Source organism: Delphinapterus leucas, chromosome 9, assembly GCF_059928025.1.
Source record: "Delphinapterus leucas isolate spDelLeu-1000000601 "Yukka" chromosome 9, BTC_Dleu_Yukka2, whole genome shotgun sequence".
Classification (NCBI taxonomy): domain Eukaryota; kingdom Metazoa; phylum Chordata; class Mammalia; order Artiodactyla; family Monodontidae; genus Delphinapterus; species Delphinapterus leucas.
In genome coordinates, this window is record NC_143137.1 from 109,064,578 (window position 1) to 109,208,756 (window position 144,179).

Sequence of the window (144,179 nt, forward strand, 5' to 3'; positions counted from 1 at the left end):
CTGAGGCGCAGCAAGCCAAAACACTGAAATGCTGAGGTTTGCAGCAAAGAGGAGGTTTATTCACAGGGCAGCCAAGCGAGGACGTGACGTGACAATAGGTCTCAAATCCGCCTCCCCAAAGGCAAGGGGCTTTGGGTATCTGTGGGATAAAGAATAAAGAAGCAGGGCAGTATGAGGAAAGGTGACTGGAAAAAGGTGTGCTCATCATTGTTCTGAGCTGGTGTAACTAGGCTACAGGGCTCAGCACATTCTCAGGCTGGAGATTTCGGCCCTCTGATGGCAGGAGGTCAAAAGGCACTTGCCCAGGTGGAAGATCGGTGGTCCTCTCCACTCTAAACCAGCTCAGCCTAACCAGGCACAGCTGATTCCAAGTTCCTGGACGATCACGGGACAAACATCTTATTGCTTATGCTACATGCTACTTGGAGGACGTGCAGGTGTTCAACCTACCTTGATGAGTGAAGACGGGATTTGACTAATCATGACACACTGTTTCACCTCCAGGCGAGCAGAAGAGAGCTGTAGGCTGAGTCTGGCTCCTGGCACCTGGTATTGGAGGCAGGTGGTTTAAAAACGGGCTCTGCCACCCTCTGTGCGATATTAGGTAGATAGACTCTTGAACCTTCCTGTGGCTGTTTCTCCACAAGCAGCATGGGGACGCCCAGAGTCCCTCTCTTGGGGGCTGTTATGAGGGTTCAGTGAGATATAGATGTATGCACAGGCACACGGGAGACACCCACTGTGTGTTCCCTTCGTGCTTATTTTTATTAGGACACCAGTATTGTTAGAAGATTTCTGGTTTGGACAACAAATTACATAGGTGATCATTGCTATCGTTTATGCAACAGCAATTCACATTGCCATTTGCAAAAATGTAGTTGGTTGTCCAATGGGGATTATAAACATCCGTTTAACATGAGCTACTGAACAGATAGTTTACACAGTAGCTACTTTATTTAAAAGCAATTCTCTTTGTTTTCTTAAGCAATTGTTAACCCCCAATTTCGTGAGTACTACCAAGTAAGTCACTTGAAAATCATCTAGAGCAATCTATTTCACTTAGCAAGCCTGAAGCTATAGTTCAACCATTTTATTTACTGTTCTGTGACAAAAATTACTCTCAACAGCTATCCCCTGGATAAGTAATCAGCTAAAGCTAGTTTGACTGACTAAATCGATTTACTGAGTTAATAAGCCAGTTGTTTTAGAAAAGGTCTAATGCATATTTCTCGTCCATTCTGCATTAAACTATTTCCCATGCCTCAAATGTCTTTTTTCCCATTCGTACATACCCAACTTCCTACTTCTGTGCTGTAGGGCTTGGCTGAACTACACCTGCCTTCATTGAAACTTTTCTGCCCTGCACAATTGGAGATAATTTTAGTCTCCTCATGACTCCCACGGGGTTACCTCTGTTGTGACAATTGACTATTTGGTGGCATATTTTATTTTATTTTATTTGAAAAAGCCTTCTGTTCCTCCGTGCACGTCAAACAGTAAATGCTTTCTCTTCGTAAACCTGCATAACACTTTTCTGAACTCTTCTGCTCTGGGCAAGATTCATCAGTACACCAGGCAAACATAGTGAAAGAGGAGACAGTACTTGTGTCCTATTCAATTGGGTCTTGATACCTAAGTGTGACTCTTAACCAAGGATTATGCAGTAGTTAAGGACACAGATTAAAGTTGTTTAGGGTGTGTCCTAAAGTGTCAGTGGCAGAATGTAAGTCTCTACTCTGGAAATTGTAGACCTGAGACAGACTACTTCCCTAAACGTCATTTCGTACATCTGAGAAAGATAATAGTATCTACCTTGTAGTAGACTGAATAATACCATTGCCCCCAAATGTCCCCATTCTACTCTCCAGAACCTGTGAATGTCACCTTAAATGGCAGAAGGCACTTTGCCAGTGGGTTGAAAGTAATGGTTCTCAGATGGGAAGATTCTCCTGGACTACCTGGACGGGCCCAAATATAACCACTGGTGTTCTCGTAAGAGAGAGGCAGAGGGAATTTTTACCCCAAAGAGAATGTGATGATGAAGTTGGGGTTGGATTGATGTGGCCAGAAGTGAAGGAATGCTGGCGAGGAAACAGATTCTCGCTTAGAGCCTCTAGAAGGAGGATGGATGGCCCTGTTGACTCCTGGTTTCAGCCCAGGGAAACTGGTTTTGGACCTCTGTCTTCCAGAACCATAAGAAAATAAGTGTGTTTTGTTAGAAGCAAGCACATTTGTAGTAATTTGTTACAGCAGCCATAGCGAACTAATGCCTACCTCATAGGAAGTATTTCTCCAATTAAAATGTGTGACTGGAAACACACTTAGTGGCATGTGTGACACACACTAGTTATGCTACTGTAGGTCGTTCTTGGAAACTGAAGCCTTGGTTTTGAGGGATCATCAAAACCAGTACAATGGTTGCCATGTTTCTCCTTGTTCAGCCTGGTGACCAACCCGGTAGAGAGAGCTCCATCCTTTCCCACAGGACACAACCTGTGGGTACGTAGAGGGGAGCGGTTATGTCTCACTTAAGGCACCTTTTTCTTTTCCTTTCTACTTTTGTCTTCGTTAATCTTCATCCAACTGACCTTTCTAAATTTTACAGGAAACAAAACCATTTCTCAATGGATTCAGATACTACCCCAAGTTAACATTCCAACCAAGTTCTTGTTCTTCTGGGTCTCATCACCAGAAATTTCTGAGCCTAAATCTTCTCTAGTTTCTAGGATCACTCATTTTCTCATTTCTCCCTTCTCCTTTTAGTTCAGAGTCTTGTCCATTTAGTCCCTTCCCTAACCACAACTTATAATAAGGTGACACAGCAAAGTGATGAAAGTCTAGATGGTCTGGTTTTAATCCCGGGTTTTGCCACCTACTAACTGTGTGGCATTAGGCAAGCTATTCAACGACTCTGAGCCTCAGTTTCCCCCCAAAAAGTGAACATTATGAATATTCCCTACCACTAGGGTTGCCATTATGAGGAATAAGTGAGTTAATATTTGGTAAGCCCTTAGAATAGTACTTGTTATAGTCTAAGCACTACAGTTGTGCTTGTTAATAATAATAAATGAAATTCCAAGCGTATAACTTACTCAATTTTCTGTCATAACTTTGAAGTGTTGGTCTATCTGTTGGCTCACGTTGCAGGTAAATGAGTCGAGGCATGGGCTGAGGTATTGCTACCACTGGGTGGTGTGTTCCCAGAACTTGGAACAGCAGTGTGAAATGGGTAGTGGTTCTACTTGGAGACAGGGCAGACTGGAAAATGACAGCCTGGGAAGGAGGTGTGGTGTCCATAGCTTTGGTGTTAGAGGTGCTGCCTGCTGAAGCACCGGTGCCGGCCTAAGCGGTAAATGGGGTGCTGGGGTAAAGAGGAGCAGGATGGAAGATGACAGCCTGGGAAGGAGGTGTGGTGTCCATAGATTCGGGGTCTGAGGTGCTGACTGCTGAGGCACCGATGCCCACCAAAGCCGAAAATGGGGTGCTGGAGAAAACAGGAGCAGAATAGAAGATGACAGCCTGGGAAGGAGGTGTGGTGTCCATAGGTTCGGGGTCAGACGTGCTGACTGCGGAAGCACCGATGCCCGCCAGGGCCGTAAATGGGGTGCTGGGGAAAACAGGAGCAGAATGGAAGATGACAGCGTGTGAAGGAGGTGTGGTGTCCATAGGTTCGGGGTCTGACGTGCTTCCTGCTGAAGCACCGATGCCCGCCAAAGCCGTAAATGGGGTGCTTGGGAAAACAGGAGCAGAATGGAAGATGACAGCGTGTGAAGGAGGTGTGGTGTCCATAGGTTCGGGGTCTGACGTGATTCCTGCTGAAGCACCGATGCCCGCCAAACCCGTCAATGGGGTGCTGGGGAAAACAGGAGCAGAGTGGAAGATGACAGCGTGTGAAGGAGGTGTGGTGTCCATAGGTTCGGGGTCTGAGGTGCTGCCTGCTGAAGCACCGATGCCCGCCAAAGCCGTCAATGGGGTGCTGGGGAAAACAGGAGCAGAATGGAAGATAACAGCATGTGAAGGAGGTGTGGTGTCCATAGGTTCGGGGTCAGACGTGCTGCCTGCTGAAGCCCCGATACCCGCCAAAGCCGTCAATGGGGTGCTGGGGAAAACATGAGCAGAATGGTAGAGGACAGCCTGGGAAGGAGGTGTGGTGTCCATAGCTTCCATATTAGAGGTACTGCCTGCCTGATCTGAGAGCAGAGAGTGAAAGTGGGAGAGCTTCTTCCTAGATTCTAACTCCTCTGAATTTATAGCACTGGCTCAGCCTGGCTTTATGACATATCCATTGTACGTGTCACAGAGAAAGGGCGGGCGGGGCAGGGGTTGAGGCAGGGGTCACGTGCAAGCCCAGCTGGTGGCTTAACCCAGGGCCAAAGGCAAAGGGTGGTGTCCCTTCTGGACTTCCTAGGGGCTGGGACTTCTCGCTGTGGGTGGCAGGTGTTTGGCACCAGATGGGCCACCATGCGGAGACTGCTGGGGACTGTGGAAGCCTCCTCCAGAGCTCACCCTGCCTGGGGACTGGCTCTGCAGGCCCCTCAGCCCTGTGTATGTATTGGCCAGGCCTTCCCCACCACGGGGCCCAGAGACCAGAGCCTGCTCAGACCTGAGGGCAGGAGGCAGCCAGAACTTACCAGGGTGTGGGCCACCTCGTCCGGAGTCCTCCCCAGCTTCTCTGCGAGACCTGGAGACAGGATCGCCTTCTCCAGGGCTGCTCAGCTGCCAGCATCACCACGAGCCAGGTGGCCAAGTTTTCTGAGCAGGAGATGCAGAGCCCTGATCCGACTGGATACTGCACCCCACGATGTCCCTTCCTGGAAGATAGGTTCTTTCTTCACTTCTTTTTTGAAATCTGGTAAAACACCATTTAAACCTTGGCCTGTCCTTCAGGGTATATAGATGGTAGTGGCTTAGCTGGGATTCGATCCAAGCCTGTGTGATTCCAGAGCTCGTGCTCTGGACTGTGGTGCCTCCTTATCGTATATGCTTCATGTGTTACTTGTTTTTCTTTTTCTCTTGTAGTCCTTATGGTACTTAGCCCTAAGTGCCATACCTGTAACGAACAGCTACACTGCCCTGTAGGAGGTCTTCTTTTGTTCAACGCATGAATTGGTCATCCACCACACTGTGTTCTAATCTCAGAAGATACAGGTCAGGGACCACCAGTTGTCAGCATGGCACCATTCCATATTTCTAATTGAGGCTTGAAGCCCGTATTTTCCCTTTGTCTAGTTTGAAGGATCCAGATATGTCAAGATGATATTCTAGATAAATCATGGGCTATCGTGAAAGAAATTCACCAGTGAATTGTTCCGTATGGATTAGAAGCCAGCTTCTCTGGCCTTCCTGGAGTATATCCAGTAAGGCGTCTCATTCATGTCTAGAAAGCAAATATATCATTTATTGCAACTTCAGCGTGGAGCGATGTATTGGTATAAAGTACGATCAACACAATTTGGTCATTGTGAGTATGCCAGCTGGGTCCACTCTTACTACAGATATGTAACTCTAGAGATTCTTATGCCCAAGAGAGGAGACATACTCTTGGCTGTCTAGGACAAGGGAAGCATGTGTTGTTATTCAGGAGCTGGAAGCTTCAGCATGACAGGTAGGAATTGAACAATCCTGGTCTACACATCACTTGACCTTGCTTAAAACTTGTTTCTTTGGCTTGCTTCATTGGAGTGTTTTCTCCCTCCTGGGGCTGACATTGTCTGTTATGTATCACGCATGTGACATGTAGAAATTTCAGAACCCAAAATCATATAGATCATTAAAAACGTATATATATATATGTATGTATGTATATATTTTAAAACCTATTGAAACTCACACAGGGCATAATTCATATATTCCACAGTCAGTTTGACCCCCTGCTCATGAGATTCTTTTTATGGTATGTCCCAGCAAATCTGGGCTTCCTTCCCCAATAAATTTTGGGGTTGGAGGACACAAAAGCTTTTGCTCAGACCTAAATTCTGTCTGAACAAAAGGGAAATATTATAAGCCCTTTGTAACCACTCCAAGAGCAGAAATGATTTACAGCTGTGGCATTGAAACATAATTCCTCAATCTCATTTGAGAAGAGTTCAGTTAGAAACAATGTCTTGATTTTTGTTTCTTTTGTTTCTTCCCTGTTTTCTTGTCTTGCTTACCAACAATCCATTGTAATTCATGAGTTAGTATGGCAGCAGGCTGAGTGTTCCCTGGAGCTCATTAAATGAACTGTTTTTCCTTAAATGACGTTTGTCTCCTTGTTTTCAGCCCCTCTTCCTTCCTCTGCCCTTTACTATAACCAGAGCTCAGCAAAAGCTGAGTGGCTTTGTGCAGACCTTACTTAGGTTCAGCCTTTTTTTCTTCATTATTTTATTCACGGCTCCTCCATTTCATTGTTTGCCTTCTCGAAATGTGTTGAAATCTTTCTGTGGTTGATGACTTCCAAAATATCTTGGCTTTTATTGGTTGATTAGTTTTGGTATCTCTACAGTTTTATTTAGATATGGTTTCAGGAGGAACAGAAAGTAAATATATTTCCTAGTCTGCCATCTTGAGCTGAAAATCCCTGTGGATTTTAGCATCCAGTGTTCCCATGGGAAAACACCCAACCATGGCATTAATGGATGTTACACTCAAGATTTCAGCTTTTCTTGAGCAATCACTAAGGGTTTAATATGTGGTCATTTATAATGGGGAAATAATAACTATCTCATGACGTTGATTTGGGGATTAAATTAGATAATGAACATGAAAATGCTTTGTAAGATTTAAAGTTCTGTAAAAATGTTTTTGTTATCATTTGATTTGTTGCTATTTCAACTTCACTTGACAGTTGTTTATGACCTTGCCTATGTGAGAAAATGCCCTCTGGGTTACTTTTTTGAAAGCCAGAATGTATTTTTCAATAGCTCAATGGAACTGGCATCATTTGTGAAGGTTAAGGGTGAACGGGTAAATGTTTCTTGACCCCTATCACTTTACAGTGTTTTCAGGAACGAACTGACTCATGTATTCCTCTTCCAAATGTGGTTGAGGACCTCCTACCAGCCACATGCTTTACATCAGGTGTTGGAAAGCATCTTCTGGATTTTAAATATCTTAGGCTTTGTGGGCCATATACAGTTTCTGTAGCTTCTCCTCCTCTTTCTTCTTCAACAAGCTTTCTGAACGTGAGAACCATTATTAGCTCACAGTCCCACAGATGCAGGCTGAGAGCCTGATTTGATTTGTGGCCATTATTTGCCGATTCCTGCTCTGCGTCCTCATTGAGGAGGGGGACCATGTTTGAGTAATCACTTCTTTGAATCAACTGTTGGTGTTCTGGGGCTTGTCCTTGCTCTCCTACAATCTCTAATCAACGTGGCATCCAGAGAGATCTTGTTAAAACATAAGTCAGATCATGTCACTCAAATTTCTTCAGTGGCTTCTTCACAGGAAATGCAAAGTCCTCAGAGTGCCTCCACAGACCTAGAAATCTGGGCCTCTGTTTCCTCTCTGAGTGTTTCCTTCTCCTCTCCAATTTGCTCGCTCTGTTTTTCACACGCTGACATCCTTTCTGCTCCTTGGATACTCCAAGCCTACTCTTGCCTCATTGACTTTCTGCCGCAGGCCAGCTGCAGAAAGAGGATTTCACCGCCCAGGGTCAGAAGGGAAGGGGTAAGGAACTGAAGTAGCACCGACGAATGGGGTCAGAAGCCCATGCGGTCAGAAGGCTGCAATGAGAAGCCTACTCACTGCAACAAAGAATAGACCCCCGCTCGCCAAAACTAGAGAAAGCATGCATGCAGCAATGAAGACCCAATGCAGCCAAAAATATAAATAAATAAAAAATAAAGTATAGACTCTTAAAACAAATCTATAAAGGATATTACAAGAATAGAATCACAGGCCAGTTTCTCCTTTGAACATGCATGCAAAATGTGTAAAGAGAAGCACAAACTGTATCCATGGTATGTAAAACAATCATATATCAAAATCAAAGTAGCTTTATTCTGGCAATGCAAGGTTGCTTTAATGTCCAAACATGAAACTGATCCCAGGAATGAATCAGAGTGGGAAAAAAGTCATTTAAAACTGAAATCTTGGGACTTCCCTGGTGGTCCAGTGTTTAGAACATGGCGCTTTCACTGCTGGGACCCTGGGGTCCAATCCCATGTCAGGAAACTAAGATCCTGCAAGACATGAGGCAGGGCCATGAGAAAAAAAAAGGAAAGAAAGAAGCCTTAACCAGGAGAAGCACAAGATCGAATAAACATAACAGATAACACCTTATGAAAAGTAGGTGAAGATTATGGAATATTCTAAAATTGAAAACAGAAGGAAACTTTTAAAGATTCAAAAGGATGTGACAAATATTGTACATAGGCAAAAATGAAATGAAATAAAATATATAAATGATGGGAGCCCAAAATTCCAGATGCCCAATTCCTGTCTCTGAAGATTCTCATTCAATGGGTTCAGGATTTCCTCTATATTTATAAACTTACAGGTGATTCTGGTACGATTCACAGACACAATGTAAAGCTTCTCTTTTACAGGAAAGAATACCAGATTATTTTGTTATCTTATAGTTATACTAACAGGTTGTACTATTGACGGATAAGTCTGCTGTCAAAATGCACCCCCACTAGGGATAAAAAAGGAACTAGTAGTCTCTACTGCTACTTGGTGGCAGCATGCATGTATTGCAAGGGCAATTACTGTAGGAATCCAAATTAGTGGAACATTTTAGAATTGGAAGACTACATAGAGATCACCTAGTCAAGCTTCCAACTATTATAGTTGTAAAAACTAAGGCCCATATAAATGAAATGATTTATCTCCAAAGAGCATTAGTGAAAGTATGAAGTAAAAAATACCTCTGAAGTTTTAAATTAGTGCTGTTTTTATCAATCTCGAGTATTAGCTTAAACTTCAGTGTGACAGATTTGGGATTGAATCCTTGCTCATGTTTACTGATTGCGTGCCTTTTAGTAAGTTACTAAAACACATTTTTTTTAAAATAGACGTATTTATTTATTTATCTTTGGCTGCCTAGGCTCTTCGTTGCTGTGCGCGGGCTTTCTCTAGTTGCAGTGAGCGGCGGCTACTCTGTTGCAGTACACGGCATTCTCATTGTGGTGGCTTCTCGCTGTTGCTGAGCACGGGGCCTAGGTGCGTGGGCTTCAGTAGTTGTGGTTCACGGGCTCTAGCACGCAGGCTCAGTAGTTGTGGCACATGGTCTTAGTTGCTCCGTGGCATGTGGGATCTTCCCGGACCAGGGCTCAAACGTGTGTCCCGTGCACTGGCAGGTGGATCCTTAACCACTGCGCCAACAGGGAAGCCCTACGAATACACTTTTAACTTTGCTTTTCACGTATGTAAAATGGTGAGCCTTGACTGATATAGAACATGAGATAACCTAGCACTGTTCTTAACACATATATGTAGTTAAATTTTTTTGGCTCTCATCCCTCTTAAACAGCCTCTATCCTCTTAATAATGAATGTGTCTTTCAGCTAGCAGAGCACCCCAGAGCTGACCACATTCTGGCAAGAGATATAGGATTCTTTTTCTTACTGGGGGTTCTTTATACCTGATATTTGAACTGCACTTAAACATGAACAACTCTTGTTTATACTGTATTAATGGATTTGATGGATGAAGTTTAGAAAGTAATATGCAGGAATTGAGCTGCCTTACTCTCAAGAAATATAATTCGATAGTGGTGGCTAGAACGATAAACAGTGTTTGGACAGGGAGTCCATATTGGATGTGAACTTCCTGTACTCCCTCCCATTCGTCTATTAAGAATAAATAGAATCCTTTCAAAATGTGTTTTAAAGGGCAGTTATTTCTTTCTGCCTCATTTAAGTTACCTGCAAGAAAAAGACAATCTCCTGAATCCTTGTTTAATAGGCTTTTAATATAAATCAGCTAATTTTTTGCAACATTTCCCAAACTTTTCATTATCCAATTGGCTGAGGCTTCTCAACGATTATCATTTGACAACAACATCTCCATCTTCAGTTTCTTTCAATGAATTGGCCTAATAGATGTGCCATTAAAACAGAGCTTCACTCTCAACGTATTTTTAATTTTGTATTCAAACAGTATGAAGGACTCAGCTGTAACAGTGAGTGGATTTCTGATACATGCTACATGATGGATGCAACTAAGTGAAAGAAGTCAGGCATGAAAGGCTACATATTGTATGGTTCCATTTATATGAAATGTCCAGCAGTGGCAAATCCATACACACAGAAAAGATTATACATTAGTGGTTGCCAGGGGTTTGGAAGAGAGGGAAATTGGGAATGACTCCTTAAAATGGGTGTAGGTTTCCTCTTGGTTGATGAAAATGTTTTGCAGCTAGGCAGTGGTGATAGTTGCACAACATTGTGACAGCAGTAAATTCCACTGAATGGTACAGTGAATTGAAAAATGATCCAAATGGTGAATTTTGTGTTATGTTCATTTTACTACAATAAAAAGGGGAAAGAATTAGAGAAAGACTTAGAGTTTGGGAAACTAAGGTGAGCTGGTCAAGAAAAAGACAGCTCTATTATTCAGTTTTCTCTCAGCTCTCCCAGTGCATTATTAATCCTCAGCAAAAAGTAGCCTGAACTTGTAGATGATAGTCATTCAACACAGTCCAGGGAAAAGTAAATAAAATAAAACCCAACTCTTCTTCTCTAGCACATGTATGAAAGGTTAACTTGCTGCTCAGCCACGTGGACGTACACGAAGACGTTTCTCTTTAGGTGTCCTCTACTTCAGTACTGTACTCACTTTAGCTCATTCACACATGTAGGCAACAGCATTCCTTCATTCGATGGAATCTGCAGCACTGGTTGTGATCGGTGTCATGAAAAGAAAAGGAAAGGTGGCGCAGAAGCCAAGGGAAGAGATTTTCAAGACAGAGACGTTGTTTAAGATCTAACTCGGCTTGGCGGTCACAAAGATAAGGATTGAGAAGTAGTCCCCTGGACTTGTCAACAGAGAAATCATTGGGGGCTTCAAGGAGGTCAGTTTCACGGGAGTAGTGGGGCAGAAACCAGATCGCAGTGTAGATGGGAGGGGAGAAATGGGGGGCAAGTCAAGAAATTGATGGCAAAGGGAAAGAAGGGAGGGGTGGATAGGAGGACAGGAAAATGGAATGGAGGAGAGCATTTCCTTGTGGCTCTTTCATATGGCTGGGAGGGGCCAACAGAGAAGGAGAGCGTGAAGATGTAGGAAGAGGCGGTGGCATCCCGAGCCCAAGGAGGACTGGCCCCTGTGTTCAGCTCCCACCAGCTGGATGTTCCCTTCCTCTAGCTTTCCACGTAGGCTGTGGAAGTTGCGCCTTGCCTCCTTGGATCAGCTGCCCTTGATTCGTTCGTCCTTTTCTTATTTCTCAGCACATCTGGGTCATACGTTATGTGAAGACAAACAAATCACCACTGATGCTTAATTTTCTTGAAAAATCCCCCAGGCAGGTACCATTTTGGAGAACTACATATTGTGCCTCAGAAAGCCAAAGTAGCCCATTTTTCCTCTGTCATTGGGAGAGACTGCCGTTTCTTGGAGAACCTGATGAAGAGGGTGACTCGCACTTAGGAATAACGTTGCTTGAAAGGTGCAAAAGGTGAGGTAGTTTGGCTACGAGGGGCCTCTGAGGCCTGAGACTTCCTGAGAGATGGCAGACTCACAGCTCCCATTTCCCTCTGAACCTGGGCTATGAGCTCATCAAATGAGATGGTAAATAAAGTCACTGACATGGTTGAAAGGATAATTTTGTTCTCTCTTTTTCACTCGGAGCAAATTGAATGGAATTTGCATACAACATACGGATGAAATATCTATACGAAGGGGCTTGACCATATCCTCATGATTCCCCTTCCCTTTTCTACATCTGGCCCCTTTAGCTCTGCAGACTTAAAGCCACCCCATCAGTCTACCCAGTCGGTCCGCTGAATGTCTCTTCCTCCTTCGCATCTGGTCCTTGTCGTCACCTTGTTCTCCACTACCGCACCCTGCAGTAGCTGTTAGGTCCAGAGCGGTTGGTTCACTGTGAGCAAGTAACTGTCAACTCCATGGACGGGTGGAAGTGACTTGGCAGCCGGGATGCGCCCACCCTGAGTTCATTATACCAATGAGGGTCAAGGAGAATCGGGATGCAGCTGGTCTGCAGAGCCCCGGCAGTTCTGAGACACATGCTCCTGGATCCACACGTTGCTCCATACCCAGCCTTGCCTTTCTTTTTGCTCTCTCTTGACTCCATCCAGGTTTCTGCTCTCCTTGTCCCTTTGGGGAGGGAGGCCAGTACCAGCCCAGGTGTAGTCCCCCAAAGCTTCCTACTTCCAAGCATTACGTAGGCTTCTATATCCACTTGCTTGGGTTTCCCTGGCATTCGTGCCAACCAGTTGAGTGGTTTATGCCCTAGGCTCTCTTTTCTGGCAAGAATGTGCCTAAAAATCTCCACCTCTGGTTTGGTGGCCCCTAAACATTCCCAGTCAGTTTTGGTGAGGGGACACTTGGTGACAGTGTTGTCTTTCGAAATGAGTAGGTCCGTTACCGACAATACTTTGCTCCCCATACATTATTTATAAGGTTTCCCTGTTTGTATGTGCAAACCCTTTGTGTGTATATTTTGAGAAATACATTGTACAGGCCTCTTTTTTATTTCTTCCACACACCCTAGAGATGTCATAGAGGCAGTAAATGTGTCCAACTTTTTGAGAAATTGGAACAATTAAGACTTATCTGTATGGAATGCTGTTAAAGATGTCAATTCCCGCGACAGTACCTTTCATCTGACACACTTAGGGACTGTTAACAGGCTAAATGTAGTAAAAGACGTGGATAGAGAGAATTTTCATTATCTTGTGCTCTGAAATCTTGGAATTTCAGTGGTTTGAATGGGCCTGAAAATGTATTCTTGTTAGTAGGGACATAGAAGCCTCTAGCGGTATTCTTAATAAAGCAAGGTGAGTTGTAAGCAATCATCTGATGGAGGGTAAATGTACCACACTCCAGTTTAAGAGAAATACAATATAAAAGTCTTACCATGGAAGAAAATCTTTATATGATCTTTTGTAAAAAAAAAGCTTCAAGAAACATAAAGACATGACACCATATTCAGTTTAAAGTCAGTGACTTGTAAGCAAGGCAAAGCAAAGACAGTCTGATTAATGCCGTTGCATTGTTCTGGCATTCTTTAGGTCTCACCCATTTCTGTGGCCTTTTTAGAACCTAAGCTTCTAGGGCACAGAGAACTTCACCTTGACGTAGGGCTGAGCAAAGGCGCGGAGCATTTCTCAATAAGTAGGCATTAAATTCTAAGTCCAGAAGGGGCCTTGAGATGCCCTCTCTTTACTCCTTGGTAGAACTGTTTTAACCATCCCCCCAAAACAGATTTTTTTCTTTAAATCTCAAAATTCAGAGATTCCACAATCAGAACTTACTTCTCATATTGCGTTGTGGTCTGCTGTGGGCATCTGTCGAATGGCGTGAACTCTGCGTGGGGAGCCTGGCCTACCCTCCAGGCCCACGGTTTGGGCTGCGGCGGTGCCATGCTGTGCTCAGGGGCCTTCTTTTTTGGAAGTCTGGGCTCCAGTGAGCCTTGGTCATGTTCTATTATGGAACCTTGGGTGCTAGACCACTCTGACCCTCAGTCTCATTTGCAGGTTCTGGGGAGGATGAAATGAGCTCATGTGATATCCAGGTGACTGAGGCAGAGTCGGCTCGGGATGAACCTTTGCTTCGTTTTCATTAGCCGTGGAGAAGACGATGACAGCTTGGTGCCTCTCCAACTTTAATATGGGTATGCCTCTCTTGTGGATCTTGTTAAATGCAGGCTGGTATTCAGTAGTTCTGGGTGCGGCCTGGATTCTGTGCTCCTAACAAGCTCCTAGGTGACGGTGACGCTGAGGGCAAGGGTTTGGCACCTGTGTTTCTCCCTTTCCGGAAGAGCAGGATGTCTGCCCCGCCCCCACCCCGAGAGGAGAAAACATCCGCAACGTGACTACTAGGAACCAGCATCCCTCACAGGCAAGGGAGCTGTACCACTGCTCCCAACCATTCTGTCTGAGGCGCAGCAAGCCAAAACACTGAAATGCTGAGGTTTGCAGCAAAGAGGAGGTTTATTCACAGGGCAGCCAAGCGAGGACGTGACGTGACAATAGGTCTCAAATCCGCCTCCCCAAAGGCAAGGGGCTTTGGGTATCTGTGGGATAAAGAATAAAGAAGCAGGGCAGTATGAGGCATGGGGAGCATGAGGAAAGGTGACTGGAAAAAGGTGTGCTCATCATTGTTCTGAGCTGGCGTAACTAGGCTACAGGGCTCAGCACATTCTCAGGCTGGAGATTTCGGCCCTCTGATGGCAGGAGGTCAAAAGGCACTTGCCCAGGTGGAAGATCAGTGGTCCTCTCCACTCTAAACCAGCTCAGCCTAACCAGGCACAGCTGATTCCAAGTTCCTGGACGATCACGGGACAAACATCTTATTGCTTATGCTACATGCTACTTGGAGGACGTGCAGGTGTTCAACCTACCTTGATGAGTGAAGACGGGATTTGACTAATCATGACACACTGTTTCACCTCCAGGCGAGCAGAAGAGAGCTGTAGGCTGAGTCTGGCTCCTGGCACCTGGTATTGGAGGCAGGTGGTTTAAAAACGGGCTCTGCCACCCTCTGTGCGATATTAGGTAGATAGACTCTTGAACCTTCCTGTGCCTGTTTCTCCACAAGCAGCATGGGGACGCCCAGAGTCCCTCTCTTGGGGGCTGTTATGAGGGTTCAGTGAGATATAGATGTATGCACAGGCACACGGGAGACACCCACTGTGTGTTCCCTTCGTGCTTATTTTTATTAGGACACCAGTATTGTTAGAAGATTTCTGGTTTGGACAACAAATTACATAGGTGATCATTGCTATCGTTTATGCAACAGCAATTCACATTGCCATTTGCAAAAATGTAGTTGGTTGTCCAATGGGGATTATAAACATCCGTTTAACATGAGCTACTGAACAGATAGTTTACACAGTAGCTACTTTATTTAAAAGCAATTCTCTTTGTTTTCTTAAGCAATTGTTAACCCCCAATTTCGTGAGTACTACCAAGTAAGTCACTTGAAAATCATCTAGAGCAATCTATTTCACTTAGCAAGCCTGAAGCTATAGTTCAACCATTTTATTTACTGTTCTGTGACAAAAATTACTCTCAACAGCTATCCCCTGGATAAGTAATCAGCTAAAGCTAGTTTGACTGACTAAATCGATTTACTGAGTTAATAAGCCAGTTGTTTTAGAAAAGGTCTAATGCATATTTCTCGTCCATTCTGCATTAAACTATTTCCCATGCCTCAAATGTCTTTTTTCCCATTCGTACATACCCAACTTCCTACTTCTGTGCTGTAGGGCTTGGCTGAACTACACCTGCCTTCATTGAAACTTTTCTGCCCTGCACAATTGGAGATAATTTTAGTCTCCTCATGACTCCCACGGGGTTACCTCTGTTGTGACAATTGACTATTTGGTGGCATATTTTATTTCATTTTATTTGAAAAAGCCTTCCGTTCCTCCGTGCACGTCAAACAGTAAATGCTTTCTCTTCGTAAACCTGCATAACACTTTTCTGAACTCTTCTGCTCTGGGCAAGATTCATCAGTACACCAGGCAAACATAGTGAAAGAGGAGACAGTACTTGTGTCCTATTCAATTGGGTCTTGATACCTAAGTGTGACTCTTAACCAAGGATTATGCAGTAGTTAAGGACACAGATTAAAGTTGTTTAGGGTGTGTCCTAAAGTGTCAGTGGCAGAATGTAAGTCTCTACTCTGGAAATTGTAGACCTGAGACAGACTACTTCCCTAAACGTCATTTCGTACATCTGAGAAAGATAATAGTATCTACCTTGTAGTAGACTGAATAATACCATTGCCCCCAAATGTCCCCATTCTACTCTCCAGAACCTGTGAATGTCACCTTAAATGGCAGAAGGCACTTTGCCAGTGGGTTGAAAGTAATGGTTCTCAGATGGGAAGATTCTCCTGGACTACCTGGACGGGCCCAAATATAACCACTGGTGTTCTCGTAAGAGAGAGGCAGAGGGAATTTTTACCCCAAAGAGAATGTGATGATGAAGTTGGGGTTGGATTGATGTGGCCAGAAGTGAAGGAATGCTGGCGAGGAAACAGATTCTCGCTTAGAGCCTCTAGAAGGAGGATGGATGGCCCTGTTGACTCCTGGTTTCAGCCCAGGGAAACTGGTTTTGGACCTCTGTCTTCCAGAACCATAAGAAAATAAGTGTGTTTTGTTAGAAGCAAGCACATTTGTAGTAATTTGTTACAGCAGCCATAGCGAACTAATGCCTACCTCATAGGAAGTATTTCTCCAATTAAAATGTGTGACTGGAAACACACTTAGTGGCATGTGTGACACACACTAGTTATGCTACTGTAGGTCGTTCTTGGAAACTGAAGCCTTGGTTTTGAGGGATCATCAAAACCAGTACAATGGTTGCCATGTTTCTCCTTGTTCAGCCTGGTGACCAACCCGGTAGAGAGAGCTCCATCCTTTCCCACAGGACACAACCTGTGGGTACGTAGAGGGGAGCGGTTATGTCTCACTTAAGGCACCTTTTTCTTTTCCTTTCTACTTTTGTCTTCGTTAATCTTCATCCAACTGACCTTTCTAAATTTTACAGGAAACAAAACCATTTCTCAATGGATTCAGATACTACCCCAAGTTAACATTCCAACCAAGTTCTTGTTCTTCTGGGTCTCATCACCAGAAATTTCTGAGCCTAAATCTTCTCTAGTTTCTAGGATCACTCATTTTCTCATTTCTCCCTTCTCCTTTTAGTTCAGAGTCTTGTCCATTTAGTCCCTTCCCTAACCACAACTTATAATAAGGTGACACAGCAAAGTGATGAAAGTCTAGATGGTCTGGTTTTAATCCCGGGTTTTGCCACCTACTAACTGTGTGGCATTAGGCAAGCTATTCAACGACTCTGAGCCTCAGTTTCCCCCCAAAAAGTGAACATTATGAATATTCCCTACCACTAGGGTTGCCATTATGAGGAATAAGTGAGTTAATATTTGGTAAGCCCTTAGAATAGTACTTGTTATAGTCTAAGCACTACAGTTGTGCTTGTTAATAATAATAAATGAAATTCCAAGCGTATAACTTACTCAATTTTCTGTCATAACTTTGAAGTGTTGGTCTATCTGTTGGCTCACGTTGCAGGTAAATGAGTCGAGGCATGGGCTGAGGTATTGCTACCACTGGGTGGTGTGTTCCCAGAACTTGGAACAGCAGTGTGAAATGGGTAGTGGTTCTACTTGGAGACAGGGCAGACTGGAAAATGACAGCCTGGGAAGGAGGTGTGGTGTCCATAGCTTTGGTGTTAGAGGTGCTGCCTGCTGAAGCACCGGTGCCGGCCTAAGCGGTAAATGGGGTGCTGGGGTAAAGAGGAGCAGGATGGAAGATGACAGCCTGGGAAGGAGGTGTGGTGTCCATAGGTTCGGGGTCTGAGGTGCTGACTGCTGAGGCACCGATGCCCACCAAAGCCGAAAATGGGGTGCTGGAGAAAACAGGAGCAGAATAGAAGATGACAGCCTGGGAAGGAGGTGTGGTGTCCATAGGTTCGGGGTCAGACGTGCTGACTGCGGAAGCACCGATGCCCGCCAGGGCCGTAAATGGGGTGCTGGGGAAAACAGGAGCAGAATGGAAGATGACAGCGTGTGAAGGAGGTGTGGTGTCCATAGGTTCGGGGTCTGACGTGCTTCCTGCTGAAGCACCGATGCCCGCCAAAGCCGTAAATGGGGTGCTTGGGAAAACAGGAGCAGAATGGAAGATGACAGCGTGTGAAGGAGGTGTGGTGTCCATAGGTTCGGGGTCTGACGTGATTCCTGCTGAAGCACCGATGCCCGCCAAACCCGTCAATGGGGTGCTGGGGAAAACAGGAGCAGAGTGGAAGATGACAGCGTGTGAAGGAGGTGTGGTGTCCATAGGTTCGGGGTCTGAGGTGCTGCCTGCTGAAGCACCGATGCCCGCCAAAGCCGTCAATGGGGTGCTTGGGAAAACAGGAGCAGAATGGGAGATAACAGCATGTGAAGGAGGTGTGGTGTCCATAGGTTCGGGGTCAGACGTGCTGCCTGCTGAAGCCCCGATACCCGCCAAAGCCGTCAATGGGGTGCTGGGGAAAACATGAGCAGAATGGTAGAGGACAGCCTGGGAAGGAGGTGTGGTGTCCATAGCTTCCATATTAGAGGTACTGCCTGCCTGATCTGAGAGCAGAGAGTGAAAGTGGGAGAGCTTCTTCCTAGATTCTAACTCCTCTGAATTTATAGCACTGGCTCAGCCTGGCTTTATGACATATCCATTGTACGTGTCACAGAGAAAGGGCGGGCGGGGCAGGGGTTGAGGCAGGGGTCACGTGCAAGCCCAGCTGGTGGCTTAACCCAGGGCCAAAGGCAAAGGGTGGTGTCCCTTCTGGACTTCCTAGGGGCTGGGACTTCTCGCTGTGGGTGGCAGGTGTTTGGCACCAGATGGGCCACCATGCGGAGACTGCTGGGGACTGTGGAAGCCTCCTCCAGAGCTCACCCTGCCTGGGGACTGGCTCTGCAGGCCCCTCAGCCCTGTGTATGTATTGGCCAGGCCTTCCCCACCACGGGGCCCAGAGACCAGAGCCTGCTCAGACCTGAGGGCAGGAGGCAGCCAGAACTTACCAGGGTGTGGGCCACCTCGTCCGGAGTCCTCCCCAGCTTCTCTGCGAGACCTGGAGACAGGATCGCCTTCTCCAGGGCTGCTCAGCTGCCAGCATCACCACGAGCCAGGTGGCCAAGTTTTCTGAGCAGGAGATGCAGAGCCCTGATCCGACTGGATACTGCACCCCACGATGTCCCTTCCTGGAAGATAGGTTCTTTCTTCACTTCTTTTTTGAAATCTGGTAAAACACCATTTAAACCTTGGCCTGTCCTTCAGGGTATATAGATGGTAGTGGCTTAGCTGGGATTCGATCCAAGCCTGTGTGATTCCAGAGCTCGTGCTCTGGACTGTGGTGCCTCCTTATCGTATATGCTTCATGTGTTACTTGTTTTTCTTTTTCTCTTGTAGTCCTTATGGTACTTAGCCCTAAGTGCCATACCTGTAACGAACAGCTACACTGCCCTGTAGGAGGTCTTCTTTTGTTCAACGCATGAATTGGTCATCCACCACACTGTGTTCTAATCTCAGAAGATACAGGTCAGGGACCACCAGTTGTCAGCATGGCACCATTCCATATTTCTAATTGAGGCTTGAAGCCCGTATTTTCCCTTTGTCTAGTTTGAAGGATCCAGATATGTCAAGATGATATTCTAGATAAATCATGGGCTATCGTGAAAGAAATTCACCAGTGAATTGTTCCGTATGGATTAGAAGCCAGCTTCTCTGGCCTTCCTGGAGTATATCCAGTAAGGCGTCTCATTCATGTCTAGAAAGCAAATATATCATTTATTGCAACTTCAGCGTGGAGCGATGTATTGGTATAAAGTACGATCAACACAATTTGGTCATTGTGAGTATGCCAGCTGGGTCCACTCTTACTACAGATATGTAACTCTAGAGATTCTTATGCCCAAGAGAGGAGACATACTCTTGGCTGTCTAGGACAAGGGAAGCATGTGTTGTTATTCAGGAGCTGGAAGCTTCAGCATGACAGGTAGGAATTGAACAATCCTGGTCTACACATCACTTGACCTTGCTTAAAACTTGTTTCTTTGGCTTGCTTCATTGGAGTGTTTTCTCCCTCCTGGGGCTGACATTGTCTGTTATGTATCACGCATGTGACATGTAGAAATTTCAGAACCCAAAATCATATAGATCATTAAAAACGTATATATATATATGTATGTATGTATATATTTTAAAACCTATTGAAACTCACACAGGACATAATTCATATATTCCACAGTCAGTTTGACCCCCTGCTCATGAGATTCTTTTTATGGTATGTCCCAGCAAATCTGGGCTTCCATCCCCAATAAATTTTGGGGTTGGAGGACACAAAAGCTTTTGCTCAGACCTAAATTCTGTCTGAACAAAAGGGAAATATTATAAGCCCTTTGTAACCACTCCAAGAGCAGAAATGATTTACAGCTGTGGCATTGAAACATAATTCCTCAATCTCATTTGAGAAGAGTTCAGTTAGAAACAATGTCTTGATTTTTGTTTCTTTTGTTTCTTCCCTGTTTTCTTGTCTTGTTTACCAACAATCCATTGTAATTCATGAGTGAGTATGGCAGCAGGCTGAGCGTTCCCTGGAGCTCATTAAATGAACTGTTTTTCCTTAAATGACGTTTGTCTCCTTGTTTTCAGCCCCTCTTCCTTCCTCTGCCCTTTACTATAACCAGAGCTCAGCAAAAGCTGAGTGGCTTTGTGCAGACCTTACTTAGGTTCAGCCTTTTTTTCTTCATTCTTTTATTCACGGCTCCTCCATTTCATTGTTTGCCTTCTCGAAATGTGTTGAAATCTTTCTGTGGTTGATGACTTCCAAAATATCTTGGCTTTTATTGGTTGATTAGTTTTGGTATCTCTACAGTTTTATTTAGATATGGTTTCAGGAGGAACAGAAAGTAAATATATTTCCTAGTCTGCCATCTTGAGCTGAAAATCCCTGTGGATTTTAGCATCCAGTGTTCCCATGGGAAAACACCCAACCATGGCATTAATGGATGTTACACTCAAGATTTCAGCTTTTCTTGAGCAATCACTAAGGGTTTAATATGTGGTCATTTCTAATGGGGAAATAATAACTATCTCATGACGTTGATTTGGGGATTAAATTAGATAATGAACATGAAAATGCTTTGTAAGATTTAAAGTTCTGTAAAAATGTTTTTGTTATCATTTGATTTGTTGCTATTTCAACTTCACTTGACAGTTGTTTATGACCTTGCCTATGTGAGAAAATGCCCTCTGGGTTACTTTTTTGAAAGCCAGAATGTATTTTTCAATAGCTCAATGGAACTGGCATCATTTGTGAAGGTTAAGGGTGAACGGGTAAATGTTTCTTGACCCCTATCACTTTACAGTGTTTTCAGGAACGAACTGACTCATGTATTCCTCTTCCAAATGTGGTTGAGGACCTCCTACCAGCCACATGCTTTACATCAGGTGTTGGAAAGCATCTTCTGGATTTTAAATATCTTAGGCTTTGTGGGCCATATACAGTTTCTGTAGCTTCTCCTCCTCTTTCTTCTTCAACAAGCTTTCTGAACGTGAGAACCATTATTAGCTCACAGTCCCACAGATCCAGGCTGAGAGCCTGATTTGATTTGTGGCCATTATTTGCCGATTCCTGCTCTGCGTCCTCATTGAGGAGGGGGACCATGTTTGAGTAATCACTTCTTTGAATCAACTGTTGGTGTTCTGGGGCTTGTCCTTGCTCTCCTACAATCTCTAATCAACGTGGCATCCAGAGAGATCTTGTTAAAACATAAGTCAGATCATGTCACTCAAATTTCTTCAGTGGCTTCTTCACAGGAAATGCAAAGTCCTCAGAGTGCCTCCACAGACCTAGAAATCTGGGCCTCTGTTTCCTCTCTGAGTGTTTCCTTCTCCTCTCCAATTTGCTCGCTCTGTTTTTCACACGCTGACATCCTTTCTGCTCCTTGGATACTCCAAGCCTACTCTTGCCTCATTGACTTTCTGCCGCAGGCCAGCTGCAGAAAGAGGATTTCACCGCCCAGGGTCAGAAGGGAAGGGGTAAGGAACTGAAGTAGCACCGACGAATGGGGTCAGAAGCCCATGCGGTCAGAAGGCTGCAATGAGAAGCCTACTCACTGCAACAAAGAATAGACCCCCGCTCGCCAAAACTAGAGAAAGCATGCATGCAGCAATGAAGACCCAATGCAGCCAAAAATATAAATAAATAAAAAATAAAGTATAGACTCTTAAAACAAATCTATAAAGGATATTACAAGAATAGAATCACAGGCCAGTTTCTCCTTTGAACATGCATGCAAAATGTGTAAAGAGAAGCACAAACTGTATCCATGGTATGTAAAACAATCATATATCAAAATCAAAGTAGCTTTATTCTGGCAATGCAAGGTTGCTTTAATGTCCAAACATGAAACTGATCCCAGGAATGAATTAGAGTGGGAAAAAAGTCATTTAAAACTGAAATCTTGGGACTTCCCTGGTGGTCCAGTGTTTAGAACATGGCGCTTTCACTGCTGGGACCCTGGGGTCCAATCCCATGTCAGGGAACTAAGATCCTGCAAGACATGAGGCAGGGCCATGAGAAAAAAAATGGAAAGAAAGAAGCCTTAACCAGGAGAAGCACAAGATCGAATAAACATAACAGATAACACCTTATGAAAAGTAGGTGAAGATTATGGAATATTCTAAAATTGAAAACAGAAGGAAACTTTTAAAGATTCAAAAGGATGTGACAAATATTGTACATAGGCAAAAATGAAATGAAATAAAATATATAAATGATGGGAGCCCAAAATTCCAGATGCCCAATTCCTGTCTCTGAAGATTCTCATTCAATGGGTTCAGGATTTCCTCTATATTTATAAACTTACAGGTGATTCTGGTACGATTCACAGACACAATGTAAAGCTTCTCTTTTACAGGAAAGAATACCAGATTATTTTGTTATCTTATAGTTATACTAACAGGTTGTACTATTGACGGATAAGTCTGCTGTCAAAATGCACCCCCACTAGGGATAAAAAAGGAACTAGTAGTCTCTACTGCTACTTGGTGGCAGCATGCATGTATTGCAAGGGCAATTACTGTAGGAATCCAAATTAGTGGAACATTTTAGAATTGGAAGACTACATAGAGATCACCTAGTCAAGCTTCCAACTATTATAGTTGTAAAAACTAAGGCCCATATAAATGAAATGATTTATCTCCAAAGAGCATTAGTGAAAGTATGAAGTAAAAAATACCTCTGAAGTTTTAAATTAGTGCTGTTTTTATCAATCTCGAGTATTAGCTTAAACTTCAGTGTGACAGATTTGGGATTGAATCCTTGCTCATGTTTACTGATTGCGTGCCTTTTAGTAAGTTACTAAAACACATTTTTTTTAAAATAGACGTATTTATTTATTTATCTTTGGCTGCCTAGGCTCTTCGTTGCTGTGCGCGGGCTTTCTCTAGTTGAAGTGAGCGGCGGCTACTCTGTTGCAGTACACGGCATTCTCATTGTGGTGGCTTCTCGCTGTTGCTGAGCATGGGGCCTAGGTGCGTGGGCTTCAGTAGTTGTGGTTCACGGGCTCTAGCACGCAGTCTCAGTAGTTGTGGCACATGGTCTTAGTTGCTCCGTGGCATGTGAGATCTTCCCGGACCAGGGCTCAAACGTGTGTCCCGTGCACTGGCAGGTGGATCCTTAACCACTGCGCCAACAGGGAAGCCCTATGAATACACTTTTAACTTTGCTTTTCACGTATGTAAAATGGTGAGCCTTGACTGATATAGAACATGAGATAACCTAGCACTGTTCTTAACACATATATGTAGTTAAATTTTTTTGGCTCTCATCCCTCTTAAACAGCCTCTATCCTCTTAATAATGAATGTGTCTTTCAGCTAGCAGAGCACCCCAGAGCTGACCACATTCTGGCAAGAGATATAGGATTCTTTTTCTTACTGGGGGTTCTTTATACCTGATATTTGAACTGCACTTAAACATGAACAACTCTTGTTTATACTGTATTAATGGATTTGATGGATGAAGTTTAGAAAGTAATATGCAGGAATTGAGCTGCCTTACTCTCAAGAAATATAATTCGATAGTGGTGGCTAGAACGATAAACAGTGTTTGGACAGGGAGTCCATATTGGATGTGAACTTCCTGTACTCCCTCCCATTCGTCTATTAAGAATAAATAGAATCCTTTCAAAATGTGTTTTAAAGGGCAGTTATTTCTTTCTGCCTCATTTAAGTTACCTGCAAGAAAAAGACAATCTCCTGAATCCTTGTTTAATAGGCTTTTAATATAAATCAGCTAATTTTTTGCAACATTTCCCAAACTTTTCATTATCCAATTGGCTGAGGCTTCTCAACGATTATCATTTGACAACAACATCTCCATCTTCAGTTTCTTTCAATGAATTGGCCTAATAGATGTGCCATTAAAACAGAGCTTCACTCTCAACGTATTTTTAATTTTGTATTCAAACAGTATGAAGGACTCAGCTGTAACAGTGAGTGGATTTCTGATACATGCTACATGATGGATGCAACTAAGTGAAAGAAGTCAGGCATGAAAGGCTACATATTGTATGGTTCCATTTATATGAAATGTCCAGCAGTGGCAAATCCATACACACAGAAAAGATTATACATTAGTGGTTGCCAGGGGTTTGGAAGAGAGGGAAATTGGGAATGACTCCTTAAAATGGGTGTAGGTTTCCTCTTGGTTGATGAAAATGTTTTGCAGCTAGGCAGTGGTGATAGTTGCACAACATTGTGACAGCAGTAAATTCCACTGAATGGTACAGTGAATTGAAAAATGATCCAAATGGTGAATTTTGTGTTATGTTCATTTTACTACAATAAAAAGGGGAAAGAATTAGAGAAAGACTTAGAGTTTGGGAAACTAAGGTGAGCTGGTCAAGAAAAAGACAGCTCTATTATTCAGTTTTCTCTCAGCTCTCCCAGTGCATTATTAATCCTCAGCAAAAAGTAGCCTGAACTTGTAGATGATAGTCATTCAACACAGTCCAGGGAAAAGTAAATAAAATAAAACCCAACTCTTCTTCTCTAGCACATGTATGAAAGGTTAACTTGCTGCTCAGCCACGTGGACGTACACGAAGACGTTTCACTTTAGGTGTCCTCTACTTCAGTACTGTACTCACTTTAGCTCATTCACACATGTAGGCAACAGCATTCCTTAATTCGATGGAATCTGCAGCACTGGTTGTGATCGGTGTCATGAAAAGAAAAGGAAAGGTGGCGCAGAAGCCAAGGGAAGAGATTTTCAAGACAGAGACGTTGTTTAAGATCTAACTCGGCTTGGCGGTCACAAAGATAAGGATTGAGAAGTAGTCCCCTGGACTGGTCAACAGAGAAATCATTGGGGGCTTCAAGGAGGTCAGTTTCACGGGAGTAGTGGGGCAGAAACCAGATCGCAGTGTAGATGGGAGGGGAGAAATGGGGGGCAAGTCAAGAAATTGATGGCAAAGGGAAAGAAGGGAGGGGTGGATAGGAGGACAGGAAAATGGAATGGAGGAGAGCATTTCCTTGTGGCTCTTTCATATGGCTGGGAGGGGCCAACAGAGAAGGAGAGCGTGAAGATGTAGGAAGAGGCGGTGGCATCCCGAGCCCAAGGAGGACTGGCCCCTGTGTTCAGCTCCCACCAGCTGGATGTTCCCTTCCTCTAGCTTTCCACGTAGGCTGTGGAAGTTGCGCCTTGCCTCCTTGGATCAGCTGCCCTTGATTCGTTCGTCCTTTTCTTATTTCTCAGCACATCTGGGTCATACGTTATGTGAAGACAAACAAATCACCACTGATGCTTAATTTTCTTGAAAAATCCCCCAGGCAGGTACCATTTTGGAGAACTACATATTGTGCCTCAGAAAGCCAAAGTAGCCCATTTTTCCTCTGTCATTGGGAGAGACTGCCGTTTCTTGGAGAACCTGATGAAGAGGGTGACTCGCACTTAGGAATAACGTTGCTTGAAAGGTGCAAAAGGTGAGGTAGTTTGGCTACGAGGGGCCTCTGAGGCCTGAGACTTCCTGAGAGATGGCAGACTCACAGCTCCCATTTCCCTCTGAACCTGGGCTATGAGCTCATCAAATGAGATGGTAAATAAAGTCACTGACATGGTTGAAAGGATAATTTTGTTCTCTCTTTTTCACTCGGAGCAAATTGAATGGAATTTGCATACAACATACGGATGAAATATCTATACGAAGGGGCTTGACCATATCCTCATGATTCCCCTTCCCTTTTCTACATCTGGCCCCTTTAGCTCTGCAGACTTAAAGCCACCCCATCAGTCTACCCAGTCGGTCCGCTGAATGTCTCTTCCTCCTTCGCATCTGGTCCTTGTCGTCACCTTGTTCTCCACTACTGCACCCTGCAGTAGCTGTTAGGTCCAGAGCGGTTGGTTCACTGTGAGCAAGTAACTGTCAACTCCATGGACGGGTGGAAGTGACTTGGCAGCCGGGATGCGCCCACCCTGAGTTCATTATACCAATGAGGGTCAAGGAGAATCGGGATGCAGCTGGTCTGCAGAGCCCCGGCAGTTCTGAGACACATGCTCCTGGATCCACACGTTGCTCCATACCCAGCCTTGCCTTTCTTTTTGCTCTCTCTTGACTCCATCCAGGTTTCTGCTCTCCTTGTCCCTTTGGGGAGGGAGGCCAGTACCAGCCCAGGTGTAGTCCCCCAAAGCTTCCTACTTCCAAGCATTACGTAGGCTTCTATATCCACTTGCTTGGGTTTCCCTGGCATTCGTGCCAACCAGTTGAGTGGTTTATGCCCTAGGCTCTCTTTTCTGGCAAGAATGTGCCTAAAAATCTCCACCTCTGGTTTGGTGGCCCCTAAACATTCCCAGTCAGTTTTGGTGAGGGGACACTTGGTGACAGTGTTGTCTTTCGAAATGAGTAGGTCCGTTACCGACAATACTTTGCTCCCCATACATTATTTATAAGGTTTCCCTGTTTGTATGTGCAAACCCTTTGTGTGTATCTTTTGAGAAATACATTGTACAGGCCTCTTTTTTATTTCTTCCACACACCCTAGAGATGTCATAGAGGCAGTAAATGTGTCCAACTTTTTGAGAAATTGGAACAATCAAGACTTATCTGTATGGAATGCTGTTAAAGATGTCAATTCCCGCAACAGTACCTTTCATCTGACACACTTAGGGACTGTTAACAGGCTAAATGTAGTAAAAGACGTGGATAGAGAGAATTTTCATTATCTTGTGCTCTGAAATCTTGGAATTTCAGTGGTTTGAATGGGCCTGAAAATGTATTCTTGTTAGTAGGGACATAGAAGCCTCTAGCGGTATTCTTAATAAAGCAAGGTGAGTTGTAAGCAATCATCTGATGGAGGGTAAATGTACCACACTCCAGTTTAAGAGAAATACAATATAAAAGTCTTACCATGGAAGAAAATCTTTATATGATCTTTTGTAAAAAAAAAGGCTTCAAGAAACATAAAGACATGACACCATATTCAGTTTAAAGTCAGTGACTTGTAAGCAAGGCAAAGCAAAGACAGTCTGATTAATGCCATTGCATTGTTCTGGCATTCTTTAGGTCTCACCCATTTCTGTGGCCTTTTTAGAACCTAAGCTTCTAGGGCACAGAGAACTTCACCTTGACGTAGGGCTGAGCAAAGGCGCGGAGCATTTCTCAATAAGTAGGCATTAAATTCTAAGTCCAGAAGGGGCCTTGAGATGCCCTCTCTTTACTCCTTGGTAGAACTGTTTTAACCATCTCCCCAAAACAGATTTTTTTCTTTAAATCTCAAAATTCAGAGATTCCACAATCAGAACTTACTTCTCATGTTGCCTTGTGGTCTGCTGTGGGCATCTGTCGAATGGCGTGAACTCTGCGTGGGGAGCCTGGCCTACCCTCCAGGCCCACGGTTTGGGCTGCGGTGGTGCCATGCTGTGCTCAGGGGCCTTCTTTTTTGGAAGTCTGGGCTCCAGTGAGCCTTGGTCATGTTCTTTTATGGAACCTTGGGTGCTAGACCACTCTGACCCTCAGTCTCATTTGCAGGTTCTGGGGAAGATGAAATGAGCTCATGTGATATCCAGGTGACTGAGGCAGAGTCGGCTCGGGATGAACCTTTGCTTCGTTTTCATTAGCCGTGGAGAAGACGATGACAGCTTGGTGCCTCTCCAACTTTAATATGGGTATGCCTCTCTTGTGGATCTTGTTAAATGCAGGCTGGTATTCAGTAGTTCTGGGTGGGGCCTGGATTCTGTGCTCCTAACAAGCTCCTAGGTGACGGTGACGCTGAGGGCAAGGGTTTGGCACCTGTGTTTCTCCCTTTCCGGAAGAGCAGGATGTCTGCCCCGCCCCCACCCCGAGAGGAGAAAACATCCGCAACGTGACTACTAGGAACCAGCATCCCTCACAGGCAAGGGAGCTGTACCACTGCTCCCAACCATTCTGTCTGAGGCGCAGCAAGCCAAAACACTGAAATGCTGAGGTTTGCAGCAAAGAGGAGGTTTATTCACAGGGCAGCCAAGCGAGGACGTGACGTGACAATAGGTCTCAAATCCGCCTCCCCAAAGGCAAGGGGCTTTGGGTATCTGTGGGATAAAGAATAAAGAAGCAGGGCAGTATGAGGCATGGGGAGCATGAGGAAAGGTGACTGGAAAAAGGTGTGCTCATCATTGTTCTGAGCTGGTGTAACTAGGCTACAGGGCTCAGCACATTCTCAGGCTGGAGATTTCGGCCCTCTGATGGCAGGAGGTCAAAAGGCACTTGCCCAGGTGGAAGATCGGTGGTCCTCTCCACTCTAAACAAGCTCAGCCTAACCAGGCACAGCTGATTCCAAGTTCCTGGACGATCACGGGACAAACATCTTATTGCTTATGCTACATGCTACTTGGAGGACGTGCAGGTGTTCAACCTACCTTGATGAGTGAAGACGGGATTTGACTAATCATGACACACTGTTTCACCTCCAGGCGAGCAGAAGAGAGCTGTAGGCTGAGTCTGGCTCCTGGTACCTGGTATTGGAGGCAGGTGGTTTAAAAACGGGCTCTGCCACCCTCTGTGTGATATTAGGTAGATAGACTCTTGAACCTTCCTGTGCCTGTTTCTCCACAAGCAGCATGGGGACGCCCAGAGTCCCTCTCTTGGGGGCTGTTATGAGGGTTCAGTGAGATATAGATGTATGCACAGGCACACGGGAGACACCCACTGTGTGTTCCCTTCGTGCTTATTTTTATTAGGACACCAGTATTGTTAGAAGATTTCTGGTTTGGACAACAAATTACATAGGTGATCATTGCTATCGTTTATGCAACAGCAATTCACATTGCCATTTGCAAAAATGTAGTTGGTTGTCCAATGGGGATTATAAACATCCGTTTAACATGAGCTACTGAACAGATAGTTTACACAGTAGCTACTTTATTTAAAAGCAATTCTCTTTGTTTTCTTAAGCAATTGTTAACCCCCAATTTCGTGAGTACTACCAAGTAAGTCACTTGAAAATCATCTAGAGCAATCTATTTCACTTAGCAAGCCTGAAGCTATAGTTCAACCATTTTATTTACTGTTCTGTGACAAAAATTACTCTCAACAGCTATCCCCTGGATAAGTAATCAGCTAAAGCTAGTTTGACTGACTAAATCGATTTACTGAGTTAATAAGCCAGTTGTTTTAGAAAAGGTCTAATGCATATTTCTCGTCCATTCTGCATTAAACTATTTCCCATGCCTCAAATGTCTTTTTTCCCATTCGTACATACCCAACTTCCTACTTCTGTGCTGTAGGGCTTGGCTGAACTACACCTGCCTTCATTGAAACTTTTCTGCCCTGCACAATTGGAGATAATTTTAGTCTCCTCATGACTCCCACGGGGTTACCTCTGTTGTGACAATTGACTATTTGGTGGCATATTTTATTTTATTTTATTTGAAAAAGCCTTCCGTTCCTCCGTGCACGTCAAACAGTAAATGCTTTCTCTTCGTAAACCTGCATAACACTTTTCTGAACTCTTCTGCTCTGGGCAAGATTCATCAGTACACCAGGCAAACATAGTGAAAGAGGAGACAGTACTTGTGTCCTATTCAATTGGGTCTTGATACCTAAGTGTGACTCTTAACCAAGGATTATGCAGTAGTTAAGGACACAGATTAAAGTTGTTTAGGGTGTGTCCTAAAGTGTCAGTGGCAGAATGTAAGTCTCTACTCTGGAAATTGTAGACCTGAGACAGACTACTTCCCTAAACGTCATTTCGTACATCTGAGAAAGATAATAGTATCTACCTTGTAGTAGACTGAATAATACCATTGCCCCCAAATGTCCCCATTCTACTCTCCAGAACCTGTGAATGTCACCTTAAATGGCAGAAGGCACTTTGCCAGTGGGTTGAAAGTAATGGTTCTCAGATGGGAAGATTCTCCTGGACTACCTGGACGGGCCCAAATATAACCACTGGTGTTCTCGTAAGAGAGAGGCAGAGGGAATTTTTACCCCAAAGAGAATGTGATGATGAAGTTGGGGTTGGATTGATGTGGCCAGAAGTGAAGGAATGCTGGCGAGGAAACAGATTCTCGCTTAGAGCCTCTAGAAGGAGGATGGATGGCCCTGTTGACTCCTGGTTTCAGCCCAGGGAAACTGGTTTTGGACCTCTGTCTTCCAGAACCATAAGAAAATAAGTGTGTTTTGTTAGAAGCAAGCACATTTGTAGTAATTTGTTACAGCAGCCATAGCGAACTAATGCCTACCTCATAGGAAGTATTTCTCCAATTAAAATGTGTGACTGGAAACACACTTAGTGGCATGTGTGACACACACTAGTTATGCTACTGTAGGTCGTTCTTGGAAACTGAAGCCTTGGTTTTGAGGGATCATCAAAACCAGTACAATGGTTGCCATGTTTCTCCTTGTTCAGCCTGGTGACCAACCCGGTAGAGAGAGCTCCATCCTTTCCCACAGGACACAACCTGTGGGTACGTAGAGGGGAGCGGTTATGTCTCACTTAAGGCACCTTTTTCTTTTCCTTTCTACTTTTGTCTTCGTTAATCTTCATCCAACTGACCTTTCTAAATTTTACAGGAAACAAAACCATTTCTCAATGGATTCAGATACTACCCCAAGTTAACATTCCAACCAAGTTCTTGTTCTTCTGGGTCTCATCACCAGAAATTTCTGAGCCTAAATCTTCTCTAGTTTCTAGGATCACTCATTTTCTCATTTCTCCCTTCTCCTTTTAGTTCAGAGTCTTGTCCATTTAGTCCCTTCCCTAACCACAACTTATAATAAGGTGACACAGCAAAGTGATGAAAGTCTAGATGGTCTGGTTTTAATCCCGGGTTTTGCCACCTACTAACTGTGTGGCATTAGGCAAGCTATTCAACGACTCTGAGCCTCAGTTTCCCCCCAAAAAGTGAACATTATGAATATTCCCTACCACTAGGGTTGCCATTATGAGGAATAAGTGAGTTAATATTTGGTAAGCCCTTAGAATAGTACTTGTTATAGTCTAAGCACTACAGTTGTGCTTGTTAATAATAATAAATGAAATTCCAAGCGTATAACTTACTCAATTTTCTGTCATAACTTTGAAGTGTTGGTCTATCTGTTGGCTCACGTTGCAGGTAAATGAGTCGAGGCATGGGCTGAGGTATTGCTACCACTGGGTGGTGTGTTCCCAGAACTTGGAACAGCAGTGTGAAATGGGTAGTGGTTCTACTTGGAGACAGGGCAGACTGGAAAATGACAGCCTGGGAAGGAGGTGTGGTGTCCATAGCTTTGGTGTTAGAGGTGCTGCCTGCTGAAGCACCGGTGCCGGCCTAAGCAGTAAATGGGGTGCTGGGGTAAAGAGGAGCAGGATGGAAGATGACAGCCTGGGAAGGAGGTGTGGTGTCCATAGGTTCGGGGTCTGAGGTGCTGACTGCTGAGGCACCGATGCCCACCAAAGCCGAAAATGGGGTGCTGGAGAAAACAGGAGCAGAATAGAAGATGACAGCCTGGGAAGGAGGTGTGGTGTCCATAGGTTCGGGGTCAGACGTGCTGACTGCGGAAGCACCGATTCCCGCCAGGGCCGTAAATGGGGTGCTGGGGAAAACAGGAGCAGAATGGAAGATGACAGCGTGTGAAGGAGGTGTGGTGTCCATAGGTTCGGGGTCAGACGTGCTGCCTGCTGAAGCCCCGATACCCGCCAAAGCCGTCAATGCGGTGCTGGGGAAAACATGAGCAGAATGGTAGAGGACAGCCTGGGAAGGAGGTGTGGTGTCCATAGCTTCCATATTAGAGGTACTGCCTGCCTGATCTGAGAGCAGAGAGTGAAAGTGGGAGAGCTTCTTCCTAGATTCTAACTCCTCTGAATTTATAGCACTGGCTCAGCCTGGCTTTATGACATATCCATTGTACGTGTCACAGAGAAAGGGCGGGCGGGGCAGGGGTTGAGGCAGTGGTCACGTGCAAGCCCAGCTGGTGGCTTAACCCAGGCCCAAAGGCAAAGGGTGGTGTCACTTCTGGACTTCCTAGGGGCTGGGACTTCTCGCTGTGGGTGGCAGGTGTTTGGCACCAGATGGGCCACCATGCGGAGACTGCTGGGGACTGTGGAAGCCTCCTCCAGAGCTCACCCTGCCTGGGGACTGGCTCTGCAGGCCCCTCAGCCCTGTGTATGTATTGGCCAGGCCTTCCCCACCACGGGGCCCAGAGACCAGAGCCTGCTCAGACCTGAGGGCAGGAGGCAGCCAGAACTTACCAGGGTGTGGGCCACCTCGTCCGGAGTCCTCCCCAGCTTCTCTGCGAGACCTGGAGACAGGATCGCCTTCTCCAGGGCTGCTCAGCTGCCAGCATCACCACGAGCCAGGTGGCCAAGTTTTCTGAGCAGGAGATGCAGAGCCCTGATCCGACTGGATACTGCACCCCACGATGTCCCTTCCTGGAAGATAGGTTCTTTCTTCACTTCTTTTTTGAAATCTGGTAAAACACCATTTAAACCTTGGCCTGTCCTTCAGGGTATATAGATGGTAGTGGCTTAGCTGGGATTCGATCCAAGCCTGTGTGATTCCAGAGCTCGTGCTCTGGACTGTGGTGCCTCCTTATCGTATATGCTTCATGTGTTACTTGTTTTGCTTTTTTCCTTGTAGTCCTTATGGTACTTAGCCCTAAGTGCCATATCTGTAACGAACAGCTACACTGCCCTGTAGGAGTTCTTCTTTTGTTCAACGCATGAATTGGTCATCCACCACACTGTGTTCTAATCTCAGAAGATACAGGTCAGGGACCACCAGTTGTCAGCATGGCACCATTCCATATTTCTAATTGAGGCTTGAAGCCCGTATTTTCCCTTTGTCTAGTTTGAAGGATCCAGATATGTCAAGATGATATTCTAGATAAATCATGGGCTATCGTGAAAGAAATTCACCAGTGAATTGTTCCGTATGGATTAGAAGCCAGCTTCTCTGGCCTTCCTGGAGTATATCCAGTAAGGCGTCTCATTCATGTCTAGAAAGCAAATATATCATTTATTGCAACTTCAGCGTGGAGCGATGTATTGGTATAAAGTACGATCAACACAATTTGGTCATTGTGAGTATGCCAGCTGGGTCCACTCTTACTACAGATATGTAACTCTAGAGATTCTTATGCCCAAGAGAGGAGACATACTCTTGGCTGTCTAGGACAAGGGAAGCATGTGTTGTTATTCAGGAGCTGGAAGCTTCAGCATGACAGGTAGGAATTGAACAATCCTCGTCTACACATCACTTGACCTTGCTTAAAACTTGTTTCTTTGGCTTGCTTCATTGGAGTGTTTTCTCCCTCCTGGGGCTGACATTGTCTGTTATGTATCACGCATGTGACATGTAGAAATTTCAGAACCCAAAATCATATAGATCATTAAAAACGTATATATATATATATATATGTATGTATGTATATATTTTAAAACCTATTGAAACTCACACAGGACATAATTCATATATTCCACAGTCAGTTTGACCCCCTGCTCATGAGATTCTTTTTATGGTATGTCCCAGCAAATCTGGGCTTCCATCCCCAATAAATTTTGGGGTTGGAGGACACAAAAGCTTTTGCTCAGACCTAAATTCTGTCTGAACAAAAGGGAAATATTATAAGCCCTTTGTAACCTCTCCAAGAGCAGAAATGATTTACAGCTGTGGCATTGAAACATAATTACTCGATCTCCTTTGAGAAGAGTTCAGTTAGAAACAATGTCTTGATTTTTGTTTCTTTTGTTTCTTCCCTGTTTTCTTGTCTTGCTTACCAACAATCCATTGTAATTCATGAGTTAGTATGGCAGCAGCCTGAGTGTTCCCTGGAGCTCATTAAATGAACTGTTTTTCCTTAAATGACGTTTGTCTCCTTGTTTTCAGCCCCTCTTCCTTCCTCTGCCCTTTACTATAACCAGAGCTCAGCAAAAGCTGAGTGGCTTTGTGCAGACCTTACTTAGGGTCAGCCTTTTTTTCTTCATTATTTTATTCACGGCTCCTCCATTTCATTGTTTGCCTTCTCGAAATGTGTTGAAATCTTTCTGTGGTTGATGACTTCCAAAATATCTTGGCTTTTATTGGTTGATTAGTTTTGGTATCTCTACAGTTTTATTTAGATATGGTTTCAGGAGGAACAGAAAGTAAATATATTTCCTAGTATGCCATCTTGAGCTGAAAATCCCTGTGGATTTTAGCATCCAGTGTTCCCATGGGAAAACACCCAACCATGGCATTAATGGATGTTACACTCAAGATTTCAGCTTTTCTTGAGCAATCACTAAGGATTTAATATGTGGTCATTTCTAATGGGGAAATAATAACTATCTCATGACGTTGATTTGGGGATTAAATTAGATAATGAACATGAAAATGCTTTGTAAGATTTAAAGTTCTGTAAAAATGTTTTTGTTATCATTTGATTTGTTGCTATTTCAACTTCACTTGACAGTTGTTTATGACCTTGCCTATGTGAGAAAATGCCCTCTGGGTTACTTTTTTGAAAGCCAGAATGTATTTTTCAATAGCTCAATGGAACTGGCATCATTTGTGAAGGTTAAGGGTGAACGGGTAAATGTTTCTTGACCCCTATCACTTTACAGTGTTTTCAGGAACGAAGTGACTCATGTATTCCTCTTCCAAATGTGGTTGAGGACCTCCTACCAGCCACATGCTTTACATCAGGTGTTGGAAAGCATCTTCTGGATTTTAAATATCTTAGGCTTTGTGGGCCATATACAGTTTCTGTAGCTTCTCCTCCTCTTTCTTCTTCAACAAGCTTTCTGAACGTGAGAACCATTATTAGCTCACAGTCCCACAGATCCAGGCTGAGAGCCTGATTTGATTTGTGGCCATTATTTGCCGATTCCTGCTCTGCGTCCTCATTGAGGAGGGGGACCATGTTTGAGTAATCACTTCTTTGAATCAACTGTTGGTGTTCTGGGGCTTGTCCTTGCTCTCCTACAATCTCTAATCAACGTGGCATCCAGAGAGATCTTGTTAAAACATAAGTCAGATCATGTCACTCAAATTTCTTCAGTGGCTTCTTCACAGGAAATGCAAAGTCCTCAGAGTGCCTCCACAGACCTAGAAATCTGGGCCTCTGTTTCCTCTCTGAGTGTTTCCTTCTCCTCTCCAATTTGCTCGCTCTGTTTTTCACACGCTGACATCCTTTCTGCTCCTTGGATACTCCAAGCCTACTCTTGCCTCATTGACTTTCTGCCGCAGGCCAGCTGCAGACAGAGGATTTCACCGCCCAGGGTCAGAAGGGAAGGGGTAAGGAACTGAAGTAGCACCGACGAATGGGGTCAGAAGCCCATGCGGTCAGAAGGCTGCAATGAGAAGCCTACTCACTGCAACAAAGAATAGACCCCCGCTCGCCAAAACTAGAGAAAGCATGCATGCAGCAATGAAGACCCAATGCAGCCAAAAATATAAATAAATAAAAAATAAAGTATAGACTCTTAAAACAAATCTATAAAGGATATTACAAGAATAGAATCACAGGCCAGTTTCTCCTTTGAACATGAATGCACAATGTGTAAAGAGAAGCACAAACTCTATCCATGGTATGTAAAACAATCATATATCAAAATCAAAGTAGCTTTATTCTGGCAATGCAAGGTTGCTTTAATGTCCAAACATGAAACTGATCCAAGGAATGAATCAGAGTGGGAAAAAACTCATTTAAAACTGAAATCTTGGGACTTCCCTGGTGGTCCAGTGTTTAGAACATGGCGCTTTCACTGCTGGGACCCTGGGGTCCAATCCCATGTCAGGAAACTAAGATCCTGCAAGACATGAGGCACGGCCATGAGAAAAAAAAAAGGAAAGAAAGAAGTCTTAACCAGGAGAAGCACAAGATCGAATAAACATAGCAGATAACACCTTATGAAAAGTAGGTGAAGATTATGGAATATTCTAAAATTTAAAACAGAAAGAAACATTTAAAGATTCAAAACGATGTGACAAATATTGTACATAGGCAAAAATGAAATGAAATAAAATATATAAATGATGGGAGCCCAAAATTCCAGATGCCCAATTCCTGTCTCTGAAGATTCTCATTCAATGGGTTCAGGATTTCCTCTATATTTATAAACTTACAGGTGATTCTGGTACGATTCACAGACACAATGTAAAGCTTCTCTTTTACAGGAAAGAATACCAGATTATTTTGTTATCTTATAGTTATACTAACAGGTTGTACTATTGGCGGATAAGTCTGCTGTCAAAATGCACCCCCACTAGGGATAAAAAAGGAACTAGTAGTCTCTACTGCTACTTGGTGGCAGCATGCATGTATTGCAAGGGCAATTACTGTAGGAATCCAAATTAGTGGAACATTTTAGAATTGGAAGACTACATAGAGATCACCTAGTCAAGCTTCCAACTATTATAGTTGTAAAAACTAAGGCCCATATAAATGAAATGATTTATCTCCAAAGAGCATTAGTGAAAGTATGAAGTAAAAAATACCTCTGAAGTTTTAAATTAGTGCTGTTTTTATCAATCTCGAGTATTAGCTTAAACTTCAGTGTGACAGATTTGGGATTGAATCCTTGCTCATGTTTACTGATTGCGTGCCTTTTAGTAAGTTACTAAAACACATTTTTTTTAAAATAGACGTATTTATTTATTTATCTTTGGCTGCCTAGGCTCTTCGTTGCTGTGCGCGGGCTTTCTCTAGTTGCAGTGAGCGGCGGCTACTCTGTTGCAGTACACGGCATTCTCATTGTGGTGGCTTCTCGCTGTTGCTGAGCACGGGGCCTAGGTGCGTGGGCTTCAGTAGTTGTGGTTCACGGGCTCTAGCACGCAGTCTCAGTAGTTGTGGCACATGGTCTTAGTTGCTCCGTGGCATGTGGGATCTTCCCGGACCAGGGCTCAAACGTGTGTCCCGTGCACTGGCAGGTGGATCCTTAACCACTGCGCCAACAGGGAAGCCCTACGAATACACTTTTAACTTTGCTTTTCACGTATGTAAAATGGTGAGCCTTGACTGATATAGAACATGAGATAACCTAGCACTGCTCTTAACACATATATGTAGTTAAATTTTTTTGGCTCTCATCCCTCTTAAACAGGCTCTATCCTCTTAATAATGAATGTGTCTTTCAGCTAGCAGAGCACCCCAGAGCTGACCACATTCTGGCAAGAGATATAGGATTCTTTTTCTTACTGGGGGTTCTTTATACCTGATATTTGAACTGCACTTAAACATGAACAACTCTTGTTTATACTGTATTAATGGATTTGATGGATGAAGTTTAGAAAGTAATATGCAGGAATTGAGCTGCCTTACTCTCAAGAAATATAATTCGATAGTGGTGGCTAGAACGATAAACAGTGTTTGGACAGGGAGTCCATATTGGATGTGAACTTCCTGTACTCCCTCCCATTCGTCTATTAAGAATAAATAGAATCCTTTCAAAATGTGTTTTAAAGGGCAGTTATTTCTTTCTGCCTCATTTAAGTTACCTGCAAGAAAAAGACAATCTCCTGAATCCTTGTTTAATAGGCTTTTAATATAAATCAGCTAATTTTTTGCAACATTTCCCAAACTTTTCATTATCCCATTGGCTGAGGCTTCTCAACGATTATCATTTGACAACAACATCTCCATCTTCAGTTTCTTTCAATGAATTGGCCTAATAGATGTGCCATTAAAACAGAGCTTCACTCTCAACGTATTTTTAATTTTGTATTCAAACAGTATGAAGGACTCAGCTGTAACAGTGAGTGGATTTCTGATACATGCTACATGATGGATGCAACTAAGTGAAAGAAGTCAGGCATGAAAGGCTACATATTGTATGGTTCCATTTATATGAAATGTCCAGCAGTGGCAAATCCATACACACAGAAAAGATTATACATTAGTGGTTGCCAGGGGTTTGGAAGAGAGGGAAATTGGGAATGACTCCTTAAAATGGGTGTAGGTTTCCTCTTGGTTGATGAAAATGTTTTGCAGCTAGGCAGTGGTGATAGTTGCACAACATTGTGACAGCAGTAAATTCCACTGAATGGTACAGTGAATTGAAAAATGATCCAAATGGTGAATTTTGTGTTATGTTCATTTTACTACAATAAAAAGGGGAAAGAATTAGAGAAAGACTTAGAGTTTGGGAAAGTAAGGTGAGCTGGTCAAGAAAAAGACAGCTCTATTATTCAGTTTTCTCTCAGCTCTCCCAGTGCATTATTAATCCTCAGCAAAAAGTAGCCTGAACTTGTAGATGATAGTCATTCAACACAGTCCAGGGAAAAGTAAATAAAATAAAACCCAACTCTTCTTCTCTAGCAGATGTATGAAAGGTTAACTTGCTGCTCAGCCACGTGGACGTACACGAAGACGTTTCACTTTAGGTGTCCTCTACTTCAGTACTGTACTCACTTTAGCTCATTCACACATGTAGGCAACAGCATTCCTTAATTCGATGGAATCTGCAGCACTGGTTGTGATCGGTGTCATGAAAAGAAAAGGAAAGGTGGCGCAGAAGCCAAGGGAAGAGATTTTCAAGACAGAGACGTTGTTTAAGATCTAACTCGGCTTGGCGGTCACAAAGATAAGGATTGAGAAGTAGTCCCCTGGACTGGTCAACAGAGAAATCATTGGGGGCTTCAAGGAGGTCAGTTTCACGGGAGTAGTGGGGCAGAAACCAGATCGCAGTGTAGATGGGAGGGGAGAAATGGGGGGCAAGTCAAGAAATTGATGGCAAAGGGAAAGAAGGGAGGGGTGGATAGGAGGACAGGAAAATGGAATGGAGGAGAGCATTTCCTTGTGGCTCTTTCATATGGCTGGGAGGGGCCAACAGAGAAGGAGAGCGTGAAGATGTAGGAAGAGGCGGTGGCATCCCGAGCCCAAGGAGGACTGGCCCCTGTGTTCAGCTCCCACCAGCTGGATGTTCCCTTCCTCTAGCTTTCCACGTAGGCTGTGGAAGTTGCGCCTTGCCTCCTTGGATCAGCTGCCCTTGATTCGTTCGTCCTTTTCTTATTTCTCAGCACATCTGGGTCATACGTTATGTGAAGACAAACAAATCACCACTGATGCTTAATTTTCTTGAAAAATCCCCCAGGCAGGTACCATTTTGGAGAACTACATATTGTGCCTCAGAAAGCCAAAGTAGCCCATTTTTCCTCTGTCATTGGGAGAGACTGCCGTTTCTTGGAGAACCTGATGAAGAGGGTGACTCGCACTTAGGAATAACGTTGCTTGAAAGGTGCAAAAGGTGAGGTAGTTTGGCTACGAGGGGCCTCTGAGGCCTGAGACTTCCTGAGAGATGGCAGACTCACAGCTCCCATTTCCCTCTGAACCTGGGCTATGAGCTCATCAAATGAGATGGTAAATAAAGTCACTGACATGGTTGAAAGGATAATTTTGTTCTCTCTTTTTCACTCGGAGCAAATTGAATGGAATTTGCATACAACATACGGATGAAATATCTATACGAAGGGGCTTGACCATATCCTCATGATTCCCCTTCCCTTTTCTACATCTGGCCCCTTTAGCTCTGCAGACTTAAAGCCACCCCATCAGTCTACCCAGTCGGTCCGCTGAATGTCTCTTCCTCCTTCGCATCTGGTCCTTGTCGTCACCTTGTTCTCCACTACCGCACCCTGCAGTAGCTGTTAGGTCCAGAGCGGTTGGTTCACTGTGAGCAAGTAACTGTCAACTCCATGGACGGGTGGAAGTGACTTGGCAGCCGGGATGCGCCCACCCTGAGTTCATTATACCAATGAGGGTCAAGGAGAATCGGGATGCAGCTGGTCTGCAGAGCCCCGGCAGTTCTGAGACACATGCTCCTGGATCCACACGTTGCTCCATACCCAGCCTTGCCTTTCTTTTTGCTCTCTCTTGACTCCATCCAGGTTTCTGCTCTCCTTGTCCCTTTGGGGAGGGAGGCCAGTACCAGCCCAGGTGTAGTCCCCCAAAGCTTCCTACTTCCAAGCATTACGTAGGCTTCTATATCCACTTGCTTGGGTTTCCCTGGCATTCGTGCCAACCAGTTGAGTGGTTTATGCCCTAGGCTCTCTTTTCTGGCAAGAATGTGCCTAAAAATCTCCACCTCTGGTTTGGTGGCCCCTAAACATTCCCAGTCAGTTTTGGTGAGGGGACACTTGGTGACAGTGTTGTCTTTCGAAATGAGTAGGTCCGTTACCGACAATACTTTGCTCCCCATACATTATTTATAAGGTTTCCCTGTTTGTATGTGCAAACCCTTTGTGTGTATCTTTTGAGAAATACATTGTACAGGCCTCTTTTTTATTTCTTCCACACACCCTAGAGATGTCATAGAGGCAGTAAATGTGTCCAACTTTTTGAGAAATTGGAACAATCAAGACTTATCTGTATGGAATGCTGTTAAAGATGTCAATTCCCGCGACAGTACCTTTCATCTGACACACTTAGGGACTGTTAACAGGCTAAATGTAGTAAAAGACGTGGATAGAGAGAATTTTCATTATCTTGTGCTCTGAAATCTTGGAATTTCAGTGGTTTGAATGGGCCTGAAAATGTATTCTTGTTAGTAGGGACATAGAAGCCTCTAGCGGTATTCTTAATAAAGCAAGGTGAGTTGTAAGCAATCATCTGATGGAGGGTAAATGTACCACACTCCAGTTTAAGAGAAATACAATATAAAAGTCTTACCATGGAAGAAAATCTTTATATGATCTTTTGTAAAAAAAAAGCTTCAAGAAACATAAAGACATGACACCATATTCAGTTTAAAGTCAGTGACTTGTAAGCAAGGCAAAGCAAAGACAGTCTGATTAATGCCGTTGCATTGTTCTGGCATTCTTTAGGTCTCACCCATTTCTGTGGCCTTTTTAGAACCTAAGCTTCTAGGGCACAGAGAACTTCACCTTGACGTAGGGCTGAGCAAAGGCGCGGAGCATTTCTCAATAAGTAGGCATTAAATTCTAAGTCCAGAAGGGGCCTTGAGATGCCCTCTCTTTACTCCTTGGTAGAACTGTTTTAACCATCCCCCCAAAACAGATTTTTTTCTTTAAATCTCAAAATTCAGAGATTCCACAATCAGAACTTACTTCTCATGTTGCGTTGTGGTCTGCTGTGGGCATCTGTCGAATGGCGTGAACTCTGCGTGGGGAGCCTGGCCTACCCTCCAGGCCCACGGTTTGGGCTGCGGCGGTGCCATGCTGTGCTCAGGGGCCTTCTTTTTTGGAAGTCTGGGCTCCAGTGAGCCTTGGTCATGTTCTATTATGGAACCTTGGGTGCTAGACCACTCTGACCCTCAGTCTCATTTGCAGGTTCTGGGGAGGATGAAATGAGCTCATGTGATATCCAGGTGACTGAGGCAGAGTCGGCTCGGGATGAACCTTTGCTTCGTTTTCATTAGCCGTGGAGAAGACGATGACAGCTTGGTGCCTCTCCAACTTTAATATGGGTATGCCTCTCTTGTGGATCTTGTTAAATGCAGGCTGGTATTCAGTAGTTCTGGGTGCGGCCTGGATTCTGTGCTCCTAACAAGCTCCTAGGTGACGGTGACGCTGAGGGCAAGGGTTTGGCACCTGTGTTTCTCCCTTTCCGGAAGAGCAGGATGTCTGCCCCGCCCCCACCCCGAGAGGAGAAAACATCCGCAACGTGACTACTAGGAACCAGCATCCCTCACAGGCAAGGGAGCTGTACCACTGCTCCCAACCATTCTGTCTGAGGCGCAGCAAGCCAAAACACTGAAATGCTGAGGTTTGCAGCAAAGAGGAGGTTTATTCACAGGGCAGCCAAGCGAGGACGTGACGTGACAATAGGTCTCAAATCCGCCTCCCCAAAGGCAAGGGGCTTTGGGTATCTGTGGGATAAAGAATAAAGAAGCAGGGCAGTATGAGGCATGGGGAGCATGAGGAAAGGTGACTGGAAAAAGGTGTGCTCATCATTGTTCTGAGCTGGCGTAACTAGGCTACAGGGCTCAGCACATTCTCAGGCTGGAGATTTCGGCCCTCTGATGGCAGGAGGTCAAAAGGCACTTGCCCAGGTGGAAGATCGGTGGTCCTCTCCACTCTAAACAAGCTCAGCCTAACCAGGCACAGCTGATTCCAAGTTCCTGGACGATCACGGGACAAACATCTTATTGCTTATGCTACATGCTACTTGGAGGACGTGCAGGTGTTCAACCTACCTTGATGAGTGAAGACGGGATTTGACTAATCATGACACACTGTTTCACCTCCAGGCGAGCAGAAGAGAGCTGTAGGCTGAGTCTGGCTCCTGGCACCTGGTATTGGAGGCAGGTGGTTTAAAAACGGGCTCTGCCACCCTCTGTGCGATATTAGGTAGATAGACTCTTGAACCTTCCTGTGCCTGTTTCTCCACAAGCAGCATGGGGACGCCCAGAGTCCCTCTCTTGGGGGCTGTTATGAGGGTTCAGTGAGATATAGATGTATGCACAGGCACACGGGAGACACCCACTGTGTGTTCCCTTCGTGCTTATTTTTATTAGGACACCAGTATTGTTAGAAGATTTCTGGTTTGGACAACAAATTACATAGGTGATCATTGCTATCGTTTATGCAACAGCAATTCACATTGCCATTTGCAAAAATGTAGTTGGTTGTCCAATGGGGATTATAAACATCCGTTTAACATGAGCTACTGAACAGATAGTTTACACAGTAGCTACTTTATTTAAAAGCAATTCTCTTTGTTTTCTTAAGCAATTGTTAACCCCCAATTTCGTGAGTACTACCAAGTAAGTCACTTGAAAATCATCTAGAGCAATCTATTTCACTTAGCAAGCCTGAAGCTATAGTTCAACCATTTTATTTACTGTTCTGTGACAAAAATTACTCTCAACAGCTATCCCCTGGATAAGTAATCAGCTAAAGCTAGTTTGACTGACTAAATCGATTTACTGAGTTAATAAGCCAGTTGTTTTAGAAAAGGTCTAATGCATATTTCTCGTCCATTCTGCATTAAACTATTTCCCATGCCTCAAATGTCTTTTTTCCCATTCGTACATACCCAACTTCCTACTTCTGTGCTGTAGGGCTTGGCTGAACTACACCTGCCTTCATTGAAACTTTTCTGCCCTGCACAATTGGAGATAATTTTAGTCTCCTCATGACTCCCACGGGGTTACCTCTGTTGTGACAATTGACTATTTGGTGGCATATTTTATTTCATTTTATTTGAAAAAGCCTTCCGTTCCTCCGTGCACGTCAAACAGTAAATGCTTTCTCTTCGTAAACCTGCATAACACTTTTCTGAACTCTTCTGCTCTGGGCAAGATTCATCAGTACACCAGGCAAACATAGTGAAAGAGGAGACAGTACTTGTGTCCTATTCAATTGGGTCTTGATACCTAAGTGTGACTCTTAACCAAGGATTATGCAGTAGTTAAGGACACAGATTAAAGTTGTTTAGGGTGTGTCCTAAAGTGTCAGTGGCAGAATGTAAGTCTCTACTCTGGAAATTGTAGACCTGAGACAGACTACTTCCCTAAACGTCATTTCGTACATCTGAGAAAGATAATAGTATCTACCTTGTAGTAGACTGAATAATACCATTGCCCCCAAATGTCCCCATTCTACTCTCCAGAACCTGTGAATGTCACCTTAAATGGCAGAAGGCACTTTGCCAGTGGGTTGAAAGTAATGGTTCTCAGATGGGAAGATTCTCCTGGACTACCTGGACGGGCCCAAATATAACCACTGGTGTTCTCGTAAGAGAGAGGCAGAGGGAATTTTTACCCCAAAGAGAATGTGATGATGAAGTTGGGGTTGGATTGATGTGGCCAGAAGTGAAGGAATGCTGGCGAGGAAACAGATTCTCGCTTAGAGCCTCTAGAAGGAGGATGGATGGCCCTGTTGACTCCTGGTTTCAGCCCAGGGAAACTGGCTTTGGACCTCTGTCTTCCAGAACCATAAGAAAATAAGTGTGTTTTGTTAGAAGCAAGCACATTTGTAGTAATTTGTTACAGCAGCCATAGCGAACTAATGCCTACCTCATAGGAAGTATTTCTCCAATTAAAATGTGTGACTGGAAACACACTTAGTGGCATGTGTGACACACACTAGTTATGCTACTGTAGGTCGTTCTTGGAAACTGAAGCCTTGGTTTTGAGGGATCATCAAAACCAGTACAATGGTTGCCATGTTTCTCCTTGTTCAGCCTGGTGACCAACCCGGTAGAGAGAGCTCCATCCTTTCCCACAGGACACAACCTGTGGGTACGTAGAGGGGAGCGATTATGTCTCACTTAAGGCACCTTTTTCTTTTCCTTTCTACTTTTGTCTTCGTTAATCTTCATCCAACTGACCTTTCTAAATTTTACAGGAAACAAAACCATTTCTCAATGGATTCAGATACTACCCCAAGTTAACATTCCAACCAAGTTCTTGTTCTTCTGGGTCTCATCACCAGAAATTTCTGAGCCTAAATCTTCTCTAGTTTCTAGGATCACTCATTTTCTCATTTCTCCCTTCTCCTTTTAGTTCAGAGTCTTGTCCATTTAGTCCCTTCCCTAACCACAACTTATAATAAGGTGACACAGCAAAGTGATGAAAGTCTAGATGGTCTGGTTTTAATCCCGGGTTTTGCCACCTACTAACTGTGTGGCATTAGGCAAGCTATTCAACGACTCTGAGCCTCAGTTTCCCCCCAAAAAGTGAACATTATGAATATTCCCTACCACTAGGGTTGCCATTATGAGGAATAAGTGAGTTAATATTTGGTAAGCCCTTAGAATAGTACTTGTTATAGTCTAAGCACTACAGTTGTGCTTGTTAATAATAATAAATGAAATTCCAAGCGTATAACTTACTCAATTTTCTGTCATAACTTTGAAGTGTTGGTCTATCTGTTGGCTCACGTTGCAGGTAAATGAGTCGAGGCATGGGCTGAGGTATTGCTACCACTGGGTGGTGTGTTCCCAGAACTTGGAACAGCAGTGTGAAATGGGTAGTGGTTCTACTTGGAGACAGGGCAGACTGGAAAATGACAGCCTGGGAAGGAGGTGTGGTGTCCATAGCTTTGGTGTTAGAGGTGCTGCCTGCTGAAGCACCGGTGCCGGCCTAAGCGGTAAATGGGGTGCTGGGGTAAAGAGGAGCAGGATGGAAGATGACAGCCTGGGAAGGAGGTGTGGTGTCCATAGGTTCGGGGTCTGAGGTGCTGACTGCTGAGGCACCGATGCCCACCAAAGCCGAAAATGGGGTGCTGGAGAAAACAGGAGCAGAATAGAAGATGACAGCCTGGGAAGGAGGCGTGGTGTCCATAGGTTCGGGGTCAGACGTGCTGACTGCGGAAGCACTGATGCCCGCCAGGGCCGTAAATGGGGTGCTGGGGAAAACAGGAGCAGAATGGAAGATGACAGCGTGTGAAGGAGGTGTGGTGTCCATAGGTTCGGGGTCTGACGTGCTTCCTGCTGAAGCACCGATGCCCGCCAAAGCCGTAAATGGGGTGCTTGGGAAAACAGGAGCAGAATGGAAGATGACAGCGTGTGAAGGAGGTGTGGTGTCCATAGGTTCGGGGTCTGACGTGATTCCTGCTGAAGCACCGATGCCCGCCAAACCCGTCAATGGGGTGCTGGGGAAAACAAGAGCAGAGTGGAAGATGACAGCGTGTGAAGGAGGTGTGGTGTCCATAGGTTCGGGGTCTGAGGTGCTGCCTGCTGAAGCACCGATGCCCGCCAAAGCCGTCAATGGGGTGCTTGGGAAAACAGGAGCAGAATGGGAGATAACAGCATGTGAAGGAGGTGTGGTGTCCATAGGTTCGGGGTCAGACGTGCTGCCTGCTGAAGCCCCGATACCCGCCAAAGCCGTCAATGGGGTGCTGGGGAAAACATGAGCAGAATGGTAGAGGACAGCCTGGGAAGGAGGTGTGGTGTCCATAGCTTCCATATTAGAGGTACTGCCTGCCTGATCTGAGAGCAGAGAGTGAAAGTGGGAGAGCTTCTTCCTAGATTCTAACTCCTCTGAATTTATAGCACTGGCTCAGCCTGGCTTTATGACATATCCATTGTACGTGTCACAGAGAAAGGGCGGGCGGGGCAGGGGTTGAGGCAGGGGTCACGTGCAAGCCCAGCTGGTGGCTTAACCCAGGCCCAAAGGCAAAGGGTGGTGTCCCTTCTGGACTTCCTAGGGGCTGGGACTTCTCGCTGTGGGTGGCAGGTGTTTGGCACCAGATGGGCCACCATGCGGAGACTGCTGGGGACTGTGGAAGCCTCCTCCAGAGCTCACCCTGCCTGGGGACTGGCTCTGCAGGCCCCTCAGCCCTGTGTATGTATTGGCCAGGCCTTCCCCACCACGGGGCCCAGAGACCAGAGCCTGCTCAGACCTGAGGGCAGGAGGCAGCCAGAACTTACCAGGGTGTGGGCCACCTCGTCCGGAGTCCTCCCCAGCTTCTCTGCGAGACCTGGAGACAGGATCGCCTTCTCCAGGGCTGCTCAGCTGCCAGCATCACCACGAGCCAGGTGGCCAAGTTTTCTGAGCAGGAGATGCAGAGCCCTGATCCGACTGGATACTGCACCCCACGATGTCCCTTCCTGGAAGATAGGTTCTTTCTTCACTTCTTTTTTGAAATCTGGTAAAACACCATTTAAACCTTGGCCTGTCCTTCAGGGTATATAGATGGTAGTGGCTTAGCTGGGATTCAATCCAAGCCTGTGTGATTCCAGAGCTCGTGCTCTGGACTGTGGTGCCTCCTTATCGTATATGCTTCATGTGTTACTTGTTTTTCTTTTTCTCTTGTAGTCCTTATGGTACTTAGCCCTAAGTGCCATACCTGTAACGAACAGCTACACTGCCCTGTAGGAGGTCTTCTTTTGTTCAACGCATGAATTGGTCATCCACCACACTGTGTTCTAATCTCAGAAGATACAGGTCAGGGACCACCAGTTGTCAGCATGGCACCATTCCATATTTCTAATTGAGGCTTGAAGCCCGTATTTTCCCTTTGTCTAGTTTGAAGGATCCAGATATGTAAAGATGATATTCTAGATAAATCATGGGCTATCGTGAAAGAAATTCACCAGTGAATTGTTCCGTATGGATTAGAAGCCAGCTTCTCTGGCCTTCCTGGAGTATATCCAGTAAGGCGTCTCATTCATGTCTAGAAAGCAAATATATCATTTATTGCAACTTCAGCGTGGAGCGATGTATTGGTATAAAGTACGATCAACACAATTTGGTCATTGTGAGTATGCCAGCTGGGTCCACTCTTACTACAGATATGTAACTCTAGAGATTCTTATGCCCAAGAGAGGAGACATACTCTTGGCTGTCTAGGACAAGGGAAGCATGTGTTGTTATTCAGGAGCTGGAAGCTTCAGCATGACAGGTAGGAATTGAACAATCCTGGTCTACACATCACTTGACCTTGCTTAAAACTTGTTTCTTTGGCTTGCTTCATTGGAGTGTTTTCTCCCTCCTGGGGCTGACATTGTCTGTTATGTATCACGCATGTGACATGTAGAAATTTCAGAACCCAAAATCATATAGATCATTAAAAACGTATATATATATATGTATGTATGTATATATTTTAAAACCTATTGAAACTCACACAGGACATAATTCATATATTCCACAGTCAGTTTGACCCCCTGCTCATGAGATTCTTTTTATGGTATGTCCCAGCAAATCTGGGCTTCCATCCCCAATAAATTTTGGGGTTGGAGGACACAAAAGCTTTTGCTCAGACCTAAATTCTGTCTGAACAAAAGGGAAATATTATAAGCCCTTTGTAACCACTCCAAGAGCAGAAATGATTTACAGCTGTGGCATTGAAACATAATTCCTCAATCTCATTTGAGAAGAGTTCAGTTAGAAACAATGTCTTGATTTTTGTTTCTTTTGTTTCTTCCCTGTTTTCTTGTCTTGCTTACCAACAATCCATTGTAATTCATGAGTTAGTATGGCAGCAGGCTGAGTGTTCCCTGGAGCTCATTAAATGAACTGTTTTTCCTTAAATGACGTTTGTCTCCTTGTTTTCAGCCCCTCTTCCTTCCTCTGCCCTTTACTATAACCAGAGCTCAGCAAAAGCTGAGTGGCTTTGTGCAGACCTTACTTAGGTTCAGCCTTTTTTTCTTCATTCTTTTATTCACGGCTCCTCCATTTCATTGTTTGCCTTCTCGAAATGTGTTGAAATCTTTCTGTGGTTGATGACTTCCAAAATATCTTGGCTTTTATTGGTTGATTAGTTTTGGTATCTCTACAGTTTTATTTAGATATGGTTTCAGGAGGAACAGAAAGTAAATATATTTCCTAGTCTGCCATCTTGAGCTGAAAATCCCTGTGGATTTTAGCATCCAGTGTTCCCATGGGAAAACACCCAACCATGGCATTAATGGATGTTACACTCAAGATTTCAGCTTTTCTTGAGCAATCACTAAGGGTTTAATATGTGGTCATTTCTAATGGGGAAATAATAACTATCTCATGACGTTGATTTGGGGATTAAATTAGATAATGAACATGAAAATGCTTTGTAAGATTTAAAGTTCTGTAAAAATGTTTTTGTTATCATTTGATTTGTTGCTATTTCAACTTCACTTGACAGTTGTTTATGACCTTGCCTATGTGAGAAAATGCCCTCTGGGTTACTTTTTTGAAAGCCAGAATGTATTTTTCAATAGCTCAATGGAACTGGCATCATTTGTGAAGGTTAAGGGTGAACGGGTAAATGTTTCTTGACCCCTATCACTTTACAGTGTTTTCAGGAACGAAGTGACTCATGTATTCCTCTTCCAAATGTGGTTGAGGACCTCCTACCAGCCACATGCTTTACATCAGGTGTTGGAAAGCATCTTCTGGATTTTAAATATCTTAGGCTTTGTGGGCCATATACAGTTTCTGTAGCTTCTCCTCCTCTTTCTTCTTCAACAAGCTTTCTGAACGTGAGAACCATTATTAGCTCACAGTCCCACAGATCCAGGCTGAGAGCCTGATTTGATTTGTGGCCATTATTTGCCGATTCCTGCTCTGCGTCCTCATTGAGGAGGGGGACCATGTTTGAGTAATCACTTCTTTGAATCAACTGTTGGTGTTCTGGGGCTTGTCCTTGCTCTCCTACAATCTCTAATCAACGTGGCATCCAGAGAGATCTTGTTAAAACATAAGTCAGATCATGTCACTCAAATTTCTTCAGTGGCTTCTTCACAGGAAATGCAAAGTCCTCAGAGTGCCTCCACAGACCTAGAAATCTGGGCCTCTGTTTCCTCTCTGAGTGTTTCCTTCTCCTCTCCAATTTGCTCGCTCTGTTTTTCACACGCTGACATCCTTTCTGCTCCTTGGATACTCCAAGCCTACTCTTGCCTCATTGACTTTCTGCCGCAGGCCAGCTGCAGAAAGAGGATTTCACCGCCCAGGGTCAGAAGGGAAGGGGTAAGGAACTGAAGTAGCACCGACGAATGGGGTCAGAAGCCCATGCGGTCAGAAGGCTGCAATGAGAAGCCTACTCACTGCAACAAAGAATAGACCCCCGCTCGCCAAAACTAGAGAAAGCATGCATGCAGCAATGAAGACCCAATGCAGCCAAAAATATAAATAAATAAAAAATAAAGTATAGACTCTTAAAACAAATCTATAAAGGATATTACAAGAATAGAATCACAGGCCAGTTTCTCCTTTGAACATGCATGCAAAATATGTAAAGAGAAGCACAAACTGTATCCATGGTATGTAAAACAATCATATATCAAAATCAAAGTAGCTTTATTCTGGCAATGCAAGGTTGCTTTAATGTCCAAACATGAAACTGATCCCAGGAATGAATTAGAGTGGGAAAAAAGTCATTTAAAACTGAAATCTTGGGACTTCCCTGGTGGTCCAGTGTTTAGAACATGGCGCTTTCACTGCTGGGACCCTGGGGTCCAATCCCATGTCAGGGAACTAAGATCCTGCAAGACATGAGGCAGGGCCATGAGAAAAAGAAAAGGAAAGAAAGAAGCCTTAACCAGGAGAAGCACAAGATCGAATAAACATAACAGATAACACCTTATGAAAAGTAGGTGAAGATTATGGAATATTCTAAAATTGAAAACAGAAGGAAACTTTTAAAGATTCAAAAGGATGTGACAAATATTGTACATAGGCAAAAATGAAATGAAATAAAATATATAAATGATGGGAGCCCAAAATTCCAGATGCCCAATTCCTGTCTCTGAAGATTCTCATTCAATGGGTTCAGGATTTCCTCTATATTTATAAACTTACAGGTGATTCTGGTACGATTCACAGACACAATGTAAAGCTTCTCTTTTACAGGAAAGAATACCAGATTATTTTGTTATCTTATAGTTATACTAACAGGTTGTACTATTGATGGATAAGTCTGCTGTCAAAATGCACCCCCACTAGGGATAAAAAAGGAACTAGTAGTCTCTACTGCTACTTGGTGGCAGCATGCATGTATTGCAAGGGCAATTACTGTAGGAATCCAAATTAGTGGAACATTTTAGAATTGGAAGACTACATAGAGATCACCTAGTCAAGCTTCCAACTATTATAGTTGTAAAAACTAAGGCCCATATAAATGAAATGATTTATCTCCAAAGAGCATTAGTGAAAGTATGAAGTAAAAAATACCTCTGAAGTTTTAAATTAGTGCTGTTTTTATCAATCTCGAGTATTAGCTTAAACTTCAGTGTGACAGATTTGGGATTGAATCCTTGCTCACGTTTACTGATTGCGTGCCTTTTAGTAAGTTACTAAAACACATTTTTTTTAAAATAGACGTATTTATTTATTTATCTTTGGCTGCCTAGGCTCTTCGTTGCTGTGCGCGGGCTTTCTCTAGTTGCAGTGAGCGGCGGCTACTCTGTTGCAGTACACGGCATTCTCATTGTGGTGGCTTCTCGCTGTTGCTGAGCACGGGGCCTAGGTGCGTGGGCTTCAGTAGTTGTGGTTCACGGGCTCTAGCACGCAGTCTCAGTAGTTGTGGCACATGGTCTTAGTTGCTCCGTGGCATGTGGGATCTTCCCGGACCAGGGCTCAAACGTGTGTCCCGTGCACTGGCAGGTGGATCCTTAACCACTGCGCCAACAGGGAAGCCCTACGAATACACTTTTAACTTTGCTTTTCACGTATGTAAAATGGTGAGCCTTGACTGATATAGAACATGAGATAACCTAGCACTGTTCTTAACACATATATGTAGTTAAATTTTTTTGGCTCTCATCCCTCTTAAACAGGCTCTATCCTCTTAATAATGAATGTGTCTTTCAGCTAGCAGAGCACCCCAGAGCTGACCACATTCTGGCAAGAGATATAGGATTCTTTTTCTTACTGGGGGTTCTTTATACCTGATATTTGAACTGCACTTAAACATGAACAACTCTTGTTTATACTGTATTAATGGATTTGATGGATGAAGTTTAGAAAGTAATATGCAGGAATTGAGCTGCCTTACTCTCAAGAAATATAATTCGATAGTGGTGGCTAGAACGATAAACAGTGTTTGGACAGGGAGTCCATATTGGATGTGAACTTCCTGTACTCCCTCCCATTCGTCTATTAAGAATAAATAGAATCCTTTCAAAATGTGTTTTAAAGGGCAGTTATTTCTTTCTGCCTCATTTAAGTTACCTGCAAGAAAAAGACAATCTCCTGAATCCTTGTTTAATAGGCTTTTAATATAAATCAGCTAATTTTTTGCAACATTTCCCAAACTTTTCATTATCCAATTGGCTGAGGCTTCTCAACGATTATCATTTGACAACAACATCTCCATCTTCAGTTTCTTTCAATGAATTGGCCTAATAGATGTGCCATTAAAACAGAGCTTCACTCTCAACGTATTTTTAATTTTGTATTCAAACAGTATGAAGGACTCAGCTGTAACAGTGAGTGGATTTCTGATACATGCTACATGATGGATGCAACTAAGTGAAAGAAGTCAGGCATGAAAGGCTACATATTGTATGGTTCCATTTATATGAAATGTCCAGCAGTGGCAAATCCATACACACAGAAAAGATTATACATTAGTGGTTGCCAGGGGTTTGGAAGAGAGGGAAATTGGGAATGACTCCTTAAAATGGGTGTAGGTTTCCTCTTGGTTGATGAAAATGTTTTGCAGCTAGGCAGTGGTGATAGTTGCACAACATTGTGACAGCAGTAAATTCCACTGAATGGTACAGTGAATTGAAAAATGATCCAAATGGTGAATTTTGTGTTATGTTCATTTTACTACAATAAAAAGGGGAAAGAATTAGAGAAAGACTTAGAGTTTGGGAAACTAAGGTGAGCTGGTCAAGAAAAAGACAGCTCTATTATTCAGTTTTCTCTCAGCTCTCCCAGTGCATTATTAATCCTCAGCAAAAAGTAGCCTGAACTTGTAGATGATAGTCATTCAACACAGTCCAGGGAAAAGTAAATAAAATAAAACCCAACTCTTCTTCTCTAGCACATGTATGAAAGGTTAACTTGCTGCTCAGCCACGTGGACGTACACGAAGACGTTTCACTTTAGGTGTCCTCTACTTCAGTACTGTACTCACTTTAGCTCATTCACACATGTAGGCAACAGCATTCCTTCATTCGATGGAATCTGCAGCACTGGTTGTGATCGGTGTCATGAAAAGAAAAGGAAAGGTGGCGCAGAAGCCAAGGGAAGAGATTTTCAAGACAGAGACGTTGTTTAAGATCTAACTCGGCTTGGCGGTCACAAAGATAAGGATTGAGAAGTAGTCCCCTGGACTTGTCAACAGAGAAATCATTGGGGGCTTCAAGGAGGTCAGTTTCACGGGAGTAGTGGGGCAGAAACCAGATCGCAGTGTAGATGGGAGGGGAGAAATGGGGGGCAAGTCAAGAAATTGATGGCAAAGGGAAAGAAGGGAGGGGTGGATAGGAGGACAGGAAAATGGAATGGAGGAGAGCATTTCCTTGTGGCTCTTTCATATGGCTGGGAGGGGCCAACAGAGAAGGAGAGCGTGAAGATGTAGGAAGAGGCGGTGGCATCCCGAGCCCAAGGAGGACTGGCCCCTGTGTTCAGCTCCCACCAGCTGGATGTTCCCTTCCTCTAGCTTTCCACGTAGGCTGTGGAAGTTGCGCCTTGCCTCCTTGGATCAGCTGCCCTTGATTCGTTCGTCCTTTTCTTATTTCTCAGCACATCTGGGTCATACGTTATGTGAAGACAAACAAATCACCACTGATGCTTAATTTTCTTGAAAAATCCCCCAGGCAGGTACCATTTTGGAGAACTACATATTGTGCCTCAGAAAGCCAAAGTAGCCCATTTTTCCTCTGTCATTGGGAGAGACTGCCGTTTCTTGGAGAACCTGATGAAGAGGGTGACTCGCACTTAGGAATAACGTTGCTTGAAAGGTGCAAAAGGTGAGGTAGTTTGGCTACGAGGGGCCTCTGAGGCCTGAGACTTCCTGAGAGATGGCAGACTCACAGCTCCCATTTCCCTCTGAACCTGGGCTATGAGCTCATCAAATGAGATGGTAAATAAAGTCACTGACATGGTTGAAAGGATAATTTTGTTCTCTCTTTTTCACTCGGAGCAAATTGAATGGAATTTGCATACAACATACGGATGAAATATCTATACGAAGGGGCTTGACCATATCCTCATGATTCCCCTTCCCTTTTCTACATCTGGCCCCTTTAGCTCTGCAGACTTAAAGCCACCCCATCAGTCTACCCAGTCGGTCCGCTGAATGTCTCTTCCTCCTTCGCATCTGGTCCTTGTCGTCACCTTGTTCTCCACTACCGCACCCTGCAGTAGCTGTTAGGTCCAGAGCGGTTGGTTCACTGTGAGCAAGTAACTGTCAACTCCATGGACGGGTGGAAGTGACTTGGCAGCCGGGATGCGCCCACCCTGAGTTCATTATACCAATGAGGGTCAAGGAGAATCGGGATGCAGCTGGTCTGCAGAGCCCCGGCAGTTCTGAGACACATGCTCCTGGATCCACACGTTGCTCCATACCCAGCCTTGCCTTTCTTTTTGCTCTCTCTTGACTCCATCCAGGTTTCTGCTCTCCTTGTCCCTTTGGGGAGGGAGGCCAGTACCAGCCCAGGTGTAGTCCCCCAAAGCTTCCTACTTCCAAGCATTACGTAGGCTTCTATATCCACTTGCTTGGGTTTCCCTGGCATTCGTGCCAACCAGTTGAGTGGTTTATGCCCTAGGCTCTCTTTTCTGGCAAGAATGTGCCTAAAAATCTCCACCTCTGGTTTGGTGGCCCCTAAACATTCCCAGTCAGTTTTGGTGAGGGGACACTTGGTGACAGTGTTGTCTTTCGAAATGAGTAGGTCCGTTACCGACAATACTTTGCTCCCCATACATTATTTATAAGGTTTCCCTGTTTGTATGTGCAAACCCTTTGTGTGTATATTTTGAGAAATACATTGTACAGGCCTCTTTTTTATTTCTTCCACACACCCTAGAGATGTCATAGAGGCAGTAAATGTGTCCAACTTTTTGAGAAATTGGAACAATCAAGACTTATCTGTATGGAATGCTGTTAAAGATGTCAATTCCCGCGACAGTACCTTTCATCTGACACACTTAGGGACTGTTAACAGGCTAAATGTAGTAAAAGACGTGGATAGAGAGAATTTTCATTATCTTGTGCTCTGAAATCTTGGAATTTCAGTGGTTTGAATGGGCCTGAAAATGTATTCTTGTTAGTAGGGACATAGAAGCCTCTAGCGGTATTCTTAATAAAGCAAGGTGAGTTGTAAGCAATCATCTGATGGAGGGTAAATGTACCACACTCCAGTTTAAGAGAAATACAATATAAAAGTCTTACCATGGAAGAAAATCTTTATATGATCTTTTGTAAAAAAAAGGCTTCAAGAAACATAAAGACATGACACCATATTCAGTTTAAAGTCAGTGACTTGTAAGCAAGGCAAAGCAAAGACAGTCTGATTAATGCCATTGCATTGTTCTGGCATTCTTTAGGTCTCACCCATTTCTGTGGCCTTTTTAGAACCTAAGCTTCTAGGGCACAGAGAACTTCACCTTGACGTAGGGCTGAGCAAAGGCGCGGAGCATTTCTCAATAAGTAGGCATTAAATTCTAAGTCCAGAAGGGGCCTTGAGATGCCCTCTCTTTACTCCTTGGTAGAACTGTTTTAACCATCTCCCCAAAACAGATTTTTTTCTTTAAATCTCAAAATTCAGAGATTCCACAATCAGAACTTACTTCTCATGTTGCCTTGTGGTCTGCTGTGGGCATCTGTCGAATGGCGTGAACTCTGCGTGGGGAGCCTGGCCTACCCTCCAGGCCCACGGTTTGGGCTGCGGTGGTGCCATGCTGTGCTCAGGGGCCTTCTTTTTTGGAAGTCTGGGCTCCAGTGAGCCTTGGTCATGTTCTTTTATGGAACCTTGGGTGCTAGACCACTCTGACCCTCAGTCTCATTTGCAGGTTCTGGGGAAGATGAAATGAGCTCATGTGATATCCAGGTGACTGAGGCAGAGTCGGCTCGGGATGAACCTTTGCTTCGTTTTCATTAGCCGTGGAGAAGACGATGACAGCTTGGTGCCTCTCCAACTTTAATATGGGTATGCCTCTCTTGTGGATCTTGTTAAATGCAGGCTGGTATTCAGTGGTTCTGGGTGGGGCCTGGATTCTGTGCTCCTAACAAGCTCCTAGGTGACGGTGACGCTGAGGGCAAGGGTTTGGCACCTGTGTTTCTCCCTTTCCGGAAGAGCAGGATGTCTGCCCCGCCCCTACCCCGAGAGGAGAAAACATCCGCAACGTGACTACTAGGAACCAGCATCCCTCACAGGCAAGGGAGCTGTACCACTGCTCCCAACCATTCTGTCTGAGGCGCAGCAAGCCAAAACACTGAAATGCTGAGGTTTGCAGCAAAGAGGAGGTTTATTCACAGGGCAGCCAAGCGAGGACGTGACGTGACAATAGGTCTCAAATCCGCCTCCCCAAAGGCAAGGGGCTTTGGGTATCTGTGGGATAAAGAATAAAGAAGCAGGGCAGTATGAGGCATGGGGAGCATGAGGAAAGGTGACTGGAAAAAGGTGTGCTCATCATTGTTCTGAGCTGGCGTAACTAGGCTACAGGGCTCAGCACATTCTCAGGCTGGAGATTTCGGCCCTCTGATGGCAGGAGGTCAAAAGGCACTTGCCCAGGTGGAAGATCGGTGGTCCTCTCCACTCTAAACAAGCTCAGCCTAACCAGGCACAGCTGATTCCAAGTTCCTGGACGATCACGGGACAAACATCTTATTGCTTATGCTACATGCTACTTGGAGGACGTGCAGGTGTTCAACCTACCTTGATGAGTGAAGACGGGATTTGACTAATCATGACACACTGTTTCACCTCCAGGCGAGCAGAAGAGAGCTGTAGGCTGAGTCTGGCTCCTGGTACCTGGTATTGGAGGCAGGTGGTTTAAAAACGGGCTCTGCCACCCTCTGTGCGATATTAGGTAGATAGACTCTTGAACCTTCCTGTGCCTGTTTCTCTACAAGCAGCATGGGGACGCCCAGAGTCCCTCTCTTGGGGGCTGTTATGAGGGTTCAGTGAGATATAGATGTATGCACAGGCACACGGGAGACACCCACTGTGTGTTCCCTTCGTGCTTATTTTTATTAGGACACCAGTATTGTTAGAAGATTTCTGGTTTGGACAACAAATTACATAGGTGATCATTGCTATCGTTTATGCAACAGCAATTCACATTGCCATTTGCAAAAATGTAGTTGGTTGTCCAATGGGGATTATAAACATCCGTTTAACATGAGCTACTGAACAGATAGTTTACACAGTAGCTACTTTATTTAAAAGCAATTCTCTTTGTTTTCTTAAGCAATTGTTAACCCCCAATTTCGTGAGTACTACCAAGTAAGTCACTTGAAAATCATCTAGAGCAATCTATTTCACTTAGCAAGCCTGAAGCTATAGTTCAACCATTTTATTTACTGTTCTGTGACAAAAATTACTCTCAACAGCTATCCCCTGGATAAGTAATCAGCTAAAGCTAGTTTGACTGACGAAATCGATTTACTGAGTTAATAAGCCAGTTGTTTTAGAAAAGGTCTAATGCATATTTCTCGTCCATTCTGCATTAAACTATTTCCCATGCCTCAAATGTCTTTTTTCCCATTCGTACATACCCAACTTCCTACTTCTGTGCTGTAGGGCTTGGCTGAACTACACCTGCCTTCATTGAAACTTTTCTGCCCTGCACAATTGGAGATAATTTTAGTCTCCTCATGACTCCCACGGGGTTACCTCTGTTGTGACAATTGACTATTTGGTGGCATATTTTATTTTATTTTATTTGAAAAAGCCTTCCGTTCCTCCGTGCACGTCAAACAGTAAATGCTTTCTCTTCGTAAACCTGCATAACACTTTTCTGAACTCTTCTGCTCTGGGCAAGATTCATCAGTACACCAGGCAAACATAGTGAAAGAGGAGACAGTACTTGTGTCCTATTCAATTGGGTCTTGATACCTAAGTGTGACTCTTAACCAAGGATTATGCAGTAGTTAAGGACACAGATTAAAGTTGTTTAGGGTGTGTCCTAAAGTGTCAGTGGCAGAATGTAAGTCTCTACTCTGGAAATTGTAGACCTGAGACAGACTACTTCCCTAAACGTCATTTCGTACATCTGAGAAAGATAATAGTATCTACCTTGTAGTAGACTGAATAATACCATTGCCCCCAAATGTCCCCATTCTACTCTCCAGAACCTGTGAATGTCACCTTAAATGGCAGAAGGCACTTTGCCAGTGGGTTGAAAGTAATGGTTCTCAGATGGGAAGATTCTCCTGGACTACCTGGACGGGCCCAAATATAACCACTGGTGTTCTCGTAAGAGAGAGGCAGAGGGAATTTTTACCCCAAAGAGAATGTGATGATGAAGTTGGGGTTGGATTGATGTGGCCAGAAGTGAAGGAATGCTGGCGAGGAAACAGATTCTCGCTTAGAGCCTCTAGAAGGAGGATGGATGGCCCTGTTGACTCCTGGTTTCAGCCCAGGGAAACTGGTTTTGGACCTCTGTCTTCCAGAACCATAAGAAAATAAGTGTGTTTTGTTAGAAGCAAGCACATTTGTAGTAATTTGTTACAGCAGCCATAGCGAACTAATGCCTACCTCATAGGAAGTATTTCTCCAATTAAAATGTGTGACTGGAAACACACTTAGTGGCATGTGTGACACACACTAGTTATGCTACTGTAGGTCGTTCTTGGAAACTGAAGCCTTGGTTTTGAGGGATCATCAAAACCAGTACAATGGTTGCCATGTTTCTCCTTGTTCAGCCTGGTGACCAACCCGGTAGAGAGAGCTCCATCCTTTCCCACAGGACACAACCTGTGGGTACGTAGAGGGGAGCGGTTATGTCTCACTTAAGGCACCTTTTTCTTTTCCTTTCTACTTTTGTCTTCGTTAATCTTCATCCAACTGACCTTTCTAAATTTTACAGGAAACAAAACCATTTCTCAATGGATTCAGATACTACCCCAAGTTAACATTCCAACCAAGTTCTTGTTCTTCTGGGTCTCATCACCAGAAATTTCTGAGCCTAAATCTTCTCTAGTTTCTAGGATCACTCATTTTCTCATTTCTCCCTTCTCCTTTTAGTTCAGAGTCTTGTCCATTTAGTCCCTTCCCTAACCACAACTTATAATAAGGTGACACAGCAAAGTGATGAAAGTCTAGATGGTCTGGTTTTAATCCCGGGTTTTGCCACCTACTAACTGTGTGGCATTAGGCAAGCTATTCAACGACTCTGAGCCTCAGTTTCCCCCCAAAAAGTGAACATTATGAATATTCCCTACCACTAGGGTTGCCATTATGAGGAATAAGTGAGTTAATATTTGGTAAGCCCTTAGAATAGTACTTGTTATAGTCTAAGCACTACAGTTGTGCTTGTTAATAATAATAAATGAAATTCCAAGCGTATAACTTACTCAATTTTCTGTCATAACTTTGAAGTGTTGGTCTATCTGTTGGCTCACGTTGCAGGTAAATGAGTCGAGGCATGGGCTGAGGTATTGCTACCACTGGGTGGTGTGTTCCCAGAACTTGGAACAGCAGTGTGAAATGGGTAGTGGTTCTACTTGGAGACAGGGCAGACTGGAAAATGACAGCCTGGGAAGGAGGTGTGGTGTCCATAGCTTTGGTGTTAGAGGTGCTGCCTGCTGAAGCACCGGTGCCGGCCTAAGCGGTAAATGGGGTGCTGGGGTAAAGAGGAGCAGGATGGAAGATGACAGCCTGGGAAGGAGGTGTGGTGTCCATAGGTTCGGGGTCTGAGGTGCTGACTGCTGAGGCACCGATGCCCACCAAAGCCGAAAATGGGGTGCTGGAGAAAACAGGAGCAGAATAGAAGATGACAGCCTGGGAAGGAGGTGTGGTGTCCATAGGTTCGGGGTCAGACGTGCTGACTGCGGAAGCACCGATGCCCGCCAGGGCCGTAAATGGGGTGCTGGGGAAAACAGGAGCAGAATGGAAGATGACAGCGTGTGAAGGAGGTGTGGTGTCCATAGGTTCGGGGTCTGACGTGATTCCTGCTGAAGCACCGATGCCCGCCAAAGCCGTAAATGGGGTGCTTGGGAAAACAGGAGCAGAATGGAAGATGACAGCGTGTGAAGGAGGTGTGGTGTCCATAGGTTCGGGGTCTGACGTGATTCCTGCTGAAGCACCGATGCCCGCCAAACCCGTCAATGGGGTGCTGGGGAAAACAGGAGCAGAGTGGAAGATGACAGCGTGTGAAGGAGGTGTGGTGTCCATAGGTTCGGGGTCTGAGGTGCTGCCTGCTGAAGCACCGATGCCCGCCAAAGCCGTCAATGGGGTGCTGGGGAAAACATGAGCAGAATGGTAGAGGACAGCCTGGGAAGGAGGTGTGGTGTCCATAGCTTCCATATTAGAGGTACTGCCTGCCTGATCTGAGAGCAGAGAGTGAAAGTGGGAGAGCTTCTTCCTAGATTCTAACTCCTCTGAATTTATAGCACTGGCTCAGCCTGGCTTTATGACATATCCATTGTACGTGTCACAGAGAAAGGGCGGGCGGGGCAGGGGTTGAGGCAGGGGTCACGTGCAAGCCCAGCTGGTGGCTTAACCCAGGGCCAAAGGCAAAGGGTGGTGTCCCTTCTGGACTTCCTAGGGGCTGGGACTTCTCGCTGTGGGTGGCAGGTGTTTGGCACCAGATGGGCCACCATGCGGAGACTGCTGGGGACTGTGGAAGCCTCCTCCAGAGCTCACCCTGCCTGGGGACTGGCTCTGCAGGCCCCTCAGCCCTGTGTATGTATTGGCCAGGCCTTCCCCACCACGGGGCCCAGAGACCAGAGCCTGCTCAGACCTGAGGGCAGGAGGCAGCCAGAACTTACCAGGGTGTGGGCCACCTCGTCCGGAGTCCTCCCCAGCTTCTCTGCGAGACCTGGAGACAGGATCGCCTTCTCCAGGGCTGCTCAGCTGCCAGCATCACCACGAGCCAGGTGGCCAAGTTTTCTGAGCAGGAGATGCAGAGCCCTGATCCGACTGGATACTGCACCCCACGATGTCCCTTCCTGGAAGATAGGTTCTTTCTTCACTTCTTTTTTGAAATCTGGTAAAACACCATTTAAACCTTGGCCTGTCCTTCAGGGTATATAGATGGTAGTGGCTTAGCTGGGATTCGATCCAAGCCTGTGTGATTCCAGAGCTCGTGCTCTGGACTGTGGTGCCTCCTTATCGTATATGCTTCATGTGTTACTTGTTTTTCTTTTTCTCTTGTAGTCCTTATGGTACTTAGCCCTAAGTGCCATACCTGTAACGAACAGCTACACTGCCCTGTAGGAGGTCTTCTTTTGTTCAACGCATGAATTGGTCATCCACCACACTGTGTTCTAATCTCAGAAGATACAGGTCAGGGACCACCAGTTGTCAGCATGGCACCATTCCATATTTCTAATTGAGGCTTGAAGCCCGTATTTTCCCTTTGTCTAGTTTGAAGGATCCAGATATGTAAAGATGATATTCTAGATAAATCATGGGCTATCGTGAAAGAAATTCACCAGTGAATTGTTCCGTATGGATTAGAAGCCAGCTTCTCTGGCCTTCCTGGAATATATCCAGTAAGGCGTCTCATTCATGTCTAGAAAGCAAATATATCATTTATTGCAACTTCAGCGTGGAGCGATGTATTGGTATAAAGTACAATCAACACAATTTGGTCATTGTGAGTATGCCAGCTGGGTCCACTCTTACTACAGATATGTAACTCTAGAGATTCTTATGCCCAAGAGAGGAGACATACTCTTGGCTGTCTAGGACAAGGGAAGCATGTGTTGTTATTCAGGAGCTGGAAGCTTCAGCATGACAGGTAGGAATTGAACAATCCTGGTCTACACATCACTTGACCTTGCTTAAAACTTGTTTCTTTGGCTTGCTTCATTGGAGTGTTTTCTCCCTCCTGGGGCTGACATTGTCTGTTATGTATCACGCATGTGACATGTAGAAATTTCAGAACCCAAAATCATATAGATCATTAAAAACGTATATATATATATGTATGTATGTATATATTTTAAAACCTATTGAAACTCACACAGGGCATAATTCATATATTCCACAGTCAGTTTGACCCCCTGCTCATGAGATTCTTTTTATGGTATGTCCCAGCAAATCTGGGCTTCCTTCCCCAATAAATTTTGGGGTTGGAGGACACAAAAGCTTTTGCTCAGACCTAAATTCTGTCTGAACAAAAGGGAAATATTATAAGCCCTTTGTAACCACTCCAAGAGCAGAAATGATTTACAGCTGTGGCATTGAAACATAATTCCTCAATCTCATTTGAGAAGAGTTCAGTTAGAAACAATGTCTTGATTTTTGTTTCTTTTGTTTCTTCCCTGTTTTCTTGTCTTGCTTACCAACAATCCATTGTAATTCATGAGTTAGTATGGCAGCAGGCTGAGTGTTCCCTGGAGCTCATTAAATGAACTGTTTTTCCTTAAATGACGTTTGTCTCCTTGTTTTCAGCCCCTCTTCCTTCCTCTGCCCTTTACTATAACCAGAGCTCAGCAAAAGCTGAGTGGCTTTGTGCAGACCTTACTTAGGTTCAGCCTTTTTTTCTTCATTATTTTATTCACGGCTCCTCCATTTCATTGTTTGCCTTCTCGAAATGTGTTGAAATCTTTCTGTGGTTGATGACTTCCAAAATATCTTGGCTTTTATTGGTTGATTAGTTTTGGTATCTCTACAGTTTTATTTAGATATGGTTTCAGGAGGAACAGAAAGTAAATATATTTCCTAGTCTGCCATCTTGAGCTGAAAATCCCTGTGGATTTTAGCATCCAGTGTTCCCATGGGAAAACACCCAACCATGGCATTAATGGATGTTACACTCAAGATTTCAGCTTTTCTTGAGCAATCACTAAGGGTTTAATATGTGGTCATTTCTAATGGGGAAATAATAACTATCTCATGACGTTGATTTGGGGATTAAATTAGATAATGAACATGAAAATGCTTTGTAAGATTTAAAGTTCTGTAAAAATGTTTTTGTTATCATTTGATTTGTTGCTATTTCAACTTCACTTGACAGTTGTTTATGACCTTGCCTATGTGAGAAAATGCCCTCTGGGTTACTTTTTTGAAAGCCAGAATGTATTTTTCAATAGCTCAATGGAACTGGCATCATTTGTGAAGGTTAAGGGTGAACGGGTAAATGTTTCTTGACCCCTATCACTTTACAGTGTTTTCAGGAACGAACTGACTCATGTATTCCTCTTCCAAATGTGGTTGAGGACCTCCTACCAGCCACATGCTTTACATCAGGTGTTGGAAAGCATCTTCTGGATTTTAAATATCTTAGGCTTTGTGGGCCATATACAGTTTCTGTAGCTTCTCCTCCTCTTTCTTCTTCAACAAGCTTTCTGAACGTGAGAACCATTATTAGCTCACAGTCCCACAGATCCAGGCTGAGAGCCTGATTTGATTTGTGGCCATTATTTGCCGATTCCTGCTCTGCGTCCTCATTGAGGAGGGGGACCATGTTTGAGTAATCACTTCTTTGAATCAACTGTTGGTGTTCTGGGGCTTGTCCTTGCTCTCCTACAATCTCTAATCAACGTGGCATCCAGAGAGATCTTGTTAAAACATAAGTCAGATCATGTCACTCAAATTTCTTCAGTGGCTTCTTCACAGGAAATGCAAAGTCCTCAGAGTGCCTCCACAGACCTAGAAATCTGGGCCTCTGTTTCCTCTCTGAGTGTTTCCTTCTCCTCTCCAATTTGCTCGCTCTGTTTTTCACACGCTGACATCCTTTCTGCTCCTTGGATACTCCAAGCCTACTCTTGCCTCATTGACTTTCTGCCGCAGGCCAGCTGCAGAAAGAGGATTTCACCGCCCAGGGTCAGAAGGGAAGGGGTAAGGAACTGAAGTAGCACCGACGAATGGGGTCAGAAGCCCATGCGGTCAGAAGGCTGCAATGAGAAGCCTACTCACTGCAACAAAGAATAGACCCCCGCTCGCCAAAACTAGAGAAAGCATGCATGCAGCAATGAAGACCCAATGCAGCCAAAAATATAAATAAATAAAAAATAAAGTATAGACTCTTAAAACAAATCTATAAAGGATATTACAAGAATAGAATCACAGGCCAGTTTCTCCTTTGAACATGCATGCAAAATGTGTAAAGAGAAGCACAAACTGTATCCATGGTATGTAAAACAATCATATATCAAAATCAAAGTAGCTTTATTCTGGCAATGCAAGGTTGCTTTAATGTCCAAACATGAAACTGATCCCAGGAATGAATTAGAGTGGGAAAAAAGTCATTTAAAACTGAAATCTTGGGACTTCCCTGGTGGTCCAGTGTTTAGAACATGGCGCTTTCACTGCTGGGACCCTGGGGTCCAATCCCATGTCAGGGAACTAAGATCCTGCAAGACATGAGGCAGGGCCATGAGAAAAAAAAAAGGAAAGAAAGAAGCCTTAACCAGGAGAAGCACAAGATCGAATAAACATAACAGATAACACCTTATGAAAAGTAGGTGAAGATTATGGAATATTCTAAAATTGAAAACAGAAGGAAACTTTTAAAGATTCAAAAGGATGTGACAAATATTGTACATAGGCAAAAATGAAATGAAATAAAATATATAAATGATGGGAGCCCAAAATTCCAGATGCCCAATTCCTGTCTCTGAAGATTCTCATTCAATGGGTTCAGGATTTCCTCTATATTTATAAACTTACAGGTGATTCTGGTACGATTCACAGACACAATGTAAAGCTTCTCTTTTACAGGAAAGAATACCAGATTATTTTGTTATCTTATAGTTATACTAACAGGTTGTACTATTGACGGATAAGTCTGCTGTCAAAATGCACCCCCACTAGGGATAAAAAAGGAACTAGTAGTCTCTACTGCTACTTGGTGGCAGCATGCATGTATTGCAAGGGCAATTACTGTAGGAATCCAAATTAGTGGAACATTTTAGAATTGGAAGACTACATAGAGATCACCTAGTCAAGCTTCCAACTATTATAGTTGTAAAAACTAAGGCCCATATAAATGAAATGATTTATCTCCAAAGAGCATTAGTGAAAGTATGAAGTAAAAAATACCTCTGAAGTTTTAAATTAGTGCTGTTTTTATCAATCTCGAGTATTAGCTTAAACTTCAGTGTGACAGATTTGGGATTGAATCCTTGCTCACGTTTACTGATTGCGTGCCTTTTAGTAAGTTACTAAAACACATTTTTTTTAAAATAGACGTATTTATTTATTTATCTTTGGCTGCCTAGGCTCTTCGTTGCTGTGCGCGGGCTTTCTCTAGTTGCAGTGAGCGGCGGCTACTCTGTTGCAGTACACGGCATTCTCATTGTGGTGGCTTCTCGCTGTTGCTGAGCACGGGGCCTAGGTGCGTGGGCTTCAGTAGTTGTGGTTCACGGGCTCTAGCACGCAGTCTCAGTAGTTGTGGCACATGGTCTTAGTTGCTCCGTGGCATGTGGGATCTTCCCGGACCAGGGCTCAAACGTGTGTCCCGTGCACTGGCAGGTGGATCCTTAACCACTGCGCCAACAGGGAAGCCCTACGAATACACTTTTAACTTTGCTTTTCACGTATGTAAAATGGTGAGCCTTGACTGATATAGAACATGAGATAACCTAGCACTGTTCTTAACACATATATGTAGTTAAATTTTTTTGGCTCTCATCCCTCTTAAACAGCCTCTATCCTCTTAATAATGAATGTGTCTTTCAGCTAGCAGAGCACCCCAGAGCTGACCACATTCTGGCAAGAGATATAGGATTCTTTTTCTTACTGGGGGTTCTTTATACCTGATATTTGAACTGCACTTAAACATGAACAACTCTTGTTTATACTGTATTAATGGATTTGATGGATGAAGTTTAGAAAGTAATATGCAGGAATTGAGCTGCCTTACTCTCAAGAAATATAATTCGATAGTGGTGGCTAGAACGATAAACAGTGTTTGGACAGGGAGTCCATATTGGATGTGAACTTCCTGTACTCCCTCCCATTCGTCTATTAAGAATAAATAGAATCCTTTCAAAATGTGTTTTAAAGGGCAGTTATTTCTTTCTGCCTCATTTAAGTTACCTGCAAGAAAAAGACAATCTCCTGAATCCTTGTTTAATAGGCTTTTAATATAAATCAGCTAATTTTTTGCAACATTTCCCAAACTTTTCATTATCCAATTGGCTGAGGCTTCTCAACGATTATCATTTGACAACAACATCTCCATCTTCAGTTTCTTTCAATGAATTGGCCTAATAGATGTGCCATTAAAACAGAGCTTCACTCTCAACGTATTTTTAATTTTGTATTCAAACAGTATGAAGGACTCAGCTGTAACAGTGAGTGGATTTCTGATACATGCTACATGATGGATGCAACTAAGTGAAAGAAGTCAGGCATGAAAGGCTACATATTGTATGGTTCCATTTATATGAAATGTCCAGCAGTGGCAAATCCATACACACAGAAAAGATTATACATTAGTGGTTGCCAGGGGTTTGGAAGAGAGGGAAATTGGGAATGACTCCTTAAAATGGGTGTAGGTTTCCTCTTGGTTGATGAAAATGTTTTGCAGCTAGGCAGTGGTGATAGTTGCACAACATTGTGACAGCAGTAAATTCCACTGAATGGTAAAGTGAATTGAAAAATGATCCAAATGGTGAATTTTGTGTTATGTTCATTTTACTACAATAAAAAGGGGAAAGAATTAGAGAAAGACTTAGAGTTTGGGAAACTAAGGTGAGCTGGTCAAGAAAAAGACAGCTCTATTATTCAGTTTTCTCTCAGCTCTCCCAGTGCATTATTAATCCTCAGCAAAAAGTAGCCTGAACTTGTAGATGATAGTCATTCAACACAGTCCAGGGAAAAGTAAATAAAATAAAACCCAACTCTTCTTCTCTAGCACATGTATGAAAGGTTAACTTGCTGCTCAGCCACGTGGACGTACACGAAGACGTTTCACTTTAGGTGTCCTCTACTTCAGTACTGTACTCACTTTAGCTCATTCACACATGTAGGCAACAGCATTCCTTCATTCGATGGAATCTGCAGCACTGGTTGTGATCGGTGTCATGAAAAGAAAAGGAAAGGTGGCGCAGAAGCCAAGGGAAGAGATTTTCAAGACAGAGACGTTGTTTAAGATCTAACTCGGCTTGGCGGTCACAAAGATAAGGATTGAGAAGTAGTCCCCTGGACTTGTCAACAGAGAAATCATTGGGGGCTTCAAGGAGGTCAGTTTCACGGGAGTAGTGGGGCAGAAACCAGATCGCAGTGTAGATGGGAGGGGAGAAATGGGGGGCAAGTCAAGAAATTGATGGCAAAGGGAAAGAAGGGAGGGGTGGATAGGAGGACAGGAAAATGGAATGGAGGAGAGCATTTCCTTGTGGCTCTTTCATATGGCTGGGAGGGGCCAACAGAGAAGGAGAGCGTGAAGATGTAGGAAGAGGCGGTGGCATCCCGAGCCCAAGGAGGACTGGCCCCTGTGTTCAGCTCCCACCAGCTGGATGTTCCCTTCCTCTAGCTTTCCACGTAGGCTGTGGAAGTTGCGCCTTGCCTCCTTGGATCAGCTGCCCTTGATTCGTTCGTCCTTTTCTTATTTCTCAGCACATCTGGGTCATACGTTATGTGAAGACAAACAAATAACCACTGATGCTTAATTTTCTTGAAAAATCCCCCAGGCAGGTACCATTTTGGAGAACTACATATTGTGCCTCAGAAAGCCAAAGTAGCCCATTTTTCCTCTGTCATTGGGAGAGACTGCTGTTTCTTGGAGAACCTGATGAAGAGGGTGACTCGCACTTAGGAATAACGTTGCTTGAAAGGTGCAAAAGGTGAGGTAGTTTGGCTACGAGGGGCCTCTGAGGCCTGAGACTTCCTGAGAGATGGCAGACTCACAGCTCCCATTTCCCTCTGAACCTGGGCTATGAGCTCATCAAATGAGATGGTAAATAAAGTCACTGACATGGTTGAAAGGATAATTTTGTTCTCTCTTTTTCACTCGGAGCAAATTGAATGGAATTTGCATACAACATACGGATGAAATATCTATACGAAGGGGCTTGACCATATCCTCATGATTCCCCTTCCCTTTTCTACATCTGGCCCCTTTAGCTCTGCAGACTTAAAGCCACCCCATCAGTCTACCCAGTCGGTCCGCTGAATGTCTCTTCCTCCTTCGCATCTGGTCCTTGTCATCACCTTGTTCTCCACTACCGCACCCTGCAGTAGCTGTTAGGTCCAGAGCGGTTGGTTCACTGTGAGCAAGTAACTGTCAACTCCATGGACGGGTGGAAGTGACTTGGCAGCCGGGATGCGCCCACCCTGAGTTCATTATACCAATGAGGGTCAAGGAGAATCGGGATGCAGCTGGCCTGCAGAGCCCCGGCAGTTCTGAGACACATGCTCCTGGATCCACACGTTGCTCCATACCCAGCCTTGCCTTTCTTTTTGCTCTCTCTTGACTCCATCCAGGTTTCTGCTCTCCTTGTCCCTTTGGGGAGGGAGGCCAGTACCAGCCCAGGTGTAGTCCCCCAAAGCTTCCTACTTCCAAGCATTACGTAGGCTTCTATATCCACTTGCTTGGGTTTCCCTGGCATTCGTGCCAACCAGTTGAGTGGTTTATGCCCTAGGCTCTCTTTTCTGGCAAGAATGTGCCTAAAAATCTCCACCTCTGGTTTGGTGGCCCCTAAACATTCCCAGTCAGTTTTGGTGAGGGGACACTTGGTGACAGTGTTGTCTTTCGAAATGAGTAGGTCCGTTACCGACAATACTTTGCTCCCCATACATTATTTATAAGGTTTCCCTGTTTGTATGTGCAAACCCTTTGTGTGTATATTTTGAGAAATACATTGTACAGGCCTCTTTTTTATTTCTTCCACACACCCTAGAGATGTCATAGAGGCAGTAAATGTGTCCAACTTTTTGAGAAATTGGAACAATCAAGACTTATCTGTATGGAATGCTGTTAAAGATGTCAATTCCCGCGACAGTACCTTTCATCTGACACACTTAGGGACTGTTAACAGGCTAAATGTAGTAAAAGACGTGGATAGAGAGAATTTTCATTATCTTGTGCTCTGAAATCTTGGAATTTCAGTGGTTTGAATGGGCCTGAAAATGTATTCTTATTAGTAGGGACATAGAAGCCTCTAGCGGTATTCTTAATAAAGCAAGGTGAGTTGTAAGCAATCATCTGATGGAGGGTAAATGTACCACACTCCAGTTTAAGAGAAATACAATATAAAAGTCTTACCATGGAAGAAAATCTTTATATGATCTTTTGTAAAAAAAAGGCTTCAAGAAACATAAAGACATGACACCATATTCAGTTTAAAGTCAGTGACTTGTAAGCAAGGCAAAGCAAAGACAGTCTGATTAATGCCATTGCATTGTTCTGGCATTCTTTAGGTCTCACCCATTTCTGTGGCCTTTTTAGAACCTAAGCTTCTAGGGCACAGAGAACTTCACCTTGACGTAGGGCTGAGCAAAGGCGCGGAGCATTTCTCAATAAGTAGGCATTAAATTCTAAGTCCAGAAGGGGCCTTGAGATGCCCTCTCTTTACTCCTTGGTAGAACTGTTTTAACCATCTCCCCAAAACAGATTTTTTTCTTTAAATCTCAAAATTCAGAGATTCCACAATCAGAACTTACTTCTCATGTTGCCTTGTGGTCTGCTGTGGGCATCTGTCGAATGGCGTGAACTCTGCGTGGGGAGCCTGGCCTACCCTCCAGGCCCACGGTTTGGGCTGCGGTGGTGCCATGCTGTGCTCAGGGGCCTTCTTTTTTGGAAGTCTGGGCTCCAGTGAGCCTTGGTCATGTTCTTTTATGGAACCTTGGGTGCTAGACCACTCTGACCCTCAGTCTCATTTGCAGGTTCTGGGGAAGATGAAATGAGCTCATGTGATATCCAGGTGACTGAGGCAGAGTCGGCTCGGGATGAACCTTTGCTTCGTTTTCATTAGCCGTGGAGAAGACGATGACAGCTTGGTGCCTCTCCAACTTTAATATGGGTATGCCTCTCTTGTGGATCTTGTTAAATGCAGGCTGGTATTCAGTGGTTCTGGGTGGGGCCTGGATTCTGTGCTCCTAACAAGCTCCTAGGTGACGGTGACGCTGAGGGCAAGGGTTTGGCACCTGTGTTTCTCCCTTTCCGGAAGAGCAGGATGTCTGCCCCGCCCCTACCCCGAGAGGAGAAAACATCCACAACGTGACTACTAGGAACCAGCATCCCTCACAGGCAAGGGAGCTGTACCACTGCTCCCAACCATTCTGTCTGAGGCGCAGCAAGCCAAAACACTGAAATGCTGAGGTTTGCAGCAAAGAGGAGGTTTATTCACAGGGCAGCCAAGCGAGGACGTGACGTGACAATAGGTCTCAAATCCGCCTCCCCAAAGGCAAGGGGCTTTGGGTATCTGTGGGATAAAGAATAAAGAAGCAGGGCAGTATGAGGCATGGGGAGCATGAGGAAAGGTGACTGGAAAAAGGTGTGCTCATCATTGTTCTGAGCTGGCGTAACTAGGCTACAGGGCTCAGCACATTCTCAGGCTGGAGATTTCGGCCCTCTGATGGCAGGAGGTCAAAAGGCACTTGCCCAGGTGGAAGATCGGTGGTCCTCTCCACTCTAAACCAGCTCAGCCTAACCAGGCACAGCTGATTCCAAGTTCCTGGACGATCACGGGACAAACATCTTATTGCTTATGCTACATGCTACTTGGAGGACGTGCAGGTGTTCAACCTACCTTGATGAGTGAAGACGGGATTTGACTAATCATGACACACTGTTTCACCTCCAGGCGAGCAGAAGAGAGCTGTAGGCTGAGTCTGGCTCCTGGTACCTGGTATTGGAGGCAGGTGGTTTAAAAACGGGCTCTGCCACCCTCTGTGCGATATTAGGTAGATAGACTCTTGAACCTTCCTGTGCCTGTTTCTCTACAAGCAGCATGGGGACGCCCAGAGTCCCTCTCTTGGGGGCTGTTATGAGGGTTCAGTGAGATATAGATGTATGCACAGGCACACGGGAGACACCCACTGTGTGTTCCCTTCGTGCTTATTTTTATTAGGACACCAGTATTGTTAGAAGATTTCTGGTTTGGACAACAAATTACATAGGTGATCATTGCTATCGTTTATGCAACAGCAATTCACATTGCCATTTGCAAAAATGTAGTTGGTTGTCCAATGGGGATTATAAACATCCGTTTAACATGAGCTACTGAACAGATAGTTTACACAGTAGCTACTTTATTTAAAAGCAATTCTCTTTGTTTTCTTAAGCAATTGTTAACCCCCAATTTCGTGAGTACTACCAAGTAAGTCACTTGAAAATCATCTAGAGCAATCTATTTCACTTAGCAAGCCTGAAGCTATAGTTCAACCATTTTATTTACTGTTCTGTGACAAAAATTACTCTCAACAGCTATCCCCTGGATAAGTAATCAGCTAAAGCTAGTTTGACTGACGAAATCGATTTACTGAGTTAATAAGCCAGTTGTTTTAGAAAAGGTCTAATGCATATTTCTCGTCCATTCTGCATTAAACTATTTCCCATGCCTCAAATGTCTTTTTTCCCATTCGTACATACCCAACTTCCTACTTCTGTGCTGTAGGGCTTGGCTGAACTACACCTGCCTTCATTGAAACTTTTCTGCCCTGCACAATTGGAGATAATTTTAGTCTCCTCATGACTCCCACGGGGTTACCTCTGTTGTGACAATTGACTATTTGGTGGCATATTTTATTTTATTTTATTTGAAAAAGCCTTCCGTTCCTCCGTGCACGTCAAACAGTAAATGCTTTCTCTTCGTAAACCTGCATAACACTTTTCTGAACTCTTCTGCTCTGGGCAAGATTCATCAGTACACCAGGCAAACATAGTGAAAGAGGAGACAGTACTTGTGTCCTATTCAATTGGGTCTTGATACCTAAGTGTGACTCTTAACCAAGGATTATGCAGTAGTTAAGGACACAGATTAAAGTTGTTTAGGGTGTGTCCTAAAGTGTCAGTGGCAGAATGTAAGTCTCTACTCTGGAAATTGTAGACCTGAGACAGACTACTTCCCTAAACGTCATTTCGTACATCTGAGAAAGATAATAGTATCTACCTTGTAGTAGACTGAATAATACCATTGCCCCCAAATGTCCCCATTCTACTCTCCAGAACCTGTGAATGTCACCTTAAATGGCAGAAGGCACTTTGCCAGTGGGTTGAAAGTAATGGTTCTCAGATGGGAAGATTCTCCTGGACTACCTGGACGGGCCCAAATATAACCACTGGTGTTCTCGTAAGAGAGAGGCAGAGGGAATTTTTACCCCAAAGAGAATGTGATGATGAAGTTGGGGTTGGATTGATGTGGCCAGAAGTGAAGGAATGCTGGCGAGGAAACAGATTCTCGCTTAGAGCCTCTAGAAGGAGGATGGATGGCCCTGTTGACTCCTGGTTTCAGCCCAGGGAAACTGGTTTTGGACCTCTGTCTTCCAGAACCATAAGAAAATAAGTGTGTTTTGTTAGAAGCAAGCACATTTGTAGTAATTTGTTACAGCAGCCATAGCGAACTAATGCCTACCTCATAGGAAGTATTTCTCCAATTAAAATGTGTGACTGGAAACACACTTAGTGGCATGTGTGACACACACTAGTTATGCTACTGTAGGTCGTTCTTGGAAACTGAAGCCTTGGTTTTGAGGGATCATCAAAACCAGTACAATGGTTGCCATGTTTCTCCTTGTTCAGCCTGGTGACCAACCCGGTAGAGAGAGCTCCATCCTTTCCCACAGGACACAACCTGTGGGTACGTAGAGGGGAGCGGTTATGTCTCACTTAAGGCACCTTTTTCTTTTCCTTTCTACTTTTGTCTTCGTTAATCTTCATCCAACTGACCTTTCTAAATTTTACAGGAAACAAAACCATTTCTCAATGGATTCAGATACTACCCCAAGTTAACATTCCAACCAAGTTCTTGTTCTTCTGGGTCTCATCACCAGAAATTTCTGAGCCTAAATCTTCTCTAGTTTCTAGGATCACTCATTTTCTCATTTCTCCCTTCTCCTTTTAGTTCAGAGTCTTGTCCATTTAGTCCCTTCCCTAACCACAACTTATAATAAGGTGACACAGCAAAGTGATGAAAGTCTAGATGGTCTGGTTTTAATCCCGGGTTTTGCCACCTACTAACTGTGTGGCATTAGGCAAGCTATTCAACGACTCTGAGCCTCAGTTTCCCCCCAAAAAGTGAACATTATGAATATTCCCTACCACTAGGGTTGCCATTATGAGGAATAAGTGAGTTAATATTTGGTAAGCCCTTAGAATAGTACTTGTTATAGTCTAAGCACTACAGTTGTGCTTGTTAATAATAATAAATGAAATTCCAAGCGTATAACTTACTCAATTTTCTGTCATAACTTTGAAGTGTTGGTCTATCTGTTGGCTCACGTTGCAGGTAAATGAGTCGAGGCATGGGCTGAGGTATTGCTACCACTGGGTGGTGTGTTCCCAGAACTTGGAACAGCAGTGTGAAATGGGTAGTGGTTCTACTTGGAGACAGGGCAGACTGGAAAATGACAGCCTGGGAAGGAGGTGTGGTGTCCATAGCTTTGGTGTTAGAGGTGCTGCCTGCTGAAGCACCGGTGCCGGCCTAAGCGGTAAATGGGGTGCTGGGGTAAAGAGGAGCAGGATGGAAGATGACAGCCTGGGAAGGAGGTGTGGTGTCCATAGGTTCGGGGTCTGAGGTGCTGACTGCTGAGGCACCGATGCCCACCAAAGCCGAAAATGGGGTGCTGGAGAAAACAGGAGCAGAATAGAAGATGACAGCCTGGGAAGGAGGTGTGGTGTCCATAGGTTCGGGGTCAGACGTGCTGACTGCGGAAGCACCGATGCCCGCCAGGGCCGTAAATGGGGTGCTGGGGAAAACAGGAGCAGAATGGAAGATGACAGCGTGTGAAGGAGGTGTGGTGTCCATAGGTTCGGGGTCTGACGTGCTTCCTGCTGAAGCACCGATGCCCGCCAAAGCCGTAAATGGGGTGCTTGGGAAAACAGGAGCAGAATGGAAGATGACAGCGTGTGAAGGAGGTGTGGTGTCCATAGGTTCGGGGTCTGACGTGATTCCTGCTGAAGCACCGATGCCCGCCAAACCCGTCAATGGGGTGCTGGGGAAAACAGGAGCAGAGTGGAAGATGACAGCGTGTGAAGGAGGTGTGGTGTCCATAGGTTCGGGGTCTGAGGTGCTGCCTGCTGAAGCACCGATGCCCGCCAAAGCCATCAATGGGGTGCTGGGGAAAACATGAGCAGAATGGTAGAGGACAGCCTGGGAAGGAGGTGTGGTGTCCATAGCTTCCATATTAGAGGTACTGCCTGCCTGATCTGAGAGCAGAGAGTGAAAGTGGGAGAGCTTCTTCCTAGATTCTAACTCCTCTGAATTTATAGCACTGGCTCAGCCTGGCTTTATGACATATCCATTGTACGTGTCACAGAGAAAGGGCGGGCGGGGCAGGGGTTGAGGCAGGGGTCACGTGCAAGCCCAGCTGGTGGCTTAACCCAGGGCCAAAGGCAAAGGGTGGTGTCCCTTCTGGACTTCCTAGGGGCTGGGACTTCTCGCTGTGGGTGGCAGGTGTTTGGCACCAGATGGGCCACCATGCGGAGACTGCTGGGGACTGTGGAAGCCTCCTCCAGAGCTCACCCTGCCTGGGGACTGGCTCTGCAGGCCCCTCAGCCCTGTGTATGTATTGGCCAGGCCTTCCCCACCACGGGGCCCAGAGACCAGAGCCTGCTCAGACCTGAGGGCAGGAGGCAGCCAGAACTTACCAGGGTGTGGGCCACCTCGTCCGGAGTCCTCCCCAGCTTCTCTGCGAGACCTGGAGACAGGATCGCCTTCTCCAGGGCTGCTCAGCTGCCAGCATCACCACGAGCCAGGTGGCCAAGTTTTCTGAGCAGGAGATGCAGAGCCCTGATCCGACTGGATACTGCACCCCACGATGTCCCTTCCTGGAAGATAGGTTCTTTCTTCACTTCTTTTTTGAAATCTGGTAAAACACCATTTAAACCTTGGCCTGTCCTTCAGGGTATATAGATGGTAGTGGCTTAGCTGGGATTCGATCCAAGCCTGTGTGATTCCAGAGCTCGTGCTCTGGACTGTGGTGCCTCCTTATCGTATATGCTTCATGTGTTACTTGTTTTTCTTTTTCTCTTGTAGTCCTTATGGTACTTAGCCCTAAGTGCCATACCTGTAACGAACAGCTACACTGCCCTGTAGGAGGTCTTCTTTTGTTCAACGCATGAATTGGTCATCCACCACACTGTGTTCTAATCTCAGAAGATACAGGTCAGGGACCACCAGTTGTCAGCATGGCACCATTCCATATTTCTAATTGAGGCTTGAAGCCCGTATTTTCCCTTTGTCTAGTTTGAAGGATCCAGATATGTAAAGATGATATTCTAGATAAATCATGGGCTATCGTGAAAGAAATTCACCAGTGAATTGTTCCGTATGGATTAGAAGCCAGCTTCTCTGGCCTTCCTGGAGTATATCCAGTAAGGCGTCTCATTCATGTCTAGAAAGCAAATATATCATTTATTGCAACTTCAGCGTGGAGCGATGTATTGGTATAAAGTACGATCAACACAATTTGGTCATTGTGAGTATGCCAGCTGGGTCCACTCTTACTACAGATATGTAACTCTAGAGATTCTTATGCCCAAGAGAGGAGACATACTCTTGGCTGTCTAGGACAAGGGAAGCATGTGTTGTTATTCAGGAGCTGGAAGCTTCAGCATGACAGGTAGGAATTGAACAATCCTGGTCTACACATCACTTGACCTTGCTTAAAACTTGTTTCTTTGGCTTGCTTCATTGGAGTGTTTTCTCCCTCCTGGGGCTGACATTGTCTGTTATGTATCACGCATGTGACATGTAGAAATTTCAGAACCCAAAATCATATAGATCATTAAAAACGTATATATATATATGTATGTATGTATATATTTTAAAACCTATTGAAACTCACACAGGGCATAATTCATATATTCCACAGTCAGTTTGACCCCCTGCTCATGAGATTCTTTTTATGGTATGTCCCAGCAAATCTGGGCTTCCTTCCCCAATAAATTTTGGGGTTGGAGGACACAAAAGCTTTTGCTCAGACCTAAATTCTGTCTGAACAAAAGGGAAATATTATAAGCCCTTTGTAACCACTCCAAGAGCAGAAATGATTTACAGCTGTGGCATTGAAACATAATTCCTCAATCTCATTTGAGAAGAGTTCAGTTAGAAACAATGTCTTGATTTTTGTTTCTTTTGTTTCTTCCCTGTTTTCTTGTCTTGCTTACCAACAATCCATTGTAATTCATGAGTTAGTATGGCAGCAGGCTGAGTGTTCCCTGGAGCTCATTAAATGAACTGTTTTTCCTTAAATGACGTTTGTCTCCTTGTTTTCAGCCCCTCTTCCTTCCTCTGCCCTTTACTATAACCAGAGCTCAGCAAAAGCTGAGTGGCTTTGTGCAGACCTTACTTAGGTTCAGCCTTTTTTTCTTCATTATTTTATTCACGGCTCCTCCATTTCATTGTTTGCCTTCTCGAAATGTGTTGAAATCTTTCTGTGGTTGATGACTTCCAAAATATCTTGGCTTTTATTGGTTGATTAGTTTTGGTATCTCTACAGTTTTATTTAGATATGGTTTCAGGAGGAACAGAAAGTAAATATATTTCCTAGTCTGCCATCTTGAGCTGAAAATCCCTGTGGATTTTAGCATCCAGTGTTCCCATGGGAAAACACCCAACCATGGCATTAATGGATGTTACACTCAAGATTTCAGCTTTTCTTGAGCAATCACTAAGGGTTTAATATGTGGTCATTTCTAATGGGGAAATAATAACTATCTCATGACGTTGATTTGGGGATTAAATTAGATAATGAACATGAAAATGCTTTGTAAGATTTAAAGTTCTGTAAAAATGTTTTTGTTATCATTTGATTTGTTGCTATTTCAACTTCACTTGACAGTTGTTTATGACCTTGCCTATGTGAGAAAATGCCCTCTGGGTTACTTTTTTGAAAGCCAGAATGTATTTTTCCATAGCTCAATGGAACTGGCATCATTTGTGAAGGTTAAGGGTGAACGGGTAAATGTTTCTTGACCCCTATCACTTTACAGTGTTTTCAGGAACGAACTGACTCATGTATTCCTCTTCCAAATGTGGTTGAGGACCTCCTACCAGCCACATGCTTTACATCAGGTGTTGGAAAGCATCTTCTGGATTTTAAATATCTTAGGCTTTGTGGGCCATATACAGTTTCTGTAGCTTCTCCTCCTCTTTCTTCTTCAACAAGCTTTCTGAACGTGAGAACCATTATTAGCTCACAGTCCCACAGATCCAGGCTGAGAGCCTGATTTGATTTGTGGCCATTATTTGCCGATTCCTGCTCTGCGTCCTCATTGAGGAGGGGGACCATGTTTGAGTAATCACTTCTTTGAATCAACTGTTGGTGTTCTGGGGCTTGTCCTTGCTCTCCTACAATCTCTAATCAACGTGGCATCCAGAGAGATCTTGTTAAAACATAAGTCAGATCATGTCACTCAAATTTCTTCAGTGGCTTCTTCACAGGAAATGCAAAGTCCTCAGAGTGCCTCCACAGACCTAGAAATCTGGGCCTCTGTTTCCTCTCTGAGTGTTTCCTTCTCCTCTCCAATTTGCTCGCTCTGTTTTTCACACGCTGACATCCTTTCTGCTCCTTGGATACTCCAAGCCTACTCTTGCCTCATTGACTTTCTGCCGCAGGCCAGCTGCAGAAAGAGGATTTCACCGCCCAGGGTCAGAAGGGAAGGGGTAAGGAACTGAAGTAGCACCGACGAATGGGGTCAGAAGCCCATGCGGTCAGAAGGCTGCAATGAGAAGCCTACTCACTGCAACAAAGAATAGACCCCCGCTCGCCAAAACTAGAGAAAGCATGCATGCAGCAATGAAGACCCAATGCAGCCAAAAATATAAATAAATAAAAAATAAGGTATAGACTCTTAAAACAAATCTATAAAGGATATTACAAGAATAGAACCACAGGCCAGTTTCTCCTTTGAACATGCATGCAAAATGTGTAAAGAGAAGCACAAACTGTATCCATGGTATGTAAAACAATCATATATCAAAATCAAAGTAGCTTTATTCTGGCAATGCAAGGTTGCTTTAATGTCCAAACATGAAACTGATCCCAGGAATGAATTTGAGTGGGAAAAAAGTCATTTAAAACTGAAATCTTGGGACTTCCCTGGTGGTCCAGTGTTTAGAACATGGCGCTTTCACTGCTGGGACCCTGGGGTCCAATCCCATGTCAGGGAACTAAGATCCTGCAAGACATGAGGCAGGGCCATGAGAAAAAAAAAAGGAAAGAAAGAAGCCTTAACCAGGAGAAGCACAAGATCGAATAAACATAACAGATAACACCTTATGAAAAGTAGGTGAAGATTATGGAATATTCTAAAATTGAAAACAGAAGGAAACTTTTAAAGATTCAAAAGGATGTGACAAATATTGTACATAGGCAAAAATGAAATGAAATAAAATATATAAATGATGGGAGCCCAAAATTCCAGATGCCCAATTCCTGTCTCTGAAGATTCTCATTCAATGGGTTCAGGATTTCCTCTATATTTATAAACTTACAGGTGATTCTGGTACGATTCACAGACACAATGTAAAGCTTCTCTTTTACAGGAAAGAATACCAGATTATTTTGTTATCTTATAGTTATACTAACAGGTTGTACTATTGACGGATAAGTCTGCTGTCAAAATGCACCCCCACTAGGGATAAAAAAGGAACTAGTAGTCTCTACTGCTACTTGGTGGCAGCATGCATGTATTGCAAGGGCAATTACTGTAGGAATCCAAATTAGTGGAACATTTTAGAATTGGAAGACTACATAGAGCTCACCTAGTCAAGCTTCCAACTATTATAGTTGTAAAAACTAAGGCCCATATAAATGAAATGATTTATCTCCAAAGAGCATTAGTGAAAGTATGAAGTAAAAAATACCTCTGAAGTTTTAAATTAGTGCTGTTTTTATCAATCTCGAGTATTAGCTTAAACTTCAGTGTGACAGATTTGGGATTGAATCCTTGCTCATGTTTACTGATTGCGTGCCTTTTAGTAAGTTACTAAAACACATTTTTTTTAAAATAGACGTATTTATTTATTTATCTTTGGCTGCCTAGGCTCTTCGTTGCTGTGCGCGGGCTTTCTCTAGTTGCAGTGAGCGGCGGCTACTCTGTTGCAGTACACGGCATTCTCATTGTGGTGGCTTCTCGCTGTTGCTGAGCACGGGGCCTAGGTGCGTGGGCTTCAGTAGTTGTGGTTCACGGGCTCTAGCACGCAGTCTCAGTAGTTGTGGCACATGGTCTTAGTTGCTCCGTGGCATGTGGGATCTTCCCGGACCAGGGCTCAAACGTGTGTCCCGTGCACTGGCAGGTGGATCCTTAACCACTGCGCCAACAGGGAAGCCCTACGAATACACTTTTAACTTTGCTTTTCACGTATGTAAAATGGTGAGCCTTGACTGATATAGAACATGAGATAACCTAGCACTGTTCTTAACACATATATGTAGTTAAATTTTTTTGGCTCTCATCCCTCTTAAACAGCCTCTATCCTCTTAATAATGAATGTGTCTTTCAGCTAGCAGAGCACCCCAGAGCTGACCACATTCTGGCAAGAGATATAGGATTCTTTTTCTTACTGGGGGTTCTTTATACCTGATATTTGAACTGCACTTAAACATGAACAACTCTTGTTTATACTGTATTAATGGATTTGATGGATGAAGTTTAGAAAGTAATATGCAGGAATTGAGCTGCCTTACTCTCAAGAAATATAATTCGATAGTGGTGGCTAGAACGATAAACAGTGTTTGGACAGGGAGTCCATATTGGATGTGAACTTCCTGTACTCCCTCCCATTCGTCTATTAAGAATAAATAGAATCCTTTCAAAATGTGTTTTAAAGGGCAGTTATTTCTTTCTGCCTCATTTAAGTTACCTGCAAGAAAAAGACAATCTCCTGAATCCTTGTTTAATAGGCTTTTAATATAAATCAGCTAATTTTTTGCAACATTTCCCAAACTTTTCATTATCCAATTGGCTGAGGCTTCTCAACGATTATCATTTGACAACAACATCTCCATCTTCAGTTTCTTTCAATGAATTGGCCTAATAGATGTGCCATTAAAACAGAGCTTCACTCTCAACGTATTTTTAATTTTGTATTCAAACAGTATGAAGGACTCAGCTGTAACAGTGAGTGGATTTCTGATACATGCTACATGATGGATGCAACTAAGTGAAAGAAGTCAGGCATGAAAGGCTACATATTGTATGGTTCCATTTATATGAAATGTCCAGCAGTGGCAAATCCATACACACAGAAAAGATTATACATTAGTGGTTGCCAGGGGTTTGGAAGAGAGGGAAATTGGGAATGACTCCTTAAAATGGGTGTAGGTTTCCTCTTGGTTGATGAAAATGTTTTGCAGCTAGGCAGTGGTGATAGTTGCACAACATTGTGACAGCAGTAAATTCCACTGAATGGTACAGTGAATTGAAAAATGATCCAAATGGTGAATTTTGTGTTATGTTCATTTTACTACAATAAAAAGGGGAAAGAATTAGAGAAAGACTTAGAGTTTGGGAAACTAAGGTGAGCTGGTCAAGAAAAAGACAGCTCTATTATTCAGTTTTCTCTCAGCTCTCCCAGTGCATTATTAATCCTCAGCAAAAAGTAGCCTGAACTTGTAGATGATAGTCATTCAACACAGTCCAGGGAAAAGTAAATAAAATAAAACCCAACTCTTCTTCTCTAGCACATGTATGAAAGGTTAACTTGCTGCTCAGCCACGTGGACGTACACGAAGACGTTTCACTTTAGGTGTCCTCTACTTCAGTACTGTACTCACTTTAGCTCATTCACACATGTAGGCAACAGCATTCCTTCATTCGATGGAATCTGCAGCACTGGTTGTGATCGGTGTCATGAAAAGAAAAGGAAAGGTGGCGCAGAAGCCAAGGGAAGAGATTTTCAAGACAGAGACGTTGTTTAAGATCTAACTCGGCTTGGCGGTCACAAAGATAAGGATTGAGAAGTAGTCCCCTGGACTTGTCAACAGAGAAATCATTGGGGGCTTCAAGGAGGTCAGTTTCACGGGAGTAGTGGGGCAGAAACCAGATCGCAGTGTAGATGGGAGGGGAGAAATGGGGGGCAAGTCAAGAAATTGATGGCAAAGGGAAAGAAGGGAGGGGTGGATAGGAGGACAGGAAAATGGAATGGAGGAGAGCATTTCCTTGTGGCTCTTTCATATGGCTGGGAGGGGCCAACAGAGAAGGAGAGCGTGAAGATGTAGGAAGAGGCGGTGGCATCCCGAGCCCAAGGAGGACTGGCCCCTGTGTTCAGCTCCCACCAGCTGGATGTTCCCTTCCTCTAGCTTTCCACGTAGGCTGTGGAAGTTGCGCCTTGCCTCCTTGGATCAGCTGCCCTTGATTCGTTCGTCCTTTTCTTATTTCTCAGCACATCTGGGTCATACGTTATGTGAAGACAAACAAATAACCACTGATGCTTAATTTTCTTGAAAAATCCCCCAGGCAGGTACCATTTTGGAGAACTACATATTGTGCCTCAGAAAGCCAAAGTAGCCCATTTTTCCTCTGTCATTGGGAGAGACTGCTGTTTCTTGGAGAACCTGATGAAGAGGGTGACTCGCACTTAGGAATAACGTTGCTTGAAAGGTGCAAAAGGTGAGGTAGTTTGGCTACGAGGGGCCTCTGAGGCCTGAGACTTCCTGAGAGATGGCAGACTCACAGCTCCCATTTCCCTCTGAACCTGGGCTATGAGCTCATCAAATGAGATGGTAAATAAAGTCACTGACATGGTTGAAAGGATAATTTTGTTCTCTCTTTTTCACTCGGAGCAAATTGAATGGAATTTGCATACAACATACGGATGAAATATCTATACGAAGGGGCTTGACCATATCCTCATGATTCCCCTTCCCTTTTCTACATCTGGCCCCTTTAGCTCTGCAGACTTAAAGCCACCCCATCAGTCTACCCAGTCGGTCCGCTGAATGTCTCTTCCTCCTTCGCATCTGGTCCTTGTCGTCACCTTGTTCTCCACTACCGCACCCTGCAGTAGCTGTTAGGTCCAGAGCGGTTGGTTCACTGTGAGCAAGTAACTGTCAACTCCATGGACGGGTGGAAGTGACTTGGCAGCCGGGATGCGCCCACCCTGAGTTCATTATACCAATGAGGGTCAAGGAGAATCGGGATGCAGCTGGTCTGCAGAGCCCCGGCAGTTCTGAGACACATGCTCCTGGATCCACACGTTGCTCCATACCCAGCCTTGCCTTTCTTTTTGCTCTCTCTTGACTCCATCCAGGTTTCTGCTCTCCTTGTCCCTTTGGGGAGGGAGGCCAGTACCAGCCCAGGTGTAGTCCCCCAAAGCTTCCTACTTCCAAGCATTACGTAGGCTTCTATATCCACTTGCTTGGGTTTCCCTGGCATTCGTGCCAACCAGTTGAGTGGTTTATGCCCTAGGCTCTCTTTTCTGGCAAGAATGTGCCTAAAAATCTCCACCTCTGGTTTGGTGGCCCCTAAACATTCCCAGTCAGTTTTGGTGAGGGGACACTTGGTGACAGTGTTGTCTTTCGAAATGAGTAGGTCCGTTACCGACAATACTTTGCTCCCCATACATTATTTATAAGGTTTCCCTGTTTGTATGTGCAAACCCTTTGTGTGTATATTTTGAGAAATACATTGTACAGGCCTCTTTTTTATTTCTTCCACACACCCTAGAGATGTCATAGAGGCAGTAAATGTGTCCAACTTTTTGAGAAATTGGAACAATCAAGACTTATCTGTATGGAATGCTGTTAAAGATGTCAATTCCCGCGACAGTACCTTTCATCTGACACACTTAGGGACTGTTAACAGGCTAAATGTAGTAAAAGACGTGGATAGAGAGAATTTTCATTATCTTGTGCTCTGAAATCTTGGAATTTCAGTGGTTTGAATGGGCCTGAAAATGTATTCTTGTTAGTAGGGACATAGAAGCCTCTAGCGGTATTCTTAATAAAGCAAGGTGAGTTGTAAGCAATCATCTGATGGAGGGTAAATGTACCACACTCCAGTTTAAGAGAAATACAATATAAAAGTCTTACCATGGAAGAAAATCTTTATATGATCTTTTGTAAAAAAAAGGCTTCAAGAAACATAAAGACATGACACCATATTCAGTTTAAAGTCAGTGACTTGTAAGCAAGGCAAAGCAAAGACAGTCTGATTAATGCCATTGCATTGTTCTGGCATTCTTTAGGTCTCACCCATTTCTGTGGCCTTTTTAGAACCTAAGCTTCTAGGGCACAGAGAACTTCACCTTGACGTAGGGCTGAGCAAAGGCGCGGAGCATTTCTCAATAAGTAGGCATTAAATTCTAAGTCCAGAAGGGGCCTTGAGATGCCCTCTCTTTACTCCTTGGTAGAACTGTTTTAACCATCTCCCCAAAACAGATTTTTTTCTTTAAATCTCAAAATTCAGAGATTCCACAATCAGAACTTACTTCTCATGTTGCCTTGTGGTCTGCTGTGGGCATCTGTCGAATGGCGTGAACTCTGCGTGGGGAGCCTGGCCTACCCTCCAGGCCCACGGTTTGGGCTGCGGTGGTGCCATGCTGTGCTCAGGGGCCTTCTTTTTTGGAAGTCTGGGCTCCAGTGAGCCTTGGTCATGTTCTTTTATGGAACCTTGGGTGCTAGACCACTCTGACCCTCAGTCTCATTTGCAGGTTCTGGGGAAGATGAAATGAGCTCATGTGATATCCAGGTGACTGAGGCAGAGTCGGCTCGGGATGAACCTTTGCTTCGTTTTCATTAGCCGTGGAGAAGACGATGACAGCTTGGTGCCTCTCCAACTTTAATATGGGTATGCCTCTCTTGTGGATCTTGTTAAATGCAGGCTGGTATTCAGTAGTTCTGGGTGGGGCCTGGATTCTGTGCTCCTAACAAGCTCCTAGGTGACGGTGACGCTGAGGGCAAGGGTTTGGCACCTGTGTTTCTCCCTTTCCGGAAGAGCAGGATGTCTGCCCCGCCCCTACCCCGAGAGGAGAAAACATCCGCAACGTGACTACTAGGAACCAGCATCCCTCACAGGCAAGGGAGCTGTACCACTGCTCCCAACCATTCTGTCTGAGGCGCAGCAAGCCAAAACACTGAAATGCTGAGGTTTGCAGCAAAGAGGAGGTTTATTCACAGGGCAGCCAAGCGAGGACGTGACGTGACAATAGGTCTCAAATCCGCCTCCCCAAAGGCAAGGGGCTTTGGGTATCTGTGGGATAAAGAATAAAGAAGCAGGGCAGTATGAGGCATGGGGAGCATGAGGAAAGGTGACTGGAAAAAGGTGTGCTCATCATTGTTCTGAGCTGGCGTAACTAGGCTACAGGGCTCAGCACATTCTCAGGCTGGAGATTTCGGCCCTCTGATGGCAGGAGGTCAAAAGGCACTTGCCCAGGTGGAAGATCGGTGGTCCTCTCCACTCTAAACCAGCTCAGCCTAACCAGGCACAGCTGATTCCAAGTTCCTGGACGATCACGGGACAAACATCTTATTGCTTATGCTACATGCTACTTGGAGGACGTGCAGGTGTTCAACCTACCTTGATGAGTGAAGACGGGATTTGACTAATCATGACACACTGTTTCACCTCCAGGCGAGCAGAAGAGAGCTGTAGGCTGAGTCTGGCTCCTGGTACCTGGTATTGGAGGCAGGTGGTTTAAAAACGGGCTCTGCCACCCTCTGTGCGATATTAGGTAGATAGACTCTTGAACCTTCCTGTGCCTGTTTCTCTACAAGCAGCATGGGGACGCCCAGAGTCCCTCTCTTGGGGGCTGTTATGAGGGTTCAGTGAGATATAGATGTATGCACAGGCACACGGGAGACACCCACTGTGTGTTCCCTTCGTGCTTATTTTTATTAGGACACCAGTATTGTTAGAAGATTTCTGGTTTGGACAACAAATTACATAGGTGATCATTGCTATCGTTTATGCAACAGCAATTCACATTGCCATTTGCAAAAATGTAGTTGGTTGTCCAATGGGGATTATAAACATCCGTTTAACATGAGCTACTGAACAGATAGTTTACACAGTAGCTACTTTATTTAAAAGCAATTCTCTTTGTTTTCTTAAGCAATTGTTAACCCCCAATTTCGTGAGTACTACCAAGTAAGTCACTTGAAAATCATCTAGAGCAATCTATTTCACTTAGCAAGCCTGAAGCTATAGTTCAACCATTTTATTTACTGTTCTGTGACAAAAATTACTCTCAACAGCTATCCCCTGGATAAGTAATCAGCTAAAGCTAGTTTGACTGACGAAATCGATTTACTGAGTTAATAAGCCAGTTGTTTTAGAAAAGGTCTAATGCATATTTCTCGTCCATTCTGCATTAAACTATTTCCCATGCCTCAAATGTCTTTTTTCCCATTCGTACATACCCAACTTCCTACTTCTGTGCTGTAGGGCTTGGCTGAACTACACCTGCCTTCATTGAAACTTTTCTGCCCTGCACAATTGGAGATAATTTTAGTCTCCTCATGACTCCCACGGGGTTACCTCTGTTGTGACAATTGACTATTTGGTGGCATATTTTATTTTATTTTATTTGAAAAAGCCTTCCGTTCCTCCGTGCACGTCAAACAGTAAATGCTTTCTCTTCGTAAACCTGCATAACACTTTTCTGAACTCTTCTGCTCTGGGCAAGATTCATCAGTACACCAGGCAAACATAGTGAAAGAGGAGACAGTACTTGTGTCCTATTCAATTGGGTCTTGATACCTAAGTGTGACTCTTAACCAAGGATTATGCAGTAGTTAAGGACACAGATTAAAGTTGTTTAGGGTGTGTCCTAAAGTGTCAGTGGCAGAATGTAAGTCTCTACTCTGGAAATTGTAGACCTGAGACAGACTACTTCCCTAAACGTCATTTCGTACATCTGAGAAAGATAATAGTATCTACCTTGTAGTAGACTGAATAATACCATTGCCCCCAAATGTCCCCATTCTACTCTCCAGAACCTGTGAATGTCACCTTAAATGGCAGAAGGCACTTTGCCAGTGGGTTGAAAGTAATGGTTCTCAGATGGGAAGATTCTCCTGGACTACCTGGACGGGCCCAAATATAACCACTGGTGTTCTCGTAAGAGAGAGGCAGAGGGAATTTTTACCCCAAAGAGAATGTGATGATGAAGTTGGGGTTGGATTGATGTGGCCAGAAGTGAAGGAATGCTGGCGAGGAAACAGATTCTCGCTTAGAGCCTCTAGAAGGAGGATGGATGGCCCTGTTGACTCCTGGTTTCAGCCCAGGGAAACTGGTTTTGGACCTCTGTCTTCCAGAACCATAAGAAAATAAGTGTGTTTTGTTAGAAGCAAGCACATTTGTAGTAATTTGTTACAGCAGCCATAGCGAACTAATGCCTACCTCATAGGAAGTATTTCTCCAATTAAAATGTGTGACTGGAAACACACTTAGTGGCATGTGTGACACACACTAGTTATGCTACTGTAGGTCGTTCTTGGAAACTGAAGCCTTGGTTTTGAGGGATCATCAAAACCAGTACAATGGTTGCCATGTTTCTCCTTGTTCAGCCTGGTGACCAACCCGGTAGAGAGAGCTCCATCCTTTCCCACAGGACACAACCTGTGGGTACGTAGAGGGGAGCGGTTATGTCTCACTTAAGGCACCTTTTTCTTTTCCTTTCTACTTTTGTCTTCGTTAATCTTCATCCAACTGACCTTTCTAAATTTTACAGGAAACAAAACCATTTCTCAATGGATTCAGATACTACCCCAAGTTAACATTCCAACCAAGTTCTTGTTCTTCTGGGTCTCATCACCAGAAATTTCTGAGCCTAAATCTTCTCTAGTTTCTAGGATCACTCATTTTCTCATTTCTCCCTTCTCCTTTTAGTTCAGAGTCTTGTCCATTTAGTCCCTTCCCTAACCACAACTTATAATAAGGTGACACAGCAAAGTGATGAAAGTCTAGATGGTCTGGTTTTAATCCCGGGTTTTGCCACCTACTAACTGTGTGGCATTAGGCAAGCTATTCAACGACTCTGAGCCTCAGTTTCCCCCCAAAAAGTGAACATTATGAATATTCCCTACCACTAGGGTTGCCATTATGAGGAATAAGTGAGTTAATATTTGGTAAGCCCTTAGAATAGTACTTGTTATAGTCTAAGCACTACAGTTGTGCTTGTTAATAATAATAAATGAAATTCCAAGCGTATAACTTACTCAATTTTCTGTCATAACTTTGAAGTGTTGGTCTATCTGTTGGCTCACGTTGCAGGTAAATGAGTCGAGGCATGGGCTGAGGTATTGCTACCACTGGGTGGTGTGTTCCCAGAACTTGGAACAGCAGTGTGAAATGGGTAGTGGTTCTACTTGGAGACAGGGCAGACTGGAAAATGACAGCCTGGGAAGGAGGTGTGGTGTCCATAGCTTTGGTGTTAGAGGTGCTGCCTGCTGAAGCACCGGTGCCGGCCTAAGCGGTAAATGGGGTGCTGGGGTAAAGAGGAGCAGGATGGAAGATGACAGCCTGGGAAGGAGGTGTGGTGTCCATAGGTTCGGGGTCTGAGGTGCTGACTGCTGAGGCACCGATGCCCACCAAAGCCGAAAATGGGGTGCTGGAGAAAACAGGAGCAGAATAGAAGATGACAGCCTGGGAAGGAGGTGTGGTGTCCATAGGTTCGGGGTCAGACGTGCTGACTGCGGAAGCACCGATGCCCGCCAGGGCCGTAAATGGGGTGCTGGGGAAAACAGGAGCAGAATGGAAGATGACAGCGTGTGAAGGAGGTGTGGTGTCCATAGGTTCGGGGTCTGACGTGCTTCCTGCTGAAGCACCGATGCCCGCCAAAGCCGTAAATGGGGTGCTTGGGAAAACAGGAGCAGAATGGAAGATGACAGCGTGTGAAGGAGGTGTGGTGTCCATAGGTTCGGGGTCTGAGGTGCTGCCTGCTGAAGCACCGATGCCCGCCAAAGCCGTCAATGGGGTGCTGGGGAAAACAGGAGCAGAGTGGAAGATGACAGCGTGTGAAGGAGGTGTGGTGTCCATAGGTTCGGGGTCTGAGGTGCTGCCTGCTGAAGCACCGATGCCCGCCAAAGCCGTCAATGGGGTGCTGGGGAAAACATGAGCAGAATGGTAGAGGACAGCCTGGGAAGGAGGTGTGGTGTCCATAGCTTCCATATTAGAGGTACTGCCTGCCTGATCTGAGAGCAGAGAGTGAAAGTGGGAGAGCTTCTTCCTAGATTCTAACTCCTCTGAATTTATAGCACTGGCTCAGCCTGGCTTTATGACATATCCATTGTACGTGTCACAGAGAAAGGGCGGGCGGGGCAGGGGTTGAGGCAGGGGTCACGTGCAAGCCCAGCTGGTGGCTTAACCCAGGGCCAAAGGCAAAGGGTGGTGTCCCTTCTGGACTTCCTAGGGGCTGGGACTTCTCGCTGTGGGTGGCAGGTGTTTGGCACCAGATGGGCCACCATGCGGAGACTGCTGGGGACTGTGGAAGCCTCCTCCAGAGCTCACCCTGCCTGGGGACTGGCTCTGCAGGCCCCTCAGCCCTGTGTATGTATTGGCCAGGCCTTCCCCACCACGGGGCCCAGAGACCAGAGCCTGCTCAGACCTGAGGGCAGGAGGCAGCCAGAACTTACCAGGGTGTGGGCCACCTCGTCCGGAGTCCTCCCCAGCTTCTCTGCAAGACCTGGAGACAGGATCGCCTTCTCCAGGGCTGCTCAGCTGCCAGCATCACCACGAGCCAGGTGGCCAAGTTTTCTGAGCAGGAGATGCAGAGCCCTGATCCGACTGGATACTGCACCCCACGATGTCCCTTCCTGGAAGATAGGTTCTTTCTTCACTTCTTTTTTGAAATCTGGTAAAACACCATTTAAACCTTGGCCTGTCCTTCAGGGTATATAGATGGTAGTGGCTTAGCTGGGATTCGATCCAAGCCTGTGTGATTCCAGAGCTCGTGCTCTGGACTGTGGTGCCTCCTTATCGTATATGCTTCATGTGTTACTTGTTTTTCTTTTTCTCTTGTAGTCCTTATGGTACTTAGCCCTAAGTGCCATACCTGTAACGAACAGCTACACTGCCCTGTAGGAGGTCTTCTTTTGTTCAACGCATGAATTGGTCATCCACCACACTGTGTTCTAATCTCAGAAGATACAGGTCAGGGACCACCAGTTGTCAACATGGCACCATTCCATATTTCTAATTGAGGCTTGAAGCCCGTATTTTCCCTTTGTCTAGTTTGAAGGATCCAGATATGTAAAGATGATATTCTAGATAAATCATGGGCTATCGTGAAAGAAATTCACCAGTGAATTGTTCCGTATGGATTAGAAGCCAGCTTCTCTGGCCTTCCTGGAGTATATCCAGTAAGGCGTCTCATTCATGTCTAGAAAGCAAATATATCATTTATTGCAACTTCAGCGTGGAGCGATGTATTGGTATAAAGTACGATCAACACAATTTGGTCATTGTGAGTATGCCAGCTGGGTCCACTCTTACTACAGATATGTAACTCTAGAGATTCTTATGCCCAAGAGAGGAGACATACTCTTGGCTGTCTAGGACAAGGGAAGCATGTGTTGTTATTCAGGAGCTGGAAGCTTCAGCATGACAGGTAGGAATTGAACAATCCTGGTCTACACATCACTTGACCTTGCTTAAAACTTGTTTCTTTGGCTTGCTTCATTGGAGTGTTTTCTCCCTCCTGGGGCTGACATTGTCTGTTATGTATCACGCATGTGACATGTAGAAATTTCAGAACCCAAAATCATATAGATCATTAAAAACGTATATATATATATGTATGTATGTATATATTTTAAAACCTATTGAAACTCACACAGGGCATAATTCATATATTCCACAGTCAGTTTGACCCCCTGCTCATGAGATTCTTTTTATGGTATGTCCCAGCAAATCTGGGCTTCCTTCCCCAATAAATTTTGGGGTTGGAGGACACAAAAGCTTTTGCTCAGACCTAAATTCTGTCTGAACAAAAGGGAAATATTATAAGCCCTTTGTAACCACTCCAAGAGCAGAAATGATTTACAGCTGTGGCATTGAAACATAATTCCTCAATCTCATTTGAGAAGAGTTCAGTTAGAAACAATGTCTTGATTTTTGTTTCTTTTGTTTCTTCCCTGTTTTCTTGTCTTGCTTACCAACAATCCATTGTAATTCATGAGTTAGTATGGCAGCAGGCTGAGTGTTCCCTGGAGCTCATTAAATGAACTGTTTTTCCTTAAATGACGTTTGTCTCCTTGTTTTCAGCCCCTCTTCCTTCCTCTGCCCTTTACTATAACCAGAGCTCAGCAAAAGCTGAGTGGCTTTGTGCAGACCTTACTTAGGTTCAGCCTTTTTTTCTTCATTATTTTATTCACGGCTCCTCCATTTCATTGTTTGCCTTCTCGAAATGTGTTGAAATCTTTCTGTGGTTGATGACTTCCAAAATATCTTGGCTTTTATTGGTTGATTAGTTTTGGTATCTCTACAGTTTTATTTAGATATGGTTTCAGGAGGAACAGAAAGTAAATATATTTCCTAGTCTGCCATCTTGAGCTGAAAATCCCTGTGGATTTTAGCATCCAGTGTTCCCATGGGAAAACACCCAACCATGGCATTAATGGATGTTACACTCAAGATTTCAGCTTTTCTTGAGCAATCACTAAGGGTTTAATATGTGGTCATTTCTAATGGGGAAATAATAACTATCTCATGACGTTGATTTGGGGATTAAATTAGATAATGAACATGAAAATGCTTTGTAAGATTTAAAGTTCTGTAAAAATGTTTTTGTTATCATTTGATTTGTTGCTATTTCAACTTCACTTGACAGTTGTTTATGACCTTGCCTATGTGAGAAAATGCCCTCTGGGTTACTTTTTTGAAAGCCAGAATGTATTTTTCCATAGCTCAATGGAACTGGCATCATTTGTGAAGGTTAAGGGTGAACGGGTAAATGTTTCTTGACCCCTATCACTTTACAGTGTTTTCAGGAACGAACTGACTCATGTATTCCTCTTCCAAATGTGGTTGAGGACCTCCTACCAGCCACATGCTTTACATCAGGTGTTGGAAAGCATCTTCTGGATTTTAAATATCTTAGGCTTTGTGGGCCATATACAGTTTCTGTAGCTTCTCCTCCTCTTTCTTCTTCAACAAGCTTTCTGAACGTGAGAACCATTATTAGCTCACAGTCCCACAGATCCAGGCTGAGAGCCTGATTTGATTTGTGGCCATTATTTGCCGATTCCTGCTCTGCGTCCTCATTGAGGAGGGGGACCATGTTTGAGTAATCACTTCTTTGAATCAACTGTTGGTGTTCTGGGGCTTGTCCTTGCTCTCCTACAATCTCTAATCAACGTGGCATCCAGAGAGATCTTGTTAAAACATAAGTCAGATCATGTCACTCAAATTTCTTCAGTGGCTTCTTCACAGGAAATGCAAAGTCCTCAGAGTGCCTCCACAGACCTAGAAATCTGGGCCTCTGTTTCCTCTCTGAGTGTTTCCTTCTCCTCTCCAATTTGCTCGCTCTGTTTTTCACACGCTGACATCCTTTCTGCTCCTTGGATACTCCAAGCCTACTCTTGCCTCATTGACTTTCTGCCGCAGGCCAGCTGCAGAAAGAGGATTTCACCGCCCAGGGTCAGAAGGGAAGGGGTAAGGAACTGAAGTAGCACCGACGAATGGGGTCAGAAGCCCATGCGGTCAGAAGGCTGCAATGAGAAGCCTACTCACTGCAACAAAGAATAGACCCCCGCTCGCCAAAACTAGAGAAAGCATGCATGCAGCAATGAAGACCCAATGCAGCCAAAAATATAAATAAATAAAAAATAAAGTATAGACTCTTAAAACAAATCTATAAAGGATATTACAAGAATAGAATCACAGGCCAGTTTCTCCTTTGAACATGCATGCAAAATGTGTAAAGAGAAGCACAAACTGTATCCATGGTATGTAAAACAATCATATATCAAAATCAAAGTAGCTTTATTCTGGCAATGCAAGGTTGCTTTAATGTCCAAACATGAAACTGATCCCAGGAATGAATTAGAGTGGGAAAAAAGTCATTTAAAACTGAAATCTTGGGACTTCCCTGGTGGTCCAGTGTTTAGAACATGGCGCTTTCACTGCTGGGACCCTGGGGTCCAATCCCATGTCAGGGAACTAAGATCCTGCAAGACATGAGGCAGGGCCATGAGAAAAAAAAAAGGAAAGAAAGAAGCCTTAACCAGGAGAAGCACAAGATCGAATAAACATAACAGATAACACCTTATGAAAAGTAGGTGAAGATTATGGAATATTCTAAAATTGAAAACAGAAGGAAACTTTTAAAGATTCAAAAGGATGTGACAAATATTGTACATAGGCAAAAATGAAATGAAATAAAATATATAAATGATGGGAGCCCAAAATTCCAGATGCCCAATTCCTGTCTCTGAAGATTCTCATTCAATGGGTTCAGGATTTCCTCTATATTTATAAACTTACAGGTGATTCTGGTACGATTCACAGACACAATGTAAAGCTTCTCTTTTACAGGAAAGAATACCAGATTATTTTGTTATCTTATAGTTATACTAACAGGTTGTACTATTGACGGATAAGTCTGCTGTCAAAATGCACCCCCACTAGGGATAAAAAAGGAACTAGTAGTCTCTACTGCTACTTGGTGGCAGCATGCATGTATTGCAAGGGCAATTACTGTAGGAATCCAAATTAGTGGAACATTTTAGAATTGGAAGACTACATAGAGATCACCTAGTCAAGCTTCCAACTATTATAGTTGTAAAAACTAAGGCCCATATAAATGAAATGATTTATCTCCAAAGAGCATTAGTGAAAGTATGAAGTAAAAAATACCTCTGAAGTTTTAAATTAGTGCTGTTTTTATCAATCTCGAGTATTAGCTTAAACTTCAGTGTGACAGATTTGGGATTGAATCCTTGCTCATGTTTACTGATTGCGTGCCTTTTAGTAAGTTACTAAAACACATTTTTTTTAAAATAGACGTATTTATTTATTTATCTTTGGCTGCCTAGGCTCTTCGTTGCTGTGCGCAGGCTTTCTCTAGTTGCAGTGAGCGGCGGCTACTCTGTTGCAGTACACGGCATTCTCATTGTGGTGGCTTCTCGCTGTTGCTGAGCACGGGGCCTAGGTGCGTGGGCTTCAGTAGTTGTGGTTCACGGGCTCTAGCACGCAGTCTCAGTAGTTGTGGCACATGGTCTTAGTTGCTCCGTGGCATGTGGGATCTTCCCGGACCAGGGCTCAAACGTGTGTCCCGTGCACTGGCAGGTGGATCCTTAACCACTGCGCCAACAGGGAAGCCCTACGAATACACTTTTAACTTTGCTTTTCACGTATGTAAAATGGTGAGCCTTGACTGATATAGAACATGAGATAACCTAGCACTGTTCTTAACACATATATGTAGTTAAATTTTTTTGGCTCTCATCCCTCTTAAACAGCCTCTATCCTCTTAATAATGAATGTGTCTTTCAGCTAGCAGAGCACCCCAGAGCTGACCACATTCTGGCAAGAGATATAGGATTCTTTTTCTTACTGGGGGTTCTTTATACCTGATATTTGAACTGCACTTAAACATGAACAACTCTTGTTTATACTGTATTAATGGATTTGATGGATGAAGTTTAGAAAGTAATATGCAGGAATTGAGCTGCCTTACTCTCAAGAAATATAATTCGATAGTGGTGGCTAGAACGATAAACAGTGTTTGGACAGGGAGTCCATATTGGATGTGAACTTCCTGTACTCCCTCCCATTCGTCTATTAAGAATAAATAGAATCCTTTCAAAATGTGTTTTAAAGGGCAGTTATTTCTTTCTGCCTCATTTAAGTTACCTGCAAGAAAAAGACAATCTCCTGAATCCTTGTTTAATAGGCTTTTAATATAAATCAGCTAATTTTTTGCAACATTTCCCAAACTTTTCATTATCCAATTGGCTGAGGCTTCTCAACGATTATCATTTGACAACAACATCTCCATCTTCAGTTTCTTTCAATGAATTGGCCTAATAGATGTGCCATTAAAACAGAGCTTCACTCTCAACGTATTTTTAATTTTGTATTCAAACAGTATGAAGGACTCAGCTGTAACAGTGAGTGGATTTCTGATACATGCTACATGATGGATGCAACTAAGTGAAAGAAGTCAGGCATGAAAGGCTACATATTGTATGGTTCCATTTATATGAAATGTCCAGCAGTGGCAAATCCATACACACAGAAAAGATTATACATTAGTGGTTGCCAGGGGTTTGGAAGAGAGGGAAATTGGGAATGACTCCTTAAAATGGGTGTAGGTTTCCTCTTGGTTGATGAAAATGTTTTGCAGCTAGGCAGTGGTGATAGTTGCACAACATTGTGACAGCAGTAAATTCCACTGAATGGTACAGTGAATTGAAAAATGATCCAAATGGTGAATTTTGTGTTATGTTCATTTTACTACAATAAAAAGGGGAAAGAATTAGAGAAAGACTTAGAGTTTGGGAAACTAAGGTGAGCTGGTCAAGAAAAAGACAGCTCTATTATTCAGTTTTCTCTCAGCTCTCCCAGTGCATTATTAATCCTCAGCAAAAAGTAGCCTGAACTTGTAGATGATAGTCATTCAACACAGTCCAGGGAAAAGTAAATAAAATAAAACCCAACTCTTCTTCTCTAGCACATGTATGAAAGGTTAACTTGCTGCTCAGCCACGTGGACGTACACGAAGACGTTTCACTTTAGGTGTCCTCTACTTCAGTACTGTACTCACTTTAGCTCATTCACACATGTAGGCAACAGCATTCCTTCATTCGATGGAATCTGCAGCACTGGTTGTGATCGGTGTCATGAAAAGAAAAGGAAAGGTGGCGCAGAAGCCAAGGGAAGAGATTTTCAAGACAGAGACGTTGTTTAAGATCTAACTCGGCTTGGCGGTCACAAAGATAAGGATTGAGAAGTAGTCCCCTGGACTTGTCAACAGAGAAATCATTGGGGGCTTCAAGGAGGTCAGTTTCACGGGAGTAGTGGGGCAGAAACCAGATCGCAGTGTAGATGGGAGGGGAGAAATGGGGGGCAAGTCAAGAAATTGATGGCAAAGGGAAAGAAGGGAGGGGTGGATAGGAGGACAGGAAAATGGAATGGAGGAGAGCATTTCCTTGTGGCTCTTTCATATGGCTGGGAGGGGCCAACAGAGAAGGAGAGCGTGAAGATGTAGGAAGAGGCGGTGGCATCCCGAGCCCAAGGAGGACTGGCCCCTGTGTTCAGCTCCCACCAGCTGGATGTTCCCTTCCTCTAGCTTTCCACGTAGGCTGTGGAAGTTGCGCCTTGCCTCCTTGGATCAGCTGCCCTTGATTCGTTCGTCCTTTTCTTATTTCTCAGCACATCTGGGTCATACGTTATGTGAAGACAAACAAATAACCACTGATGCTTAATTTTCTTGAAAAATCCCCCAGGCAGGTACCATTTTGGAGAACTACATATTGTGCCTCAGAAAGCCAAAGTAGCCCATTTTTCCTCTGTCATTGGGAGAGACTGCTGTTTCTTGGAGAACCTGATGAAGAGGGTGACTCGCACTTAGGAATAACGTTGCTTGAAAGGTGCAAAAGGTGAGGTAGTTTGGCTACGAGGGGCCTCTGAGGCCTGAGACTTCCTGAGAGATGGCAGACTCACAGCTCCCATTTCCCTCTGAACCTGGGCTATGAGCTCATCAAATGAGATGGTAAATAAAGTCACTGACATGGTTGAAAGGATAATTTTGTTCTCTCTTTTTCACTCGGAGCAAATTGAATGGAATTTGCATACAACATACGGATGAAATATCTATACGAAGGGGCTTGACCATATCCTCATGATTCCCCTTCCCTTTTCTACATCTGGCCCCTTTAGCTCTGCAGACTTAAAGCCACCCCATCAGTCTACCCAGTCGGTCCGCTGAATGTCTCTTCCTCCTTCGCATCTGGTCCTTGTCGTCACCTTGTTCTCCACTACCGCACCCTGCAGTAGCTGTTAGGTCCAGAGCGGTTGGTTCACTGTGAGCAAGTAACTGTCAACTCCATGGACGGGTGGAAGTGACTTGGCAGCCGGGATGCGCCCACCCTGAGTTCATTATACCAATGAGGGTCAAGGAGAATCGGGATGCAGCTGGTCTGCAGAGCCCCGGCAGTTCTGAGACACATGCTCCTGGATCCACACGTTGCTCCATACCCAGCCTTGCCTTTCTTTTTGCTCTCTCTTGACTCCATCCAGGTTTCTGCTCTCCTTGTCCCTTTGGGGAGGGAGGCCAGTACCAGCCCAGGTGTAGTCCCCCAAAGCTTCCTACTTCCAAGCATTACGTAGGCTTCTATATCCACTTGCTTGGGTTTCCCTGGCATTCGTGCCAACCAGTTGAGTGGTTTATGCCCTAGGCTCTCTTTTCTGGCAAGAATGTGCCTAAAAATCTCCACCTCTGGTTTGGTGGCCCCTAAACATTCCCAGTCAGTTTTGGTGAGGGGACACTTGGTGACAGTGTTGTCTTTCGAAATGAGTAGGTCCGTTACCGACAATACTTTGCTCCCCATACATTATTTATAAGGTTTCCCTGTTTGTATGTGCAAACCCTTTGTGTGTATATTTTGAGAAATACATTGTACAGGCCTCTTTTTTATTTCTTCCACACACCCTAGAGATGTCATAGAGGCAGTAAATGTGTCCAACTTTTTGAGAAATTGGAACAATCAAGACTTATCTGTATGGAATGCTGTTAAAGATGTCAATTCCCGCGACAGTACCTTTCATCTGACACACTTAGGGACTGTTAACAGGCTAAATGTAGTAAAAGACGTGGATAGAGAGAATTTTCATTATCTTGTGCTCTGAAATCTTGGAATTTCAGTGGTTTGAATGGGCCTGAAAATGTATTCTTGTTAGTAGGGACATAGAAGCCTCTAGCGGTATTCTTAATAAAGCAAGGTGAGTTGTAAGCAATCATCTGATGGAGGGTAAATGTACCACACTCCAGTTTAAGAGAAATACAATATAAAAGTCTTACCATGGAAGAAAATCTTTATATGATCTTTTGTAAAAAAAAGGCTTCAAGAAACATAAAGACATGACACCATATTCAGTTTAAAGTCAGTGACTTGTAAGCAAGGCAAAGCAAAGACAGTCTGATTAATGCCATTGCATTGTTCTGGCATTCTTTAGGTCTCACCCATTTCTGTGGCCTTTTTAGAACCTAAGCTTCTAGGGCACAGAGAACTTCACCTTGACGTAGGGCTGAGCAAAGGCGCGGAGCATTTCTCAATAAGTAGGCATTAAATTCTAAGTCCAGAAGGGGCCTTGAGATGCCCTCTCTTTACTCCTTGGTAGAACTGTTTTAACCATCTCCCCAAAACAGATTTTTTTCTTTAAATCTCAAAATTCAGAGATTCCACAATCAGAACTTACTTCTCATGTTGCCTTGTGGTCTGCTGTGGGCATCTGTCGAATGGCGTGAACTCTGCGTGGGGAGCCTGGCCTACCCTCCAGGCCCACGGTTTGGGCTGCGGTGGTGCCATGCTGTGCTCAGGGGCCTTCTTTTTTGGAAGTCTGGGCTCCAGTGAGCCTTGGTCATGTTCTTTTATGGAACCTTGGGTGCTAGACCACTCTGACCCTCAGTCTCATTTGCAGGTTCTGGGGAAGATGAAATGAGCTCATGTGATATCCAGGTGACTGAGGCAGAGTCGGCTCGGGATGAACCTTTGCTTCGTTTTCATTAGCCGTGGAGAAGACGATGACAGCTTGGTGCCTCTCCAACTTTAATATGGGTATGCCTCTCTTGTGGATCTTGTTAAATGCAGGCTGGTATTCAGTAGTTCTGGGTGGGGCCTGGATTCTGTGCTCCTAACAAGCTCCTAGGTGACGGTGACGCTGAGGGCAAGGGTTTGGCACCTGTGTTTCTCCCTTTCCGGAAGAGCAGGATGTCTGCCCCGCCCCTACCCCGAGAGGAGAAAACATCCGCAACGTGACTACTAGGAACCAGCATCCCTCACAGGCAAGGGAGCTGTACCACTGCTCCCAACCATTCTGTCTGAGGCGCAGCAAGCCAAAACACTGAAATGCTGAGGTTTGCAGCAAAGAGGAGGTTTATTCACAGGGCAGCCAAGCGAGGACGTGACGTGACAATAGGTCTCAAATCCGCCTCCCCAAAGGCAAGGGGCTTTGGGTATCTGTGGGATAAAGAATAAAGAAGCAGGGCAGTATGAGGCATGGGGAGCATGAGGAAAGGTGACTGGAAAAAGGTGTGCTCATCATTGTTCTGAGCTGGCGTAACTAGGCTACAGGGCTCAGCACATTCTCAGGCTGGAGATTTCGGCCCTCTGATGGCAGGAGGTCAAAAGGCACTTGCCCAGGTGGAAGATCGGTGGTCCTCTCCACTCTAAACAAGCTCAGCCTAACCAGGCACAGCTGATTCCAAGTTCCTGGACGATCACGGGACAAACATCTTATTGCTTATGCTACATGCTACTTGGAGGACGTGCAGGTGTTCAACCTACCTTGATGAGTGAAGACGGGATTTGACTAATCATGACACACTGTTTCACCTCCAGGCGAGCAGAAGAGAGCTGTAGGCTGAGTCTGGCTCCTGGTACCTGGTATTGGAGGCAGGTGGTTTAAAAACGGGCTCTGCCACCCTCTGTGCGATATTAGGTAGATAGACTCTTGAACCTTCCTGTGCCTGTTTCTCTACAAGCAGCATGGGGACGCCCAGAGTCCCTCTCTTGGGGGCTGTTATGAGGGTTCAGTGAGATATAGATGTATGCACAGGCACACGGGAGACACCCACTGTGTGTTCCCTTCGTGCTTATTTTTATTAGGACACCAGTATTGTTAGAAGATTTCTGGTTTGGACAACAAATTACATAGGTGATCATTGCTATCGTTTATGCAACAGCAATTCACATTGCCATTTGCAAAAATGTAGTTGGTTGTCCAATGGGGATTATAAACATCCGTTTAACATGAGCTACTGAACAGATAGTTTACACAGTAGCTACTTTATTTAAAAGCAATTCTCTTTGTTTTCTTAAGCAATTGTTAACCCCCAATTTCGTGAGTACTACCAAGTAAGTCACTTGAAAATCATCTAGAGCAATCTATTTCACTTAGCAAGCCTGAAGCTATAGTTCAACCATTTTATTTACTGTTCTGTGACAAAAATTACTCTCAACAGCTATCCCCTGGATAAGTAATCAGCTAAAGCTAGTTTGACTGACGAAATCGATTTACTGAGTTAATAAGCCAGTTGTTTTAGAAAAGGTCTAATGCATATTTCTCGTCCATTCTGCATTAAACTATTTCCCATGCCTCAAATGTCTTTTTTCCCATTCGTACATACCCAACTTCCTACTTCTGTGCTGTAGGGCTTGGCTGAACTACACCTGCCTTCATTGAAACTTTTCTGCCCTGCACAATTGGAGATAATTTTAGTCTCCTCATGACTCCCACGGGGTTACCTCTGTTGTGACAATTGACTATTTGGTGGCATATTTTATTTTATTTTATTTGAAAAAGCCTTCCGTTCCTCCGTGCACGTCAAACAGTAAATGCTTTCTCTTCGTAAACCTGCATAACACTTTTCTGAACTCTTCTGCTCTGGGCAAGATTCATCAGTACACCAGGCAAACATAGTGAAAGAGGAGACAGTACTTGTGTCCTATTCAATTGGGTCTTGATACCTAAGTGTGACTCTTAACCAAGGATTATGCAGTAGTTAAGGACACAGATTAAAGTTGTTTAGGGTGTGTCCTAAAGTGTCAGTGGCAGAATGTAAGTCTCTACTCTGGAAATTGTAGACCTGAGACAGACTACTTCCCTAAACGTCATTTCGTACATCTGAGAAAGATAATAGTATCTACCTTGTAGTAGACTGAATAATACCATTGCCCCCAAATGTCCCCATTCTACTCTCCAGAACCTGTGAATGTCACCTTAAATGGCAGAAGGCACTTTGCCAGTGGGTTGAAAGTAATGGTTCTCAGATGGGAAGATTCTCCTGGACTACCTGGACGGGCCCAAATATAACCACTGGTGTTCTCGTAAGAGAGAGGCAGAGGGAATTTTTACCCCAAAGAGAATGTGATGATGAAGTTGGGGTTGGATTGATGTGGCCAGAAGTGAAGGAATGCTGGCGAGGAAACAGATTCTCGCTTAGAGCCTCTAGAAGGAGGATGGATGGCCCTGTTGACTCCTGGTTTCAGCCCAGGGAAACTGGTTTTGGACCTCTGTCTTCCAGAACCATAAGAAAATAAGTGTGTTTTGTTAGAAGCAAGCACATTTGTAGTAATTTGTTACAGCAGCCATAGCGAACTAATGCCTACCTCATAGGAAGTATTTCTCCAATTAAAATGTGTGACTGGAAACACACTTAGTGGCATGTGTGACACACACTAGTTATGCTACTGTAGGTCGTTCTTGGAAACTGAAGCCTTGGTTTTGAGGGATCATCAAAACCAGTACAATGGTTGCCATGTTTCTCCTTGTTCAGCCTGGTGACCAACCCGGTAGAGAGAGCTCCATCCTTTCCCACAGGACACAACCTGTGGGTACGTAGAGGGGAGCGGTTATGTCTCACTTAAGGCACCTTTTTCTTTTCCTTTCTACTTTTGTCTTCGTTAATCTTCATCCAACTGACCTTTCTAAATTTTACAGGAAACAAAACCATTTCTCAATGGATTCAGATACTACCCCAAGTTAACATTCCAACCAAGTTCTTGTTCTTCTGGGTCTCATCACCAGAAATTTCTGAGCCTAAATCTTCTCTAGTTTCTAGGATCACTCATTTTCTCATTTCTCCCTTCTCCTTTTAGTTCAGAGTCTTGTCCATTTAGTCCCTTCCCTAACCACAACTTATAATAAGGTGACACAGCAAAGTGATGAAAGTCTAGATGGTCTGGTTTTAATCCCGGGTTTTGCCACCTACTAACTGTGTGGCATTAGGCAAGCTATTCAACGACTCTGAGCCTCAGTTTCCCCCCAAAAAGTGAACATTATGAATATTCCCTACCACTAGGGTTGCCATTATGAGGAATAAGTGAGTTAATATTTGGTAAGCCCTTAGAATAGTACTTGTTATAGTCTAAGCACTACAGTTGTGCTTGTTAATAATAATAAATGAAATTCCAAGCGTATAACTTACTCAATTTTCTGTCATAACTTTGAAGTGTTGGTCTATCTGTTGGCTCACGTTGCAGGTAAATGAGTCGAGGCATGGGCTGAGGTATTGCTACCACTGGGTGGTGTGTTCCCAGAACTTGGAACAGCAGTGTGAAATGGGTAGTGGTTCTACTTGGAGACAGGGCAGACTGGAAAATGACAGCCTGGGAAGGAGGTGTGGTGTCCATAGCTTTGGTGTTAGAGGTGCTGCCTGCTGAAGCACCGGTGCCGGCCTAAGCGGTAAATGGGGTGCTGGGGTAAAGAGGAGCAGGATGGAAGATGACAGCCTGGGAAGGAGGTGTGGTGTCCATAGGTTCGGGGTCTGAGGTGCTGACTGCTGAGGCACCGATGCCCACCAAAGCCGAAAATGGGGTGCTGGAGAAAACAGGAGCAGAATAGAAGATGACAGCCTGGGAAGGAGGTGTGGTGTCCATAGGTTCGGGGTCAGACGTGCTGACTGCGGAAGCACCGATGCCCACCAGGGCCGTAAATGGGGTGCTGGGGAAAACAGGAGCAGAATGGAAGATGACAGCGTGTGAAGGAGGTGTGGTGTCCATAGGTTCGGGGTCTGACGTGCTTCCTGCTGAAGCACCGATGCCCGCCAAAGCCGTAAATGGGGTGCTTGGGAAAACAGGAGCAGAATGGAAGATGACAGCGTGTGAAGGAGGTGTGGTGTCCATAGGTTCGGGGTCTGACGTGATTCCTGCTGAAGCACCGATGCCCGCCAAACCCGTCAATGGGGTGCTGGGGAAAACAGGAGCAGAGTGGAAGATGACAGCGTGTGAAGGAGGTGTGGTGTCCATAGGTTCGGGGTCTGAGGTGCTGCCTGCTGAAGCACCGATGCCCGCCAAAGCCGTCAATGGGGTGCTGGGGAAAACAGGAGCAGAATGGAAGATAACAGCATGTGAAGGAGGTGTGGTGTCCATAGGTTCGGGGTCAGACGTGCTGCCTGCTGAAGCCCCGATACCCGCCAAAGCCGTCAATGGGGTGCTGGGGAAAACATGAGCAGAATGGTAGAGGACAGCCTGGGAAGGAGGTGTGGTGTCCATAGCTTCCATATTAGAGGTACTGCCTGCCTGATCTGAGAGCAGAGAGTGAAAGTGGGAGAGCTTCTTCCTAGATTCTAACTCCTCTGAATTTATAGCACTGGCTCAGCCTGGCTTTATGACATATCCATTGTACGTGTCACAGAGAAAGGGCGGGCGGGGCAGGGGTTGAGGCAGGGGTCACGTGCAAGCCCAGCTGGTGGCTTAACCCAGGCCCAAAGGCAAAGGGTGGTGTCCCTTCTGGACTTCCTAGGGGCTGGGTCTTCTCGCTGTGGGTGGCAGGTGTTTGGCACCAGATGGGCCACCATGCGGAGACTGCTGGGGACTGTGGAAGCCTCCTCCAGAGCTCTCCCTGCCTGGGGACTGGCTCTGCAGGCCCCTCAGCCCTGTGTATGTATTGGCCAGGCCTTCCCCACCACGGGGCCCAGAGACCAGAGCCTGCTCAGACCTGAGGGCAGGAGGCAGCCAGAACTTACCAGGGTGTGGGCCACCTCGTCCGGAGTCCTCCCCAGCTTCTCTGCGAGACCTGGAGACAGGATCGCCTTCTCCAGGGCTGCTCAGCTGCCAGCATCACCACGAGCCAGGTGGCCAATTTTTCTGAGCAGGAGATGCAGAGCCCTGATCCGACTGGATACTGCACCCCACGATGTCCCTTCCTGGAAGATAGGTTCTTTCTTCACTTCTTTTTTGAAATCTGGTAAAACACCATTTAAACCTTGGCCTGTCCTTCAGGGTATATAGATGGTAGTGGCTTAGCTGGGATTCGATCCAAGCCTGTGTGATTCCAGAGCTCGTGCTCTGGACTGTGGTGCCTCCTTATCGTATATGCTTCATGTGTTACTTGTTTTTCTTTTTCTCTTGTAGTCCTTATGGTACTTAGCCCTAAGTGCCATACCTGTAACGAACAGCTACACTGCCCTGTAGGAGGTCTTCTTTTGTTCAACGCATGAATTGGTCATCCACCACACTGTGTTCTAATCTCAGAAGATACAGGTCAGGGACCACCAGTTGTCAGCATGGCACCATTCCATATTTCTAATTGAGGCTTGAAGCCCGTATTTTCCCTTTGTCTAGTTTGAAGGATCCAGATATGTAAAGATGATATTCTAGATAAATCATGGGCTATCGTGAAAGAAATTCACCAGTGAATTGTTCCGTATGGATTAGAAGCCAGCTTCTCTGGCCTTCCTGGAGTATATCCAGTAAGGCGTCTCATTCATGTCTAGAAAGCAAATATATCATTTATTGCAACTTCAGCGTGGAGCGATGTATTGGTATAAAGTACGATCAACACAATTTGGTCATTGTGAGTATGCCAGCTGGGTCCACTCTTACTACAGATATGTAACTCTAGAGATTCTTATGCCCAAGAGAGGAGACATACTCTTGGCTGTCTAGGACAAGGGAAGCATGTGTTGTTATTCAGGAGCTGGAAGCTTCAGCATGACAGGTAGGAATTGAACAATCCTCGTCTACACATCACTTGACCTTGCTTAAAACTTGTTTCTTTGGCTTGCTTCATTGGAGTGTTTTCTCCCTCCTGGGGCTGACATTGTCTGTTATGTATCACGCATGTGACATGTAGAAATTTCAGAACCCAAAATCATATAGATCATTAAAAACGTATATATATATATATGTATGTATGTATATATTTTAAAACCTATTGAAGCTCACACAGGACATAATTCATATATTCCACAGTCAGTTTGACCCCCTGCTCATGAGATTCTTTTTATGGTATGTCCCAGCAAATCTGGGCTTCCATCCCCAATAAATTTTGGGGTTGGAGGACACAAAAGCTTTTGCTCAGACCTAAATTCTGTCTGAACAAAAGGGAAATATTATAAGCCCTTTGTAACCTCTCCAAGAGCAGAAATGATTTACAGCTGTGGCATTGAAACATAATTCCTCAATCTCATTTGAGAAGAGTTCAGTTAGAAACAATGTCTTGATTTTTGTTTCTTTTGTTTCTTCCCTGTTTTCTTGTCTTGCTTACCAACAATCCATTGTAATTCATGAGTTAGTATGGCAGCAGGCTGAGTGTTCCCTGGAGCTCATTAAATGAACTGTTTTTCCTTAAATGACGTTTGTCTCCTTGTTTTCAGCCCCTCTTCCTTCCTCTGCCCTTTACTATAACCAGAGCTCAGCAAAAGCTGAGTGGCTTTGTGCAGACCTTACTTAGGTTCAGCCTTTTTTTCCTCATTATTTTATTCACGGCTCCTCCATTTCATTGTTTGCCTTCTCGAAATGTGTTGAAATCTTTCTGTGGTTGATGACTTCCAAAATATCTTGGCTTTTATTGGTTGATTAGTTTTGGTATCTCTACAGTTTTATTTAGATATGGTTTCAGGAGGAACAGAAAGTAAATATATTTCCTAGTCTGCCATCTTGAGCTGAAAATCCCTGTGGATTTTAGCATCCAGTGTTCCCATGGGAAAACACCCAACCATGGCATTAATGGATGTTACACTCAAGATTTCAGCTTTTCTTGAGCAATCACTAAGGATTTAATATGTGGTCATTTCTAATGGGGAAATAATAACTATCTCATGACGTTGATTTGGGGATTAAATTAGATAATGAACATGAAAATGCTTTGTAAGATTTAAAGTTCTGTAAAAATGTTTTTGTTATCATTTGATTTGTTGCTATTTCAACTTCACTTGACAGTTGTTTATGAACTTGTCTATGTGAGAAAATGCCCTCTGGGTTACTTTTTTGAAAGCCAGAATGTATTTTTCAATAGCTCAATGGAACTGGCATCATTTGTGAAGGTTAAGGGTGAACGGGTAAATGTTTCTTGACCCCTATCACTTTACAGTGTTTTCAGGAACGAAGTGACTCATGTATTCCTCTTCCAAATGTGGTTGAGGACCTCCTACCAGCCACATGCTTTACATCAGGTGTTGGAAAGCATCTTCTGGATTTTAAATATCTTAGGCTTTGTGGGCCATATACAGTTTCTGTAGCTTCTCCTCCTCTTTCTTCTTCAACAAGCTTTCTGAACGTGAGAACCATTATTAGCTCACAGTCCCACAGATCCAGGCTGAGAGCCTGATTTGATTTGTGGCCATTATTTGCCGATTCCTGCTCTGCGTCCTCATTGAGGAGGGGGACCATGTTTGAGTAATCACTTCTTTGAATCAACTGTTGGTGTTCTGGGGCTTGTCCTTGCTCTCCTACAATCTCTAATCAACGTGGCATCCAGAGAGATCTTGTTAAAACATAAGTCAGATCATGTCACTCAAATTTCTTCAGTGGCTTCTTCACAGGAAATGCAAAGTCCTCAGAGTGCCTCCACAGACCTAGAAATCTGGGCCTCTGTTTCCTCTCTGAGTGTTTCCTTCTCCTCTCCAATTTGCTCGCTCTGTTTTTCACACGCTGACATCCTTTCTGCTCCTTGGATACTCCAAGCCTACTCTTGCCTCATTGACTTTCTGCCGCAGGCCAGCTGCAGAAAGAGGATTTCACCACCCAGGGTCAGAAGGGAAGGGGTAAGGAACTGAAGTAGCACCGACGAATGGGGTCAGAAGCCCATGCGGTCAGAAGGCTGCAATGAGAAGCCTACTCACTGCAACAAAGAATAGACCCCCGCTCGCCAAAACTAGAGAAAGCATGCATGCAGCAATGAAGACCCAATGCAGCCAAAAATATAAATAAATAAAAAATAAAGTATAGACTCTTAAAACAAATCTATAAAGGATATTACAAGAATAGAACCACAGGCCAGTTTCTCCTTTGAACATGCATGCAAAATGTGTAAAGAGAAGCACAAACTGTATCCATGGTATGTAAAACAATCATATATCAAAATCAAAGTAGCTTTATTCTGGCAATGCAAGGTTGCTTTAATGTCCAAACATGAAACTGATCCCAGGAATGAATTAGAGTGGGAAGAAAGTCATTTAAAACTGAAATCTTGGGACTTCCCTGGTGGTCCAGTGTTTAGAACATGGCGCTTTCACTGCTGGGACACTGGGGTCCAATCCCATGTCAGGAAACTAAGATCCTGCAAGACATGAGGCAGGGCCATGAGAAAAAAAATAGGAAAGAAAGAAGTCTTAACCAGGAGAAGCACAAGATCGAATAAACATAACAGATAACACCTTATGAAAAGTAGGTGAAGATTATGGAATATTCTAAAATTTAAAACAGAAAGAAACTTTTAAAGATTCAAAAGGATGTGACAAATATTGTACATAGGCAAAAATGAAATGAAATAAAATATATAAATGATGGGAGCCCAAAATTCCAGATGCCCAATTCCTGTCTCTGAAGATTCTCATTCAATGGGTTCAGGATTTCCTCTATATTTATAAACTTACAGGTGATTCTGGTACGATTCACAGACACAATGTAAAGCTTCTCTTTTACAGGAAAGAATACCAGATTATTTTGTTATCTTATAGTTATACTAACAGGTTGTACTATTGACGGATAAGTCTGCTGTCAAAATGCACCCCCACTAGGGATAAAAAAGGAACTAGTAGTCTCTACTGCTACTTGGTGGCAGCATGCATGTATTGCAAGGGCAATTACTGTAGGAATCCAAATTAGTGGAACATTTTAGAATTGGAAGACTACATAGAGATCACCTAGTCAAGCTTCCAACTATTATAGTTGTAAAAACTAAGGCCCATATAAATGAAATGATTTATCTCCAAAGAGCATTAGTGAAAGTATGAAGTAAAAAATACCTCTGAAGTTTTAAATTAGTGCTGTTTTTATCAATCTCGAGTATTAGCTTAAACTTCAGTGTGACAGATTTGGGATTGAATTCTTGCTCATGTTTACTGATTGCGTGCCTTTTAGTAAGTTACTAAAACACATTTTTTTTAAAATAGACGTATTTATTTATTTATCTTTGGCTGCCTAGGCTCTTCGTTGCTGTGCGCAGGCTTTCTCTAGTTGCAGTGAGCGGCGGCTACTCTGTTGCAGTACACGGCATTCTCATTGTGGTGGCTTCTCGCTGTTGCTGAGCATGGGGCCTAGGTGCGTGGGCTTCAGTAGTTGTGGTTCACGGGCTCTAGCACGCAGTCTCAGTAGTTGTGGCACATGGTCTTAGTTGCTCCGTGGCATGTGGGATCTTCCCGGACCAGGGCTCAAACGTGTGTCCCGTGCACTGGCAGGTGGATCCTTAACCACTGCGCCAACAGGGAAGCCCTACAAATACACTTTAGCTTTGCTTTTCACGTGTGTAAAATGGTGAGCCTTGACTGATATAGAACATGAGATAACCTAGCACTGCTCTTAACACATATATGTAGTTAAATTTTTTTGGCTCTCATCCTTCTTAAACAGCCTCTATCCTCTTAATAATGAATGTGTCTTTCAGCTAGCAGAGCACCCCAGAGCTGACCACATTCTGGCAAGAGATATAGGATTCTTTTTCTTACTGGGGGTTCTTTATACCTGATATTTGAACTGCACTTAAACATGAACAACTCTTGTTTATACTGTATTAATGGATTTGATGGATGAAGTTTAGAAAGTAATATGCAGGAATTGAGCTGCCTTACTCTCAAGAAATATAATTCGATAGTGGTGGCTAGAACGATAAACAGTGTTTGGACAGGGAGTCCATATTGGATGTGAACTTCCTGTACTCCCTCCCATTCGTCTATTAAGAATAAATAGAATCCTTTCAAAATGTGTTTTAAAGGGCAGTTATTTCTTTCTGCCTCATTTAAGTTACCTGCAAGAAAAAGACAATCTCCTGAATCCTTGTTTAATAGGCTTTTAATATAAATCAGCTAATTTTTTGCAACATTTCCCAAACTTTTCATTATCCAATTGGCTGAGGCTTCTCAACGATTATCATTTGACAACAACATCTCCATCTTCAGTTTCTTTCAATGAATTGGCCTAATAGATGTGCCATTAAAACAGAGCTTCACTCTCAACGTATTTTTAATTTTGTATTCAAACAGTATGAAGGACTCAGCTGTAACAGTGAGTGGATTTCTGATACATGCTACATGATGGATGCAACTAAGTGAAAGAAGTCAGGCATGAAAGGCTACATATTGTATGGTTCCATTTATATGAAATGTCCAGCAGTGGCAAATCCATACACACAGAAAAGATTATACATTAGTGGTTGCCAGGGGTTTGGAAGAGAGGGAAATTGGGAATGACTCCTTAAAATGGGTGTAGGTTTCCTCTTGGTTGATGAAAATGTTTTGCAGCTAGGCAGTGGTGATAGTTGCACAACATTGTGACAGCAGTAAATTCCACTGAATGGTACAGTGAATTGAAAAATGATCCAAATGGTGAATTTTGTGTTATGTTCATTTTACTACAATAAAAAGGGGAAAGAATTAGAGAAAGACTTAGAGTTTGGGAAACTAAGGTGAGCTGGTCAAGAAAAAGACAGCTCTATTATTCAGTTTTCTCTCAGCTCTCCCAGTGCATTATTAATCCTCAGCAAAAAGTAGCCTGAACTTGTAGATGATAGTCATTCAACACAGTCCAGGGAAAAGTAAATAAAATAAAACCCAACTCTTCTTCTCTAGCACATGTATGAAAGGTTAACTTGCTGCTCAGCCACGTGGACGTACACGAAGACGTTTCACTTTAGGTGTCCTCTACTTCAGTACTGTACTCACTTTAGCTCATTCACACATGTAGGCAACAGCATTCCTTCATTCGATGGAATCTGCAGCACTGGTTGTGATCGGTGTCATGAAAAGAAAAGGAAAGGTGGCGCAGAAGCCAAGGGAAGAGATTTTCAAGACAGAGACGTTGTTTAAGATCTAACTCGGCTTGGCGGTCACAAAGATAAGGATTGAGAAGTAGTCCCCTGGACTTGTCAACAGAGAAATCATTGGGGGCTTCAAGGAGGTCAGTTTCACGGGAGTAGTGGGGCAGAAACCAGATCGCAGTGTAGATGGGAGGGGAGAAATGGGGGGCAAGTCAAGAAATTGATGGCAAAGGGAAAGAAGGGAGGGGTGGATAGGAGGACAGGAAAATGGAATGGAGGAGAGCATTTCCTTGTGGCTCTTTCATATGGCTGGGAGGGGCCAACAGAGAAGGAGAGCGTGAAGATGTAGGAAGAGGCGGTGGCATCCCGAGCCCAAGGAGGACTGGCCCCTGTGTTCAGCTCCCACCAGCTGGATGTTCCCTTCCTCTAGCTTTCCACGTAGGCTGTGGAAGTTGCGCCTTGCCTCCTTGGATCAGCTGCCCTTGATTCGTTCGTCCTTTTCTTATTTCTCAGCACATCTGGGTCATACGTTATGTGAAGACAAACAAATAACCACTGATGCTTAATTTTCTTGAAAAATCCCCCAGGCAGGTACCATTTTGGAGAACTACATATTGTGCCTCAGAAAGCCAAAGTAGCCCATTTTTCCTCTGTCATTGGGAGAGACTGCTGTTTCTTGGAGAACCTGATGAAGAGGGTGACTCGCACTTAGGAATAACGTTGCTTGAAAGGTGCAAAAGGTGAGGTAGTTTGGCTACGAGGGGCCTCTGAGGCCTGAGACTTCCTGAGAGATGGCAGACTCACAGCTCCCATTTCCCTCTGAACCTGGGCTATGAGCTCATCAAATGAGATGGTAAATAAAGTCACTGACATGGTTGAAAGGATAATTTTGTTCTCTCTTTTTCACTCGGAGCAAATTGAATGGAATTTGCATACAACATACGGATGAAATATCTATACGAAGGGGCTTGACCATATCCTCATGATTCCCCTTCCCTTTTCTACATCTGGCCCCTTTAGCTCTGCAGACTTAAAGCCACCCCATCAGTCTACCCAGTCGGTCCGCTGAATGTCTCTTCCTCCTTCGCATCTGGTCCTTGTCGTCACCTTGTTCTCCACTACCGCACCCTGCAGTAGCTGTTAGGTCCAGAGCGGTTGGTTCACTGTGAGCAAGTAACTGTCAACTCCATGGACGGGTGGAAGTGACTTGGCAGCCGGGATGCGCCCACCCTGAGTTCATTATACCAATGAGGGTCAAGGAGAATCGGGATGCAGCTGGTCTGCAGAGCCCCGGCAGTTCTGAGACACATGCTCCTGGATCCACACGTTGCTCCATACCCAGCCTTGCCTTTCTTTTTGCTCTCTCTTGACTCCATCCAGGTTTCTGCTCTCCTTGTCCCTTTGGGGAGGGAGGCCAGTACCAGCCCAGGTGTAGTCCCCCAAAGCTTCCTACTTCCAAGCATTACGTAGGCTTCTATATCCACTTGCTTGGGTTTCCCTGGCATTCGTGCCAACCAGTTGAGTGGTTTATGCCCTAGGCTCTCTTTTCTGGCAAGAATGTGCCTAAAAATCTCCACCTCTGGTTTGGTGGCCCCTAAACATTCCCAGTCAGTTTTGGTGAGGGGACACTTGGTGACAGTGTTGTCTTTCGAAATGAGTAGGTCCGTTACCGACAATACTTTGCTCCCCATACATTATTTATAAGGTTTCCCTGTTTGTATGTGCAAACCCTTTGTGTGTATATTTTGAGAAATACATTGTACAGGCCTCTTTTTTATTTCTTCCACACACCCTAGAGATGTCATAGAGGCAGTAAATGTGTCCAACTTTTTGAGAAATTGGAACAATCAAGACTTATCTGTATGGAATGCTGTTAAAGATGTCAATTCCCGCGACAGTACCTTTCATCTGACACACTTAGGGACTGTTAACAGGCTAAATGTAGTAAAAGACGTGGATAGAGAGAATTTTCATTATCTTGTGCTCTGAAATCTTGGAATTTCAGTGGTTTGAATGGGCCTGAAAATGTATTCTTGTTAGTAGGGACATAGAAGCCTCTAGCGGTATTCTTAATAAAGCAAGGTGAGTTGTAAGCAATCATCTGATGGAGGGTAAATGTACCACACTCCAGTTTAAGAGAAATACAATATAAAAGTCTTACCATGGAAGAAAATCTTTATATGATCTTTTGTAAAAAAAAGGCTTCAAGAAACATAAAGACATGACACCATATTCAGTTTAAAGTCAGTGACTTGTAAGCAAGGCAAAGCAAAGACAGTCTGATTAATGCCATTGCATTGTTCTGGCATTCTTTAGGTCTCACCCATTTCTGTGGCCTTTTTAGAACCTAAGCTTCTAGGGCACAGAGAACTTCACCTTGACGTAGGGCTGAGCAAAGGCGCGGAGCATTTCTCAATAAGTAGGCATTAAATTCTAAGTCCAGAAGGGGCCTTGAGATGCCCTCTCTTTACTCCTTGGTAGAACTGTTTTAACCATCTCCCCAAAACAGATTTTTTTCTTTAAATCTCAAAATTCAGAGATTCCACAATCAGAACTTACTTCTCATGTTGCCTTGTGGTCTGCTGTGGGCATCTGTCGAATGGCGTGAACTCTGCGTGGGGAGCCTGGCTTACCCTCCAGGCCCACGGTTTGGGCTGCGGTGGTGCCATGCTGTGCTCAGGGGCCTTCTTTTTTGGAAGTCTGGGCTCCAGTGAGCCTTGGTCATGTTCTTTTATGGAACCTTGGGTGCTAGACCACTCTGACCCTCAGTCTCATTTGCAGGTTCTGGGGAAGATGAAATGAGCTCATGTGATATCCAGGTGACTGAGGCAGAGTCGGCTCGGGATGAACCTTTGCTTCGTTTTCATTAGCCGTGGAGAAGACGATGACAGCTTGGTGCCTCTCCAACTTTAATATGGGTATGCCTCTCTTGTGGATCTTGTTAAATGCAGGCTGGTATTCAGTAGTTCTGGGTGGGGCCTGGATTCTGTGCTCCTAACAAGCTCCTAGGTGACGGTGACGCTGAGGGCAAGGGTTTGGCACCTGTGTTTCTCCCTTTCCGGAAGAGCAGGATGTCTGCCCCGCCCCTACCCCGAGAGGAGAAAACATCCGCAACGTGACTACTAGGAACCAGCATCCCTCACAGGCAAGGGAGCTGTACCACTGCTCCCAACCATTCTGTCTGAGGCGCAGCAAGCCAAAACACTGAAATGCTGAGGTTTGCAGCAAAGAGGAGGTTTATTCACAGGGCAGCCAAGCGAGGACGTGACGTGACAATAGGTCTCAAATCCGCCTCCCCAAAGGCAAGGGGCTTTGGGTATCTGTGGGATAAAGAATAAAGAAGCAGGGCAGTATGAGGCATGGGGAGCATGAGGAAAGGTGACTGGAAAAAGGTGTGCTCATCATTGTTCTGAGCTGGCGTAACTAGGCTACAGGGCTCAGCACATTCTCAGGCTGGAGATTTCGGCCCTCTGATGGCAGGAGGTCAAAAGGCACTTGCCCAGGTGGAAGATCGGTGGTCCTCTCCACTCTAAACAAGCTCAGCCTAACCAGGCACAGCTGATTCCAAGTTCCTGGACGATCACGGGACAAACATCTTATTGCTTATGCTACATGCTACTTGGAGGACGTGCAGGTGTTCAACCTACCTTGATGAGTGAAGACGGGATTTGACTAATCATGACACACTGTTTCACCTCCAGGCGAGCAGAAGAGAGCTGTAGGCTGAGTCTGGCTCCTGGTACCTGGTATTGGAGGCAGGTGGTTTAAAAACGGGCTCTGCCACCCTCTGTGCGATATTAGGTAGATAGACTCTTGAACCTTCCTGTGCCTGTTTCTCTACAAGCAGCATGGGGACGCCCAGAGTCCCTCTCTTGGGGGCTGTTATGAGGGTTCAGTGAGATATAGATGTATGCACAGGCACACGGGAGACACCCACTGTGTGTTCCCTTCGTGCTTATTTTTATTAGGACACCAGTATTGTTAGAAGATTTCTGGTTTGGACAACAAATTACATAGGTGATCATTGCTATCGTTTATGCAACAGCAATTCACATTGCCATTTGCAAAAATGTAGTTGGTTGTCCAATGGGGATTATAAACATCCGTTTAACATGAGCTACTGAACAGATAGTTTACACAGTAGCTACTTTATTTAAAAGCAATTCTCTTTGTTTTCTTAAGCAATTGTTAACCCCCAATTTCGTGAGTACTACCAAGTAAGTCACTTGAAAATCATCTAGAGCAATCTATTTCACTTAGCAAGCCTGAAGCTATAGTTCAACCATTTTATTTACTGTTCTGTGACAAAAATTACTCTCAACAGCTATCCCCTGGATAAGTAATCAGCTAAAGCTAGTTTGACTGACGAAATCGATTTACTGAGTTAATAAGCCAGTTGTTTTAGAAAAGGTCTAATGCATATTTCTCGTCCATTCTGCATTAAACTATTTCCCATGCCTCAAATGTCTTTTTTCCCATTCGTACATACCCAACTTCCTACTTCTGTGCTGTAGGGCTTGGCTGAACTACACCTGCCTTCATTGAAACTTTTCTGCCCTGCACAATTGGAGATAATTTTAGTCTCCTCATGACTCCCACGGGGTTACCTCTGTTGTGACAATTGACTATTTGGTGGCATATTTTATTTTATTTTATTTGAAAAAGCCTTCCGTTCCTCCGTGCACGTCAAACAGTAAATGCTTTCTCTTCGTAAACCTGCATAACACTTTTCTGAACTCTTCTGCTCTGGGCAAGATTCATCAGTACACCAGGCAAACATAGTGAAAGAGGAGACAGTACTTGTGTCCTATTCAATTGGGTCTTGATACCTAAGTGTGACTCTTAACCAAGGATTATGCAGTAGTTAAGGACACAGATTAAAGTTGTTTAGGGTGTGTCCTAAAGTGTCAGTGGCAGAATGTAAGTCTCTACTCTGGAAATTGTAGACCTGAGACAGACTACTTCCCTAAACGTCATTTCGTACATCTGAGAAAGATAATAGTATCTACCTTGTAGTAGACTGAATAATACCATTGCCCCCAAATGTCCCCATTCTACTCTCCAGAACCTGTGAATGTCACCTTAAATGGCAGAAGGCACTTTGCCAGTGGGTTGAAAGTAATGGTTCTCAGATGGGAAGATTCTCCTGGACTACCTGGACGGGCCCAAATATAACCACTGGTGTTCTCGTAAGAGAGAGGCAGAGGGAATTTTTACCCCAAAGAGAATGTGATGATGAAGTTGGGGTTGGATTGATGTGGCCAGAAGTGAAGGAATGCTGGCGAGGAAACAGATTCTCGCTTAGAGCCTCTAGAAGGAGGATGGATGGCCCTGTTGACTCCTGGTTTCAGCCCAGGGAAACTGGTTTTGGACCTCTGTCTTCCAGAACCATAAGAAAATAAGTGTGTTTTGTTAGAAGCAAGCACATTTGTAGTAATTTGTTACAGCAGCCATAGCGAACTAATGCCTACCTCATAGGAAGTATTTCTCCAATTAAAATGTGTGACTGGAAACACACTTAGTGGCATGTGTGACACACACTAGTTATGCTACTGTAGGTCGTTCTTGGAAACTGAAGCCTTGGTTTTGAGGGATCATCAAAACCAGTACAATGGTTGCCATGTTTCTCCTTGTTCAGCCTGGTGACCAACCCGGTAGAGAGAGCTCCATCCTTTCCCACAGGACACAACCTGTGGGTACGTAGAGGGGAGCGGTTATGTCTCACTTAAGGCACCTTTTTCTTTTCCTTTCTACTTTTGTCTTCGTTAATCTTCATCCAACTGACCTTTCTAAATTTTACAGGAAACAAAACCATTTCTCAATGGATTCAGATACTACCCCAAGTTAACATTCCAACCAAGTTCTTGTTCTTCTGGGTCTCATCACCAGAAATTTCTGAGCCTAAATCTTCTCTAGTTTCTAGGATCACTCATTTTCTCATTTCTCCCTTCTCCTTTTAGTTCAGAGTCTTGTCCATTTAGTCCCTTCCCTAACCACAACTTATAATAAGGTGACACAGCAAAGTGATGAAAGTCTAGATGGTCTGGTTTTAATCCCGGGTTTTGCCACCTACTAACTGTGTGGCATTAGGCAAGCTATTCAACGACTCTGAGCCTCAGTTTCCCCCCAAAAAGTGAACATTATGAATATTCCCTACCACTAGGGTTGCCATTATGAGGAATAAGTGAGTTAATATTTGGTAAGCCCTTAGAATAGTACTTGTTATAGTCTAAGCACTACAGTTGTGCTTGTTAATAATAATAAATGAAATTCCAAGCGTATAACTTACTCAATTTTCTGTCATAACTTTGAAGTGTTGGTCTATCTGTTGGCTCACGTTGCAGGTAAATGAGTCGAGGCATGGGCTGAGGTATTGCTACCACTGGGTGGTGTGTTCCCAGAACTTGGAACAGCAGTGTGAAATGGGTAGTGGTTCTACTTGGAGACAGGGCAGACTGGAAAATGACAGCCTGGGAAGGAGGTGTGGTGTCCATAGCTTTGGTGTTAGAGGTGCTGCCTGCTGAAGCACCGGTGCCGGCCTAAGCGGTAAATGGGGTGCTGGGGTAAAGAGGAGCAGGATGGAAGATGACAGCCTGGGAAGGAGGTGTGGTGTCCATAGGTTCGGGGTCTGAGGTGCTGACTGCTGAGGCACCGATGCCCACCAAAGCCGAAAATGGGGTGCTGGAGAAAACAGGAGCAGAATAGAAGATGACAGCCTGGGAAGGAGGTGTGGTGTCCATAGGTTCGGGGTCTGACGTGCTTCCTGCTGAAGCACCGATGCCCGCCAAAGCCGTAAATGGGGTGCTTGGGAAAACAGGAGCAGAATGGAAGATGACAGCGTGTGAAGGAGGTGTGGTGTCCATAGGTTCGGGGTCTGACGTGCTTCCTGCTGAAGCACCGATGCCCGCCAAACCCGTCAATGGGGTGCTGGGGAAAACAGGAGCAGAGTGGAAGATGACAGCGTGTGAAGGAGGTGTGGTGTCCATAGGTTCGGGGTCTGAGGTGCTGCCTGCTGAAGCACCGATGCCCGCCAAAGCCGTCAATGGGGTGCTGGGGAAAACAGGAGCAGAATGGAAGATAACAGCATGTGAAGGAGGTGTGGTGTCCATAGGTTCGGGGTCAGACGTGCTGCCTGCTGAAGCCCCGATACCCGCCAAAGCCGTCAATGGGGTGCTGGGGAAAACATGAGCAGAATGGTAGAGGACAGCCTGGGAAGGAGGTGTGGTGTCCATAGCTTCCATATTAGAGGTACTGCCTGCCTGATCTGAGAGCAGAGAGTGAAAGTGGGAGAGCTTCTTCCTAGATTCTAACTCCTCTGAATTTATAGCACTGGCTCAGCCTGGCTTTATGACATATCCATTGTACGTGTCACAGAGAAAGGGCGGGCGGGGCAGGGGTTGAGGCAGGGGTCACGTGCAAGCCCAGCTGGTGGCTTAACCCAGGCCCAAAGGCAAAGGGTGGTGTCCCTTCTGGACTTCCTAGGGGCTGGGACTTCTCGCTGTGGGTGGCAGGTGTTTGGCACCAGATGGGCCACCATGCGGAGACTGCTGGGGACTGTGGAAGCCTCCTCCAGAGCTCTCCCTGCCTGGGGACTGGCTCTGCAGGCCCCTCAGCCCTGTGTATGTATTGGCCAGGCCTTCCCCACCACGGGGCCCAGAGACCAGAGCCTGCTCAGACCTGAGGGCAGGAGGCAGCCAGAACTTACCAGGGTGTGGGCCACCTCGTCCGGAGTCCTCCCCAGCTTCTCTGCGAGACCTGGAGACAGGATCGCCTTCTCCAGGGCTGCTCAGCTGCCAGCATCACCACGAGCCAGGTGGCCAATTTTTCTGAGCAGGAGATGCAGAGCCCTGATCCGACTGGATACTGCACCCCACGATGTCCCTTCCTGGAAGATAGGTTCTTTCTTCACTTCTTTTTTGAAATCTGGTAAAACACCATTTAAACCTTGGCCTGTCCTTCAGGGTATATAGATGGTAGTGGCTTAGCTGGGATTCGATCCAAGCCTGTGTGATTCCAGAGCTCGTGCTCTGGACTGTGGTGCCTCCTTATCGTATATGCTTCATGTGTTACTTGTTTTTCTTTTTCTCTTGTAGTCCTTATGGTACTTAGCCCTAAGTGCCATACCTGTAACGAACAGCTACACTGCCCTGTAGGAGGTCTTCTTTTGTTCAACGCATGAATTGGTCATCCACCACACTGTGTTCTAATCTCAGAAGATACAGGTCAGGGACCACCAGTTGTCAGCATGGCACCATTCCATATTTCTAATTGAGGCTTGAAGCCCGTATTTTCCCTTTGTCTAGTTTGAAGGATCCAGATATGTAAAGATGATATTCTAGATAAATCATGGGCTATCGTGAAAGAAATTCACCAGTGAATTGTTCCGTATGGATTAGAAGCCAGCTTCTCTGGCCTTCCTGGAGTATATCCAGTAAGGCGTCTCATTCATGTCTAGAAAGCAAATATATCATTTATTGCAACTTCAGCGTGGAGCGATGTATTGGTATAAAGTACGATCAACACAATTTGGTCATTGTGAGTATGCCAGCTGGGTCCACTCTTACTACAGATATGTAACTCTAGAGATTCTTATGCCCAAGAGAGGAGACATACTCTTGGCTGTCTAGGACAAGGGAAGCATGTGTTGTTATTCAGGAGCTGGAAGCTTCAGCATGACAGGTAGGAATTGAACAATCCTCGTCTACACATCACTTGACCTTGCTTAAAACTTGTTTCTTTGGCTTGCTTCATTGGAGTGTTTTCTCCCTCCTGGGGCTGACATTGTCTGTTATGTATCACGCATGTGACATGTAGAAATTTCAGAACCCAAAATCATATAGATCATTAAAAACGTATATATATATATATGTATGTATGTATATATTTTAAAACCTATTGAAGCTCACACAGGACATAATTCATATATTCCACAGTCAGTTTGACCCCCTGCTCATGAGATTCTTTTTATGGTATGTCCCAGCAAATCTGGGCTTCCATCCCCAATAAATTTTGGGGTTGGAGGACACAAAAGCTTTTGCTCAGACCTAAATTCTGTCTGAACAAAAGGGAAATATTATAAGCCCTTTGTAACCTCTCCAAGAGCAGAAATGATTTACAGCTGTGGCATTGAAACATAATTCCTCAATCTCATTTGAGAAGAGTTCAGTTAGAAACAATGTCTTGATTTTTGTTTCTTTTGTTTCTTCCCTGTTTTCTTGTCTTGCTTACCAACAATCCATTGTAATTCATGAGTTAGTATGGCAGCAGGCTGAGTGTTCCCTGGAGCTCATTAAATGAACTGTTTTTCCTTAAATGACGTTTGTCTCCTTGTTTTCAGCCCCTCTTCCTTCCTCTGCCCTTTACTATAACCAGAGCTCAGCAAAAGCTGAGTGGCTTTGTGCAGACCTTACTTAGGTTCAGCCTTTTTTTCCTCATTATTTTATTCACGGCTCCTCCATTTCATTGTTTGCCTTCTCGAAATGTGTTGAAATCTTTCTGTGGTTGATGACTTCCAAAATATCTTGGCTTTTATTGGTTGATTAGTTTTGGTATCTCTACAGTTTTATTTAGATATGGTTTCAGGAGGAACAGAAAGTAAATATATTTCCTAGTCTGCCATCTTGAGCTGAAAATCCCTGTGGATTTTAGCATCCAGTGTTCCCATGGGAAAACACCCAACCATGGCATTAATGGATGTTACACTCAAGATTTCAGCTTTTCTTGAGCAATCACTAAGGATTTAATATGTGGTCATTTCTAATGGGGAAATAATAACTATCTCATGACGTTGATTTGGGGATTAAATTAGATAATGAACATGAAAATGCTTTGTAAGATTTAAAGTTCTGTAAAAATGTTTTTGTTATCATTTGATTTGTTGCTATTTCAACTTCACTTGACAGTTGTTTATGAACTTGTCTATGTGAGAAAATGCCCTCTGGGTTACTTTTTTGAAAGCCAGAATGTATTTTTCAATAGCTCAATGGAACTGGCATCATTTGTGAAGGTTAAGGGTGAACGGGTAAATGTTTCTTGACCCCTATCACTTTACAGTGTTTTCAGGAACGAACTGACTCATGTATTCCTCTTCCAAATGTGGTTGAGGACCTCCTACCAGCCACATGCTTTACATCAGGTGTTGGAAAGCATCTTCTGGATTTTAAATATCTTAGGCTTTGTGGGCCATATACAGTTTCTGTAGCTTCTCCTCCTCTTTCTTCTTCAACAAGCTTTCTGAACGTGAGAACCATTATTAGCTCACAGTCCCACAGATCCAGGCTGAGAGCCTGATTTGATTTGTGGCCATTATTTGCCGATTCCTGCTCTGCGTCCTCATTGAGGAGGGGGACCATGTTTGAGTAATCACTTCTTTGAATCAACTGTTGGTGTTCTGGGGCTTGTCCTTGCTCTCCTACAATCTCTAATCAACGTGGCATCCAGAGAGATCTTGTTAAAACATAAGTCAGATCATGTCACTCAAATTTCTTCAGTGGCTTCTTCACAGGAAATGCAAAGTCCTCAGAGTGCCTCCACAGACCTAGAAATCTGGGCCTCTGTTTCCTCTCTGAGTGTTTCCTTCTCCTCTCCAATTTGCTCGCTCTGTTTTTCACACGCTGACATCCTTTCTGCTCCTTGGATACTCCAAGCCTACTCTTGCCTCATTGACTTTCTGCCGCAGGCCAGCTGCAGAAAGAGGATTTCACCACCCAGGGTCAGAAGGGAAGGGGTAAGGAACTGAAGTAGCACCGACGAATGGGGTCAGAAGCCCATGCGGTCAGAAGGCTGCAATGAGAAGCCTACTCACTGCAACAAAGAATAGACCCCCGCTCGCCAAAACTAGAGAAAGCATGCATGCAGCAATGAAGACCCAATGCAGCCAAAAATATAAATAAATAAAAAATAAAGTATAGACTCTTAAAACAAATCTATAAATGATATTACAAGAATAGAACCACAGGCCAGTTTCTCCTTTGAACATGCATGCAAAATGTGTAAAGAGAAGCACAAACTGTATCCATGGTATGTAAAACAATCATATATCAAAATCAAAGTAGCTTTATTCTGGCAATGCAAGGTTGCTTTAATGTCCAAACATGAAACTGATCCCAGGAATGAATTAGAGTGGGAAGAAAGTCATTTAAAACTGAAATCTTGGGACTTCCCTGGTGGTCCAGTGTTTAGAACATGGCGCTTTCACTGCTGGGACACTGGGGTCCAATCCCATGTCAGGAAACTAAGATCCTGCAAGACATGAGGCAGGGCCATGAGAAAAAAAAAAGGAAAGAAAGAAGTCTTAACCAGGAGAAGCACAAGATCGAATAAACATAACAGATAACACCTTATGAAAAGTAGGTGAAGATTATGGAATATTCTAAAATTTAAAACAGAAAGAAACATTTAAAGATTCAAAACGATGTGACAAATATTGTACATAGGCAAAAATGAAATGAAATAAAATATATAAATGATGGGAGCCCAAAATTCCAGATGCCCAATTCCTGTCTCTGAAGATTCTCATTCAATGGGTTCAGGATTTCCTCTATATTTATAAACTTACAGGTGATTCTGGTACGATTCACAGACACAATGTAAAGCTTCTCTTTTACAGGAAAGAATACCAGATTATTTTGTTATCTTATAGTTATACTAACAGGTTGTACTATTGACGGATAAGTCTGCTGTCAAAATGCACCCCCACTAGGGATAAAAAAGGAACTAGTAGTCTCTACTGCTACTTGGTGGCAGCATGCATGTATTGCAAGGGCAATTACTGTAGGAATCCAAATTAGTGGAACATTTTAGAATTGGAAGACTACATAGAGATCACCTAGTCAAGCTTCCAACTATTATAGTTGTAAAAACTAAGGCCCATATAAATGAAATGATTTATCTCCAAAGAGCATTAGTGAAAGTATGAAGTAAAAAATACCTCTGAAGTTTTAAATTAGTGCTGTTTTTATCAATCTCGAGTATTAGCTTAAACTTCAGTGTGACAGATTTGGGATTGAATCCTTGCTCATGTTTACTGATTGCGTGCCTTTTAGTAAGTTACTAAAACACATTTTTTTTAAAATAGACGTATTTATTTATTTATCTTTGGCTGCCTAGGCTCTTCGTTGCTGTGCGCAGGCTTTCTCTAGTTGCAGTGAGCGGCGGCTACTCTGTTGCAGTACACGGCATTCTCATTGTGGTGGCTTCTCGCTGTTGCTGAGCATGGGGCCTAGGTGCGTGGGCTTCAGTAGTTGTGGTTCACGGGCTCTAGCACGCAGTCTCAGTAGTTGTGGCACATGGTCTTAGTTGCTCCGTGGCATGTGGGATCTTCCCGGACCAGGGCTCAAACGTGTGTCCCGTGCACTGGCAGGTGGATCCTTAACCACTGCGCCAACAGGGAAGCCCTACAAATACACTTTAGCTTTGCTTTTCACGTGTGTAAAATGGTGAGCCTTGACTGATATAGAACATGAGATAACCTAGCACTGCTCTTAACACATATATGTAGTTAAATTTTTTTGGCTCTCATCCTTCTTAAACAGCCTCTATCCTCTTAATAATGAATGTGTCTTTCAGCTAGCAGAGCACCCCAGAGCTGACCACATTCTGGCAAGAGATATAGGATTCTTTTTCTTACTGGGGGTTCTTTATACCTGATATTTGAACTGCACTTAAACATGAACAACTCTTGTTTATACTGTATTAATGGATTTGATGGATGAAGTTTAGAAAGTAATATGCAGGAATTGAGCTGCCTTACTCTCAAGAAATATAATTCGATAGTGGTGGCTAGAACGATAAACAGTGTTTGGACAGGGAGTCCATATTGGATGTGAACTTCCTGTACTCCCTCCCATTCGTCTATTAAGAATAAATAGAATCCTTTCAAAATGTGTTTTAAAGGGCAGTTATTTCTTTCTGCCTCATTTAAGTTACCTGCAAGAAAAAGACAATCTCCTGAATCCTTGTTTAATAGGCTTTTAATATAAATCAGCTAATTTTTTGCAACATTTCCCAAACTTTTCATTATCCAATTGGCTGAGGCTTCTCAACGATTATCATTTGACAACAACATCTCCATCTTCAGTTTCTTTCAATGAATTGGCCTAATAGATGTGCCATTAAAACAGAGCTTCACTCTCAACGTATTTTTAATTTTGTATTCAAACAGTATGAAGGACTCAGCTGTAACAGTGAGTGGATTTCTGATACATGCTACATGATGGATGCAACTAAGTGAAAGAAGTCAGGCATGAAAGGCTACATATTGTATGGTTCCATTTATATGAAATGTCCAGCAGTGGCAAATCCATACACACAGAAAAGATTATACATTAGTGGTTGCCAGGGGTTTGGAAGAGAGGGAAATTGGGAATGACTCCTTAAAATGGGTGTAGGTTTCCTCTTGGTTGATGAAAATGTTTTGCAGCTAGGCAGTGGTGATAGTTGCACAACATTGTGACAGCAGTAAATTCCACTGAATGGTACAGTGAATTGAAAAATGATCCAAATGGTGAATTTTGTGTTATGTTCATTTTACTACAATAAAAAGGGGAAAGAATTAGAGAAAGACTTAGAGTTTGGGAAACTAAGGTGAGCTGGTCAAGAAAAAGACAGCTCTATTATTCAGTTTTCTCTCAGCTCTCCCAGTGCATTATTAATCCTCAGCAAAAAGTAGCCTGAACTTGTAGATGATAGTCATTCAACACAGTCCAGGGAAAAGTAAATAAAATAAAACCCAACTCTTCTTCTCTAGCACATGTATGAAAGGTTAACTTGCTGCTCAGCCACGTGGACGTACACGAAGACGTTTCACTTTAGGTGTCCTCTACTTCAGTACTGTACTCACTTTAGCTCATTCACACATGTAGGCAACAGCATTCCTTAATTCGATGGAATCTGCAGCACTGGTTGTGATCGGTGTCATGAAAAGAAAAGGAAAGGTGGCGCAGAAGCCAAGGGAAGAGATTTTCAAGACAGAGACGTTGTTTAAGATCTAACTCGGCTTGGCGGTCACAAAGATAAGGATTGAGAAGTAGTCCCCTGGACTTGTCAACAGAGAAATCATTGGGGGCTTCAAGGAGGTCAGTTTCACGGGAGTAGTGGGGCAGAAACCAGATCGCAGTGTAGATGGGAGGGGAGAAATGGGGGACAAGTCAAGAAATTGATGGCAAAGGGAAAGAAGGGAGGGGTGGATAGGAGGACAGGAAAATGGAATGGAGGAGAGCATTTCCTTGTGGCTCTTTCATATGGCTGGGAGGGGCCAACAGAGAAGGAGAGCGTGAAGATGTAGGAAGAGGCGGTGGCATCCCGAGCCCAAGGAGGACTGGCCCCTGTGTTCAGCTCCCACCAGCTGGATGTTCCCTTCCTCTAGCTTTCCACGTAGGCTGTGGAAGTTGCGCCTTGCCTCCTTGGATCAGCTGCCCTTGATTCGTTCGTCCTTTTCTTATTTCTCAGCACATCTGGGTCATACGTTATGTGAAGACAAACAAATCACCACTGATGCTTAATTTTCTTGAAAAATCCCCCAGGCAGGTACCATTTTGGAGAACTACATATTGTGCCTCAGAAAGCCAAAGTAGCCCATTTTTCCTCTGTCATTGGGAGAGACTGCTGTTTCTTGGAGAACCTGATGAAGAGGGTGACTCGCACTTAGGAATAACGTTGCTTGAAAGGTGCAAAAGGTGAGGTAGTTTGGCTACGAGGGGCCTCTGAGGCCTGAGACTTCCTGAGAGATGGCAGACTCACAGCTCCCATTTCCCTCTGAACCTGGGCTATGAGCTCATCAAATGAGATGGTAAATAAAGTCACTGACATGGTTGAAAGGATAATTTTGTTCTCTCTTTTTCACTCGGAGCAAATTGAATGGAATTTGCATACAACATACGGATGAAATATCTATACGAAGGGGCTTGACCATATCCTCATGATTCCCCTTCCCTTTTCTACATCTGGCCCCTTTAGCTCTGCAGACTTAAAGCCACCCCATCAGTCTACCCAGTCGGTCCGCTGAATGTCTCTTCCTCCTTCGCATCTGGTCCTTGTCGTCACCTTGTTCTCCACTACCGCACCCTGCAGTAGCTGTTAGGTCCAGAGCGGTTGGTTCACTGTGAGCAAGTAACTGTCAACTCCATGGACGGGTGGAAGTGACTTGGCAGCCGGGATGCGCCCACCCTGAGTTCATTATACCAATGAGGGTCAAGGAGAATCGGGATGCAGCTGGTCTGCAGAGCCCCGGCAGTTCTGAGACACATGCTCCTGGATCCACACGTTGCTCCATACCCAGCCTTGCCTTTCTTTTTGCTCTCTCTTGACTCCATCCAGGTTTCTGCTCTCCTTGTCCCTTTGGGGAGGGAGGCCAGTACCAGCCCAGGTGTAGTCCCCCAAAGCTTCCTACTTCCAAGCATTACGTAGGCTTCTATATCCACTTGCTTGGGTTTCCCTGGCATTCGTGCCAACCAGTTGAGTGGTTTATGCCCTAGGCTCTCTTTTCTGGCAAGAATGTGCCTAAAAATCTCCACCTCTGGTTTGGTGGCCCCTAAACATTCCCAGTCAGTTTTGGTGAGGGGACACTTGGTGACAGTGTTGTCTTTCGAAATGAGTAGGTCCGTTACCGACAATACTTTGCTCCCCATACATTATTTATAAGGTTTCCCTGTTTGTATGTGCAAACCCTTTGTGTGTATATTTTGAGAAATACATTGTACAGGCCTCTTTTTTATTTCTTCCACACACCCTAGAGATGTCATAGAGGCAGTAAATGTGTCCAACTTTTTGAGAAATTGGAACAATCAAGACTTATCTGTATGGAATGCTGTTAAAGATGTCAATTCCCGCGACAGTACCTTTCATCTGACACACTTAGGGACTGTTAACAGGCTAAATGTAGTAAAAGACGTGGATAGAGAGAATTTTCATTATCTTGTGCTCTGAAATCTTGGAATTTCAGTGGTTTGAATGGGCCTGAAAATGTATTCTTGTTAGTAGGGACATAGAAGCCTCTAGCGGTATTCTTAATAAAGCAAGGTGAGTTGTAAGCAATCATCTGATGGAGGGTAAATGTACCACACTCCAGTTTAAGAGAAATACAATATAAAAGTCTTACCATGGAAGAAAATCTTTATATGATCTTTTGTAAAAAAAAGGCTTCAAGAAACATAAAGACATGACACCATATTCAGTTTAAAGTCAGTGACTTGTAAGCAAGGCAAAGCAAAGACAGTCTGATTAATGCCATTGCATTGTTCTGGCATTCTTTAGGTCTCACCCATTTCTGTGGCCTTTTTAGAACCTAAGCTTCTAGGGCACAGAGAACTTCACCTTGACGTAGGGCTGAGCAAAGGCGCGGAGCATTTCTCAATAAGTAGGCATTAAATTCTAAGTCCAGAAGGGGCCTTGAGATGCCCTCTCTTTACTCCTTGGTAGAACTGTTTTAACCATCTCCCCAAAACAGATTTTTTTCTTTAAATCTCAAAATTCAGAGATTCCACAATCAGAACTTACTTCTCATGTTGCCTTGTGGTCTGCTGTGGGCATCTGTCGAATGGCGTGAACTCTGCGTGGGGAGCCTGGCTTACCCTCCAGGCCCACGGTTTGGGCTGCGGTGGTGCCATGCTGTGCTCAGGGGCCTTCTTTTTTGGAAGTCTGGGCTCCAGTGAGCCTTGGTCATGTTCTTTTATGGAACCTTGGGTGCTAGACCACTCTGACCCTCAGTCTCATTTGCAGGTTCTGGGGAAGATGAAATGAGCTCATGTGATATCCAGGTGACTGAGGCAGAGTCGGCTCGGGATGAACCTTTGCTTCGTTTTCATTAGCCGTGGAGAAGACGATGACAGCTTGGTGCCTCTCCAACTTTAATATGGGTATGCCTCTCTTGTGGATATTGTTAAATGCAGGCTGGTATTCAGTAGTTCTGGGTGGGGCCTGGATTCTGTGCTCCTAACAAGCTCCTAGGTGACGGTGACGCTGAGGGCAAGGGTTTGGCACCTGTGTTTCTCCCTTTCCGGAAGAGCAGGATGTCTGCCCCGCCCCTACCCCGAGAGGAGAAAACATCCGCAACGTGACTACTAGGAACCAGCATCCCTCACAGGCAAGGGAGCTGTACCACTGCTCCCAACCATTCTGTCTGAGGCGCAGCAAGCCAAAACACTGAAATGCTGAGGTTTGCAGCAAAGAGGAGGTTTATTCACAGGGCAGCCAAGCGAGGACGTGACGTGACAATAGGTCTCAAATCCGCCTCCCCAAAGGCAAGGGGCTTTGGGTATCTGTGGGATAAAGAATAAAGAAGCAGGGCAGTATGAGGCATGGGGAGCATGAGGAAAGGTGACTGGAAAAAGGTGTGCTCATCATTGTTCTGAGCTGGCGTAACTAGGCTACAGGGCTCAGCACATTCTCAGGCTGGAGATTTCGGCCCTCTGATGGCAGGAGGTCAAAAGGCACTTGCCCAGGTGGAAGATCGGTGGTCCTCTCCACTCTAAACAAGCTCAGCCTAACCAGGCACAGCTGATTCCAAGTTCCTGGACGATCACGGGACAAACATCTTATTGCTTATGCTACATGCTACTTGGAGGACGTGCAGGTGTTCAACCTACCTTGATGAGTGAAGACGGGATTTGACTAATCATGACACACTGTTTCACCTCCAGGCGAGCAGAAGAGAGCTGTAGGCTGAGTCTGGCTCCTGGTACCTGGTATTGGAGGCAGGTGGTTTAAAAACGGGCTCTGCCACCCTCTGTGCGATATTAGGTAGATAGACTCTTGAACCTTCCTGTGCCTGTTTCTCTACAAGCAGCATGGGGACGCCCAGAGTCCCTCTCTTGGGGGCTGTTATGAGGGTTCAGTGAGATATAGATGTATGCACAGGCACACGGGAGACACCCACTGTGTGTTCCCTTCGTGCTTATTTTTATTAGGACACCAGTATTGTTAGAAGATTTCTGGTTTGGACAACAAATTACATAGGTGATCATTGCTATCGTTTATGCAACAGCAATTCACATTGCCATTTGCAAAAATGTAGTTGGTTGTCCAATGGGGATTATAAACATCCGTTTAACATGAGCTACTGAACAGATAGTTTACACAGTAGCTACTTTATTTAAAAGCAATTCTCTTTGTTTTCTTAAGCAATTGTTAACCCCCAATTTCGTGAGTACTACCAAGTAAGTCACTTGAAAATCATCTAGAGCAATCTATTTCACTTAGCAAGCCTGAAGCTATAGTTCAACCATTTTATTTACTGTTCTGTGACAAAAATTACTCTCAACAGCTATCCCCTGGATAAGTAATCAGCTAAAGCTAGTTTGACTGACTAAATCGATTTACTGAGTTAATAAGCCAGTTGTTTTAGAAAAGGTCTAATGCATATTTCTCGTCCATTCTGCATTAAACTATTTCCCATGCCTCAAATGTCTTTTTTCCCATTCGTACATACCCAACTTCCTACTTCTGTGCTGTAGGGCTTGGCTGAACTACACCTGCCTTCATTGAAACTTTTCTGCCCTGCACAATTGGAGATAATTTTAGTCTCCTCATGACTCCCACGGGGTTACCTCTGTTGTGACAATTGACTATTTGGTGGCATATTTTATTTTATTTTATTTGAAAAAGCCTTCCGTTCCTCCGTGCACGTCAAACAGTAAATGCTTTCTCTTCGTAAACCTGCATAACACTTTTCTGAACTCTTCTGCTCTGGGCAAGATTCATCAGTACACCAGGCAAACATAGTGAAAGAGGAGACAGTACTTGTGTCCTATTCAATTGGGTCTTGATACCTAAGTGTGACTCTTAACCAAGGATTATGCAGTAGTTAAGGACACAGATTAAAGTTGTTTAGGGTGTGTCCTAAAGTGTCAGTGGCAGAATGTAAGTCTCTACTCTGGAAATTGTAGACCTGAGACAGACTACTTCCCTAAACGTCATTTCGTACATCTGAGAAAGATAATAGTATCTACCTTGTAGTAGACTGAATAATACCATTGCCCCCAAATGTCCCCATTCTACTCTCCAGAACCTGTGAATGTCACCTTAAATGGCAGAAGGCACTTTGCCAGTGGGTTGAAAGTAATGGTTCTCAGATGGGAAGATTCTCCTGGACTACCTGGACGGGCCCAAATATAACCACTGGTGTTCTCGTAAGAGAGAGGCAGAGGGAATTTTTACCCCAAAGAGAATGTGATGATGAAGTTGGGGTTGGATTGATGTGGCCAGAAGTGAAGGAATGCTGGCGAGGAAACAGATTCTCGCTTAGAGCCTCTAGAAGGAGGATGGATGGCCCTGTTGACTCCTGGTTTCAGCCCAGGGAAACTGGTTTTGGACCTCTGTCTTCCAGAACCATAAGAAAATAAGTGTGTTTTGTTAGAAGCAAGCACATTTGTAGTAATTTGTTACAGCAGCCATAGCGAACTAATGCCTACCTCATAGGAAGTATTTCTCCAATTAAAATGTGTGACTGGAAACACACTTAGTGGCATGTGTGACACACACTAGTTATGCTACTGTAGGTCGTTCTTGGAAACTGAAGCCTTGGTTTTGAGGGATCATCAAAACCAGTACAATGGTTGCCATGTTTCTCCTTGTTCAGCCTGGTGACCAACCCGGTAGAGAGAGCTCCATCCTTTCCCACAGGACACAACCTGTGGGTACGTAGAGGGGAGCGGTTATGTCTCACTTAAGGCACCTTTTTCTTTTCCTTTCTACTTTTGTCTTCGTTAATCTTCATCCAACTGACCTTTCTAAATTTTACAGGAAACAAAACCATTTCTCAATGGATTCAGATACTACCCCAAGTTAACATTCCAACCAAGTTCTTGTTCTTCTGGGTCTCATCACCAGAAATTTCTGAGCCTAAATCTTCTCTAGTTTCTAGGATCACTCATTTTCTCATTTCTCCCTTCTCCTTTTAGTTCAGAGTCTTGTCCATTTAGTCCCTTCCCTAACCACAACTTATAATAAGGTGACACAGCAAAGTGATGAAAGTCTAGATGGTCTGGTTTTAATCCCGGGTTTTGCCACCTACTAACTGTGTGGCATTAGGCAAGCTATTCAACGACTCTGAGCCTCAGTTTCCCCCCAAAAAGTGAACATTATGAATATTCCCTACCACTAGGGTTGCCATTATGAGGAATAAGTGAGTTAATATTTGGTAAGCCCTTAGAATAGTACTTGTTATAGTCTAAGCACTACAGTTGTGCTTGTTAATAATAATAAATGAAATTCCAAGCGTATAACTTACTCAATTTTCTGTCATAACTTTGAAGTGTTGGTCTATCTGTTGGCTCACGTTGCAGGTAAATGAGTCGAGGCATGGGCTGAGGTATTGCTACCACTGGGTGGTGTGTTCCCAGAACTTGGAACAGCAGTGTGAAATGGGTAGTGGTTCTACTTGGAGACAGGGCAGACTGGAAAATGACAGCCTGGGAAGGAGGTGTGGTGTCCATAGCTTTGGTGTTAGAGGTGCTGCCTGCTGAAGCACCGGTGCCGGCCTAAGCGGTAAATGGGGTGCTGGGGTAAAGAGGAGCAGGATGGAAGATGACAGCCTGGGAAGGAGGTGTGGTGTCCATAGGTTCGGGGTCTGAGGTGCTGACTGCTGAGGCACCGATGCCCACCAAAGCCGAAAATGGGGTGCTGGAGAAAACAGGAGCAGAATAGAAGATGACAGCCTGGGAAGGAGGTGTGGTGTCCATAGGTTCGGGGTCAGACGTGCTGACTGCGGAAGCACCGATGCCCACCAGGGCCGTAAATGGGGTGCTGGGGAAAACAGGAGCAGAATGGAAGATGACAGCGTGTGAAGGAGGTGTGGTGTCCATAGGTTCGGGGTCTGACGTGCTTCCTGCTGAAGCACCGATGCCCGCCAAAGCCGTAAATGGGGTGCTTGGGAAAACAGGAGCAGAATGGAAGATGACAGCGTGTGAAGGAGGTGTGGTGTCCATAGGTTCGGGGTCTGACGTGATTCCTGCTGAAGCACCGATGCCCGCCAAACCCGTCAATGGGGTGCTGGGGAAAACAGGAGCAGAGTGGAAGATGACAGCGTGTGAAGGAGGTGTGGTGTCCATAGGTTCGGGGTCTGAGGTGCTGCCTGCTGAAGCACCGATGCCCGCCAAAGCCGTCAATGGGGTGCTGGGGAAAACAGGAGCAGAATGGAAGATAACAGCATGTGAAGGAGGTGTGGTGTCCATAGGTTCGGGGTCAGACGTGCTGCCTGCTGAAGCCCCGATACCCGCCAAAGCCGTCAATGGGGTGCTGGGGAAAACATAAGCAGAATGGTAGAGGACAGCCTGGGAAGGAGGTGTGGTGTCCATAGCTTCCATATTAGAGGTACTGCCTGCCTGATCTGAGAGCAGAGAGTGAAAGTGGGAGAGCTTCTTCCTAGATTCTAACTCCTCTGAATTTATAGCACTGGCTCAGCCTGGCTTTATGACATATCCATTGTACGTGTCACAGAGAAAGGGCGGGCGGGGCAGGGGTTGAGGCAGGGGTCACGTGCAAGCCCAGCTGGTGGCTTAACCCAGGGCCAAAGGCAAAGGGTGGTGTCCCTTCTGGACTTCCTAGGGGCTGGGACTTCTCGCTGTGGGTGGCAGGTGTTTGGCACCAGATGGGCCACCATGCGGAGACTGCTGGGGACTGTGGAAGCCTCCTCCAGAGCTCTCCCTGCCTGGGGACTGGCTCTGCAGGCCCCTCAGCCCTGTGTATGTATTGGCCAGGCCTTCCCCACCACGGGGCCCAGAGACCAGAGCCTGCTCAGACCTGAGGGCAGGAGGCAGCCAGAACTTACCAGGGTGTGGGCCACCTCGTCCGGAGTCCTCCCCAGCTTCTCTGCGAGACCTGGAGACAGGATCACCTTCTCCAGGGCTGCTCAGCTGCCAGCATCACCACGAGCCAGGTGGCCAAGTTTTCTGAGCAGGAGATGCAGAGCCCTGATCCGACTGGATACTGCACCCCACGATGTCCCTTCCTGGAAGATAGGTTCTTTCTTCACTTCTTTTTTGAAATCTGGTAAAACACCATTTAAACCTTGGCCTGTCCTTCAGGGTATATAGATGGTAGTGGCTTAGCTGGGATTCGATCCAAGCCTGTGTGATTCCAGAGCTCGTGCTCTGGACTGTGGTGCCTCCTTATCGTATATGCTTCATGTGTTACTTGTTTTTCTTTTTCTCTTGTAGTCCTTATGGTACTTAGCCCTAAGTGCCATACCTGTAACGAACAGCTACACTGCCCTGTAGGAGGTCTTCTTTTGTTCAACGCATGAATTGGTCATCCACCACACTGTGTTCTAATCTCAGAAGATACAGGTCAGGGACCACCAGTTGTCAGCATGGCACCATTCCATATTTCTAATTGAGGCTTGAAGCCCGTATTTTCCCTTTGTCTAGTTTGAAGGATCCAGATATGTAAAGATGATATTCTAGATAAATCATGGGCTATCGTGAAAGAAATTCACCAGTGAATTGTTCCGTATGGATTAGAAGCCAGCTTCTCTGGCCTTCCTGGAGTATATCCAGTAAGGCGTCTCATTCATGTCTAGAAAGCAAATATATCATTTATTGCAACTTCAGCATGGAGCGATGTATTGGTAAAAAGTACGATCAACACAATTTGGTCATTGTGAGTATGCCAGCCGGGTCCACTCTTACTACAGATATGTAACTCTAGAGATTCTTATGCCCAAGAGAGGAGACATACTCTTGGCTGTCTAGGACAAGGGAAGCATGTGTTGTTATTCAGGAGCTGGAAGCTTCAGCATGACAGGTAGGAATTGAACAATCCTCGTCTACACATCACTTGACCTTGCTTAAAACTTGTTTCTTTGGCTTGCTTCATTGGAGTGTTTTCTCCCTCCTGGGGCTGACATTGTCTGTTATGTATCACGCATGTGACATGTAGAAATTTCAGAACCCAAAATCATATAGATCATTAAAAACGTATATATATATATATATATATGTATGTATGTATATATTTTAAAACCTATTGAAACTCACACAGGACATAATTCATATATTCCACAGTCAGTTTGACTCCCTGCTCATGAGATTCTTTTTATGGTATGTCCCAGCAAATCTGGGCTTCCATCCCCAATAAATTTTGGGGTTGGAGGACACAAAAGCTTTTGCTCAGACCTAAATTCTGTCTGAACAAAAGGGAAATATTATAAACCCTTTGTAACCTCTCCAAGAGCAGAAATGATTTACAGCTGTGGCATTGAAACATAATTACTCGATCTCCTTTGAGAAGAGTTCAGTTAGAAACAATGTCTTGATTTTTGTTTCTTTTGTTTCTTCCCTGTTTTCTTGTCTTGCTTACCAACAATCCATTGTAATTCATGAGTTAGTATGGCAGCAGCCTGAGTGTTCCCTGGAGCTCATTAAATGAACTGTTTTTCCTTAAATGACGTTTGTCTCCTTGTTTTCAGCCCCTCTTCCTTCCTCTGCCCTTTACTATAACCAGAGCTCAGCAAAAGCTGAGTGGCTTTGTGCAGACCTTACTTAGGTTCAGCCTTTTTTTCTTCATTATTTTATTCACGGCTCCTCCATTTCATTGTTTGCCTTCTCGAAATGTGTTGAAATCTTTCTGTGGTTGATGACTTCCAAAATATCTTGGCTTTTATTGGTTGATTAGTTTTGGTATCTCTACAGTTTTATTTAGATATGGTTTCAGGAGGAACAGAAAGTAAATATATTTCCTAGTATGCCATCTTGAGCTGAAAATCCCTGTGGATTTTAGCATCCAGTGTTCCCATGGGAAAACACCCAACCATGGCATTAATGGATGTTACACTCAAGATTTCAGCTTTTCTTGAGCAATCACTAAGGATTTAATATGTGGTCATTTCTAATGGGGAAATAATAACTATCTCATGACGTTGATTTGGGGATTAAATTAGATAATGAACATGAAAATGCTTTGTAAGATTTAAAGTTCTGTAAAAATGTTTTTGTTATCATTTGATTTGTTGCTATTTCAACTTCACTTGACAGTTGTTTATGACCTTGCCTATGTGAGAAAATGCCCTCTGGGTTACTTTTTTGAAAGCCAGAATGTATTTTTCAATAGCTCAATGGAACTGGCATCATTTGTGAAGGTTAAGGGTGAACGGGTAAATGTTTCTTGACCCCTATCACTTTACAGTGTTTTCAGGAACGAAGTGACTCATGTATTCCTCTTCCAAATGTGGTTGAGGACCTCCTACCAGCCACATGCTTTACATCAGGTGTTGGAAAGCATCTTCTGGATTTTAAATATCTTAGGCTTTGTGGGCCATATACAGTTTCTGTAGCTTCTCCTCCTCTTTCTTCTTCAACAAGCTTTCTGAACGTGAGAACCATTATTAGCTCACAGTCCCACAGATCCAGGCTGAGAGCCTGATTTGATTTGTGGCCATTATTTGCCGATTCCTGCTCTGCGTCCTCATTGAGGAGGGGGACCATGTTTGAGTAATCACTTCTTTGAATCAACTGTTGGTGTTCTGGGGCTTGTCCTTGCTCTCCTACAATCTCTAATCAACGTGGCATCCAGAGAGATCTTGTTAAAACATAAGTCAGATCATGTCACTCAAATTTCTTCAGTGGCTTCTTCACAGGAAATGCAAAGTCCTCAGAGTGCCTCCACAGACCTAGAAATCTGGGCCTCTGTTTCCTCTCTGAGTGTTTCCTTCTCCTCTCCAATTTGCTCGCTCTGTTTTTCACACGCTGACATCCTTTCTGCTCCTTGGATACTCCAAGCCTACTCTTGCCTCATTGACTTTCTGCCGCAGGCCAGCTGCAGAAAGAGGATTTCACCGCCCAGGGTCAGAAGGGAAGGGGTAAGGAACTGAAGTAGCACCGACGAATGGGGTCAGAAGCCCATGCGGTCAGAAGGCTGCAATGAGAAGCCTACTCACTGCAACAAAGAATAGACCCCCGCTCGCCAAAACTAGAGAAAGCATGCATGCAGCAATGAAGACCCAATGCAGCCAAAAATATAAATAAATAAAAAATAAAGTATAGACTCTTAAAACAAATCTATAAAGGATATTACAAGAATAGAATCACAGGCCAGTTTCTCCTTTGAACATGAATGCACAATATGTAAAGAGAAGCACAAACTCTATCCATGGTATGTAAAACAATCATATATCAAAATCAAAGTAGCTTTATTCTGGCAATGCAAGGTTGCTTTAATGTCCAAACATGAAACTGATCCCAGGAATGAATCAGAGTGGGAAAAAACTCATTTAAAACTGAAATCTTGGGACTTCCCTGGTGGTCCAGTGTTTAGAACATGGCGCTTTCACTGCTGGGACCCTGGGGTCCAATCCCATGTCAGGAAACTAAGATCCTGCAAGACATGAGGCACGGCCATGAGAAAAAAAAAAGGAAAGAAAGAAGTCTTAACCAGGAGAAGCACAAGATCGAATAAACATAACAGATAACACCTTATGAAAAGTAGGTGAAGATTATGGAATATTCTAAAATTTAAAACAGAAAGAAACATTTAAAGATTCAAAACGATGTGACAAATATTGTACATAGGCAAAAATGAAATGAAATAAAATATATAAATGATGGGAGCCCAAAATTCCAGATGCCCAATTCCTGTCTCTGAAGATTCTCATTCAATGGGTTCAGGATTTCCTCTATATTTATAAACTTACAGGTGATTCTGGTACGATTCACAGACACAATGTAAAGCTTCTCTTTTACAGGAAAGAATACCAGATTATTTTGTTATCTTATAGTTATACTAACAGGTTGTACTATTGGCGGATAAGTCTGCTGTCAAAATGCACCCCCACTAGGGATAAAAAAGGAACTAGTAGTCTCTACTGCTACTTGGTGGCAGCATGCATGTATTGCAAGGGCAATTACTGTAGGAATCCAAATTAGTGGAACATTTTAGAATTGGAAGACTACATAGAGATCACCTAGTCAAGCTTCCAACTATTATAGTTGTAAAAACTAAGGCCCATATAAATGAAATGATTTATCTCCAAAGAGCATTAGTGAAAGTATGAAGTAAAAAATACCTCTGAAGTTTTAAATTAGTGCTGTTTTTATCAATCTCGAGTATTAGCTTAAACTTCAGTGTGACAGATTTGGGATTGAATCCTTGCTCATGTTTACTGATTGCGTGCCTTTTAGTAAGTTACTAAAACACATTTTTTTTAAAATAGACGTATTTATTTATTTATCTTTGGCTGCCTAGGCTCTTCGTTGCTGTGCGCGGGCTTTCTCTAGTTGCAGTGAGCGGCGGCTACTCTGTTGCAGTACACGGCATTCTCATTGTGGTGGCTTCTCGCTGTTGCTGAGCACGGGGCCTAGGTGCGTGGGCTTCAGTAGTTGTGGTTCACGGGCTCTAGCACGCAGTCTCAGTAGTTGTGGCACATGGTCTTAGTTGCTCCGTGGCATGTGGGATCTTCCCGGACCAGGGCTCAAACGTGTGTCCCGTGCACTGGCAGGTGGATCCTTAACCACTGCGCCAACAGGGAAGCCCTACGAATACACTTTTAACTTTGCTTTTCACGTATGTAAAATGGTGAGCCTTGACTGATATAGAACATGAGATAACCTAGCACTGCTCTTAACACATATATGTAGTTAAATTTTTTTGGCTCTCATCCCTCTTAAACAGGCTCTATCCTCTTAATAATGAATGTGTCTTTCAGCTAGCAGAGCACCCCAGAGCTGACCACATTCTGGCAAGAGATATAGGATTCTTTTTCTTACTGGGGGTTCTTTATACCTGATATTTGAACTGCACTTAAACATGAACAACTCTTGTTTATACTGTATTAATGGATTTGATGGATGAAGTTTAGAAAGTAATATGCAGGAATTGAGCTGCCTTACTCTCAAGAAATATAATTCGATAGTGGTGGCTAGAACGATAAACAGTGTTTGGACAGGGAGTCCATATTGGATGTGAACTTCCTGTACTCCCTCCCATTCGTCTATTAAGAATAAATAGAATCCTTTCAAAATGTGTTTTAAAGGGCAGTTATTTCTTTCTGCCTCATTTAAGTTACCTGCAAGAAAAAGACAATCTCCTGAATCCTTGTTTAATAGGCTTTTAATATAAATCAGCTAATTTTTTGCAACATTTCCCAAACTTTTCATTATCCCATTGGCTGAGGCTTCTCAACGATTATCATTTGACAACAACATCTCCATCTTCAGTTTCTTTCAATGAATTGGCCTAATAGATGTGCCATTAAAACAGAGCTTCACTCTCAACGTATTTTTAATTTTGTATTCAAACAGTATGAAGGACTCAGCTGTAACAGTGAGTGGATTTCTGATACATGCTACATGATGGATGCAACTAAGTGAAAGAAGTCAGGCATGAAAGGCTACATATTGTATGGTTCCATTTATATGAAATGTCCAGCAGTGGCAAATCCATACACACAGAAAAGATTATACATTAGTGGTTGCCAGGGGTTTGGAAGAGAGGGAAATTGGGAATGACTCCTTAAAATGGGTGTAGGTTTCCTCTTGGTTGATGAAAATGTTTTGCAGCTAGGCAGTGGTGATAGTTGCACAACATTGTGACAGTAGTAAATTCCACTGAATGGTACAGTGAATTGTAAAATGATCCAAATGGTGAATTTTGTGTTATGTTCATTTTACTACAATAAAAAGGGGAAAGAATTAGAGAAAGACTTAGAGTTTGGGAAACTAAGGTGAGCTGGTCAAGAAAAAGACAGCTCTATTATTCAGTTTTCTCTCAGCTCTCCCAGTGCATTATTAATCCTCAGCAAAAAGTAGCCTGAACTTGTAGATGATAGTCATTCAACACAGTCCAGGGAAAAGTAAATAAAATAAAACCCAACTCTTCTTCTCTAGCACATGTATGAAAGGTTAACTTGCTGCTCAGCCACGTGGACGTACACGAAGACGTTTCACTTTAGGTGTCCTCTACTTCAGTACTGTACTCACTTTAGCTCATTCACACATGTAGGCAACAGCATTCCTTAATTCGATGGAATCTGCAGCACTGGTTGTGATCGGTGTCATGAAAAGAAAAGGAAAGGTGGCGCAGAAGCCAAGGGAAGAGATTTTCAAGACAGAGACGTTGTTTAAGATCTAACTCGGCTTGGCGGTCACAAAGATAAGGATTGAGAAGTAGTCCCCTGGACTGGTCAACAGAGAAATCATTGGGGGCTTCAAGGAGGTCAGTTTCACGGGAGTAGTGGGGCAGAAACCAGATCGCAGTGTAGATGGGAGGGGAGAAATGGGGGGCAAGTCAAGAAATTGATGGCAAAGGGAAAGAAGGGAGGGGTGGATAGGAGGACAGGAAAATGGAATGGAGGAGAGCATTTCCTTGTGGCTCTTTCATATGGCTGGGAGGGGCCAACAGAGAAGGAGAGCGTGAAGATGTAGGAAGAGGCGGTGGCATCCCGAGCCCAAGGAGGACTGGCCCCTGTGTTCAGCTCCCACCAGCTGGATGTTCCCTTCCTCTAGCTTTCCACGTAGGCTGTGGAAGTTGCGCCTTGCCTCCTTGGATCAGCTGCCCTTGATTCGTTCGTCCTTTTCTTATTTCTCAGCACATCTGGGTCATACGTTATGTGAAGACAAACAAATAACCACTGATGCTTAATTTTCTTGAAAAATCCCCCAGGCAGGTACCATTTTGGAGAACTACATATTGTGCCTCAGAAAGCCAAAGTAGCCCATTTTTCCTCTGTCATTGGGAGAGACTGCTGTTTCTTGGAGAACCTGATGAAGAGGGTGACTCGCACTTAGGAATAACGTTGCTTGAAAGGTGCAAAAGGTGAGGTAGTTTGGCTACGAGGGGCCTCTGAGGCCTGAGACTTCCTGAGAGATGGCAGACTCACAGCTCCCATTTCCCTCTGAACCTGGGCTATGAGCTCATCAAATGAGATGGTAAATAAAGTCACTGACATGGTTGAAAGGATAATTTTGTTCTCTCTTTTTCACTCGGAGCAAATTGAATGGAATTTGCATACAACATACGGATGAAATATCTATACGAAGGGGCTTGACCATATCCTCATGATTCCCCTTCCCTTTTCTACATCTGGCCCCTTTAGCTCTGCAGACTTAAAGCCACCCCATCAGTCTACCCAGTCGGTCCGCTGAATGTCTCTTCCTCCTTCGCATCTGGTCCTTGTCGTCACCTTGTTCTCCACTACCGCACCCTGCAGTAGCTGTTAGGTCCAGAGCGGTTGGTTCACTGTGAGCAAGTAACTGTCAACTCCATGGACGGGTGGAAGTGACTTGGCAGCCGGGATGCGCCCACCCTGAGTTCATTATACCAATGAGGGTCAAGGAGAATCGGGATGCAGCTGGTCTGCAGAGCCCCGGCAGTTCTGAGACACATGCTCCTGGATCCACACGTTGCTCCATACCCAGCCTTGCCTTTCTTTTTGCTCTCTCTTGACTCCATCCAGGTTTCTGCTCTCCTTGTCCCTTTGGGGAGGGAGGCCAGTACCAGCCCAGGTGTAGTCCCCCAAAGCTTCCTACTTCCAAGCATTACGTAGGCTTCTATATCCACTTGCTTGGGTTTCCCTGGCATTCGTGCCAACCAGTTGAGTGGTTTATGCCCTAGGCTCTCTTTTCTGGCAAGAATGTGCCTAAAAATCTCCACCTCTGGTTTGGTGGCCCCTAAACATTCCCAGTCAGTTTTGGTGAGGGGACACTTGGTGACAGTGTTGTCTTTCGAAATGAGTAGGTCCGTTACCGACAATACTTTGCTCCCCATACATTATTTATAAGGTTTCCCTGTTTGTATGTGCAAACCCTTTGTGTGTATATTTTGAGAAATACATTGTACAGGCCTCTTTTTTATTTCTTCCACACACCCTAGAGATGTCATAGAGGCAGTAAATGTGTCCAACTTTTTGAGAAATTGGAACAATCAAGACTTATCTGTATGGAATGCTGTTAAAGATGTCAATTCCCGCGACAGTACCTTTCATCTGACACACTTAGGGACTGTTAACAGGCTAAATGTAGTAAAAGACGTGGATAGAGAGAATTTTCATTATCTTGTGCTCTGAAATCTTGGAATTTCAGTGGTTTGAATGGGCCTGAAAATGTATTCTTGTTAGTAGGGACATAGAAGCCTCTAGCGGTATTCTTAATAAAGCAAGGTGAGTTGTAAGCAATCATCTGATGGAGGGTAAATGTACCACACTCCAGTTTAAGAGAAATACAATATAAAAGTCTTACCATGGAAGAAAATCTTTATATGATCTTTTGTAAAAAAAAAGCTTCAAGAAACATAAAGACATGACACCATATTCAGTTTAAAGTCAGTGACTTGTAAGCAAGGCAAAGCAAAGACAGTCTGATTAATGCCGTTGCATTGTTCTGGCATTCTTTAGGTCTCACCCATTTCTGTGGCCTTTTTAGAACCTAAGCTTCTAGGGCACAGAGAACTTCACCTTGACGTAGGGCTGAGCAAAGGCGCGGAGCATTTCTCAATAAGTAGGCATTAAATTCTAAGTCCAGAAGGGGCCTTGAGATGCCCTCTCTTTACTCCTTGGTAGAACTGTTTTAACCATCCCCCCAAAACAGATTTTTTTCTTTAAATCTCAAAATTCAGAGATTCCACAATCAGAACTTACTTCTCATATTGCGTTGTGGTCTGCTGTGGGCATTTGTCGAATGGCGTGAACTCTGCGTGGGGAGCCTGGCCTACCCTCCAGGCCCACGGTTTGGGCTGCGGCGGTGCCATGCTGTGCTCAGGGGCCTTCTTTTTTGGAAGTCTGGGCTCCAGTGAGCCTTGGTCATGTTCTATTATGGAACCTTGGGTGCTAGACCACTCTGACCCTCAGTCTCATTTGCAGGTTCTGGGGAGGATGAAATGAGCTCATGTGATATCCAGGTGACTGAGGCAGAGTCGGCTCGGGATGAACCTTTGCTTCGTTTTCATTAGCCGTGGAGAAGACGATGACAGCTTGGTGCCTCTCCAACTTTAATATGGGTATGCCTCTCTTGTGGATCTTGTTAAATGCAGGCTGGTATTCAGTAGTTCTGGGTGCGGCCTGGACTCTGTGCTCCTAACAAGCTCCTAGGTGACGGTGACGCTGAGGGCAAGGGTTTGGCACCTGTGTTTCTCCCTTTCCGGAAGAGCAGGATGTCTGCCCCGCCCCCACCCCGAGAGGAGAAAACATCCGCAACGTGACTACTAGGAACCAGCATCCCTCACAGGCAAGGGAGCTGTACCACTGCTCCCAACCATTCTGTCTGAGGCGCAGCAAGCCAAAACACTGAAATGCTGAGGTTTGCAGCAAAGAGGAGGTTTATTCACAGGGCAGCCAAGCGAGGACGTGACGTGACAATAGGTCTCAAATCCGCCTCCCCAAAGGCAAGGGGCTTTGGGTATCTGTGGGATAAAGAATAAAGAAGCAGGGCAGTATGAGGCATGGGGAGCATGAGGAAAGGTGACTGGAAAAAGGTGTGCTCATCATTGTTCTGAGCTGGCGTAACTAGGCTACAGGGCTCAGCACATTCTCAGGCTGGAGATTTCGGCCCTCTGATGGCAGGAGGTCAAAAGGCACTTGCCCAGGTGGAAGATCGGTGGTCCTCTCCACTCTAAACCAGCTCAGCCTAACCAGGCACAGCTGATTCCAAGTTCCTGGACGATCACGGGACAAACATCTTATTGCTTATGCTACATGCTACTTGGAGGACGTGCAGGTGTTCAACCTACCTTGATGAGCGAAGACGGGATTTGACTAATCATGACACACTGTTTCACCTCCAGGCGAGCAGAAGAGAGCTGTAGGCTGAGTCTGGCTCCTGGCACCTGGTATTGGAGGCAGGTGGTTTAAAAACGGGCTCTGCCACCCTCTGTGCGATATTAGGTAGATAGACTCTTGAACCTTCCTGTGCCTGTTTCTCCACAAGCAGCATGGGGACGCCCAGAGTCCCTCTCTTGGGGGCTGTTATGAGGGTTCAGTGAGATATAGATGTATGCACAGGCACACGGGAGACACCCACTGTGTGTTCCCTTCGTGCTTATTTTTATTAGGACACCAGTATTGTTAGAAGATTTCTGGTTTGGACAACAAATTACATAGGTGATCATTGCTATCGTTTATGCAACAGCAATTCACATTGCCATTTGCAAAAATGTAGTTGGTTGTCCAATGGGGATTATAAACATCCGTTTAACATGAGCTACTGAACAGATAGTTTACACAGTAGCTACTTTATTTAAAAGCAATTCTCTTTGTTTTCTTAAGCAATTGTTAACCCCCAATTTCGTGAGTACTACCAAGTAAGTCACTTGAAAATCATCTAGAGCAATCTATTTCACTTAGCAAGCCTGAAGCTATAGTTCAACCATTTTATTTACTGTTCTGTGACAAAAATTACTCTCAACAGCTATCCCCTGGATAAGTAATCAGCTAAAGCTAGTTTGACTGACTAAATCGATTTACTGAGTTAATAAGCCAGTTGTTTTAGAAAAGGTCTAATGCATATTTCTCGTCCATTCTGCATTAAACTATTTCCCATGCCTCAAATGTCTTTTTTCCCATTCGTACATACCCAACTTCCTACTTCTGTGCTGTAGGGCTTGGCTGAACTACACCTGCCTTCATTGAAACTTTTCTGCCCTGCACAATTGGAGATAATTTTAGTCTCCTCATGACTCCCACGGGGTTACCTCTGTTGTGACAATTGACTATTTGGTGGCATATTTTATTTCATTTTATTTGAAAAAGCCTTCCGTTCCTCCGTGCACGTCAAACAGTAAATGCTTTCTCTTCGTAAACCTGCATAACACTTTTCTGAACTCTTCTGCTCTGGGCAAGATTCATCAGTACACCAGGCAAACATAGTGAAAGAGGAGACAGTACTTGTGTCCTATTCAATTGGGTCTTGATACCTAAGTGTGACTCTTAACCAAGGATTATGCAGTAGTTAAGGACACAGATTAAAGTTGTTTAGGGTGTGTCCTAAAGTGTCAGTGGCAGAATGTAAGTCTCTACTCTGGAAATTGTAGACCTGAGACAGACTACTTCCCTAAACGTCATTTCGTACATCTGAGAAAGATAATAGTATCTACCTTGTAGTAGACTGAATAATACCATTGCCCCCAAATGTCCCCATTCTACTCTCCAGAACCTGTGAATGTCACCTTAAATGGCAGAAGGCACTTTGCCAGTGGGTTGAAAGTAATGGTTCTCAGATGGGAAGATTCTCCTGGACTACCTGGACGGGCCCAAATATAACCACTGGTGTTCTCGTAAGAGAGAGGCAGAGGGAATTTTTACCCCAAAGAGAATGTGATGATGAAGTTGGGGTTGGATTGATGTGGCCAGAAGTGAAGGAATGCTGGCGAGGAAACAGATTCTCGCTTAGAGCCTCTAGAAGGAGGATGGATGGCCCTGTTGACTCCTGGTTTCAGCCCAGGGAAACTGGTTTTGGACCTCTGTCTTCCAGAACCATAAGAAAATAAGTGTGTTTTGTTAGAAGCAAGCACATTTGTAGTAATTTGTTACAGCAGCCATAGCGAACTAATGCCTACCTCATAGGAAGTATTTCTCCAATTAAAATGTGTGACTGGAAACACACTTAGTGGCATGTGTGACACACACTAGTTATGCTACTGTAGGTCGTTCTTGGAAACTGAAGCCTTGGTTTTGAGGGATCATCAAAACCAGTACAATGGTTGCCATGTTTCTCCTTGTTCAGCCTGGTGACCAACCCGGTAGAGAGAGCTCCATCCTTTCCCACAGGACACAACCTGTGGGTACGTAGAGGGGAGCGGTTATGTCTCACTTAAGGCACCTTTTTCTTTTCCTTTCTACTTTTGTCTTCGTTAATCTTCATCCAACTGACCTTTCTAAATTTTACAGGAAACAAAACCATTTCTCAATGGATTCAGATACTACCCCAAGTTAACATTCCAACCAAGTTCTTGTTCTTCTGGGTCTCATCACCAGAAATTTCTGAGCCTAAATCTTCTCTAGTTTCTAGGATCACTCATTTTCTCATTTCTCCCTTCTCCTTTTAGTTCAGAGTCTTGTCCATTTAGTCCCTTCCCTAACCACAACTTATAATAAGGTGACACAGCAAAGTGATGAAAGTCTAGATGGTCTGGTTTTAATCCCGGGTTTTGCCACCTACTAACTGTGTGGCATTAGGCAAGCTATTCAACGACTCTGAGCCTCAGTTTCCCCCCAAAAAGTGAACATTATGAATATTCCCTACCACTAGGGTTGCCATTATGAGGAATAAGTGAGTTAATATTTGGTAAGCCCTTAGAATAGTACTTGTTATAGTCTAAGCACTACAGTTGTGCTTGTTAATAATAATAAATGAAATTCCAAGCGTATAACTTACTCAATTTTCTGTCATAACTTTGAAGTGTTGGTCTATCTGTTGGCTCACGTTGCAGGTAAATGAGTCGAGGCATGGGCTGAGGTATTGCTACCACTGGGTGGTGTGTTCCCAGAACTTGGAACAGCAGTGTGAAATGGGTAGTGGTTCTACTTGGAGACAGGGCAGACTGGAAAATGACAGCCTGGGAAGGAGGTGTGGTGTCCATAGCTTTGGTGTTAGAGGTGCTGCCTGCTGAAGCACCGGTGCCGGCCTAAGCGGTAAATGGGGTGCTGGGGTAAAGAGGAGCAGGATGGAAGATGACAGCCTGGGAAGGAGGTGTGGTGTCCATAGGTTCGGGGTCTGAGGTGCTGACTGCTGAGGCACCGATGCCCACCAAAGCCGAAAATGGGGTGCTGGAGAAAACAGGAGCAGAATAGAAGATGACAGCCTGGGAAGGAGGTGTGGTGTCCATAGGTTCGGGGTCAGACGTGCTGACTGCGGAAGCACCGATGCCCACCAGGGCCGTAAATGGGGTGCTGGGGAAAACAGGAGCAGAATGGAAGATGACAGCGTGTGAAGGAGGTGTGGTGTCCATAGGTTCGGGGTCTGACGTGCTTCCTGCTGAAGCACCGATGCCCGCCAAAGCCGTAAATGGGGTGCTTGGGAAAACAGGAGCAGAATGGAAGATGACAGCGTGTGAAGGAGGTGTGGTGTCCATAGGTTCGGGGTCAGACGTGCTTCCTGCTGAAGCACCGATGCCCGCCAAAGCCGTAAATGGGGTGCTTGGGAAAACAGGAGCAGAATGGAAGATGACAGCATGTGAAGGAGGTGTGGTGTCCATAGGTTCGGGGTCTGACGTGATTCCTGCTGAAGCACCGATGCCCGCCAAAGCCGTCAATGGGGTGCTGGGGAAAACAGGAGCAGAGTGGAAGATGACAGCGTGTGAAGGAGGTGTGGTGTCCATAGGTTCGGGGTCTGAGGTGCTGCCTGCTGAAGCACCGATGCCCGCCAAAGCCGTCAATGGGGTGCTGGGGAAAACAGGAGCAGAATGGAAGATAACAGCATGTGAAGGAGGTGTGGTGTCCATAGGTTCGGGGTCAGACGTGCTGCCTGCTGAAGCCCCGATACCCGCCAAAGCCGTCAATGGGGTGCTGGGGAAAACATGAGCAGAATGGTAGAGGACAGCCTGGGAAGGAGGTGTGGTGTCCATAGCTTCCATATTAGAGGTACTGCCTGCCTGATCTGAGAGCAGAGAGTGAAAGTGGGAGAGCTTCTTCCTAGATTCTAACTCCTCTGAATTTATAGCACTGGCTCAGCCTGGCTTTATGACATATCCATTGTACGTGTCACAGAGAAAGGGCGGGCGGGGCAGGGGTTGAGGCAG